The sequence below is a fragment of the Dendropsophus ebraccatus genome, chromosome 14 (assembly GCF_027789765.1).
Source record: "Dendropsophus ebraccatus isolate aDenEbr1 chromosome 14, aDenEbr1.pat, whole genome shotgun sequence".
Lineage (NCBI taxonomy): Eukaryota > Metazoa > Chordata > Amphibia > Anura > Hylidae > Dendropsophus > Dendropsophus ebraccatus.
This window is the reverse complement of record NC_091467.1, coordinates 56,491,030-56,635,208: the sequence shown is the minus strand read 5'-3', so window position 1 is coordinate 56,635,208 and position 144,179 is coordinate 56,491,030. Positions and strand designations below refer to the sequence as shown.

At 45.3% G+C, this 144,179-nt stretch overlaps 2 protein-coding genes and 1 long non-coding RNA gene across 7 annotated transcripts; 2 read left to right on the top strand and 1 right to left on the bottom strand.

The window, feature by feature from the left end:
• The first annotated feature begins 36,538 nt into the window (after window positions 1-36,538).
• On the top strand, window positions 36,539-81,885 carry RNF157 (ring finger protein 157). 3 transcript variants are annotated; one of them, XM_069953897.1, is made up of 20 exons: window positions 36,539-36,624; window positions 38,527-38,675; window positions 46,712-46,830; window positions 56,324-56,412; window positions 58,955-59,101; window positions 59,339-59,456; window positions 59,547-59,613; window positions 66,221-66,264; window positions 66,926-66,973; window positions 67,054-67,125; window positions 67,257-67,416; window positions 67,592-67,704; window positions 68,906-69,138; window positions 70,650-70,755; window positions 71,004-71,115; window positions 71,632-71,825; window positions 71,910-71,963; window positions 72,062-72,107; window positions 72,383-72,481; window positions 79,541-81,885. In XM_069953897.1, the coding sequence occupies exons 2-20, from the start codon at window positions 38,588-38,590 to the stop codon at window positions 79,660-79,662; spliced, it is 2,031 nt and encodes a 676-aa protein (XP_069809998.1). In that variant the 5' UTR covers window positions 36,539-36,624; window positions 38,527-38,587; the 3' UTR covers window positions 79,663-81,885. The 3 variants fall into 3 exon arrangements, with proteins under 3 accessions (XP_069809998.1, XP_069809999.1, XP_069810000.1); XM_069953898.1 differs by lacking the exon at window positions 72,383-72,481; XM_069953899.1 differs by lacking the exons at window positions 36,539-36,624; window positions 38,527-38,675; window positions 46,712-46,830; window positions 56,324-56,412 and adding an exon at window positions 57,130-57,182.
• On the bottom strand, window positions 66,621-114,912 carry LOC138773017 (uncharacterized). Of its 3 annotated transcripts, XR_011359865.1 has the most exons (6): window positions 114,843-114,912; window positions 84,151-84,212; window positions 68,760-69,118; window positions 67,496-67,813; window positions 67,039-67,085; window positions 66,621-66,955 (listed from the first exon to the last, which is right to left on the bottom strand). It is a non-coding gene; the product is annotated as an uncharacterized lncRNA (long non-coding RNA). The 3 variants fall into 3 exon arrangements; XR_011359866.1 differs by lacking the exon at window positions 67,496-67,813; XR_011359867.1 differs by lacking the exon at window positions 67,496-67,813 and having other exon boundaries at window positions 68,994-69,118.
• Window positions 114,913-115,020: 108 nt separating this feature from the next.
• FOXJ1 (forkhead box J1) lies at window positions 115,021-120,082 on the top strand. The gene is made up of 3 exons (XM_069952561.1): window positions 115,021-115,118; window positions 116,079-116,622; window positions 118,394-120,082. Exons 2-3 carry the CDS (start codon window positions 116,110-116,112, stop codon window positions 119,198-119,200), a joined length of 1,320 nt encoding a protein of 439 aa, XP_069808662.1. The 5' UTR covers window positions 115,021-115,118; window positions 116,079-116,109; the 3' UTR covers window positions 119,201-120,082.
• The last annotated feature ends 24,097 nt before the right edge of the window (window positions 120,083-144,179 follow it).

The window sequence follows — 144,179 nt, the reverse complement described above, 5'->3', positions numbered from 1 at the left end:
CTGCAAAGGCGAAGGGAGAGGTGAGTAATGATTATTATGTTCCCCCCTGCTATTTGATTTTATTTTTTAAATCACCGGACTTCTCCTTTAATAGACCGAACACCATCTACTACTTTACACATCATATGAATAAAAATTGATGGCAGTGCCAGATCTGTCACTGGACATAAACCAAGTGCACCTGTATCTGTCAGGTTTCATCTCCTCCACTTTTGTTAATAGAAAAAAAGTGGGAATATGGGATATAGGCTCGGTATAAAGATGTAAATTCAGCAGGGAGAGAGGATTGTAGAGAGTGTGGCCATTTTGTTTTTCTAAAACCAAAAAAGAAGGGGGGAAAAAACCACCCCACTACCAAAACATACAGGACCAAAAAATCACAAAATATGTATATGTTATTTATCTTTATTTACATATATAGAAAAATGTATTTACAAAGCAAAAAATATTTAAAACAGTAAAGGAACTGACACATAAACAGATCCCCAGAACAATGGTGGTGGTAAATTATACAAAACAATATGTATACAAAGTGTAGAGGTAATAAATTGATTTACACAGACGAAGCACTGGGCATTGGGCATGTGATTAGCTAAATTTATGCATAGTGCTATATAAGGTGCATACAAGTCCATAAAGTGCATATTTAGATACTACCCATATGTCCTTAGTGCAACGACCACCATACCACTCACCCGACGCGCGTTTCGCGTACTTGCTTTATCGAGGGTAACCTTGATTTTTTGGTCCTGTATGTTTTGGTAGTGGGGTGGTTTTTTTCCCCCTTCTTTTTTGGTTTTGGTATTGTAGTGTGCATAAGGACCCTAGAATATACGTCTATTGGATCATATATAGGTACATTTTGTTTTTCTGTAGAAAGCGTTTTTTACTGTGTCATAGCAGTGACCCTTTAATTCTTTATAAGAAAGTTAAAGGGGTTATGCAGCATTCAGGTTTCTTTTTATATATTGCTGACCTGTTGGTAAACATAATAAACATGTTATGCTAAATTCTCTGCACTCCCCCGGTGTAACAGGTGGCAGAAACGCGTTGGAAGATTAGTGACACTTTAACACGGGATACATAAGGCATTTTTAGTGATAAAAGACCTGTATATTAATATGCCAGATTCATATTGGAACTATGCATTTTGGACGTGGACCTTTTTTAACATGTGCAAGTATATATAAGTACCACTGGTGCTTTACACACTGTGTGACCACGTCCCAAAAAACCAAGCCGCTAACTTGGTACCAAATCAAGCAAAAAATAAAGCAATGGAACTTAAGCCAACTTGAAGTTGCAAAAAAGGTTGTTTATCTTTATATTGAATATGCTTGAAACAATACAAATAATAAAGTCTTTCACATGAATATAAATAGAAAACGTCACCACAGTGTGTTGGACAGACGCCAGATGATCTTCGCACCACGCTTCGGTGCTCGGCAAGTCTCTGTCCTTCGAGGCTCTCACCCTCTGGGGAACGATGACGTAGGCACGCACGCTACGTTTCGAGGGAGGAGCCTGCTTTCTCAAGCGCTGTCAGTAAGTGAACCCGCCACCATATTTATACTACACACGTAATGATTTACATGTCACTATAAAAACAAAAACAACGAGTATTAAAGAAACAAAATAACAATCCATTACACTTACTAAAAACAGAGTCTATACCTATGTGCATACATTCTTAAATTCATTTAATTTCATTACATTATATCTACATGCACTAGTATGACCTATTCTAACGTCATCAAAATAGATGTTATATAACCTTTACACTACTTGACTATATAATGCCCAGGAGTCCCTTTAATTAAATTTTTTACAGAAATACAGAAAAATTACATATTTCATTAAGCCCTTTGGGGGCCACGCAGTCCAATGTATATATCCAAAACGTTTCTTTTTGGAGTAATCTTTTTCTCATGTCTGCCTTGCTTCCTATCGCAATCTCCTCTAAGATAACCCATTTTAAATCAAATACCTTATGTCTATGTTCGTGAAAATGTCTCGCCACTCTTGTTTCTCCATAATTTTTTCTCTCACTTGTGTCGCTTTCTGGAGTCTGTTTTAATTTCTTGCGTAGGTGTGAATCGCAGACCTGTGTTCGTTAACTCTAATGCGCACTTCTCGTGATGTCTGACCAACATACACTAGCCCACACGGGCATTTCAACATATAAATCGCATTGCTAGTCTTACATGTGAACATTCCCTTAAGCTTGATTATATTACCAATCTGTGGATGACATATAGAGCCACCTTTTATAATACTACCACAGTTCTGGCAAGATAAGCAGGGGAAGGTACCAGTTTTACAAGACCTCATCTTCATTTGTCTTGTTCTTGTTGTCTTACCTATATCGAACCTGATGACATTATTAGCAATAGACTGTCCCTTTTTATAGACAAAATGTGGTGTTTGTTTAAAAAGTCTACCATACTTCTCATCATAGGTCAGTAGTGGCCAATATTTGTTTATAGTCTTTCTAATCAGAGTGGCATGACTGTCATATTTTAATAAAAACATTACCCCATCTTTTTCTCTATCTTTTTTATCCTTTTTATCTAGCAGATCTTCTCTAGACATGGCACTTACTTCCATAACAATTTTATTTATTTCATTTCGTCTATATCCTCTATCACATAGCCTCTCCGCCATCTCTTCACTTTGTCTTCTATATGTCTCATTATCTGTACATATCCGCTTAACTCTCATCATCTGACTTTTAGGTATCCCCTTGAAAGTCGTAGGGGCATGGTGGCTGGTACGTAATAGAAGGTTATTTCGATCCATCTCTTTTTGGTACAGTTTGGTATCTAGATGCCCATCCACCAACGTGATCTCGACATCCAGGTACCGCACCATATTTTTATTAGCTTCTATAGTGAATTCTATCAGTTCATGAGCACTGTTAAGGTACTCCACAAATGTGGTCAGCTCATCTTTACTACCACTTCATAGTAGCAGCACGTCATCTACGTACCTATACCAGGAGTGGATCCGGTGGCTATGCTCATGTGCTGGGAGAAATTTATCCTCAAACATAGACATAAAGATGTTGGCGATACTTGGGGCCACTGGGGACCCCATCGAAACGCCCTGTAATTGGAGAAAAAACTCGTCGCCAAACCTAAAATAATTTCTGGTCAAAATTAAATCTAGCAGTGACAGTAGAAAATTGATGGTACTATTATCTAATTTGGCATCTAGACACAATTTTTCACGGACTACCTCCATAGCCTCCACACACGGAATGTTGGTATACAGGCTCTTGATGTCAAGAGTGCACAGGTGTAACGCCTGGAGTAGTGGATCCACTGGACCGTCACCAGCGATGGCACTAACCTCACCAGGGAGCGGAGTCTAAGGGGCCGCTGGTATTCACCAGAGCCCGCCGCAAGGCGGGATGGACTTGCTGCGGCAGGCGACCCCCAGGTCGCTACCCCTGGCTTGGTTGCTGGTGACGGCAGGCGAGGCGTGGCAGGAGCAGTAGGCAGGAGATAGTGCTGGCAGAGGTCTGTAGGCGTAACCGCAGGTGACCGACTGAACACAGGAGCAATGGAGTGACAGGGGAGCAGGAACCAGGAACAAGGACTAGGGACCAGGTAGCGATAGGAATCAGGAACAACAGGGGGCTGGGCCAACCGCTATGGGAAGCATGTAGTGGCTCCAACACAAGGGACAGGGCATGCTGGGGTTTATAGGGAGTGCTAGGTGCAATTAACCAATTAAGGGCGGACTGGCCCTTTAAATCTGAGACAGCCGGCGCGCGCGCGCCCGAGGAGGCGGGGACGCGCGCGCCGGCCCGGCACAGACGGAGACAGGAGCGGAGGAGAGGTGAGGCGCCCCCAGGGGCCGAACTAGCAGCAGCGCCGGGTCCCTGCACAAGGACCCCGGCGGCTGCATGGGGCAGGAGGAGGTCGCGGCGGTGGCCCGGAACACGGGACGCCGCCGCGGCCGTGACAACAGGTACGTCACACTCCCGACATCAAGTGCACTCAACCGCGTGAGGAGGTCCGTGGTATCACTCAGGCATCTTGGTAGTTGCTTAACAATTTTTTGTAAATACTGGTCTATATATGTAGAGGATACATAGTATAGAGAACCCGTACCAGAAACATGTAAATAGTATTTTGACGATGGTGTAATATTGGTGGATCATATGGTGCATTTACATGGAATGATTATCGTTCGAATTTGAGCGATATTCGGCTTGTGTAAACACAGCGATCGATCAAACGATGAGCGAGAAATCGTTCATTGTGATCTTTCAACATGTTCTCAAATCGCAGTTGGTCGTTTGCTAAAAATTCGCAGATCGCTTCGTGTAAACAGTCTTTCAAGATTTACACTATGTGTGAAATGGGCTTAAGGGCCATTCCATCCAAACTGAACCTTTCGTAACACCCGTAACACCTAGTTAAACATTTTTTTTAACAGCTAATTTAAAAAAATGCAATTTAACCACAAAAGTTATAAATATGCATTAAGACTCTTAATGTATATTTATAACTTTAGTGTTTAAATTGCAGTTTTACTAGGTTTAACTAGGTGTTACGGGTGTTACGAAAGGTTCAGTTTGGATGGAATGGCCCTTAAGCGATCTTAAAAACGGTCGCAATAACCATCTTTCTAGCGATTTTTCTAACGATTTATATGTCTAAACGCTGTTCGTTATAAAAACCAAATTGTTGCTTCAAAATCGTTAAATGATCAATTGGGCAAATTATCGCTTTGTGTAAACGGACCATTAGACAACCAAAATAAAAAATACTTTTAGGCACTTTTCAATTTCTATATAATTTTCACGTTCCCCCTGTTGACTGCAGCTCCGCTACTTCTGAGACACTGCTTTAATGGCCAGTGATTGGTTGGGCAGGCTGTCACTCCTGAGCCGAGTTCATCTCAAAAGTAGCAGAGCTGCAGTCAGTGGGGGACACCGGAGAGGCCGCATTGGGACATCTGAGGAGCACAGAGAGGTAAGCATTCCTGAGAGTTGAGCGCTCTATATGTTGTGGGGTGACTGCGCTCTATACGTTGTGGGGTGACTGGGAACTTGTTGTCCCCAATGCTAAAAAAAGGGGATAACAAGCTGAACAACACTTTTATACTTCAGTGTTTTTGTTGTGGAACCATGTCTAAAATGTGTTTGTTTTTTTAAGCAACCTCACCCCTTAAGGCTGGGTTCACACTACGTATATTTCAGTCAGTATTGTGGTCCTCATATTGCAACCAAAACCAGGAGTGGATTAAAAACACAGAAAGGCTCTGTTCACACAATGGTGAAATTGAGTGGATGGCCGCCATATAACAGTAAATAACTGCCATTATTTCAATATAACAGCCATTGTTCTAAAATAACAGCAAATATTTGCCATTAAATGGCGGCCATCCACTCTATTTCACCATTGTGTGAACAGATCCTTTCTGTGTTTTTAATCTACTCCTGGTTTTGGTTGCAATATGGGGACCACAATACTGACTGAAATATACGTAGTGTGAACCCAGCCTCAAGGTGTATCTTTAGCGCGTTAAACAGATCTTAGAGCTGATATCTGCAAAACTTAACTCTCCCGTGTACCCCTTTAAAGGTTTTATCCAGCGCTACAAAAACATGGCCACTTTTCCCCCTCTCTTGTCTCCAGTTCAGGTGTGGTTTGCAATTAAGCTCCATTTACTTCAATGTAACTGAGTTCCAAACCCCACCCAATCTGGAGACAAGAGAGAGGGAAAAGTGGCCATGTTTTTGTAGCGCTGGATAACCCCTTTAAAGTAAGGGTCCTTTAAGACAGCTTTCTCAGCTGTGGAGGCCCCAAATGCAGCCTGGCTGGTAAGTATAGACTGCCTGTGCTCTGACAGGACAGGTACTGTATATACATACTTTATAGATATCTGTGCTATCAGTTTCCCTTTATCTTTCTCAGCCACACAAACCCTGTTTACACAGGGAGATGTGCGCCCGAAAAAAAGATACATTTTAAAGCAGGCACAAAAGATGCAATCAGCCGCTATTCGGTCTTCGGCTGATCGCTGTCACTTTTACAGGGTGGTGTTTAAACAAGGGCTGCAAGGACATCGGTAACAATGTCCCTGCAGCCTTCACTAAACGATTATCAAGCCGTGTAATAGGCCCAGTAAACAAGCACCGATCTAGCAGATCGGCGCTCGTTTACATTATTGATCGGGCCCCCATCAGCCCCTGGAATAGGACCCTTAGAGAAGGGAGACACCTAGTGGACAAGACTTTAGGCTGCTTTTCTGGGATAAGGCTCAGAATGGCCTACCAGGGACTTCCCCAGTGGGCCCCAAGCGAAAATGGGCCTCCCCTAACCAAAAGGACACAGGGCTGGCACCACAAGAAAAAAATGCAGGGCTGGCAGCAGAGCCTACCCCCTTTAACTAAAAGCACTCCCAACGAGCGCTTACAGTTAAATGCAGCGCTCTGATTGGAAAAGTGAGAAGCCACTCGCTCTCCGTTGTGCCAATCACTCTTGTGACTGTGTTATGCTTGCAGTCATATAAGGCTGCTTTTATTATCTGAACTCCGGCTCACAAGTGATGTCACCCGTACACTGTAGAGTGGAGAACAGGAGGACACACCTGAGGAGTGAATGGAAAGCAGGTGGGGGGCGCAGTTTTTTTGGGGGGAGGCATTATGTCATATTAGTAAACACTTAACAAACACTTTAGGCTTACCTCTCTGCGCACTGCTGATGTCCTGATGCAGTCGCCAGTGTTCCCCGCTGTCTAGCTGCTGTTATTCCCAGGACAAGCTCGCTTAGGAGTGACAGCCCACTCAGCCAATCACTGGTGGTGGTGCTGTCCTGTCTCAGTCAGTGATTGGCTGAGCAGGCTGTCACTCCCGAGGCAAGCTCATCTCAGAAGTAATGGTTGCTACAGACAGCAGAGGATTCTGGCGACCAGATGCCTGTGTGGGGGTGGGGGTTGCTCACTGCGGGGGCTACATACGCTCACTGCATAGGAGATACTGCCTACTGGAAAGGGGGGCACTCACTGCTATGGATTTATCTAGATAGGGGATACTGCCTGCTATGGGGAATTGCAGCTGATCATTAGGGGATCTGAGGGATTGTCCAAGTAAGCATGAAACCATGGTTATCAACAAAAATGTCATGCTGCAGATAGTGTAAGTAATCAGTTGCAACAATGAAAGTTGAAAAAAACTGTAAGTATGCATAGTACTTTTAGAGTACATAGTACAGTGCACCATAAATAATAATAATAAGAAATTCCTGCATGTTCTCAATAACCAGTTTCTACCATACTTTTCTCCACCAAGATGATGTTGTTATGATAAGACTCTGCTAAACACAGGCCTGAGCCCTGCGCCGTTCATGAAAATTTCGGTAACCCTACAGAAGAAGCATGAGAACACGTCCTCTGTGTGGGAGGGTGAGTCACTTCCTCTCTCATTGTTTAGATTGTGGAATGTTTGCAGAGCCGCCAGCATGTGTGTGAGTGTGTAATGTGTGCAGGAAACAGCTTGTCACAGGGCAGCTACAATATTCCTTGCCTCAAGAGCTAACACTTAAAGTTTCCTTTGAAGGGGAATTTTGATCTAGTAAAAAAATACTACAAAAACCCACAATTTTTTTTTTACATTGTGAGTAACTGTGGCAACGTATTATACACGGTTGGTATTGTTTTATTAAGTAACCTGTATAACCTGTTACTTTTAGTGAAAAGGGGACTAAAAATTGCTACCAAATATTACAGATATTGGGGGAGATATCAAAAACTCTTCTTTGTAGTGCAAACTTAACCTAGACAGTCATAAGAATGCCAAAATCTGGCAAATGTTTTGACCATCTAGTGTTTAGTTTTCACCTTCTATTAGTTAGGCTGCCTACACCAAAAAGTGGTACATTTATGTTTTATTTAAAGTGTAAAACATCAGGCAAATCCGTCTTTGTTACAGAGAAGCCAGTGAAGACCGGTTCTGCTGTGTCCATTATATCCTATGGAGGGGGGAGGGGCCGAGGGAGATGAGTGAGCAGGAAGAGGAGACATGAAGGTCAGCTGTTTGTAGACTGGGCACCTAAAACGCTGGATTCAGAGGTCAGAAAGGTCAGTGCTTATCTAGGAACTTTCTGAGAGAAGATTGCAGGGTGTTGTGCTGTGCAGGACTGCTCCGTGCTCACTCACTCCTCTCAGCCCCTCCCCTCTCCATAAAGCATAATGGACACGCAAATTCTGCTTCTACTGAAGTGAGGGGAAAGGTAGGAAAACAACTTTTTGTGTACAGAAGGAAACTCCTTTTTCTAAATAAAACCTATTACAGAGTTTCTTAAAATCGCTTGTACTATAGATATTTTTGTTTTTTTGAAAAATGACAGTTATGCTTTAAGTCACGCCCCTTTCCAGCAAGGTCACACCCACTTTCATGCCAATCAAGCCCCCTTGTCAAGCTGAAGTTGCAAAAGTGCTTAAAAACTATAATATGGTGCAAGTCAAGTAAGACAGGTATTTTTAATTGACTATGATTTAGTTTACTTTTGACATATGGTAGTTTTTATTTTACAGTGTGAATATAGATAGATCTATATAGCTTTACTATTTACCAAATATGCAAATCTATATGCAGTTCTGCCCTTTAGGGCCACTTCTGTGAGCGGAGAGCGACGGAAGCAGAGGCGCGTGAGCCCTCCCATAGACACGCTGTGGGAGACTGAGGCAGGCGGAATTGTGCGGTGGAGAATTCCGCTGTTTTGCTCCGTGTGAACTGGCCCTAATAGCTACATCATGTTCTTAAAAAACAACTGTATCCAGGGGCGTAGCTAATGTCTCCTGGGCCCTGGTGCGAGAGGTCAACTTGGGCCCCCCCCCCTTTAACGACCAAGTGATGCTACTGGTAGGTGTATGTGTGTGTATGTATATATATATATATATATATATATATATATATATATATATATATATACACACACTCCAAGACAGATATTACCAATAACACCAGCATATAGGAAGTGAAAATATTATCACCATATATATTACCGCCATACTGTTACTGTATACTGAGACCAATATTGCCAATAATACAAGTATACAAGGGGCAAATATTAACGCCACACCACAACCACTACCATCACCACCACATTGTTACTGACCAAAACCAGTATACTGAGACCAATAAAACACAGTACCGGATAACAAGTAACAAATATTACCACCACATACTGACTAACACCGCCACATACCGACTAACACCGCCACATACCGACTAACACCGCCACATACTGACTAACACCACCTCTGCTACTGAATAAGATCCACTGTACACAGATCACTATCACCTCATACAGTCATATAGAGGTAGAAGCAGCTCCACACAGGTTGTATACACCATATAAATTACAGCGCAGATATATCAGGTGACTCACAGGGGACGTCTTCTCTGATCGGAGTTCTTTCCTTTTCATCTTCTTCTCCATCTGCCCTGGGCCGTTATGAGAACTTCTCCGAGCCACGAATCCACAGAATCTGCCAGACAGACATACTAGTCTCCTCACACTGACACCATCCTCATCTCTATAGACACTGCACATCTGTACTGTCCCCTTCACACCCTCATTTGGTGGGTAGCCCTGACTCTATGTGACCCCCTTATAGTATATATAGATGGCCCCCACTGCATGTTGCACCCACCTTCCCCTTATACATGACCCCCTCTACCCCCATTATAGATATATTATAGATGCCCCCTCTCCCCCCCATTATAGATGCCCCCCTCCCCTTATAGATGACCCCCTCTACCCCCATTATAGATGCCCCCTCTCTCCCCCCCCCATTATAGATGCCCCCCTCCCCTTATAGATGGCCCCCACTCCCCCCCCTTGAAGATGGCCCCCTCTTCTCCCCCCCTTATAGATACCCCCTCCCCTTATAGATGGCCCCCTCTCCCCCCCTTGAAGATGGCCCCCTCTTCTCCCCCCCTTATAGATACCCCCTCCCCTTATAGATGGCCCCCTCCCCCCCCCTTAAAGATGGCCCCTCTTCTCCCCCCATTATAGATGCCCCCCCTTCTCTTCCCCCCATTATAGATGCCCCCCTTCTCTTCCCCCCATTATAGATGCCCCTCCTTCTCTTCCCCCCATTATAGATGCCCCCCCCTTCTCTTCCCCCCATTATAGATGCCCCCCCTTTCCTCTATGCTAAGCAGTATTTAAAAAAAAACAAACACACAAACTCACCTGACAACCCGCTCCCCCGGCGATCCTCTTCTTCTTCAGGCGCTGTCCCCGCCTGATGCGCGGCTGCCGGGGGTGTCCCGTCCTATCCCCGGCAGCGCGCGCATCAGTGAGCTCCCTGTACGCCGGGGCTGGGACTTCTGACACAGGAATTCCGTCCAGTCCAAAGAGTCACCCCTCTAAGTGTCCATCAGTCACATTACTGCCTTCTCTCTGTCACCACTCACATAACCTGGGAAACATGGGACTTCCTGTTTTCTGACTCTTTGAGAAAAAAAAGAGTCAGAAAGCAGGAAGTGGCGTGTTTTCCATGATAACTTAAAAAAAAGAAAATTATGTAAATTGCAAACGTGCTTTATATCACATCTACTGTTGATTTAGATTTTGAAACTTATAACGACAGGAACACGTTAATAAAAATCCAGTACATTACAAAGTATAGTCCATTAGGTCCTCCTCTGCTGTTGCAGACTTGGCAAGGCATGTGTGGCGTTGGTCCTTCATTTAATAATGTGTCATGTAAGGCTACATTTTGCAGGGTACACGTGTGACCAGCAGTATCAGCTGGGTTTTCTGACACTGGACTTTACTGCAGCATGACACCACGTTGAATAGTGGCCACCACCAATAGGGACTACAGGGAATCTAGGTGGTCACATGACAGTTGCTGGTCTGTTCACGTCTCTAATCAGAGGTGTAACTACCGCCGTAGCAGCCATAGTGGTCGCTATGGGGCCCACCACATGAGGGGGCCCATCCCTGCAATACACTGGGCCTCCTGAGCTGTCCCACTTCCCATTGACTTACATTATTAAAAAAAAATGTATTGAATTAGAACAGGTTTTTTTTCACATATGAAATGTGAATGACCACTTTTTTTTCTGTATGTTAAAATTAAATATACTGAAACGGAAATAGTGAAACGGACAAAAAAAACGCAGTGTGAACTTAGTCTAAGTGAATAGTGTTAACAAAATGCACATGTGGTCTCACAAAAAAACAAGCCTTCATATGGCTCTTTTGATGGGAAAAATAAAAGTTATGGCTCCTAGGATCCTATTACGCAAAGAGATAATCTGCCAAATCAGGCTTTGTAGTAAAGACAACCATCAGCTGATGACAAGGATCATTGGCTGATCGTGTCTTTAGGTCCTGACCTAAAATCCTCGGCTGCCGGGCGTGTATCACTATGTGTAATAGCAATGCGCGGCTGACGGCAGATGATTGTGTAAAAAATAATAAAATTGACACATATCTGGCCACCCTCCCGGTTGCCTCTGCCCCTTTGCACTGCAGAGCCAGCCTCTGAAGTTACAGGCTACTCAGCCAATCACTGGCTGCACGATGGTCAAGCTGTGTAATCGGCTCAGTAAATGAGCGCCGAACTAGCAGATTGGCACTTGTTTACATTATTGATCGGGCCTTCTAATACAGCCCTTAGAATGCAAGTATTAGATAATGAAAAAACAAAAACAAAATAAAAAAAATCAAAATCAAAAACAAAATTAGGTCCTTTAGGGATTAATGGCTGAGAATTCTTACTATTGTTCCATTTAGCTTAATGTGTCATTAAAATCTCAGACTTTGCGTGAAGCGGTTCTGGCACTCTGAGAAAGCAAGGAAACTTCAAACTAATGGACCATATCCATTAAGATTACATCATTTTATAGTAAATCTAGTGAATGTTAATGGTGCGTTCACACCTACTGGATCTGCAGCTGATTTTCTGCAGCAGATTTCATTTAAAAAACTGAACACAGCTTTAAATCTGCTGCAGATCCTGTAGGTGTGAACGCACCCTTAAGGAGTATTTCTCAAAATAATTACTATATTGCTAGAGCTATACATCCCCAGTACCCCCCCCCCCCCTCACTGGCCCTGCTGCTGCTCCCATTTTTTCCCTTACAGTCCTCCGCTGCTCCTGGCTGCAACAGTGTCTCATCTGGGCCCATCATTGGCTGAGTGGGCAGCTCCTGCTCTGATCTCTCCTCTTGGAGTAGGTAAGTATTCTTTTCCATCTACTAATATAAAATGCTGGAATTGCCTTTTGAAGCTCTAGAATTAAAGTGACTCTGTACCCACAATCTGAACCCCCCAAACCGCTTGTACCTTCGGATAGCTGCTTTTAATCCAAGACCTGTCCTGGGGTCCGTTCGGCAGGGGATGCAGTTGTTCTCCTAAAAACAACTTTTAATCCTCCAGCGCTGTGTCTAACAGCCGGGGCTTACATTTGTATATGCATTAGGCTGGCACCACCTCTCCGTCCTTCCTCCCCACCCTCCTCATCATAAGAAATGATCCAGGAACATTTACTTCTGTTTGAGCTTTGCACAGGTGTCTTAACGATCCAGCCCATGTTCATTATGCACACAGGTGGGGAATAGGAGACAATCTGCCTGGAGCATTCCTAATGAGGAGGAGGGCGGAGAGGAGGGACAGAGAGGGTGTGCCAGCCTAATGCACATACAAATGTAAGTCCCGGCTGTTATACACAGCGCTGAAGGATTAAAAGCTGTTTTTTAGGATAATAACTGCATCACCTGCCGAACGGACCAATCTTGGATTAAAAGCAGCTATCTGAAGGTACAAGCGGTTTGGGGGGTCAGATTGTGGGTACAGAGTCGCTTTAAAGGAGAAGTCCGGCGAAAAATTTTATTTAATTATTGTATTGCCCCTCAAAATTTATACAAATCACCAATTTACACGTATTACGGGAAATGCTTATAAAGTGCTTTTTTCCCTGCACAGCTCTGGGAGTCGAGTCGTGACATCACCATTTTATCTAGGAAGTGACATCACCTTGTTATTCAGGAAGTAACATCACCATGTTATCCAGGAAGTGACATCACCATGTTATCCAGGTAGTTACATCACCATGTTATCCAAGTGAAGCCTTGATGCAGTAGTAAGTGCAGGGATAAAAAGAAAAACACTTTATAAGCATTTCCCGTAATAAGTGTATATTGGTGATTTGTATAACTTTTGGGGGGCAATACAATACTTTAATTAAACTTTTCGCCGGACTTCTCCTTTAACCCTTAGGCGACCCTGGACGTACGGGTACGTCCAGGGCCGCCTCCATGTGTTCAGAGCGGGGCCACGCGGCAGCCACACTCTGAACCGCCGCGGTCCCGGGTGCCGCTCGTAAGTTGACAGCTGCATCCGATTACTTGATGCAGCCGTTCCTTGGTGTCTAATGGGGATGATCGCTCCTCCGGGATATTGTCCCGGAGGAGCGATCCACACATCTTACCCCGTCCAGGGTCAGCGCCGTAATGGTGCTGATCCCGTCTCGGCACTCGATTGCTTCCGGCTGCAGCAGCCGGAAGCAATCAATGTGCCTATCTCATTGATCTATGCTGCATAGCTCTGTATGAGAGATCAGTGTACTTATACTAGAAGTCCCCCAGCGGGTTTCTAGTATAAGTGTAAAAGTACAAATAAAAGTATTGTTATTAATAAAAAGCCCCCTCCCCTAATAAAAGTTTGAATCACCCCCCCTTTTCCCATGTTATAAATAAATAAAATAAATAAACATGTTTGGTATCGCCGCATGCGTAATCGCCCAAACTATTAATTAATCACATTCCTGATCTCGCACGGTAAATGGCGTAAGCGCAAAAAAATCCCAAAGTGCAAAATTGTGCATTTTTGGTTGCATCAAATCCAGAAAAATTGTAATAAAAAGCGATCAAAAAGTCGCATATGCGAAATCAAGGTACCGATAGAAAGAACACATCATGGCGCAAAAAATGACACCTCACACAGCACCATAGACCAAAGGATAAAAGCGCTATAAGCCTGGGATTAGAGCGATTTTTAGGAGCATATATTTGTTAACAATGGTTTTAATTTTTTACAAGCCATCAGGTACAATAAAGTTCTACGTTACATATTGTTGTAATCGTAACAACTTGAGGAACATATATAACAAGACAGTTTTACCCCAGGGCGAACGGCGTAAAAACGAAAAAAAAACAAATAAAAGATATGCGTTTGTTTTTTTTCAATTTCACCACACTTAGAAATTTTTCTGGTTTCGCAGTGTACTTTATGAAAAAAATTCAACCTGTCATTGCAAAGTACAATTAGTGGCGCAAAAAATAAGGGCTCATGTGGGTTTCTAGGTGAAAAAATGCAAGTGCTATGGCCTTTTAAGCACAAGGAGGAAAAAACAAAAATGCAAAAATTTAAATTGGCCCGGTCCTCTAAGGGTTAAGCGTAGAACTGCTAGTAATATGTTGTTTTTCTTAGAATTGACCAGGAGTGGCTGCTGTTTCATTGTATAAAATGTGTATTGTACTTATACTTTTGACCACTAGAGGCTGCATTTTCTTTCTCCTCATACCAGTGTTGATGCAAATGCTGCTTCCTGTTTGGGCCTATAGCAGACCACTGGGGAGTGAGCATTGTGAGTTTTAGAAGTCGCCTGACCTTGACAACTTTGTTTCGCAGACTGTTCCTTCTCCTTTCCTGGATTTATTTCTACGTATTATCAGTACTAAAAGTTGTTCTGGGGAGGTTTTTCTAAGTTCTTCTCTGTACTCTGTTCAGTTTTTGTCAAGCCATTCGAATCCAGCCGTGTTTAGTATTATAACAGTAGCACTGGTTAGGTTAGTGGAAAGAAATGTACTCCAGGGAGCATGTCAAGGCATGTGGAATAAAGGAAAAATGAAGGTAGAAGCCAAGGCTAGAATGCGGTACAGTCCAAGCAGACAGACCTCCTGTAATAACAGACAGAGGTCAAAGATAGTTACCATGGGAAGATCATAGTAGCAGGAGAGGCATCAAAAGCAAGAGTCATCTGTGTCTGAAAAAGTGACAATTCAACTGAATCTAGAGAGTCTGCGAGTCAGTAGACTAGAGACCTATTTACACAAGCACATATTCTTATTAAAGGGGAACTCCGGATAAGGAAAACTTGTTTTCTATTAAAAGTACATTAAAAGTTAAATATATGTGTCTATACAATGTATTACCGTATCTGTACGGTTCTGCCTCACTGGTAGCTGATAGAAATCGAGGAAGTAAAGAAAAATGGCATCTGTGCAAATCCACATTGTCTCCTGCTCCTTCTGCTATTCCCCTTAGGAGACAAATCTTCCATGCCTCTGTCTCACATTGTGTGTGTCTGCTGAGCACAGGCTGATGATGCAGACAGGGGGCAGGGTGTGATATCACAGGAGGCGGGGCTGGATCCCCCAATCCCCTGAGTGATTCACCATCTCTGACCGGCCAGAAGCAGGTGCTGTACTGATTTATCTAATTGTGCAGAAGTCTGCAGTGAAATTAGGGCTGTGTTCACACATGTTGGAGTGTCATTGCAGTACTGCAGCGTATTCACAAAAATGATGCAGTAACACAAGTAAATGATGCTAAACGGCAGAGAGGATCAGAACCTTATTGTGGGGCTCAACTTCAAAGATAAAAGATGCTTGATCATAATATGTGCGTGGAAATAAAACGAAAAAAATTAAGTTCTCTATTTTATTCCAATATCAGCGTTACAGGTAGAGAATACAGCGTGCTGTGTGGTGTTACAGGTAGAGAATACAGCGTGCTATGTGGTGTTACAGGAAGAGAATACAGTGTGCTGTGTGGTGTTACAGGTATAGAATACAGCGTGCTGTGTGGTGTTACAGGTAGAGAATACAGTGTGCTGTGTGGTGTTACAGGTAGAGAATACAGCGAGCTGTGTGGTGTTACAGGTAGAGAATACAGCGTTCTGTGTGGTGTTACAGGTAGAGAATACAACGAGCTGTGTGGTGTTACAGGTAGAGAATACTGCATGCTGTGTGGTGTTACAGGTAGAGAATACAGCGTGCTGTGTGGTGTAACAGGTAGAGAATACAGCGTGCTGTGTGGTGTTACAGGTAGAGAATACAGCGTGCTGTGTGGTGTTACAGGTAGAGACTACAGCGTGCTGTGTGGTGTTACAGGTAGAAAATACAGCGTTCTGTCTGGTGTTACAGGAAGAGAATACAGCGTGGTGTAGAGTGTTACAGGTAGAGAATACAGTGTGCTATGTGGTGTTAGAGGTAGAGAATACGGTGGGCTGGGTGGTGTTACAGGTAGAGAATACAACATGCTGTGTGGTGTTACAGGAAGAGAATACAGCGTGCTGTGTGGTGTTACAGGTAGAGAATACAGCGCTGTGTGGTGTTACAGGTAGAGAATACAGCGCTGTGTGGTGTTACAGGTAGAGAATACAGCGTGCTATGTGGTGTTACCGGTAGAGAATACAGCGTGCTGTGTAGTGTTACCGGTAGAGAACACAGCGTGCTGTGTGGTGTTACAGGTAGAGAATACAGTGTGCCGTGTGGTGTTACAGGTAGATAACACAGCGTGCTGTGTGGTGTTACAGGTAGAGAATACAGTGTGCCGTGTGGTGTTACAGGTAGAGAATACAGCGTGCTGTGTGGTGTTACAGGTAGAGAATACAGCGTGCTGTGTGGTGTTACAGGTAGAGAATACAGCGTGCTGTGTGGTGTTACAGGTAGAGAATACAGTGTGCTGTGTGGGTGGGACAACAAAGAAATGATAAAGTACTGCAAATAATTCAGTAACACCATGAAACTGCAATGTGTGAACACAGCCTAGATGTTCTGACTGTGCTGAACAGCTGAGGGAAAGCATTGCATTCTGGAAAATGTAGTACTATGTACAACTGATAAACCAGGAAGTGCAGAAACACAAAACAGAACAAAACCCCCCAAAACAAAGTCACATGTCACTTATTTTGGCAGATAGCGGAATATGCCGGCCCATAGAATGGTGTCTATGGAGCCGGCGGAAAGGCGCGCGGACATACTGCGGAATTCCGCAGAGTTTATCCGCGAGAATTCCTCAGTATGAACCCACCCTAGCTGCAGAAGTCCAGCTTATGCATCCTGGAGTGAGATAAAGTGTAAAGAACCAGAGGGCACTTAGACTCAGCCAAACCGGTTAAGTAGCACAGCAAATCCTCACTTGTTGTCTGTTACAGTTCCACCATTATGTATGTTCCCAGGTAGGTTGTCCCCCCATTATGCAGGTATACCCCCCAGTAAGAAAGAAGTCCCCCATTATGCAGGTATGTTTCCAGGTAGGTATTTCCTCCAGACTGTAGGTAGGTCACCCCAGAGGGTAAGTATGTGCCACTGTGTCAGGGCTGCGGCGGCGGCCCGCGCTCCGGACTGCCGCCGCACCCCCTCACCCTGTCCTGCAGCTGCCGTTGTCCACGTGCAGGGACCCGGCGCTGCTGCCACTTCGGCCCCTGGGGGCGCCTCACCTCGCCCCGCTCCTGTCCGTCGCTGTGCCGGCCAGCGCGCGTCCCCGCCTCCTAGGGCGCGCGCGCGCCGGCTGTCTCGGAGATAAAGGGGCAGTCCGCCCCTAATTGGTCACAGCCCACACACTCTCCTATAAATTCCAGCCCTGCCCCACCTCAGGTGTTGGAGCCTCTACATGCTTCCCATAGCGTTTGGCCCAGCTCCCTGCCTACTGCTCCTGCCACGCCTCACCTGCTGTCACTAGCAACCGAGCCAGGGGTAGCGACCTGGGGGTCGCCTGCCGCAGCAAGTCCATCCCGCCTTGTGGCGGGCTCTGGGGAAAACCAGCGGCCCCTTAGACTCCGCTCCCTGGTGAGGTTAGTGCCATCGCTAGTGACGGTTCAGTGGATCCACGTCTTCAGGCATTACAGTAGGCTCCAACCATGGATCCCGGCGAGGTGCCTGACATCCGTGACGTAGCCAGAGCGGTCGCCCAACAGGCTCAGCAGATCCAGCAGCAATCGCAGCACATCCAGCAATTGACTGCCGCCTTACAACAGAGTACTACAGACCAGCGCACACCACCTCCTGCTGCCTCTTCGAAACTTCGACTGGCTCTCCCGAGCAAATACGGTGGTGACCCCAAGTTGTGCAGAGGATTCCTGACTCAATGCACCATGCACATTGAACTTTTAAGCAGCCAGTTCTCCACTGAACGCTCTAAAGTGGCTTTCATCATCAGCCTCTTGGAGGGTAGGGCCCTGGCCTGGGCCACGCCACTGTGGGACCGAGATGACCCGATTACTGCCAATCTCCGAACCTTCCTGGCAGAGTTTTGCTCGTTCTTTGAGGAACCTGCCTGTGTGTCTTCAGCAGAGACTGCTCTACTCAATCTCTCAAAAGGGAGTTCCTCCGTTGGCGACTATGCCATCCAATTCCACACGCTGGCAGCAGAGCTAGACTGGAATGGGGCCGCTCTAGTAGCCACCTTCAAGAAGGGCCTGTCTAGTCGGGTGAAGGACGTGCTCTCCGCCCGAGACCTTCCTACCTCCCTGAACGAACTTATCCTACTGGCCACCAGGGTCGATACTCATTTTTCTGAGAGAGAGGAGGAGGTCCGGCAAGAACGGCAACTGAGCCTGTCCCGTCGCCATCACCAGCTGGTGCTGGTCTTCCAGAATCCTGTCATTCTGGTGTCCCAGCCAACTGCTGAGGTTCCTATGCAGGTGGAACGAGCTCGCCTGACGCCTGATGAGAGAAGTCGTCGTCTGGAGCTGAATCTCCGCCTCTACTGCGGTGACCCTGATCACTTCCGGCAGAGATGTCCCCAACGTCCTCAAGCGTCCGGGAAACGCTCGCACCTAGGACCGGCGGGAGAGGCCTCCCTAGGTGTGAATGCCACCTCTCCAAGGTTGTCTTTGCCAGTGTCCAGGACAAACTCACCAGACTACTGCCTTCATAGACTCTGGGTCTGCAGGCAGTTTCATTGCAGCCACATTGGTCCAAAGATGGCGGCTACCCATGACTCAGCTAGCCCGATCCCTGTCTATCTCCTCGGTCACGGGCGAGACTCTCACCGAAGCTGTACACTACCAGACTGTACCTCTAGTCCTCCAGGTAGGCTCTTTACATCAGGAGAAGATCTCCTTCTACGTCTTGCGCCATTCCTCTTCCGACATCCTCCTGGGCCTTCCTTGGCTGCAATTACATGCCCCTAAGCTAGACTGGAGAACCGGGGAGATTCTCAGTTGGGGTCTGAACTGTCCAAACCGGTGTCTGAAGCCTCCTCAGCCCAAGTGCTCTATGATATCACCTGACTCCGTCAAGCCTCTACCCGGCCTACCGGCGGAATACCAAGACTTGGCTGATGTCTTCTCTGCCAAGGAGGCAGATTCTTTGCCCCCTCACCGGACGTACGATTGTCCCATAGACCTCCTTCCTGAAACTTCTCCTCCACGAGGTCGGGTGTACCCTCTCTCCGTACCCGAGACTGAGGCCATGTCCTCCTACATCCGGGAAAACTTACAGAAGGGTTTCATCCGCAAATCCACGTCCCCTGCTGGCGCAGAATTCTTCTTTGTGCAGAAGAAGGACGGTTCTCTTCACCCATGCATAGACTACCGGGGCCTAAATAAGGTGACTGTCAAGAACCGATATCCTCTTCCACTTATCCCCGAACTGTTCGACCGTCTCCGTGGATCCAGGATCTTCTCCAAGCTGGATCTCAGGGGAGCGTACAATTTAATCCGTATTCGTGAAGGAGACGATTGGAAGACCGCTTTTAACACCAGAGATGGGCACTACGAATACCTGGTCATGCCATTCGACCTATGCAATGCCCCAGCGGTCTTCCAGGAATTCGTCAACGACATATTCCGTGACCTCCTCTATGTCTGCGTCATCGTCTATCTCGACGACATTCTGGTCTTCTCCCCTGACCAGCAGACTTACGTTACCCAAGTACGTCAGGTCCTACGAAGACTACGGGCCAATCGTTTGTACGCCAAGCTGGAGAAGTGCATTTTCCATCAGCGCAGCCTTCCGTTTCTTGGCTATATTGTCTCCGATCGAGGTCTACAGATGGATCCAGCCAAACTCTCAGCTGTTCTCCAGTGTCCACGTCCCGTGGGACTCAGAGCTATCCAACACCTCCTAGGATTTGCCAACTACTATCGGCAGTTCATCCCACATTTCTCTACCCTGGTCGCACCCATCGTGGCTCTCACTAAGAAGAAGGCGGATCCCAGGCATTGGCCACCTGAGGCCGAGCAAGCCTTCACTAGCCTAAAGTCGGCCTTTGCCTCTGCCCCTGCTCTAGTCCGCCCGGATGCCACCAAGCCGTTTTCACTTGAGGTCGACGCTTCTTCAGTGGGCGCTGGAGCCGTCCTCTAGGCATCCGGTCAACATCTATACGGACCACAAGAACCTTCTCTACCTCCAATCGGCCCAACGCCTCAATCCCCAGTAGGCCAGGTGGTCGCTTTTCTTTTCACGTTTCACGTTTCACTTTTCACGTTTCACGTTTCAACACTCCTCATTGGTGGCCGGGCACCCTGGAGTCCAAAAGACTGGGCAACTGATCTCTCGCCACTACTGGTGGCCCAGCCTTTTCCAAGATGTCAAAGACTTTGTGGCTTCCTGTACAATCTGTGCCAAAAACAAGTCCTCCCGACTAAGGCCTGCCGGCCTATTACAGCCCTTGCCAGTTCCAAGCCGTCCCTGGTGCCACATAGGCATGGACTTTGTCACAGACTTGCCTCCATCTGCGGGAAACACAGTCATTTGGGTGGTCACTGACCGCTTCTCCAAGATGTCTCATTTTGTGGCTCTTCCTGGACTTCCATCTGCTCCCCATCTGGCCCAGTTGTTCTTTCAACACATCTTCCGCTTACATGGTCTTCCCCTTCACATCGTGTCCGACAGAGGCTCACAATTTGTCTCAAAGTTTTGGCGTGCCCTCTGCTCACAGCTCCAAGTGAAGTTGGACTTTTCATCTGCCTATCACCCCCAGACCAACGGCAAGTGAAGAGGGTCAACCAGATCCTGGGCAATTATCTACGTCATTTTGTCTCAGCTCGCCAAGACAACTGGTCCAGCCTACTTCCATGGGCAGAGATTTCTTACAACCATCTGGACTCGAGTTCCACAGGCAAGTCACCCTTCTATGTGGTCTATGGGCGTCACCCTGGCCCTCCTCTGCCTCTCTCTCCATCCTCCGAGTTCCCAGCCGTAGAGGAATTGTTGTCTGACCTGCAGTCGATCTGGGAACAGACTCGACAATCTTTGCTCAAGGCATCTGACCACATGAAGGACCAGGCGGATAAGAGAAGGAGACCTGCCACAAACTTTCTCCCAGGTGACAAAGTCTGGCTTTCGGCCAAATATGTCCGACTCAAGATTCCCAGCTACAAGTTGGGTCCTCGATTCCTTGGTCCTTTCTCGGTGCTAAAACGCATCAACCCAGTCACCTACAAACTCCGTCTACCCCTTACTATGCAAATCCGCTGCGGCGGCGGCCCACGCTCCGGACCGCCGCCGTACCCCCTCACCTTGTCCTGCAGCTGCCGGTGTCCACGTGCAGGGACCCGGCGCTGCCGCCACTTCGGCCCCTGGGGGCGCCTCACCTCGCCCCGCTCCTGTCCGTCGATGTGCTGGCCGGCGCGCGCGACTGTCTCGGAGTTAAAGGGGCAGTCCGCCCCTAATTGGTCACAGCCCACACACTCTCCTATAAATTCCAGCCCTGCCCCACCTCAGGTGTTGGAGCCTCTACATGCTTCCCATAGAGTTTGGCCCAGCTCCCTGTTGTTCCTGACCTCAGTCCTTGTTCCCAGTTCCTGTCCGCTGTCCTTGTCCCTAGCTCCTGCCCGCTGCTTAACCCGTTGTTTCCTGAGTACTGTCTGCCACCTGCGGTTACGCCTACAGACCTCTGCCTGCACTTCTGCCTACTGCTCCTGCCACGCCTCGCCTGCTGTCACTAGCAACCGAGCCAGGGGTAGCGACCTGGGGGTCGCCTGCCGCAGCAAATCCATCCCGCCTTGCGGCGGGCTCTGGTAAAAACCAGCGGCCCCTTAGACTCCGCTCCCTGGTGAGGTTAGTGCCATCACTAGTGACGGTTCAGTGGATCCACGACTCCAGTTGTTACGCACTGTAAGCAGTTTTCCAGTTATGTATACATGTCACTAAATTGCTCTCCTCCTATTATGCAGGTATTTCCCCAGAAAACAGGGAGAAAATTCCTTCCTGACTCCATTTGTCGTGGTTACAGGCCTAGGTGTAAAAAGATAATTATAAATATCTCTGTACTGGCCATTGATATATTTGTACATCTAAACTAAATAACCCCAAGCTTGATAACCTGTCTTGGTCCTGTAACCCACCCATTCCCTTAATGACCTTTGCTGCCCTCCTCTGCACCTGCTCCAGTTCAGCTGTGTCCTTCTTATATACCGGTGCCCAAAACTGTACACAGTATTCCATATGTGGTCTGACCAGTGATTTATAAAGAGGCAAAACTATGTTCTCATCTTTAGCATCTCGGCCTCTTTTGATGCATCCCATTATTTTATTAGCCTTGGCAGTTGCTGCCTGGCACTGATCACTAACGTTGAGTTTACTGTCCACCAATACCCCCAGGTCCTTTTCGGAAGTAGTTTTACCCAGTGTTTTATTACTTAGCGCATAATTGTACTTATTATTTCTCCATCCCAAATATATAACCTTACATTGCATATATTTGGGTAAAATATCTAACTTTATGGACCCTACAAGTTTAAGTATGGTAGTTGAAATGGAAATACCCCTTTAAAGAGAACCAATCACGGAAGATTTTTTTTTTTTTTTATTCCTTAATTCTATTTAAATTACTTTTTTAATAATATTTGTAAATAGAATTAAGGAATTTTCTGTCCGCGTTTTTAATTTATTCATGTCTCTCTTCACTGTCACGCGCCGGCTCTTTTCAAAAGAGCCGGCGCGTGACAGGAAGCTCCCGGCATGCAGAGCGGCAGGAAGAGCTCCCATGAGCCTTTGCCCGCCGCTCTGTAAATACACAGCGATCTCGCGCTATACAGCGCGAGATCGCTGTGTATATCTGTCCTAATTAAACCTATTAGTTTTCTCATGAAGATACAGACTGCATTTGCAGTCTGTATCTTATACTTTACCTAATCCTATGTAGCAGTGTAGTAAGCCGGGCGCCATCTTGATGACTGGAACGCACCGCTGGAACGCAAATGACGTCATCAAGATGGCGCCCGGCATTACTGCACCGCTACATAGGAGTAGGTAAAGTATAAGATACAGACTGCAAAGGCAGTCTGTATCTCCATAAGGTCTACTTATAAAGATACAGACTGCCTTTGCAGTCTGTATCTTATACTTTACCTACTCCTTTGTAGCGGTGCAGTAATGCCGGGCGCCATCTTGATGACGTCATTTGCGTTCCAGCGGTGCGTTCCAGTCATCAAGATGGCGCCCGGCTCACTACACTGCTACATAGGATTAGGTAAAGTATAAGATACAGACTGCACAGGCAGTCTGTATCTTTATAAGTAGACCTTATGGAGATACAGACTGCCTTTGCAGTCTGTATCTTATACTTTACCTAATCCTGTATAGCGGTGCAGTATTCCCGGGCACCGCCATCTTCATGACGTCAGTTGCGTTCCACTGCTGGAACGCACCGCTGGAACGCAAGTGACGTCATCAAGATGGCGGCGCCCAGCAATACTTTTACTACTATACAGGATTGGGTACAGTATAAGATACAGACTGTAAATGCAGTCTGTATCTTCAGGAATAGACTTAGGGAGAGAGAAACTTTTATTATAGGGACAGTTAATTTTAGGTGATTGGTTCTCTTTAAGAACTGTGTGGCAAGACTAGAGATCTGTGACAGCGATGGTGGGGGAGCGAGTAAGGTACGTGTTATTCTTCTATTTAGCACTATCTAGGTACAGATAAAACCACTTTAATATAGAAAGAAGTTCAGCCTTTTCCAGCTCTTTGTAGGCCATTGAGTCTGATGTCTCAAACACGCAACAAAAACACCAAGGCACACAGACGTTCTAATTTACTTTGTTACAGCCTTTCAGTTATATAACAACACAAAGGTGTTTTTCGCACAATTCACACTCTGGTACTGCTTTTTATTTATGGTAACAAAATCCATAACCAATTTGGTAGTTTTACAGAAGTGAATATGTAGAAATTGTACTTGTTTGTTTTTTTTTTAGACTTTTTAGAACTGGCAGCATTTGTACTTTATTCACACCTAGTAGGACAGATTTTGGAATGACAGTTCCTGCCGCCATGTCATGGGGTTTAAAAACAGCTGTTAATTACAATACAGAATTTACTCTCTTTTACTTCAGAAAGGCTCCCAGCACAGCCGGAGTGGACAACCAGCCTCCCTCAAGTGTATGGCCGGTTGCAAGGAGCACGGCAATGGTGTCCCTAGTTACTGGCCAGCTAGGTTGCAAGGGCGTGGCGGCTCCTTCATTAGTTGTTGCCTTGGCCAAGCCTCCACCGCTCCTGGACAATCGGGTCAGTTGTTAGACATGTAGTTTGTGCTGACTGGCGGCTGTCTCCTCTAGTCAGCTTCTGTTGTATTATTGGAGTCTCAGCTCCAGTCACGTCCTGGGGCTGGGATTTCAGTCTCCTTAAATACAGTGATGCCTTGGATTATGAGCATAATTCGTTCCAGGACCGCGCTTGTAATCTAAATCCACTCTTAAACCAAAGAAATCATAGAAATGCAGACAATTGGTTCCACACCCCAAAAATAATGATTTATTATTCTGAATAACATGTAAAACAGATGAAACAAACATTCAGAAACAGCAGAGTATGTGATATTATAAGTTAGGCTGCATTCACACGTTCCGGGAAGTTGTCCATGCTCACGGATCCGTGCACACGGACAATTTTACAGCCCATTGCTTTCTATTGGGCTATTCAGATGTTCTGTGATTTCACGGATCCGTGATCCGTTCCGTTAAAAAATAGGACATGTCGTTACTCGGAACGGATGCACGGAAAGGATTCCCTATAGAAATCAATGACATCCGTGTTCATCCGTGAAAAACGCGTAATCAATGTAATTTAAAATGCTTTAACACAGATCCATGAAAAAACAGACACGGATACAAAACGGATGAAAAACAGACTGTTTTGCATGGATCACGGAGGTTGCTGCCAGACCACAATTACGGACCGGGAAAAACACTGAACGTGTGAATGCAGCCTTATTGTACAGTAATGGAGAGGATGGGAAACAGAAGGGCTGACAGAGACTGCAGGGAGCATGAAGGAATGAGCAGGGCAGATGTGGGCACATACATGCAGCACTCTCTGTCTGGGGAGAGAGGGGTTACAGCTAAAATGAGATTACCCCCGCAGTCCTGTCCCCTGATGCAAGCCCCAGCCTAATGTGTATCTGCTATGATTTGGAATGTGAGGAAGACTTCCTGGGTCAGAGTACAGGGCTGTAGACCACGCTATGCAGACCATGCCCCTCCCCCACTCACGCACCCAACCTGTACAGGGAGCTCTTAAACGAAAACGCTCTTAAACCAAGGTACCACTGTATTCTCCCCTGTGTGTCCTTCCTTGCCTCAGTTCCGGAGAGTCCCTTGACCTAGCATTTATTCTGATTGTGTTCTTGGTTACTTGATTCTGGCTTTTGGCTTTGACTATCCTGTCCGCTTACCCACTGGTGCTGACATTGCTATTCTGACCACGAGTTTTGTGTTTGTCTGTCTTGTCCACATTTTGTGTAACACCTGCTCAGGCTAGGGAATGTCGCCCAGTTATCCATTGCCATTTAGGGCAGTTGCGGTAAGCAGGCAGGGTCAGCAGGGTGGGTGTCAGTGCTAGGTCATCTCCTGTCTCGTGTCCTCTAGTGCCCAAGTCCTGACAGGGGTCTTATAAGTGCAAGCTTAGCTACCACTGGTGCCGTCCTGGTCTTGCCCATTGCTTCAGGCTCAGTCCTGCCTGCTCCTCTGCTGCACTCCTTGCTTGTTTGCCGGTGTCCACCGCTGTCTCCTCCCCACCCTGTTTCTTCTGCTTATTTCAAGCTGCCCCTGCACAGCTGTTTGCCTGAAATTTAAAGAGCCAGTGTGTCTTCACCTATTTCTGCCTCCAGCAATCCGCCTAGTCCTCCTTGCTTGAGCATTGTTGGCTTCCTGTGTTCCTGTGTGCTGTTCTGTTTATCCTGACCCTTTTTGTACCGCTTACCATTGCCAAATTAAATTAAATCACACAATTGTGTACTTTCTATATGCTCTACCTGCCTATACACATAGTGAACATAAGAAAACACCAGGATCTGCAAGGATCAGAAAAATGCTGGACACATAAATACCACAGTAATTACTTTTTTTAATTTCGAATTATACTAAAAACATACAAAAATGAGTAAAATTGAAGGTGGAAGCAGTACAGAACACCAGTATGGTAAGAGGACAAATATACAGTTGTTCAGTAGTTCAGTACAAGCTAAAAAAGAGAGAATGTATAAATCACAGCTAAATGGCCAACAAATGAATATAGTATAACCAAGTGACTAAATATGCCAAACTCCTGATAGCGGAGCACTCTTGAGTACAACCAGGGCAGGACTGGGACTAAAAATCAGCCCTGGCACTCTAACCTCAGCAGCCCACATACCATATTATCCCAGATATATTATGGATAGCGGTGTAGAATACACGTTGCAGCGAATTCTGCTTCAATCGACCAAGTTCCTCACTACTCCCTTAAATATGTGAACCCCGCCATCAACACATAATAATAAAGATAACATAATCTGCTGTGAATTTGATGTTTTTGTTTTAGGGGTTTGTGTTGGGGGGAGGTAGATATAAGTGACAGGACCTTTAGTCCAGTCTGAACTTTTAAAATCCTTCTTTTTATTACCAGCTGAAGTGTCACAGAGGCGGAGGCGAGCCACAGCAGCACCTCCTGTTCTGACTAATACAGGGCAGCACTGCAGCTGTAGTCATGACACTTAAGCAGGTAATTAAAAGGATTATTATAAAAGTGTAAACTGCACTAAAGCTCATGCCACTTTTATCTCCCCCACACCTGTTTTCCGGGATCTACAACTCCATACCTGGTACGGACCTCGTAGATTCCCTTTAAATGGGAAAAAAACATGGCTGTTTACTTCTAGAAATAATGCCACTCTCCTCCTCAATTTGGGTGTGGTATTGCAGCTCAGTTCCATTGAAGTGAATGGAGCCAAGTTGTAATGCCACACATAACCTAAGGGAAGGTGCTGTTTTTGGAAGAGTTGTATTGTCATATTGGGATCGTAAATTTATATGCAATCAAAGATATCAAAGAGCTGCTGGATATCTGTTTCATACAGTATCTATCTTTCTACCTACCTATCTCATCCTTATCATCTATCTCCTATCTATCTATCTCCTATATATCTCTATCATATCTATTCATCTGTCACATAACTATCGCTAATCGATCTCTTGCATATCTATATATCAATGCAGCTACAGCAGCGATCACAAGTGTAGGGCCTCAGGGAAAAATTTGGGATATACAAAAAAAAAAAAAAAAAAGAAATATATAATATTAACCTATATAAGACAATTTTCTCTGCATGATAACACTGTATATTTCTGAAATAACAGTCACAGCTACCAAATAACACCAGTATACAGGAAGCAAATATCACAATACATGTTACCGACAAAACCCAGTATACAGAGACTAATACTACCAATAATACTAGTATACAAGGAGGAAGTATTATGACCATACATGTTACCTCCACACTGTTACTAAGCATAACCAGTAAACAAAGACCAATATTACCAATAATACCAGTATACAAGTAACAAATAATACCTCCGCACCATGACCATTACCATCATATAATGACTAATACCACCATACTGATACTGAATAAAATCCACTATATAAAGACATATTACCAATAGTAATAGCAACAAGCAGTGACCATATAATAGTAGATCCTAACTGTACCAAGGTTCTGCAGACCATATAAGTGATTATAGTGCAGTTACATTCTGTCACTCACATGAGGCGTCTTCTCTGCATGGATTGCAAGTGATGTTTTTTCTCAAGTTGTTCACTTTTACTTTTCCTCTCCGTCTGGCTCGGCTACCATGAAGTTCTCTCTGGCCATGACTTGTCTCCACAGGATCTGCCAGACAAACATTTTAGGCTCCTCACTCCAGCATCACCCACATCTATATAAAAATTCCCCAAGTGTATTGCTTCAAATTGTAACTGTGCTTCCTCTGTGTCCCTGTATAAGCAGTTAGGCTCAGTTTGTGCCTCCAAATAGTAGTCTGGCCCCTCTGCACCCCCCCCCCCCCATATAGTATTTTAGTATCAGGCCCCCTCTGTATCCCATATAGACCTCCTCTGTGCTGTGTTCCCACATAGTAATAGGCCCCTCTTCTATAGTAGTTCGGGCCCCTGTACTCCCATATATTGAGTTCCTCCTCGCTACCCCCACATAGTATTAAACCCCCCTCTGAGCCTGCATAGGGCCCTACTGTACCCACATACAGTATAGTATGCCAATACAGTATATAGTATAGGCCCCCAGTGCAGCACACCCACATAGTAAAAGGCCAGTACATTATTACATTATACTGGCCCCTCTGTGCAGTCCCTACACAACATAGCCAGCCAGGCTCCCTTTGTACTATAGCCATATAAAATAGGCACCTCCCTGCTATGCAGCTCCCATGTAAAAAACAAAAACAAAAAGTATACTCACCTCTTCCTTCTGGCTCAGTCTCCAGCTGCCTCTTCTTCCTCCTGGCTCCGGTCCCCAGCAGAATCTTCTTCCTGCTGCCGCTTTGTGGCCGCTCTGCCCCTTTAAAATCCTTTGTACAGCAGACGTGCCGTGCTGCTGAACTCTACCCCTGACGGCTGACATCACTTCCGGGCAGAGGAGCAGAGGAACCTGGAGATCAAAGAAGATGCCACCGACGCGCTCCAGCTATTATCTACTGGAGCCCTGCGAGGCATCTTCTCCTTTGATCTCCAGGATCCTCTGCTGCTGGGGACTGGAGCGCGGTGGCGGCATCTTCTTTGATCTCCAGGCTCCTCTGCTCCTCCGCCCGGAAGTGACGTCAGCCGTTAGGGGTACAGTTCAGCAGACGTGCCTGCGCGCGGCACGTCTGCTGTACAAAGGATTTTAAAGGGGCAGAGCGACCACAAAGCGGTAGCAGGCCAGCAGCCCTTAGATAAAGGCTGAGTGAACCCTGACAGAGGCAGAGTGAACAGCACGGCACTGCGCGCTGTTCACTCTGCCTCTGCAGAGGGCCGGCACAAATGTGCGGAGGGACTGGCGGCCCTCCGATCTGTAATCTTAACAGCCCAGCAGGCATTTGCCCGCTGTGGCAGATAACCAATCCGGGCCTGAGTACAACATATCTGCCAACCAACCTATATTACTACACTATAGTGTGTACACTATACATAAACATACACTCACCGGCCACTTTATTAGGTACACCATGCTAGTAATGGGTTGGACCCCCTTTTGCCTTCAGAACTGCCTCAATTCTTCGTGGCATAGATACAACAAGGTGCTGGAAGCATTCCTCAGAGATTTTGGTCCATATTGACATGATGGCATCACACAGTTGCCGCAGATTTGTCGGCTGCACATCCATGATGCGAATCTCCCGTTCCACCACATCCCAAAGATGCTCTATTGGATTGAGATCTGGTGACTGTGGAGGCCATTTGAGTACAGTGAACTCATTGTCATATTCAAGAAACCAGTCTGAGATGATTCTAGCTTTATGACATGGCGCATTATCCTGCTGAAGGTAGCCATCAGATGTTGGGTACATTGTGGTCATAAAGGGATGGACATGGTCAGCAACAATACTCAGGTAGGCTGTGGCGTTGCAACGATGCACAATTGGTACCAAGGGGCCCAAAGAGTGCCAAGAAAATATTCCCCACACCATGGCACCACCACCACCAGCCTGAACCGTTGATACAAGGCAGGATGGATCCATGCTTTCATGTTGTTGACGACAAATTCTGACCGTACCATCCGAATGTCGCAGCAGAAATCGAGACTCATCAGACCAGGCAACGTTTTTCCAATCTTCTACTGTCCAATTTTGATGAGCTTGTGCAAATTGTAGCCTCAGTTTCCTGTTCTTAGATGAAAGGAGTGGCACCCGGTGTGGTCTTCTGCTGCTGTAGCCCATCTGCCTCAAAGTTCGACGTACTGTGCGATCAGAGATGCTCTTCTGCCTACCTTGGTTGTAACGGTTGGCTATTTGAGTCACTGTTGCCTTTCTATCAGCTCGAACCAGTCTGCCCATTCTCCTCTGACCTCTGGCATCAACAAGGCATATCCGCCCACAGAACTGCCGCTCACTGGATGTCTTTTCTTTTTCGGACCATACACTGTAAACCCTAGAGATGGTTGTGCGTGAAAATCCCAGTAGATCAGCAGTTTCTGAAATACTCAGACCAGCCCTTCTCGCACCAACAACCATGCCACGTTCAAAGGCACTCAAATCACCTTTCTTCCCTATACTGATGCTTGGTTTGAACTGCAGGAGATTGTCTTGACCATGTCTACATGCCTCCATGTGATTGGCTGATTAGAAATTAAGTGGTAACGTGCAGTTGGACAGGTGTACCTAATAAAGTGGCCGGTGAGTGTATATATATATATATATATATACATCCAAGCTGTGTACCTAGGTCCACCTCATTGCTTTACCCTAAGGCTACGCTGCCTGTTACAATAAGCCTTGTAACACATTGGGGGACATTAAAGGGGTAGTGCGGCGCTTAATAATTATTCACTAAATAACACACATTACAAAGTTATACAACTTTGTTATGTATGTTATGTTAGTAAATGGCCCCCTTCCCTGTGTTTCCCCCCATCCACGCTAGACCCGGAAGTGTAGTGCTCTATACTCACCTGATGCGTGTCGACCCCTGTCCGCCATCTTGCGACAATGATGTAATCTTCGGGCGGCCAATTGCGGCTGAGCAGCTGATGACGCGGCAGAGGGCGCGAAGATTACATCATTGTCTGAGGATGGCGGACGGGGGTCTAAACGCATCAGGTGAGTATAGTGCATCACACTTCCGGGGGTGGCGTGGGTGGGGGGAAACACATGTCATTAACCCCTTAAACGACGCAGTTCCCTGTCACTTACAGATCGGGACCGCCGCAGTGTGACCGAATGCTGTATTGGACTGCCAGAGGCCTCTTACCTTCCTCCGTGCGTTCTGATCGGCGATCTGCTCATTGAGTCTGTCACAGGCAGGCTCAATGAGCAGAACGCCTATAACACTGATCAACGCGGAGGCAATAACATTGTACTGTGTATGCAATCTAATGATTGCATGTAAAAGTCCCCCAGGAGGACTTAAAATGTGTAAAAAAAAAAAAAAAGTAAAAATGTTTGTATATATAAGACCCACATGACCAAAATCAGCAGGATATGCCTGTGCTCACATGTCACCTTATGTCTTCCCCACTCTGTGAGTGCAGCAGTGGTAAGTGTAATACCATATCCATACTTGTGTCGTTTGGGGGCAGCCTCCCGCACCGGTGGTGCTGGCTGGGTTTTGGTGGGGCTTTTTGGGTCTGTTCCTGTGACATGGGGGTTGCAGGGCCATTCCATGGCCCCCCTTCCCTGCACGTGCACGCTTTGCGGGGGTGGCGGTCACTGACCAACACGGTGTGGAGTTAGCGTAGGGACCCGTGTGAACCAGAGGACCTGCACGTTGGTACACAGGGCAATATGGCTTGATCAAATCATATACAGACACTCTGGTGTTGATTTTTAATATAGGCCAGGCGGCATTAGTATCAGCCATAGATGGGATGTGCAGCCTTTCCATTCTCTTTATAAATACCCCAAAGCCCCTCCCCCAAATTTGTCCGATCTATTAAAATATACCAATCATCATCGCAAATGGCGAACAGCGTGAACGAGAAGAGTGAAAAAAGTGCCAGGATTACCTTTGTTACATTATATATGAAAAAATATATTAAAAAGTGATCAAAACGTCTAAGCTACACACATATGGTATTAATAAAAACTAGAGATCATGGTACAAAAAATTACACCCCATACAGCCCTGTAGGTGAAAAACTAAAACCGTTATAAGCGTCAGAAAAAAATATTTAACATAAGAAAATATGTGGTTGTGTTTGGACTGGCCTATAGAATAATAGTATCATGTCGCTTTTACCATATAGTGCATTACGTAGAAACAGGAAGCCCCCAAACGTTATCATATTGCATTTTTTTTTTTACGATAAAACCAAATTTATATAAGACGCCATTACAAAGTACAAATACTCCTGTAAAAAACAAGCCCTCAATGAAAGTGCTAGAGCTCCTAGAAGGGGAGGAGGAAAAAAACGAAAACACAAAAACGAAAATTTGCTCAGTCCATTGGGTAATTTTGGGCCGGGTCCTCAATGGGTTAAGCAAGACTGGCGTACTTGTATGCTAGTTTTACAGAAAACCCCGCCCCCCTTTTCCAGGGCAGATTTACTAAGAGGTGCATGCCTCTTAGAAAAGCTGGGCAGCCCTGCACCTGGCACAGGCATTGCGCGGGTCTAAACCTTCACTGGAGCAGGAGTACAGGTGTTTCCAGGTGTAAACCTTGATAAATTTAGGTGCAGGAGAAGGCCACGCCTCCTCCCTGCATTGTCACACCCCATCCTCTGCCCATCAGGCAAGTGGGGTATACGACTGGCGTACATCAAGAAGAAAGCAAAAATGTGTGTCCTCCCTGTGGTGCCAGGGGCGCATGTTAATAAATCCACCCCAATGTATATGTAAGTTTGAATAATAAAATAGAATACAAATGGAATCTGATATCAGTTTAGTCTCAGCTCTTGGATTCTGCATACTAGTCTTGTGGAGTAGAGGTAACACTTTGGAGGAGATTTATCAAAGGGTGTAAAATTAAGACTGGTGCCAACTGGCCACAGCAACCAATCACAGCTCCTCATTCATGTTACCAGAACTGGAAGCTGAGCTGTGATTGGTTGCTGTGGGCAGTTTGCACCAGTCTATATTTTACACCCTTTAATAAATCTCCCCCTTTGTGTTTCCAGTGGTCGTCCTTATTATAGCGTCTTATGACTTTTACCACTGCACTTCCCAAATCTTTCAGCGTTCCATATTGACTGACCTGCTTTTCTACACTTGTTATGGCACAGCTTTTTCTTTGTTTAGTTAAAGCAAATGCACCAGAAGGTACATTGCTTTAGGATTTGTACATCAATAGAACAGCGCCATTGATTCTAAGCCAGGGGCAGATTAACTTTACCATAGGCCCCAGGCTATTCACCAAGCCTGGGCCCCCACCCTACTCTAAATATGGCAGCACTAGCGTGGTGTTCATAGTGCAGGATAGATAATGTAATGATGGCTATAAAAAAGCAGTGTTTTTTTTTTTCTTTTAACCCCTAGGCAACCCTGGCCGTACCTGTACGTCCTGGGCCACCTAGGGATGTTCAGAGCGGTGGCCCCGCTCTGAACCGCCGCGGTCCTGGGTGCTACTCGTAGCCCGGAACCCCGGCTATTAGCAGGCACGGTCCGATCGTCGTACCCGCTAATTAAAGGACAACTCCCACGAAATTTTTTTTTAGCTTATTTAACACACATTACAAAGTTATATAACTTTGTAATGTGGTTAAATACCCGGTCTGGCCCCCTTCCCCCACTTTCGGACCCCCGACCCCCCCGCCCGGAAGTTAAAGAATATATACATTACCTATTACGATCGTCACGGTCCTCTTCTCCCGGGCGGCATCTGGTGACGACGACGTCAGAGCCAGGGGGCGGTCCGGGTCTTCTTCCTCCTCGGCGTCTTCATAGAGAGTGAATGGGACGGAAAAGGCTGCTGGTGCACATGCGCACCAGCAGCCTTTTCATTGGCTGGTGCGCATCACATGGCTTCCAGCTTCGTCAGCCCTGATTGGCTGAGGTTGCTGGAAGCCATGTGATGCGCTCCAGCCAATGAAAAGGCTGCCGGTGCGCAAGCGCACTGGCAGCCTTTTCCATCCCCAGGACCCGGAAATCAGAGACATCGCTGGACGGCGGACGGCGGTGAGGCGGACGGCGGGCGAATGGAGTGGCGATCGTCACCGGAGGGATGGTGAGTATGGTGTCTGTGTTTTTTTTTTTGGGGGGGGTCCCGCGGGAGTTGTCCTTTAAGTAATCGGATGCAGCTGTTAAAGTTGACAGCTGCATCCGATTACTTACTGCAGCCCATCCCTGGTGTCTAGTGGGGCGGATCGGTCCGCTAAGAGTTCATCCTGGCAGAACTGTAGCCAGGAGACGATACACCACTAACAGTATAAGTCTTTTTGGCTCCAGGGCCCTCGGCTACCGCCCGAAACTGACCTATTATAATTCGCTGCTGAATGGAGATGGGTCAGAGAGGGGCGGGGTCTCCTCCCATGAATTAAAGAGAATATACCATCAGGCCCGGGCTGAAGCACTTGAAGCCGGCCGTCCCACCCTCAGTGGGAGGAAACCCCCGCCCCTCTATGACATGGCTCCATTAGAATCAATGGAACCGCATCATAGAGGGGCGAGGGTTTCCTCCAACTGGGGGTGGGACGGCCGGCTTCAAGTGCTTCAGCCCGGGCCTGATGGTATATTCTCTTTAATTGCTGTTGGAAAAACAACACAGCATGTGTGTGCAGAATGTGTCCAGTGTATGAGGAGTATGTGTGCAGCATGTGGGTGGTGCAGCGGCAGCATGTGGCCAGTGTGAGTGGTGTGCGTGCAGCGGGTGTCAGTGTGAGTGGTGTGCGTGCAGCCTGTGTCAGAGTGTGGGTGGTGTACGTGCAGCGTGTGTCAGAGTGTGAGTGGTGTGCGTGCGGCGTGTGTCAGAGTGTGAGTGGTGTGCGTGCGGCGTGTGTCAGAGTGTGAGTGGTGTGCGTGCGGCGTGTGTCAGAGTGTGAGTGGTGTGCGTGCAGCGTGTCAGAGTGTGAGTGGCGTGTCAGCGTGTGTCAGAGTGCGAATGGTGTGCGTGCAGCGTGTGTCAGAGTGTGAGTGGTGTGCATGCAGCGTGTCAGAGTGTGAGTGGTGTGTCAGCGTGTGTCAGATTATGAGTGGTGTGCGTGCAGCGTGTCAGAGTGTGAGTGGTGTGTCAGAGTGTGAGTGGTGTGCGTGCAGGGTGTCAGAGTGTGAGTGGTGTGCGTGCAGGGTGTCAGAGTGTGAGTGGTGTGTCAGAGTGTGCGTGCAGCGTGTCAGAGTGTGAGTGGTGTGTCAGTGTGTGTCAGAGTGTGCGTGCAGCGTGTCAGAGTGTGAGTGGTGTGTCAGCGTGTGTCAGAGTGTGCGTGCAGCGTGTCAGAGTGTGAGTGGTGTGTCAGCATGTGTAAGTGGTGTGTGTGCAGCGTGTCAGAGTTTGAGTGGTGTGTCAGCGTGTGAGTGGTGTGTCAGAGTGTGAGTGGTGTGTCAGTGTGAGTGGTGTGCGTGCAGCGTGTGTCAGAGTGTGAGTGGTGTGTCAGTGTGAGTGGTGTGCGTGCAGGGCCACACTCAAACAATCAACCCTGGCACTCAAACTTCACCAGCCCACATGTCAAATAATCCTGCTGCATTTAAATGGCTATAAACAAGCCATCCCAGGGCGATCCCTGCTTCCTAGCCGGCTGGGCCTCAGCGTCGCAATGGCGCTGATCCCAGCTTAGTGCTTGATTGCTCTGGGCTACAGTTATCCAAGGCACCACTGTATATAGTATACCACATCACTGCTGGATGTTTTGGCTGTCCAGGCATGATGGGAGTTGTAGTTTTGCAACAGGTTCCCCATCCCTGGTGTAAAGCAGCAAGAAAGAAACACTGGGGGAGATTTATTTAACTGGTGTAAAGTGAAACTGGCTCAGTTGCCCCTAGCAACCAATCAGATTCCACCTTTCATTCAAAGAGTCCCCCTTTAAAAGAAATCCTAAAATGATGAAAAAAAGACAATCCTTGTAATAAAAAACCCCCGCAAGGCATAAAAAAGTCTGTACTAATTTACACACCAGAAAAACTGCAATTTATTGGCCATTTTTTTACAGCTAAAAAAAGAAAACGCGATGCTAAATGTGAGAGAAGAGCCTGAGGCAGCAGCAGCCTGTCTAGCACCACTATATATATATATATATATATATATATATATATATATATATATATATATATATATATATATATACAGAATTCGGGGACCAGCAGCGTAATGACACCATCGGCCACTAGATGTCGCTCTTTAGCAGCCTCCCGTTCACTTCTAACAATGACCTTTCCGCACTTGGCTTCCCGGTTGTGCTCGCTGCGCCGCCATGGCCGGGAGCAGTCTGCCGCATTCCGAATAGAAGCCCTGGTCTCTTTATATCCCTCAGGGCTATAGCAGCGCACAATCTGTCAGTCAGCTGCCTGTCATCCACCCTCCAGTGTCAGGCCCCTCCCGTCTGGGGCTTTAAACATGTGGTTCCCGAATGAGAGAATATGGTTGTCATGGGGACGCTAGCCCCACCTTCTTCATCATCAATGGTAGAGTTCGCCGAGTGGGAGGGGCTACACGCGCTAGAGTGACGTCACTGGTGTGTGCTGCTGCAGCTGCTGCTGCAGGGACCGGTGTCAGGAGCCGGATCGGGACAGGTAACCGGAGCCGGGGAGGGGGCACTGTATACGGGGGTCATGGGGCAGCGGGTCTGATGCCAGGAACCGGGGGTGAAGTGTCACGTCTCATGGAGGTTACTATGTTTAGGGAGATAGTGTCATGTTCCCATGTGTGAGGCCATCATGTCACCTCCACAGGGCTGGGAGAGTCCTCTGCCTCCTTCTTTAGGGTATGTTCACATGATGCAGATTTGTTGCGGTTTATGACAAGGCAACAAAATAGAAGTAAATGCAAAGCTAATGTGCAGTGTGTGAACAGAGCCCTATAGGTGACAGTGAGGGAAGGGCACACTAGACAGGGGATAATACACTAGACAGGAAATAATACTCTATTACTACTCTATGACCATTGCAGGGTCACTGCAGATTATCATTTTACTATTGAGGTAAATGGGGAAAATCTGCAACCAATCTGTAGTGTGTGAACAGACCCTTATAAGTCAGCTAGGGTGTCTGCATGCTAGGCCGATAAGTTATGGAGAAAACCTGCACGGAAATCTACCTGGATTTCTAACAGTTGTGGTTTGGGGCAGAAAAATTATTTTAAATTAACTGGTGTCAGAGATATGTAATTTACTTCTACTAAAAAATCTCAGGTTTTACAGAACTTATTAGCTGCTGTATGTCCTGCAGTAAGTTGTGTATTATTTCCAGTCTGACACAGTGCTCTCTGCTGCCACCTCTGTCCATGTCAGGAACTGTCCAGTGTAGTAGCAAATCCCCATAGAAAACCTCTCCTGCTCTGGACAGTTCCTGACATGGACAGAGGTGGCAGCAGAGAGCACTGTGTCACACTGGAAAGAGTACACCACTTCCTGCAGGACATACAGCAGATGATAAGTACTGGATGGCTGGAGATTTTTAAATAGAAGTAAATTACAAATCTCTGGCACCTTCTGATTTTTTTTTGTTTTGCTTGAGTACTCCTTTAAATAGGAAAATCTGCAACAAATATATTGTGTGTGAACATACCCTAAAGGCCCTATAACCTATCGTCCTGTGTCGGCTGATCGCTCATTTCTTACCTGTATGTCACCGGCCCATCTCCCTGTGTAATAGAGGATGTGCAGCCAATGGCCGATGTAGAGCTGCAGGAATGGTCTGATGGTGAATGCTCCGTTAGGGTACATGCACACTAAGCAGATTACTTCCAGAAAAAATCAGCACAAAATAACAGCTGAAAATAATTGGGAAAATCTGCTACAATTCTGCTGTGTGTTCACATGGTGCAGATTTTGACTTCCCCTATTGAATTTAAAGAGATAATTCCGTTACAAAATTGCATGTAAAGCTGACAGAAAATGGCAGAGATTTGTAATTTACTTCTATTAAATAATCTCCAGTCTTCCAGTACTTATCAGCTGCTGCATGTCCTGCAGGAAGTGGTGTATTGTTCTAAGTCTGGAGAGCAGGAGAGGTTTTCTATGGGGATTTGCTGCTGCTCTGGACAGTTCCTGACACGGACAGAGGTGGCAGCAGAGAGCACTGTGTCAGACTGGAAAGAATACACCACTTCCTGCAGGACATACAGCAGCTGATAAGTACTGGAAGACTAAAGATTTTTTAATAGAAGAAAACGACAAATCTCTGGCACTTTCTGGCATCATTTGTTTTTTTTCTCCGCTACCCATTTAAAGGGTTTATCCTACTTCCTGGCACTTCACTGTTTCTTCACCTGCATGATAACCAACCGCCGTGATGCTGGATCCCAGTGAGAGCTGTGCAGTGTAATACTGGTCAGGCTGCATTGTTATACAGGGTGTAGGGTTGCATGACACTTGCTGTAGTACTGGGCACGCCGGGCGGCTCATGTTCCAGAATAAGATGGCGTGTGTTCCCTCATCTTGGCAGCTAACATTCTCTTTGGTCGTTTTATCTTAGAGACTGGTGAGATGGCAGGTCAGTAATAGGAACCCGGACGTTCCTGTTCATCTCGGCGAGGATGGGTGCACTTACAAGCCGGCAACACGCAGGAGTCGAAGAAGTGGACATGCCGTCTAACTCCGTCTATAGATACCCACCCAAGTCTGGTGAGTACTGGGGACAGAGATGTGATGCTGACAGTGGGGGAGGGTCATCCGGCCCATTGATGCCTATACGATAGAAGGCCTGGGCTGGGGAACAGTAGATGACGTATTGAGAACAGTATTTCCCAGTATGCCCCAACCTTTGGCTGTCCGGGCATAATGGCAGATGCAACAGGTTGGGGAGCACTGCTGCATTCAGAGGAGCTTGATAGGTGGTAATGGCTGATCCCTTTAAATGTATTTTATCAGGATAGGGAAAACTGTATCTATATCAATGCAATATCAATGTACATATACAGTGGTACCTTGGTTTAAGAGTAACTTGGATTAAGAGAGATTTGACTTTGGTTTAAGAGCATTGCTTTGGTTTAAGAGCTCCTTGTACTGGGTGGGAGGGCGAGTGGGGGAGGGGCATGGTCTGCATAGCAGGGTCTACAGCTCTGTACTCTGACCCAGGAAGTCTCTCTCACCTTCCAAATCATAGCAGATCCACTTCAGGCTGGGGCTTGCATCAGGGGACAGTACTGTGGAGGGAATCTCTCCATAGCTGTAACCCCTCTTTCCCCGGACAGAGAGCACTGCATGTATGTGCCCACATCTGTCCTGCTCATTCCTTCATGCTCCCTGCAGTCTCTGTCAGCCCTTGTGTTTCCCATCCTCTCCATTATGGGGATCTGCAGCTCCATCCTGTATCTACAAACTGCTGCTGTGTTATCAGGTTTATGCAGTTACTATACATTATACTCCACATGCTGATCACTATACTGTACAGTAATTTATAATATAATATTCAGCTGTTTCTAAATCTTTGGTTCATTTGTTTTACATGTTATTCAGATTAAAAAAATCATTATTTTTGGGGTGTGTAACCAATTGTTTGCATATCAGTGATTTCTTATGGGACGTTTTGCTTTGGTTTAAGAGTAGATTTGGATTACAAGTTCAGTCCCGGAACGAATTATGCTCGAAATCCAAGGCACCACTGTATATATAAACTATAAAGAAGCTATACTTACTTCTCCACACTCCAACGCTGTCCCCCAGAGATGATCCCACCTTCACTTTCGAGATGGATTTGTCGGGGTGGGGGGTGATAGCCTGTTTACATACCTCACCCTCTACCTCTATGTTGTTCTTCTTTATTCTGGTGATGTCCTGCTCCCCATACAGCCAATCACAGGGCAGGGGAGAGTGATGTCACTGGAAGGAGAAAGAGCAACACAAGAGAGGTCATCAAAACACATGACAGCACTAAGGGAGCAGGGGAGGTAAGTATGATGATAATTGTTTTACTGGTTCACAATGATTTGGACTGTGACAGAAGTCATGTGACCACTGATCGCAGGGATCGTACTGTGCTGCAAATGACTCCAGCAAGTAAGAAAATAAATGTTTGACTTTCTGGCCAAACGCAACCCTATTCACCTGATTTGGCTTAGTTAGGCCACGATTATTGCAGTGTCCTGTGTCACCATAGTCTTTCTACTACTATACAGTCCAGTCTCATCATTATGGGGGTGATTATTGGCTTTCGGGGCAGAGGTGGTGGTATTTCCGAAGCTACGCAGCGTGTGATCGGTTCTTGTGCCGCTATGGTGAATGTGTATTGGGAGGGGACAAATGGCACCATTGCAAATGGACACGTTAGAGCACTAAAGCATTGATATGTGAGGTGAATATCGGCTACGAAGGTGCGCGAGGGCTGACCAACACGCTCGCTAAGAGACCAGATGCTTCATGGCTTACACATTTGAAAGGGATTCTCCTGATGAGGATTAGAATTCTGTAATGGTCGGCAACTTTTTAGACCTATGTTCTAGGCTACCAGACGTGTGTTAGACAACAGCTCAGTGATCCCTAATGCCTATGGGGTGCCGAAGCAGACAGATGGTTACCGCACCTCTGCTAGCAGTAAAGGGCTACATTTATACTGCGATATTGGATTTGCGCTTCCGCTGATTGGTTGGATTTTCTGATGAGGCAAATCTATTGCTTCACTGAATGTCTGGACATTGGCGTATCAGGTAAGAAGCATCAGAGAACAAAAAACTACAACCATTGCTGGAAGAACACAAGCTGGTGGTCGTAGTGGTATAGGCTAGGGTAGGAAACCTTGGTTCTCCAGCTGTTGCAAAACTACAACTCCCATCATGCCTGGACAGCCAGTAAGTGGCGGGAACGGCCACGGCCATAATTTTCTCTCTAGTTTTGATGACATCTCAACTAGAGGAAAAATGCCTGTCCAGACTGATGGACTGGGCACACTGGTGCGGCGTCCTGCCCTAGTCACTGACTGGCTGAGCGGCCAGTCCATCAGCTGGGTTGTGATGTGGGCCCCCCCCGAAGATTCAGGAGCCCGTGAGGGATACGAGGCTGGTCCCGTCACTCATCGTAAATTCCTACTCGTAATCAATTTCCCCCCTGTAGGCTACAAAAAATGGCCTCTTTTCCCCCTCTCTTGTCTCCAGATTGGGTGGGGTTTCAAACTCCGTTCCATTGAAGTAAATGGAGCTTAATTGCAAACCACACCTGAACTGGAGACGAGAGGGGGAAAAGTGGCCATGTTTTTGTAGCGCTGGATTAAGACCACCTTGATTTTTGTGCTTTCTCTATGGATTCCAGCCCCGGTACCATCCAGAAGCTCTGGCATGTGGTCAGCATGGCTCCAGATACCTCGACCTAACAGAGTCACTCCAGGCCAGTCTAGCTGCTGTCTGCCCTGCACATGCAGTTGGATATTAGCTGCTGCTGGTCATAATAATGTAACTGTGTATGTCCTCTAAAATTAGATTCCAACATGTTTTGATATATTTCTTGTGTGCATGAGAAAGCCATTAGGTTAGTGATCTATCTGGACTGTCGGATTGAGGATTAGTGGGTTGTGTATCTTCTGTTTAGGTAATTTATGTGAGAGTTTAGCGTCACCATGAGGGATCTGCATATAAAGCGGCAGCCACCTAGCAGTGTTATTATTAGACTCCCTCCGGTTAGTACTCGGTATAGTCTCACTACTATGTGTCTTTATTACTGGGACACAGACTGTAGGCTCTGTACACAGGAGCCATAGCCGGCTGTATATTGGGAGGAGGCCGGGCTACTGAGCATCTTTTAGGGGGAGTTGTTTTTCATCTGTTTTTAGCATTACAGTGGGCAGATTTTACCATCAGTGAATCATAAAAGTATAATTTTTCCATTTTTTTTATAGTGCATCATTGAGTCATTTTAATTGTTGCTCTTTTGCACACAATTCTGTTTTTATTCTTTGTAGTCAATGTTAGAAAAAAATGTAAAAAAAATTCTTCCAATGGCGTCCATGTGCTTCCTGCAGTAATTTTGCAAGGGTCTTAGTAGAATGGTTTCCATCGCCTATTGGCAAACATGTATACAGTGCGAAATTTGTTGTTGGTTTTTTTTTTTCTATGCGGGAACATGGAAGTACTGATGTCGAATTTAGACCAAAAGGACAGTATTTTGTGAATGAAATTGTAGGAGTTTTCCCATTGCTTACAGCAAACAGTGTGACAATAGTGTTAGCTTGCCGGGGTTCTGCTCAAGGCTTCACTTGAAACTTCAAGGCCCAGCAAACTCTGTATTAGTGCCCCCCCACCTACCAGGTGCCATTTATAATAGTGGTGTCTCCTTGACCCTTGACGTTCCCCAGGACTCAGATCCTACTGTCACCAATGCACCAACTATAGCGTGAGGGCTGTTTTAAAGGGGAACGATCAGCATGTTACACAAATCTAACCTGCAGATAGCTGCCTATTGTGCATGGGCTGCCAAGGAGAAAGGTATGTCTCTTGCCTTCCTCTTTGGCACCGTTCCCATGCTGTTAGCAGTGTTGACCTTGGTCTGGGGCACCGTTGGAACTGCCCCGCCCCCAATGCGTGAGGTGCTCTGGGGGCAGGGCAGTCCACCTAACAGTGCTCCGGACTGAGGGTTACACTGCTAACAGCACGGGTGCTGAGGAGGAAGGTAAGAGACAAACCTTCATCCCCTGTGCGCAATAGGGGGCTATCAGCAGGTTAGATTAGTCCAACCTGCTGATGGTTCCCCTTTAATTTCTCCTTATGTTTCCTCCCATTGGTGTCTGACCATAGAAAGAAATTGGGGTCCTCCATTCTAGCAAACCTTTGATTTTCATAGAAATTTAACACTACAGGGGTTGTCTGGAATAAATAAATTATATAGACTGGAGTGGTCTTACTCGCCTCCCCTCAATCCTTCTTTCTGATTTCTGGATAATGTTGGATCCATCACGGTTCCTGCCGAAATTTCTCACTTAGCGAATCACAGACTAAGGAAGAACAAGGCAGCCATTGATTGGCTGAGCAGGCAGTTCCTGTGGGCTTAATGCTTCACTAGAACCAAGAGGAAATGCTGACGAGTGGTAACCAGGAGCATCAAACAGCAGCTGTGGGGAGAAGGGGTAGGCAAGTATCACTTTTTTTTTTTTTTTTTTCATTTCCGAGCCTTTCATAAATTTAGTTTTTTAAGTCTTCAAAAAAAAATCCTATAGCTGGTATTTATGTAGTATGAATATAGATTTACCAGCAGTGATCCTATAACTTTGAACACTAATAGTTGGATGGCTTATAAGGAACATGCTGCTGCCTCTTCTGATCAGTGTGTCAGCAGAAACTGTGAATCTTACAAAAACACTGTACGAGGTCTTTTTATTTTATTTTTTATGTCTCGGATGACTTTGCACATGAAGTAGAGTTATCTCAGGGCACAGGAGCTATTGTTAATGCAGGTTCATTATTCCCGGGATTATTATAGGAATCGCGTCCTATTCTGGCTATATTTGCCTTCTCTTTCTCCTCTAGCTCCGGAGAGAGGTTCTATCACAGATCTGCTTGATCTCTTTGTGTTATGGCAGCTCACATAGAAGGCTCCTTAGGTTCACAAGGATGTGTTTTTACCTGACACGTGCAGGTGTGGACGTGGTGCTATGGCTTTCCAGGACCAGACAATAGCTGAGAACAGTCGGAGTCCCAGCAGCCTGTCTGCATCCAGCGTGACTGCATTAACTTACTGCATCAGCCCTGCAGAGCTTGGTACAGGGGTAGGAGGCTCCGCAGCGCCGTTGTCATTTCATCAGTGTCTCGAGAGCAAGCAATGTCATTCTCTATTGTCGGAGCCCTGTTCGTTGCTGGCTGAATGGAGTTGTCATGCCCTGCTTTGGCGTAATTCTCACCTGATTCCATTATACAGTGCGGTCATCCGCGCAGTTACTTAGAATTTCCCCTAAATAGACTAGAATATGTATGCAGAGACTGTGCCGTTCTGTAGATGCTTGGCTTGGCAATAATCAGGAGGAGAGTGAGTAAGTACCTGTCAAGTGTGCGACCTCCGGTGAATGGAGAACTCGTCACTGGGTTAACCAACGATACATGGTGGTTTTCTCCATTCACCACGCGTCAGACAGGCCCTTGTGTTAAACCTTTTTAAGATTTTACCTGCACGTTGTCCCCCACCCCCCTCCGGGCCTCATCCTTCAGTGCACCTCTACCTCGCCTGTTAAATAATGCAGGTGATTCAGAAAGCCGTCTGCATGAATAATATATCGTGCCCAGGAAGTTCTGGCATTTTTATGAGTGTTAAATGGTCTTGTACCGTGGATTAACCCCTCGCTGCCTGAAAGTCTGGTGTGATGGAGGGCACTGGCAGGGTGGGCCGCCGCCCGTGGTGTGGGAGTTGGTGGTCACTGTCTTGTCTCCATCAGGCTCGGGAGAAATAGGTCATACAATGAATTATGTGTAATATATTTTAGAGGTTAGATGCCTGACAGGCCTTCCAGTATGGATTATTCATAAGGTTCCTGTCAGGCCTTCGGTTTCTAGAACGGCTGTTTGCGTTAATGACTTTCGGCCGCGTTTTCCTATTACGGCCCGATATTTCACATTTGCTTTTTTATAATTTTATGAAGAGTCATGTCTGAGCCGTACGTTTCTAGTACTTGGCGTATGTACGGCCAGTGTTACATCCATCGTACCTGACCGCATATGTTCTGCTGGAATTAATACATTATCTACCACCTCCGACATCCTATAAGGTCCATGTTGTAATCCCTTCTTAAAGAGGTAATCTCCCGAAAACAAAACACCAGTAAACATATGCCCTTGAGTTGTCCTTCATGCCAAGCTGTTAAAAACTTTATCCGGCTGTTTCCTTTTGTGTCTGCCTCTGGGTAAGGTGGGTGACAACTAATAAAGCCGTCGTCATCGCTTCCATATGGGCAATCTGCTGAATTATGCAATGAGCAGTCCCAAGTACAGAATCCAGTATGATACACTATAGTCTGTGCTGGATTAAGGGGGACATTACCTAAGGGCCCTATTCCACCGGACAATTATCGTTTGCATAATCGTTAACGATCTCAAACGACCGCTATTGCGAAAGACCTGAAAACGTTCACTCATTTCCATGGAACGATAATCGTTACTTATGATCGTAATTGCGATAATTTTTTTCTTCGCTATTTATTCGCTATTGCGTTCGTATCTATTGTAAACGACCGAACGATGTCTTATTCAATGCGAACGTTTTGCGAACGAGCAACGATAAAAATAGGTCCAGGTCTTATAAAGCGATCAACGATTTCTCGTTCGGTCGTTAAACGTTAACTACATTTCAACTGAACGATTATTGTTTAGATTCGAACGATAATCTGAACGATAATCGTCCGGTGGAATAGGGCCCTAATAGTCCGGTGCAGGATTTTGCATTTATAATAGGGCCTTTAGGCTAAGAAGAAAATCACTTGGGCACCTTATCTACTTAATTTAAAGGCTAATTCCACTCAAACATAACTTTTCATATGTTCCTGCCCATGGTAAGACTAACAATTCCTTCCATACTTGTTATTATCTATTCAGTCGTCTTTTCCCATTTCTGAGCTGCTGCTTTCTGCTGAAGACACAAAAATCTGTGTGTGAGCTTTTCTCTCAGTCTCTTCCTCCTCCTCCTCCTCCTCCTCCCTCCCTTCTAAAACAGCTGATGTAAACAAGTCCCTGGCAGGCTTTATCTGCAACATTGTAGTTTCTTTGTAATGTTGGGAGAATTAATGACAATGAGTTCATTAGCAACTTGACCTCAGATTAACCCTTCTGGCATTACAAAGAAACTACAAAGTTACTGATAAAGCCAGTCAAGAGACTTGTTCACATCAGCTGTCTCTGAGTGGAGACGGAGAGAAAAGCGTATATATATAAGTTATCTTTCAGTGGTATACCCCTTTAAGTCTATGGATTGTCTAAGTCTGTGGACTGGCTGACATGTCTACAGAAAATAGAGGGCCCCATCTAGTATGGTTGGCAGCTCAGATATGAGACACCAGTGTTCGTTGGAGGAGGTGCACCAAAGTTTTTATAATTTATAAATAAATGGGAACTCCAGCAAAAAATATTTTCTTTCAAATCAACTGGTGCTAGAAAATTGCCAGAGGCAGCTGTGGGTGGGGACCCAAGGGCAGCGCTGAGGGGCCCAGAGATAGGTGGGTTTGGTTTGTGAATTTTTTTTTTTTTTTTTTTTTGCACCCCAAAGGCTTCCTGACTTTTTTTTAGTTTGGTAGAACTTCTTCTTCTTTAATAACAGGAACACCTTAAATATAGAGAAAAAAAATCTCTTAATATATATAAGAAAAAATCTCAAGACTTCTAGCACTTAGCGGCTGTATGTCCTGCAGGAAGTGGTGTATTTTTTCCACTCCGGAAGGCAGGAGAGAGCTACCGCTCTGGGCAGTTCCTGTCTCGGACAGAGGTGGCAGCAGAGAGCTTTGTGTCAGACTGGAAAGATAACACCACTTCCTGCAGGACATACAGCAGATAAGTACTGGAAGAATGGAGATTTTTTAATGGAAGTAAATTACAAATCTGTGGCAACTTACAGTTGATTTGAATTTTTTTCTCTCGCTAGAGTGCCCCTTTAATCTTGAAACCCTGTTGTAATGTGTATACCACTGCGTGCTGGGTCACAGATAATAATGCACTTTGACTGTACCTGTGTGTCTCACTTGTACGTTTTTCCATACCCAGGGAGTTACTTTGCCAGCCATTTTATCATGGGCGGAGAGAAGTTTGAGTCCAGCCATCCTGAAGGTTACCTCTTTGGTGAGAACAGCGACCTGAACTTTCTGGGAAGTCGTCCGGTCACGGTATGTGCACTGAATTCTATCGGTCCTGAAATTCTAATGGTCCCTGAACCTTAATCCTAGTAAAACACTGTGTTATTACATGCCATATGGATGACCTGCTCCTGTCTGCTCTATATCGAACAGTTTATGTAGAGAATATTTCAGTAATTGCTTCCTATGATAAGCCAACAAAGCTTCTATCTGTTTACTCCACCACACACTGCCCCCCTCCTCCCTGCGCCAGCCTGTGTGTTGGGGGCACACCAGGATACCCCCGCCTCCTTACGCAGGGACGGATCACAGTGCTTACACGTGTATGGCTAATCCTGTACACACGCACTGTTAACCCTCGCTGCTGCTTTAGTGTCGGATAACCTTCTACTTTCCAGCTTTTATTGTCAGTGACAGGCTTGGACCAGGTTATTGTAGACTGGATAAGGGACTAGTCAACAGGTACCTGGAATTATTACAAAAGGCTACTTCTCCTAAAGCCCCTGTTTCCTCTGGTCCGCTATGGGTTAGCCTGCACACAGTCCATAGCTGTCCGGCCAGGGGTATATATGTATACATATAGTTATGTATAGCCTGGTACTAGTCACTGGTGGGGGAGTAAGGTGTGAGGGTAAGCCTGCACACAGTCCATAGCTGTCCTGCCAGGGTTATATATGTATATGTATGTAGTTATGTATAGCCTGGTACTAGTCACTGGTGGGGGAGCAATGTGTGAGGGTAAGCCTGCACACAGTCCATAGCTGTCCTGCCAGGGGTATATATGTATATGTATACAGTTATGTATAGCCTGGTACTAGTCACTGGTGGGGGAGTAATGTGTGAGGGTAAGCCTGCACACAGTCCATAGCTGTTTAGCCAGGGGTATATATGTATATGTATACAGTTATGTATAGCCTGGTACTAGTCACTGGTGGGGGAGCAATGTGTGAGGGTAAGCCTGCACACAGTCCATAGCTGTTTAGCCAGGGGTATATATGTATATGTATACAGTTATGTATAGCCTGGTACTAGTCACTGGTGGGGGAGTAATGTGTGAGGGTAAGCCTGCACACAGTCCATAGCTGTCCTGCCAGGGGTATATATGTATATGTATACAGTTATGTATAGCCTGGTACTAGTCACTGGTGGGGGAGTAATGTGTGAGGGTAAGCCTGCACACAGTCCATAGTTGTCTGGGCAGGGGTATATATGAATACAGATGGTTATGTATAGCCTGGTACTAGTAACTGGCAGGGAAGTCGTTCCTGTGTGAGATCATGCACAGATTATGTCAGAGCCAATCAGAAGGAATAGAGGAGGTCTACAACAGCAAGATGCTTAAAGTGAAAGTGGCAAGTGACTTACATAATACAGTAGTACAAGCCTGTAACTAGGACTGGGCAATTTAAAGGAGAAGTCTGGGCACAGACTTTTTTTCAAAACTGCCAGTAAAGAAGTGGAAGAACCTAACAACATGCACTTACCACCCAGACTCCTGCACTGGGGCCTGCTGTCCTCCGCTCCGGTTCCTTTAATCAAACAAGCTTGATTAATCTGCCCTTAGGGGTCCCCACTTTGTTTGTTTTTTTTATTTTAAATAGCTAATTTGACTGCCTGAACGCCCTGGGGCAGGAGTGAAGCAGCAGCCTCCGTGGTACTATAGGTCCCAGCATATATCCTTTGCCTCCAAACAACCGGTAACAGCATCGCACATGTCCTTTGCCCGACTCCTATGTTCCCTAGTTGGAAAGCTGGGTGACAGATAGTATGGTTACCAATGCAGTCTGCCCAGGAGTTGCGGGAGAGCCTTGTAGTCTGCTCCTGGCAGCCATATTGGTAGTCACTCAACTTTCCTGGGATTTGATTACAAAAATCAGAACTGAACAGAACCTTACAAAACTTGTCATAAGGTGCTATGTATAGGGGGAGGGCATGCTGGGAGTTATGCAATTGCAGAGCATGATGGGAGTTGCAGTTTTGCAGTTGCAGTGTATGCTGGGAGTTGTAATTTTGCTGTTCCAGGGCATGCTGGGAGTTGCAGTCTTGCAGCAGCTGGAGCACCAAAGGCCTATACACAGCTCCAGGGCTGGCACAGTGTACATGGAGGAAACTGCTAAGTTACATACAGACGCTGGCAGCTCTCTTCTCCTTACCTACAACGAGGGGTTGAGAGATAGTTATTCTAGGAAAGAGTAGGGAATAGGTACAGATAGGAATAGATTTAGCAAAAAAAAATAAAAAAAATGGAGATTTGAACTGAGAGATGTCTGTCATGCTAAAAAAACACAAGATTTTATTTTTTTGTCCATATGGCCCAGCCCTATCTTATAAGAGAAAAATGCCTCTTTTCCACCTAAGGGGAACCTGTACATCAGATTGAAGACAGCTTTTAGCTTTATTGTCAGATGTCGTTCCACTACTAATAAAAGTCTACAGAGAAAGGAGAAGAGGGATGAGGGAAGAGAGACACTGCAGGGAGAAGCATGGAGAGATGCTGGGTTTCCTTGGCCCATGGCTGGATTCCCAGCATAGGACTACATTACCATCACAATTCTGAGATATGCCGACACCTGTCATAATGGGATGGAGGCATATTCAGGCAGATATTGTCACATGCACATCCAGTGGAGCTGAGCTCAGGGAAAGCTGATAACTACAGGGCAGAACTAAGAAAACGGCCCTGGGAAAAAGTTACACTTTAATGTTTTAGGCTATGTTCACACTATGTAAAAGTACGATCGTTGTTGCCATCGGCAACAACGGCCGTATTTTGTACGCCTGTAAACACTGCCCTATCTGCTATGGGATCCCTGCCGGACTTAAGTACCGGTTGGGATGATCTTTGCAGAGACCGGCCGTTCCGTGTATGAAGTTCGAAGTTCACTGAATTGCGGACACAGAAAACTACCAGTTAAACTGTCGGTTATTTGCGGGTCAACATGGGATCCCGGCCGAAGCGTACACGATGTGTATATGCTCCAGCCGGGATCTCATTGAAGTAGAGGCATTGTTCCACCCGGCACAAAGTACGGCGGTTGTTGCTGATGGCAACAACGGCCGTACTTTTACATAGTGTGAACATAGCCTTAGCATGTATTATACCCTCCATGCTGTATACAGTGCACAGCCACAGTGTACCCCCTTCCCTCGGTACTGTATGCAGCCACAGTGCACCCCCTGCCCCCCATACTGTATACAGCTACAGCACACCCCCTGCCCTCCATACTGTATGCAGCCACAGTGCACCCCCTGCCAGTATGCACAGTGCACTCCCTGCCCTCCGTACTGTATGCAGCCACAGTGCACCCCCTGCCCTTTGTAAAGTATGCAGCCACAGTGCACCCCCTGCCCTCCTTACTGTATGCAGCCACAGTGCACCCCCTGTCCTCCTTACTGTATGCAGCCACAGTGCACCCCCTGCCCTCCATACTGTATGCAGCCACAGTGCACCCTCTGCCGTCAATACTGTATGCACAGTGCACCCCCTGCCCTCCATACTGTATACAGCCAAGGTGCACCCGCTGCCCTCCCATACTGTATGCAGCCACATTGCACCCGCTGCCCTCCCATACTGTATGCAGCCACAGTGCACCCCCTGCCCTCCCATACTGTATGCAGCCACAGTGCACCTCCTGCCCTCCATACTTTATGCAGCCACAGTGCACCCCCTGCCAGTATGCACAGTGCACCCCCTGGTCTCCGTACTGTATGCAGCCACAGTGCACCCCTTGCCCTCCATACTGTATGTAGCCACAGTGCAACCCCTGCCCTCCATACTGTATGCAGAGTGCACCCCCTGCCCTCCATACTGTATGCACAGTGCACCCCCTGCCCCCCATACTGTATGCAGCCACAGTGCATCTCCTGTCCTCCATACTTTATGCAGCCACAGTGCACCCCCTGCCAGTATGCACAGTAAACCCCCTGCCCTCCGTACTGTATGCAGCCACAGTGCATCCCTTGCCCTCCATACTGTATGCAGCCACAGTGCATCCCTTGCCCTCCATACTGTATGCAGCCACAGTTCACCCCCTGCCCTCCATACTGTATGCACAGTGCATCCCCTGCATTCCATACTGTATGCACAGTGCCCCTTCTGCCCTCCATACTGTATGCACAGTGCCCCTTCTGCCCTCCATACTGTATGCACAGTGCACCCCTGCCCTCCACAGTGCACCCCCTGCCCTCCATACTGTATGCACATTGCACCCCCTGCCCTCCATATTGTAAACTGCCACAGTGCACTCCTTGCCCTCCATGCTGTGTGCAGCCACAGTGCACCCCTTGCCCTCCCTCCTGTATGCACAGTGCACCCCCTTACCTCCATACTGTATGCAGCCACAGTGCACTCCCTGCCTTACATACTGTATGCAGTCACAGTGCTGCACGCCCTGCCCAACATACTGTATGTAGCCACAGTGCACCCGCAAACACACACCTCTGCCTCCATACTGTATACAGCCACAGTGCACCCCCTGCCCTCCATACTGTGTGCAGCCACAGTGCACCCCCTGCCCTCCATACTGTGTGCAGCCACAGTGCACCCCCTGCCCTCCATACTGTGTGCAGCCACAGTGTACCCCCTGCCCTCCATACTGTATGCAGCCACTGTGAACCTCCTGCTCTCCATACTGTATGCACAATGCCCCCCTGCCCTCCATACTGTATGCACAATGCCCCCCTGCCCTCCATACTGTATGCATAGTTCATAGCCCCCACCCCCTTCCTCTTCTTCAGCAGATTATCAGTATACAAGTCCTGTTCTTGTGGCGCATGGTTGACCGCACTCGGGTGATTGTATAGGTGAGGACAGTTTTATTAGACAGCTGGAGGTCGCCTATTCCTTTGCAGGTTCTCTACCGATAAATAAGTGGTGTCCTGTATAAGTAGTGACCCCTGTGACTGAGCTCGCCGTATCAGCGCAATCGGATGATGATGATAAAGCTGCGTGCGCTGCTCATTGTACATCTGTCCCTGATTTTCCGACCTCAGAGCAGCCATCCCGGCAGGAGAACCCCGACTCTCCGCTCAGGGTAATAGCAGTGTTTGTGGGTGCACAGTATGCAATGATTGACAGCTTCCTTAATTTCCTTTTCATTCACATTTACGTCTTCACTCTGCGTCTCTGAGTTTTTCTGCTTGTCTGGGCAATCCTCAGTCATGGGTAAGGTGATGACAAGCACTCCGGAGATAAATGGGCCGGAGGATCCAGTCCTTTAGCAGTGACAAGGTTAAATGCATATTCCCCAGGAAAGAGGATGATGCTGGTGACACCAGACCGACAGGATGGTGGAGGGTCATCCAAATGGAGGATAAATATAGCTTCATCCAAGGACCCCCACCTCGCAGTGCTGCCCTGCAGATCAACCTGTAGCAATGTTTTCCAACCTGTTGCTCTCCAGCCGCTGCGAAACGACAACACACAGCATGCTGGGAGCTGAGCTTTTACAACACACAGGTCGGAAAAAAATCTCTGTATCGAGTGTTGTTATCTACTAGAACAGGGGTAGGGAACCTTGGCTCTCCGGCTGTTGCAAAACTACAACTCCCATCATGCCTGGACAGCAGAAGCTAATGCTAATGTCTATTTTTTTTTTTTTTTTTTGTGAACTCAACTTAATCGCAATTTTTTTTCCCCAGTAGATAAGATACCAGTTATATCCGGATTCAGAGAAGAAGAAACATTAGGCTAAAGTAATGATATTCTATATAGGGATTTAAAGTGGGAGATTTATCAAACATGGTGTAAAGTGAAACTGTCTCAGTTGCCCCTAGCAACCAATCAGATTCCACCTTTCATTTTCCAAAGAGTCTGTGAAGAATGAAAGGTGGAATCTGATTGGTTGCTAGGGGCAACTGAGACAGTTTCACTTTACACCATGTTTGATAAATCTCCTCCTTAGTGTACTTGGTGCCCTATGAACCTGTCAGTAAATAATTTTACTATTGAAATGAATGAGGAGGTTATGGTTTATGGTTATGCATGGAGCTGAGGACCCTATTATATGGCACTTGCCTGCAGCCCTCACTATTAGTAGCATTGTGCACAAAGGTATCGACCCTTCTCATTGTGTTTAATACTAGCAATATAAATAAATGTAGCTGCAGTGAAACGATGCCGGGCAACTGGACTGGTTACTACAGTCATGGCCAAAAGTTTTGAGAATGACACAAATATTATATTTTCACATTCTCTGCTGCCCTCTGTTTTTTATGTGTGTTTGTCAGATGTTTTTATCACATACAGAAATATAACTGCAATCATATTATGAGTAACAAAAGCTTATATTGACAGAATGAGTTAATGCAGCAAGTCAATATTTGCAGTGTTGACCCTTCTTCTTCAGGACCTCTGCAATTCTCCCGGCTGCTCTCAATCAACTTCTGGACCAAATCCTGACTGATAGCAGTCCATTCTTGCACAATCAATGCTTGCATTTTGTCAGAATTTGTTGGTTTTTGTTTGTCCACCCGTCTCTTGATGATTGATCACAAGTTCTCAATGGGATTAAGATCTGGGGAGTTTCCAGGCCATGGACCCAAAATCTCTATGTTTTGTTTCCTAAGCCATTTAGTTATCACCTTTGCTTTATGGCAAGGTGCTCCATCATGCTGGAAAAGGCATTGTTGATCGCCAAACTGCTCTTGGACGGTTGGGAGAAGTTGCTCTTGGAGGACATTCTAGTACCATTCTTTATTCATGACTGTGTTTTTAGGCAAGACTGTGAGAGAGCCGATTCCCTTGGCTGAGAAGCAACCCCACACATGAATGGTTTCAGGATGCTTTACAGGTGGCATGAGACAAGACTGGTGGTAGCGCTCACCTCGTCTTCTCCGAATAAGCTGTTTTCCAGATGTCCCAAACAATCGGAAAAGGGATTCATCAGAGAAAATGACTTAGTCCTCAGCAGTCCACTCCCTGTACCTTTTGCAGAATATCAGTCTGTCCTTGATGTTTTTTTCTAGAGAGAAGTGGCTTCTTTGCTGCCCCCCTTGAGACCAGGCCTTGCTCCAAAAGTCTCCGCCTCACAGTGTGTGCAGATGCACTCACACCTGCCTGCTGCCATTCCTGAGCAAGCTCTGCAATGCTGGTAGCCCGATCCCGCAGCTAAAACACTTTTAAGAGACGATCCTGGCGCTTGCTGGTCTTTCTTGGGTGCCCTGGAGCCTTTTTGGCAACAATGGAACCTCTCTCCTTGAAGTTCTTGATGATGCGATAGATTGTTGACTAAGGTGCAGTCTTTCTAGCTGCGATACTCTTCCCTTTGGAGATAACCATGGTTAACAGAAGAGAAACAATGATGCCAAGCACCAGCCTCCTTTTAAAGTGTCCAGTGGTGTCATTCTTACTTAATCATGACAGATTGATCTCCAGCCCTGTCCTTATCAACACCCACACCTGTGTTAATGGAGCAATCACTGAAACGATGTTGGCTGGTCCTTTTAAGGCAGGGCTGCAATGATGTTGAAATGTGTTTTGGGGGATAAAGTTCATTTTCTAGGCAAATATTGACTTTGCAAGTAATTGTACCATTGACTTTGCTTTTTTTTTTTTGTCTGGTTGTTTGGATGGATTCTGCAACAGAGGCCCCAAACGGAACCTCTGACACAGATGTGAACCTAGCCTAAGGGCCCTATTACACAGAGAGATAATCAGCCAATTCAGCCCGATTTGGGTGTTTTTCGCTTTGAGACAACGGTCAGCCAGTGAAATGGTTATTGGCTGGTTGTTTCTTTAGGCCCACACCTAAAATTGTCGGCCACCAACCCTGCATCGCTACGTGTAAGGCCCCGTTCACACTACCAAATCCTGCCTTCTATTAGTTTGAATGGGGGGGGGGCTTGCGCGCCTCCACTCTTTGCGCCTCTCCGCTCAAAGAGGCCCTAATAGCGATGTGCGGCTGACAATTGCCCAAACAGTAAATACTTCACATGTCCACGCTCCCAGTCTTCTTCTGCGCTCTGTATGTGTCCCGGCACCGCATGCTGCAGCTTCAGAGCAGCCTATCACTGGCCGGGACCACAGCTTAGACCAGCTGTTCTGAAGCTGCAGTGCTGGGATGCATACAGAGCGCAGGAGAAGACTGGGAGTGTGGACAGGTGAAGTATTTACTGTCCGTGCAGCCCTTGATAATCGATTATCGGGCCGTGTAATAGGCCCAGTAAATGAGTACCGATCTGCTAGATTACAGTATTGATCGGGCTGCCAACAGCCTGTGTAGGACCCGTAAGCTGTGCTGGCACATTTGCAGTTTAGTAGCATTTCCTTGAGTCAAATTAAATTAAAGAGACTAAAGAAATTAGATTACTTCATTATGTGGACCTTGCAGTCTTGCCTAAATTAAAGGGGTACTCCTGGAGGAAAAAAATATTTTTAGATCAACTAGTGTCAGAAAGTTATACAGATTTGTAAATTACTTTTGTTTAAAATCAACTATCCCAGTACTTATCAGCTGCTGTATGTCCTGCCACCTCTGTCCTAGACAGGAACTGTCCAGAGCAGCAGAGGCTTTCTATTGGGTTTTGCTACTGCTCTGGACAGTTCTGGACAGACACCACTTCTGCAGGACATACAGCAGCTGATAAGTACTGTAAGGCTTTTTATTTTTAAATAGAAGTAATTTATAAATCTGAATAACATTCTAACACCAGTTGATTTGGGCTTTGCCACGCTTTATAAGATCACTTCACTTCTGAACACACAAGCTGCAAATCTTAGATAGTCTATTAAGGCTATAGTCTCACTTTTTCGGTCATGTTGCTACAACTTTATCTACATTGACTGTCTGAACTTTACTATGTACATTACCAGGCTTCAATGCAGTTGTTTTTTCTTGTCATAAGCGATTTTATAAAGCCTTGCCTTGCTGATCACATGACAAAGCTCAGACAACAATTTAGATAAAATTGCAGATAATCAATTAGGCCCTAATCATATAAAAAAGTATATAGGTGTGTGTCTTCTAGTGATGTCTAGGCAGAGCTGACTACATTCATATTGTTACAGCAGCTGTATAAATACACATATAAGCAACCTAAGGATGGACAGGTGAGTATGTTCAGTAGTAAGTTGACCATGTTGGGCCTCTTGGGCCTTGATCACTAGGTCTCCCAGCACTATACATGCCATTCAGCCTTTCCTTCTATACCTAGGCTATGCAACGGTGATCAAGGCCTGGGAGGGCCAACATGTCGGCTTGTGTTGCTGCTGTACATACTCACCAATGCCCATCCTTAAATTGTTGGCATTGTATGCATAAACTTCTATCTGAGCAAGAATCAGTGTTTTAGTACTGACACTGGGTTGTGGTATTATACCTGTTCATACTATGACTGTGTGACGAGAAGCTCTGCTCCCATTCCATGATTATGCCACATTCACCTCCAGGCATTCCTTGCATGTCTTGTGGGTGCGTCGTAAGGGCTGAAGATGGGAATAGCCCTGCTGCTGTATGTTCTGTCTCTGGCTCCAGGGACTTGTTAATCCAGTTTACCCATACTAGGTTTCTTTCATGTCTTCTAGTTCCCATATGCTGCACCTTCCCCGCAGGAGCCCGTGAAGACTCTGCGCAGCCTGATCAATATCCGAAAAGACACATTACGTCTTGTCAGGTGAATATCTCCTTCTAAATATTGAGCTGTAACCTACATAATGGGGTCAGGGTTTCGACATGTTGGAGGACATGTAGTAAAGTACATCATGCACCACTGTTATTTTTAACCATTCTCCTCCATGTGATAGCCTATGTGACCTATAACATATTTGTTAATATATAAACTTTTGGCCTTTGGGTGTCCCATGCAAACTGCTTTCCACTGTCTGTTATTTAGGCAGTTATGTACAGCAGAGAGACCAAGACTCCCTCTGTTCTTCACTATATGCTGCGGTTGCACCAACTGCCATACTAAGCACTGCTCGGTTCCTGGCAGTTGTGGCGGGTGCCCGGCTACCACTGACAACCGGGACCCCCTGCAGATAGCACGGGCACAGCTCTTGTGCCTGTTTCATCTGAGGACGTACCGGCAGGTCCATATGCAGAAACGCACCACAATAGCCACAACACCACCACAAAAATGCCTGATAATGCCTAATGTTGTTTTGGCCCTTTTTGTGCCACAAGAACAGCTCTGGTGCCACAAGACCTCTCTCTGTGTCTTGTGGTATCTGCACCCAAACATTAGTGATACTTCCTTTAGGACCCATAGGTAGCATAAATTATCCGATAGCAGATGGTATTAAAGTTATAAAAAAAAATTTGAGCTGCCAGAGACACATGTCAAAAGCTTTGATGGGTCAGGGTCTGAGCATTCAGACCCTTTACAATCGTGAGAAGTCCGTATGTACAGATGACTGAAGGAGAGGAGGCCTCTATATTGTGCAGGTGATGGCTTTATGGCGACCTTTCCTTAGTAGCACAGATTGAAGAATCCGGGTGTGTTGCTATGGGGTCGGCTTCTCCCATTAGACACCACTTCAGTTACACAATTACCGCTTGCCGTATGAGCAGTTCCCATCTCTACAGACAAGAGGCCCTTCAGCGCCATAACCAGGAGGCAGGCTAGGAATATTTGTGACTTAACACTTTCAGCTCCAGACAACACTGCATACAGCACATGAGGTAAAAATAGATGCGTTCAACCTAATCTTCAGATTTCTAAGAAGACGTTCAGTGTAGCCTCCTTCTAACTGTTCACTACATAACTATTCTCAGGCGAGGCTTCTAAGATGACCTTCACATGTCTGAATAACTTAACACTAAAAAATAATGCACCAAGATAGAGATGTCAGATTGCTGCAAGACGACTCTCAGAGGCCACTTTTGCGTAGTGTACATTTTGGTGGCTGATCATTGACTGCTAGACATTGCCTCTATGATGCACCTAAAGACATTTACCTGCTGCATTGATGCTCATGGAGCCAAGTCACAGAAGGGAGGGGATATCATCACACTGGGGGGTGCCGGTGCACGAGAAGAGAGCGGCGCTGTGTGCTGGAACTGGGCGGTGTTTTGAAAAAAGGACCAAATCACTGGGAACCCTGCGCTAGTGCCGATTGGGTAATATAAAAAGAAAAAAAAAAAGTACGCCAACCGTGTCCCCTACTCTCCCGATTTAAAGGGGTAAGGCCCCATATTTAGCATGAATTACTCACCGCTCAAAGGTGTAAATCATGATTAAAATCTAGCTCCCAAGCAGGTGTAGATTTGTTCTGCAAATCTTGCAAATTTGTTCCGGCTTTACTAAGAGGCGTACGCAAAACACTGTACCAGCCTTGCCGGAGAACCGAGTAGGCACAAACATATGGCACACCCGGGGGCCTTTATTATGCCACAATCACATTTTGACCATGGCATCTAAAGGGTTAAACTATAAGGATGGAAGGTTTCTCTGCTCTTGATAGATCAGGGCCTCTACTGTCATGCAGTATCCACGTTCCCATGATTTTCTGCACAGGAGACAGGCTACTTTTGTCCCACCTACAAAAAACGTATTGTGGTCATTAAAGGGGTACTCTGGCGCTGATTAAAAAAAAAATTAATCAAACATAAACATAGTTTTTACACTTACCATCCCTCTGGAGTCTGTCTCCATTTAAATTTCCCACTGTTTGCAGGTCCCTGAACATCCAGTTGCTGGCTTCATTTTTTCTTTACTTCCTATTTTGTGGTTTCCCATGATGCACTTTGTCTTTTGTAATGTCTAACTGACTCTGTAGAACTGTTAGATGGCTTACTGCTTGCATAGCCAATCAGAGCTGAGCAACCAGAGTCATCTGACAAAGGGAGGCTGGCCTAACAGGGCTTAGACCCGCCTCCCTCTTGATGATGTTATTTTCACAAAATGGATACCACAAAAAAAACTGGGGTCCACAGTCATTAGGTACGAATGAGTTTACTTCACTTCCTGGTGGGGGATGGAGGAGGGAAAAGATAGGGAAGGGGGGCAGATAGGTGATTGAAGCATGTTACAAAGTTATATAATTTTGTAATGTGTTTCAATTGCTGGGGGAAAAAAATATTCACTGGAGTACCCCTTTAAAGGGTTAAGGATGGGGCAGCATATGACATGGGCAGGTTCATAGAAGTAAAAGCAGTAAAGATTCATATTTTGATGGTTTCTTTACTACCTTAGACTATATTCTTTCTTGTTGTAGGTGTACAGAGGAAGTGAAGGCCAGTGGTGCTGAAGGCAGCCGGCCCAAAGTACATTATAATGTGGAGTTTACATTTGACACTGATGCAAGGGTGGCCATTACCATCTATTACCAAGCCACAGAGGACTTCCAAGGGGGCATTGCCAGGTGAGGATGGGCAGAATACAAATGTTGCTGTCCAGGTTGTTTATTTTGAGCCTCGGCCCGTGCAATATTATGTATACAAGTCTGGTTGTATACTGTGTCACATATGTTTGTATCCAAGCAATAGACAATTGTCCAAATGCTGCAGATGACCTGGATTTGTAAATGTTATTTCTGGGTCTATGATGGCAAGGCCTGTTGTGGATGAGGATTGCAGACTTACTGTCTTGTCTTCCTTAGTTACATTCCTAAGTGCAGTAGTCTGCAGTCCGAGACTGTGCACTTCAAGAAAGGTGTCAGCCAGCAGTTCTGTCTTCCGTCACATACTGTGGACCCATCTGAGTGGAGAGAAGAAGAGGTGAGAGAAATGCATCCTTATAGAGAGTACAGGCATCTCTATGTAATGGAGAATAAAGGCTGAAATGTGTTCTCTATCTTTTTATTTTAGTTGACCTTTGATCTCGATCGAGAAGTATATCCTATGGTTGTCCATGCAGTTGTGGAGGAAGGAGAAGGTAAGAAATAAATTCTGTATAATCTTACTGGAACCATTGGCAAAGCACCGTTCAGCAGTCCTCATAACCATCACTATGTCAGTGCCTAATACAGTAAGACACCATCCCCCCTCTTGTTTCTCTGTCTCAGTATATACGGCTACAGAAGGGAGAGAATTAATAGTAATAGGAGCCCATGTGACAGGCAGAGGTGTCTGTATGATGAGGAGTCAGAGGAGAGAAGTGTTTTATAGTATAAGCATGGAGATAACTCTATTTGTAAGAGATTTGGGGAGATAAAGGTAATGATTTTATAGTTCTATTAGGTACAGCTGCCTTATAATAATAGTTTAATATTGTGGAGCTACCTGCTTCTAAGTCCCCCCCCCACACACACACACGCAGGGCCGTATTTGCCACTAGGCACCCGTGGTCCGGTGCCTAGGGCGGCGCCCTGCAGGGGGCGGCACCTACAGGGATCAAAATATATTTTTTTTAATAAAAAAAAATATTTTTAAGCCCTGCCGCCCTAGGTACCGGACCGCGGGTGCCTTGTCCGCGGCCGGGGGGGGGGGGGGAGGCGACACCGCCGCTGCCGCCACCGCCGCTGCCGCCACCGTTGTGCAGCCCCGGGGCATCCGGGGTGAGCTCCTTCCGGCACACGCTGCTTCTATCTCAGCCGGCAGCTCACCCCTGCAGCCCCGCAGTGCCCGAACTTCTTCCTGCTCGGCGCGATGACGTCACGAGCGCTGCAGCAGGAAGAAGTTCGGGCACCGCGGGGCTGCAGGGGTGAGCTGCCGGCTGAGATAGAAGCAGCGTGTGCCGGAAGGAGCTCACCCCGGACGCCACGAAGCTGCTTTGGGGGGACCTGACCGGTCTGCCTCTGCCCCCGGCTGTTCCCTCTTCCCCCCCACAGCTCCTCCCCCTGCCTGTGCCCCCATCTGCTCCCCCTGCCTGTGCCCCCCCTGCCCTCATCTGCCCCCTTTGCCTGTGCCCCCCATCTGCTCCCCCTGCCCCCATCTGCTCCCCCTGCCTGTGCCCCCCATCTGCTCCCCCTGCCCCCATCTGCTCCCCCTGCCTGTGCCCCTCATCTGCTCCCCCTGCCCCCAATCTGCTCCCCCTGCCTGTGCCCCCCATCTGCCCCCCCTGCCCTCATCTGCCCCCTTTGCCTGTGCCCCCCCTGCCCCCATCTGCTCCCCCTGCCCCCATCTGCTCCCCCTGCCCCCATCTGCTCCCCCTGCCTGTGCCCCCCATCTGCCCCCCCTGCCCTCATCTGCCCCCTTTGCCTGTGCCCCCCATCTGCCCCCCCTGCCCTCATCTGCCCCCTTTGCCTGTGCCCCCCATCTGCCCCCCTGCCCTCATCTGCCCCCTTTGCCTGTGCCCCCCATCTGCTCCCCCTGCCCCCATCTGCTCCCCCTGCCTGTGCCCCCCATCTGCTCCTCTGCTTCCCAGTTGCTCCCTCTTCTCCCCTTGTCCCCCCAGCTTCTCCCCTGCCACCCCAGCTGCCCCCATCCTCTCCCTGCCACCCCAGCGGCTCCCCCTGCCCCCTCAGATGCTCCCCCTGCCTCCCCAGATTCTCGCCCTGCCACCCCCAGCTGCTCCCCTTTCCGTCACCCCAGCTGCTCCCCCCTGTCACCCCAGATTTTCCCCCCTGTCTCCCCCAGCTGCCTTCCTTCCTCAGCCCCCCCCCCTCAGCTGCCTCCCTTCCCCAGTCACCCCCAGCTGCCTCCCTTCCTCAGCCCCCCCAGCTGCCTCCCTTCCCCAGTCACCCCCAGCTGCCTCCCTTTCCCAGTCACCCCCAGCTGCCTCCCTTCCTCAGCCCCCCCAGCTGCCTCCCTTCCCCAGTCACCCCCAGCTGCCTCCTTTCCTCAGCCCCCCCCCCAGCTGCCTCCCTTCCCCAGTCACCCCCAGCTGCCTCCCTTCCCCAGTCACCCCCAGCTGCCTCCCTTCCCCAGTCACCCCCAGCTGCCTCCCTTCCCCAGTCACCCCCCAGCTGCCTCCCTTCCCCAGTCACCCCCAGCTGCCTCCCTTCCCCAGTCACCCCCAGCTGCCTCCCTTCCCCAGTCACCCCCAGCTGCCTCCCTTCCCCAGTCACCCCCAGCTGCCTCCCTTCCCCAGTCACCCCCAGCTGCCTCCCTTCCCCAGTCACCCCAGCTGCCTCCCTTCCTCAGCCCCCCTCAGCTGCCTCCCTTCCCCAGTCACCCCCAGCTGCCTCCCTTCCCCAGTCACCCCCAGCTGCCTCCCTTCCCCAGTCACCCCCAGCTGCCTCCCTTCCCCAGTCACCCCCAGCTGCCTCCCTTCCCCTGTCACCCCCAGCTGCCTTCCTTCCTCAGCCCCCCCCCCCTCAGCTGCCTCCCTTCCCCAGTCACCCCCAGCTGCCTCCCTTCCTCCGCCCCCCCAGCTGCCTCCCTTCCCCAGTCACCCCCAGCTGCCTCCTTTCCTCAGCCCCCCCCAGCTGCCTCCCTTCCCCAGTCACCCCCAGCTGCCTCCCTTCCCCAGTCATCCCCCAGCTGCCTCCCTTCCCCAGTCACCCCCAGCTGCCTCCCTTCCCCAGTCACCCCCAGCTGCCTCCCTTCCTCAGCCCACCCCAGCTGCCTCCCTTCCCCAGTCACCCCCAGCTGCCTCCCTTCCCCAGTCCCCCCCAGCTGCCTCCCTTCATCAGCCCCCCCCCAGCTGCCTCCCTTCCTCAGCCCCCCCCAGCTGCCTCCCTTCCTCAGCCCCCCCCCAGCTGCCTCCCTTCCCCAGTCACCCCCAGCTGCCTCCCTTCCCCAGTCCCCCCCCAGGTGCCTCCCTTCCCCAGTCACCCCCAGCCGCCCGCCTGCAGACGAGTTGTGGTCAGAGAAGTCTTCATGATGGTTGCGTCAGATGGAGAAGAAAGCAAAAAGTGAGCAACGGCAATGGGAGAAGACGTCACCTGTGAGTCATTAGTAACTGCACTGTAAACACTTCTATAGTGTGCAGAGCCTGTGTACCATTGGGGTCTAAATGGGTCAGTGTATGGTTTGCGGTAGTGTACTGACACAGCCCCTCGTACACTACAGTACACTAGCGCAAACTTTTAAACTAGAATCAAACTACAACAGCTGCAGGCACTACAACTCCCAGCATATGCTGAGGGATGCAGACTGTCAGTACATGCAGGGAGTTGTAGTGCCTGCAGCTGTTGTAGTTGGGCCCTAGGTGGCATATAAGAATATATAGATCAGTGGGGGCTCAGTGCAGGGAAGTGACCCCAGGGATAGAACAAAAACATCTCCCCCTACCATATTAGTGATATTCTGGGGTCACTTCCCTGCACTGAGCCCCCACAGATCTCTGAATTCTGAGTGTATGATGCACCTGGGACCCAACTATAACAGCTGCAGGAACTAGAACTCCCAGCATATGCTGACAGTCTGCAGCCCTCAGAGTATGCTGGGAGTTGTAGTACAGCGTAGACAGATGTATTGCTGGACCTTCAGGGCTGATGGTTGTCACCCACAGATTGCAGCCACCAGGAGCCTCTGCACACAGTGATTTATTACAGGGTTGTCCTCTCAGAGACTACAACTCCCAGCATAGCCGGAGAGCTGTATAAATGTAGGGATTTGTCACAGATACAGATGAATTCAGGAAAGGAGCGGGGTCAGCATGTCGTGTCTCACTGGTTCTATATTGGTGGCCCCAGATGCCCCAGTCCCACACTGGACAGAAGCGGCCCCCAAACTAAGACGTCCCCGGCCTCCTTCCTTCCTCCATCACGTCTGTTTGATGAGAATAGCGGGCATCAAGCAGAGCGACACACAAGTGCCAGGGTATATACCATGCATGTAACCAGCCAGTGCCGGGGGGGGGGCGCCTCAGCAAGCAAGGTGCCTAGGGCAGCATGAACTCTAAATACAGGCCTGCACACACACACACACTTCCTGTGTTCAGTCTTGGTTTGTCTACTGCTAGAGATAAAATTCCCCCTTATAGACAGTGTACAGAAATATGCAGGCAAGAGAGACACCTAGTGGCCAAGACCCTGGGAAATTCTTCATTTTTGCTAATTGAATTAATTACATTGAAGTAAATTGTAAATTGTAAAGTTTCCCATATGGCTCTACTAAGCATTGCTCCCACCTAGCTAGAATCCTGCTCCACACTGATGAGGAGCAACACCCAAAACAGCTGTATGTGAATGGATGCATGTCCTTGGTTTTTCCCTTGTTATTACATTGACTTATAAAGCCACTTAATTTGGTGGTTTTGTTAGTTTCCCTACAGGAGCCATCCCTTGGCTGGGCCCTTCCTCGAGGGATACCTGGCTAGTCCTGTATGGTTATTTAATAGAGTAAAGTTGCTTGAAATCACAGTGACTGCTTATAGCATGACGCACACTGAGGGAAAGTCTGTTGTCTACTGTAAGACTTAAAAGGGTTTAGCCACCAGTAAAATTGTTCAGTGTACAGTATTAGTAAGTGTGTACCCAGTGTGACCCATAAACTAAAATCAGACTCCCCTTCTCCAGGCTGTGATGTCCTGCCCTGTGCTGAGTCTGTACTAAAGATGGCTGACATGAAGGAGCATGTGACCATGCCCCCTGTGTCCTCCATAGGCATATACAGGCTCAGTGGAGTACACTGGGGGTCGGGCATGGTCACATGCTCCTCCCTGTTGGCCATCTTATGGACAGAATCATCACAGAGCAGCAGGACTGTGGAGTCTGAGTCGGAGCTAGTTTTGGCTGGAGTCGGAAAAAAAAATGTACCGACTTTGACTCCAGCTTTAAAAAAATCTTTAAAAAATGTAGAATTGAATTTCGATATGAATTTTACAAGTTTTGCTTATGAATATATATTATGAGCAACATTCTAATAGGACACTGGCCCTATTACATATGGGTGGTCATGGAAAAGTTGTCGGTCACTATTTGGCAGTTTGTTTCTGAGCTGGAAGAATCCATTGTGTGGGGGGATGCTGGATGACTGTATATGAGCAGCAGTGTAATATGAAGATATCCTGTGTAATAAAGAGGAGGAGAAGACATAAGTAGTGTAGCAGTAACCTCTGTCCTCAGTGTGGTGTTTTCTCTCTGGGAGAAGATTGTGTGTTTTTATTCAGTGTTCTATGGCTGCAGCTGTGTGTGTGTGCTATGTCTGCAGCAGGCTGTGTATGTGTGCTATGTCTGCAGCAGGCTGTGTATGTGTGCTATAGCTGCAGCAGGCTGTGCGTGTGCTATAGCTGCAGCAGGCTGTGTGTGTGCTATGGCTGCAGCAGGCTGTGTGTGTGCTATGGATGCAGCAGGCTGTGTGTGTGCTATGGCTGCAGCAGGCTGTGTATGTGTGCTATAGCTGCAGCAGGCTGTGTGTGTGCTATGGCTGCAGCAGGCTGTGTATATGTGTGCTATGGCTGCAGCAAGCCCAGTGTGTGTGTGGTGTGTTTGCTATGGCTGCAGCAGGCTGTGTGTGTGTGTGTGTGTGTGTGTGTGTATGCTATGGCTGCAGCAGGCTGTGTGTGTGTGTGTGTGTGTGTGTGTATGCTATGGCTGCAGCAGGCTGTGTGTGTGTGTGTGTGTGTGTGTGTGCTATTGCGTGCCCCCACAGTGACCTTCTATATCACTGTGTGACCCCTCTCTATATCACTATGTGTGACCCCTCTCTATATCACTATGTGTTACCCCTCTCTATATCACTATTGCTGACCTCTATATTACAGGGATCTGGCATTGTTAGCAGTGTTTCTTTAAGTATGGTGAATATTTAGTTAGAAACATAGAAGACTGTCAGCAGGAAAAGACCACCTGCTCCTTCTAGTCTAGTTGTGAGTTGTTCAGGACATGGAGGCTGGAGACTGGCTGCATCCACTGCACACACAGGAAAATCTGCTTTATATACAGTATTCCTTTATTCACTCAGAAGTCGCCCCAGGATCATGTAGGACATTAGGGAGAAGCTGCTGAGGCAGTGTGATAATAACTCCCCTGGTATATGACCGGCCATTTATGAAGGAGCAGGAGTCGGTCCTGATAAATTTCAGGAGTCGGAGCTGCGGCTTACCGACTCCACAGTTCTGCAGAGCAGGACAGCATAGCCTGGAGGAGGGGAGTCTGGTTTTAGCTCTATGAGGTACACAGGGAGCTGCTGTCAGTATATACAGTAAGTACATTTACTAATACTGTACACTGAGCAATTTTACTATAAAGTGGTCAACCCCTTTAAAAGAAGCAATAGAGAATGTACCACTGTTATTGTACGTCTATCACCCTGAATATTATAGTTCCATTATTGGACATTTTTTCCTAATGCTATGAAATTATATCAACAACAAAAATCCTCAAGTGATCCATTATGCAGACAGAACATACTTGGGAATTCCTCTTGAGACGCTGGTTTAGCCACCTGTCTACACGGTGTAACCAGGGCTTAGTCTTTAAAAGAACAAATCCTAAAATGAAGTCTCATATAATAGGCAACCATGATTAGACCCCCTGAACCTGTCGTACATCATAGAAGGGGCTACAGTGACATTGGCAGGTGTAACATCATTCACAGATACATACGTAGTTCAGCAATTGACCACAGCCAGTGTATAGAGATGTATGTGATTTATCTGACCCCATGGGACACATACCTAACTAATAGTTGTTGTTTTTCTTCTTCTGCAGAACATCTTGGGCACTGCCATGTGCTGATGGCAACATTTGAAAGGGTGAGTATCTCTTACCAGTCCAGGCCTTGCTGGGTCAGTAAGAGCATGTAGTTACCTAGTTCTATAGTTGTGTAATTGCGTAAGGCAGTGTTCACAGTTGAGCTTCTCCTTGCCCCAAAAGCATTGAATCATAGATCTTTCTGTTTGTGTATAGGGAGAGATCTATAGGTCAAGATCGGTGGGGCAGGGAGAAACTCCAAGCTGCACCCTGATGACTTACATAGTTACATTATTACAGGAGAGACTTTATGGAGACCCCCTCAGGCTCCGGGGCCTAGGTGTTTCCTCTGCACCCCCTATAGCTACATTCCTGGAAGTGACGAGTAGCAAGTTACAAAGTGGAGATATCTGCAGCTATGTTTTTATTTCTAAAAGGGCATTTGCTATGAGCTAAGTCTCTACGTGATGGTGCCCGGTGGCGTTCATTGACTTAGCCGTGATAAGGCCCCCTGCCCACTGCACACAGGGGGTAGATGGCCTGCAGTCTAAATAGTCTTTGTATCCCACAAAGAGGCAGAAAACTGTTGCTGAAGTATTGCTAGATGGTCGTAGACTGCAGCCCTGTTGTATGGTGCTTTACGTCTTCTGCCATGGCGTCTGTACCACACGCAGTCTATGGAACTTGTCCCTTACTTTGCTGTTTTTCTTGCCCTTTTTGCAGCATGCAGATGGCGGTTTTTGTGTGAAGCCCCTAAAGCAGAAACAAGTGGTGAGAAAGGGATCATGTTGGGAGCCACTATACTATACCACATGGGTTTGGCGTGCACTTAGTACCTCCTCTCTCTGCAGGTGGATGGGGTCAGTTACCTCTTGCAAGAAATCTATGGGATTGAAAACAAATACAATTCTCATGACTCTAAGGTAAGTGTAGAAGTGTTTGAGCTTATGGCCTTGTATACGGTTTAGTTCTATGCATGGTGTGTACAGTATATACTCACACATGTAGACAGGGAAAACTACATCAATGATATGTATTTGATGTTATGTTCTAGGTGACAGAAGATGAAGTCAGTGACAATAGTGCTGAGTGTGTCGTTTGTCTGTCTGATGTACGGGACACTCTTATTTTGCCATGCCGACATCTTTGTCTGTGTAATACCTGCGCAGATACCCTGCGTTACCAGGCAAGCAACTGCCCCATCTGCCGTCTGCGTGAGTATTGGAGACCGCCTCTTTCTGTACCATCACATATATCTTGTATTACAATTAACCACATGGTGAACATACTAACCTTTGCCCCTTTTTTATTCCCTTTGCTTTATTTCCATTGATGTACAAAATCCATAAATGAAATCCTATGTGAATGGTCTCTCATACAACCCTCCAGCTTTCCGAGCACTTCTTCAGATCCGAGCCATGAGAAAACTTCCAGGTCCTCACTCACCTGCTGGCTTCAGCCCGATTATTGCAGCGCCGAGCTCGGACTCTGAAGAGCACACGGTGAGCTGTTTTTCACTATAAGGGACTTTTACTTATAGCTCTTTGGTCAGTATTTTTTTCAGCCAAAGCCAGAAGTGAATTCAAAGGCAGGGCCAATGTTAAAGTGTTCCTGTCAATCAATCAAAAAAAAAAAAAAAGGTAGCTGAAGCAGAGCACCATTACAGCCACTGATTGACTGAGCAGGAAGGTTCTTGTTTTCAAAGAAAAATTTCTATGGAGGCGCCGGAAAGAGCAGAGTAAGCCAGAAGAGCGCTGTGCTCAGTTCTCTTCGGCAACTCCATAGGAATGAATACAGCCTATTCATAACACGCAAGCCTCGGGATTTGGAGGTCAGACCCCCCATGATCTCTTATTTGTCCCCTATCCTGTGGATAGGGGATAAGCAAATTTTTCTTTGAATACCCTTTTAAGGGCCCTATTCCACCGGACGATTATCGTTCAGATTATCGTTAAATCGTTCGAATCTAAACGATAATCGTTCGGTTGAAATGCAGTTAACAATTAACGACTGAACGAGAAATCGTTGATTGCTTTATAAGACCTAGACCTATTTTTATCGTTGCTCGTTCACAAAACGTTTGCATTGAATAAGACATTGTTCGGTCGTTCGCAGTAGATACGAACGCAATAGCGAATAAATAGTGAAGAAAAAACGATCGCAATTACGATCATAAGCAACAATTATCGTTCCATGGAAATGAGTGACCGTTTTCAGGTCTTTCGCAATAGCGGTCGTATGATATCGTTAATCGTTAACGATTATGCAAACGATAATCGTCCGGAGGAATAGGGCCCTAAGTGTCAGAACAAGGACCTTCCTGCTCAGCCAATCAGTAACTGCAACTGTGTTCTGCCTCAGCTACCCCTAGGGGACAAGTTAATCTCTCTTGGAATATCCCTTTAACACAAGGAAGTTCTGCACAGCATTCACCATCAATAAAACAGGGGCAGTGGTGCGGGAGCAAGGAGTGTAATTGAATGTTTTTTTTGTTTTTTTTTCTTTCACTGTGCCCTGAGCAGAATTAGATTACAATATTTCTCTGGGAAAGACTCACACTTCATCCTGCTTGATCCCTTTCTGGCTTTGTTTGAAAAAGCTGCTATGGCATTTTTCCTTAAAAAAAACTAAAACTAAAAACATTCCTCAATGAACTCTTGCTTTTGCTAACTCCAGTTTTCTGTCTGTTTGATCCCATTCTAGTCAGCGGAACATGTTCCTCCTGGATATGAGGTTGTGTCGCTCTTGGAGGCATTGAATGGACCCCTGACACCATCACCATCAGCTCCACCTTTAAGAGCTCTAGGGGAGTCTCGGCGGCCGGGAGTTCTTCCTTCATATGGCAGCGACATTCAGCTGCCCCACCTGCGCATGCACTCGCCTCTTCAGCATCTCTGTGGTAGCCAGGCTCTGAAGCTGAAAAAAAGTATTTCCAGGTTTGTGTGCAAAATGGTTCCATGTCAATTTCTCTGTTTATTACAATGGTTTGATGGCGTATCCACAGGATTACTACAGCACAGCTCCTATGGAATGTGAATGAGAGCCGCACCGCAGTAACCAGGCACCAGCTTCTGTCTCCGTTCATATTGTAGTGGTGGCTTAATGCTTCTGTAGCGCAGCTCCTATTTACTTCAATAGGAGCTTTACTGTAGTAACCCTGGCCAGCCACTACATCCACACAACATGGGTATGTGTCAATGTCAGGTAGTTTGAAAATGAAGGACAGATTAAAGCCTGCAGACTCTAGATTGCAAACTTATAACTTAAAGTGTCACTGTCGTTTCATTTTTTTTTGGCAGAAATTAATAGTCCAGGCGATTTTTAAGAAACTTTGTAATTGGGGTTATGGGTTTTGTTTTGGTGCCTCATCTCCCTCTCTATAGAGAACAATGAAGACAGGAGGGAGAGCTTCAGACTGCTTTTTCATGATAAAAATGCATTTTTCGGCTAATAAACCCCAATTACAAAGTTTCTTAAAACCACCTGTACTATTGATTTCTAGTATAAAGTATTATTCTAGTGTAAAGTAGTATAAAGGAGAAAATCCACAGCTCCCATAAAACTTGTAGTCTTTATTGAGGCATATAAAAAATTCCAAAAGTATTAAAAACGTAGGCCTACGTGTTTCGGGACAAAGCCCTTGGTCACGGCAATATGGGCACTATTGATTTCTGCAAAAAAATGTTAAATGACAGTGACACTTTAAGATAAAACTTTAACATACCCTATAGACAAAAGTATTGGGACGCTATAATTGAATTCAGGTGTTTCATTCAGTCCCATTGTCACAGGTGCATACAATCCAACACCTACCAATACAGTCTGCCATTACAAACATTTGTTAAAGATCATTAGATCACCCTAAAGAGCTTGGCGATACCAGCTTGGTACTATAATAGTAGCCACCGCTGTGTGACTGATTTGTCTTCCTAGATTAGCTGTGAGTGGTTTTATTGAGAAGCAGCAGTGTTTAGGAACCACAGCAACTGTCAAGTGTCAGATGGAGGGTTGTAAAGCCGCCTGCACTGGACTCTGGAGCAGTGGAAACATGTTTTGTGGACTGAGGATTACACTTTTCCGGCATCTGATGGAGGAGTCGGGTTTGGTGAATGCCAGGAGAACGTTACTTGTCTGACTGCATTGTGCCAGCTGTAAAGTTTGGCAGAGGAGGCATGATGCTATGTGGTTGTCTGTCAGGGGTTGACCTAGGCCCCTAAGTTCCCCCAGACACCTCCAAAATGTTGGACCAAAAGAGTGGAAGCTGTTATACCTACATATAAATGCCTATGGACTTAGAAGGGGATGTCCTAAACCTCCTGTAGGTGTAATGAGTACTTGTCTTGATGCTTTCGCCCATACAGTGTATGTAAAGGTCATTTTTACCATTTCAAAGGTGTCGCACAGATCTTTTTCAGCAATAAATGAACATGAGATGTTGTGTCTGCAGGTCAATCTCCCAGAACTCTTCGGTGCTACAAGAAGATGAGATGGAAAAATCGTTCAGTGAAGCCGAGATCCGAACCCCTAGGAAAAAGACGCCTCAACTAGCCGAGGTGAGCAAGGGAAGCTGATTTATTACCAAACTCCGGTAAATGGCTATGAATGAGAGTTTGTGGCCATACATGATGGTGGAAAAATAGGCATTACAGGCCTTATAAGTAGTAGGTGGGGTGGTAATGCATGAGTGGTTTATATAGTATGGGTGACATGGAAGGAAGGGAATGTAGGGTATAGGTGGGGGGTATAGGAGTCCTACAGGCTCGGTGACCATATCGAAGACTCTTGGTTTTTTTCCCCTCAGGAATGTGGAGCGACTCCAGAAAGTGAGAATCTCACTCTGTCCTCATCCGGAGCCATTGACCAGTCGTCTTGCACAGGAACGCCGCTTTCCTCCACCATCACCTCTCCAGAAGGTCAGACTTTCTGCTAATTTTTAATACCCTGAAACCTATTCGGAAGGTGAATCCACAAACCTTCTCAATATTGATTTAGTTTCCAACCATAACTGGACCATTACGGATTTAGAACTTCCCTTTACTAACAATTGACAATGTGTGCCTTGGTGGCGTTTCTTGTTAGCACTGGTGTAGACCACAAGGGGGCAGTCTCATTGTATTATATCTTGTTGCCTCTTATATTGACTGCCAGATTTAATCATATACCAGATATGACCACAAGATGTCACTGTTGCAATACTGTGCTATAACCATTTAATTGTACTCCTCACCCACTCCATGCCCCCTGTTCCCTCCCCACCTTGCACTGGTTTGCTCCTTTTATCCCTGTACTGCCCCCTTTTCATTCTTTGGTCTCGTCTTCAATGTTTCCTTTCTCCCTTACCGCTGTCTTCCCCTTTACTTTTTCTGTGGCCCCCGTTTATTTTTCTATACTTCCTCCTTTGCCCGACTCCACCCTCATCTTTTGCACAGACCCCTTGAGCAGTAGCCTGGCGCAGTCCGTAATGTCCATGGCCTCGTCCCACAGCCAGCAGTCCCAGCTCAGCACAGACACGGTGTCCTCCATGTCTGGCTCCTACACAGCAGGTGTAATGGAGGAAGAGGAAGGGGGGATTATGCCATCACCTCCTGTGGCCCCCAGTGGATCCCCCTCTGAAGAAGGAGAGGTAAGAATTAGTGCGGGGTTTTTGCCCATGACCCTTACCTGGTGATAACAACATTAAGTAATTCTCCTCTCTCCCCTCTAATAGCTGTCACCGGAGGGACACTTTGTGACCGTGTCTGCAGATGAAATGGACGCTGAGGTACCAAGCTATGGGCGTAGATGAGAATTGCAATGTTAGGGGGCAGAGGAGTGTAAAGTGCAATACTGACATCTTTTCCTTCTTTGTATCTCTCTAAGGGAAATGTTACAGAGGAAGAATTTGCATCTCCGGAGGAGGATGATGGTAACAATATTTGCCCTATTGTCATGTGCATGTTACACACTGCCTTCATGTCGCTGTGCAGATGTCCGCTCCACCATCAGTATAGTGTGCATTGAAAATCCTCATCTTGTACTGACGCTGTTGTTGTCATTCAGCATGACCGTAGTCATCCCTGCATGCCGTCTAGGCCGGTGTCCACAACTCTCTTCCTCTTCCTTCTGTGCACACTAGATACCTTGGGCAGTCTGTCTTGTGCCCTACCCTGCCCACCTCTAACTTCCTTAACTCTGTTGCAGGGCAGAGGACTGGCAGAGAGTGTGACAATAACAATGCTGCTCACGTCACACTGCGGGACGCTCTGGACAATGTGCGGGGCTCTGAGGGCTGCCTGGCCGGTGAGTGGCTGCCTCCTGAACATGAACTCTCCTGCTGCCCATCTGTCTATAGGGATGGGATGATTCACTGACCATCCAAAGTTGAATACGTCCTGTACTGAATGTGATTAGGAAACATGCCCTCTCCTTGTCTTTCTCCAAATTCACTTACTCTCCTTCCCCCACTCTCCCCTCTTTTTCCTTGGCCAGGTGCCTCACATTACAGAACCTTTTTTTTTTTTTTTTACTTCACGCTTTATCCCTCTACTCCTACTTTCACTCTCTAACAACCTCTTTGACTTCAGCACCGCAGGGGGGCACTTTACAGCCAAGTACGTGAGTTTAGTCGCTATTTTTCATCCTGTGATTTCCTCTGCTGGTGATATCTATGAAGTATTTTATGCAGAGATATGCTGGATACTTCATAAGGATTATACTGTTAGGTGCTGTCAATATTCAAGATTGTGCCATTACTCTGGAGCCGCTTTTATTAAAATGTAGGAGCCATCTTGGATTAGGGCTAGCCATAGAAACTCTTGGCCTCAAGACAACTTTTTTTTTTTTTTTTTTTTTTTTTTTTTTTTACTCCCAACCCCCTCTATAAAAATGTAAAGAAACATTCTGTAAATGGCTGATAAAGTTGTCCACACGTTTGTAAGAACTGCTTCCTTCTTCCATTATTGGCTGTCGGACTGTCTGCTAATAGGCCTCGATTAGCTAAGGGGCGTGGCTTATTATTCATAGTGCAGAGGGAGGAGGCTCCTGCTGCAGGCAGTTGTCTTACTGTATGACACATGATTTTTAAGATGGAGCTGGGGGAAGGGGCTGATTTTGAGACTAGGATCTAAGAAAACTTTGATAATAATAAAAGAATTGTTTGGAGCTTTTATTTTGTGTAGTGTTAATTGTAATTTGGTAATCGGAGGTAGCTCAGGGGTCAATACATTTTTATTCCTGTAGTCTATGGGGGACAAGGTGGATGGTTTAATGGCTAGGGTAGTAAAAATTGTTGTTGTTGTTGTTGTTTTTTTTTGTCAGGATAGGTATGTGATCATTGGGGCATCCAGTAACCCTGCTGATGCCCCCACATATAACAGTAGAAATATACGGAAGCATTGAGCCCTGTACATTGTATAGTGGCCATTCTGGGTTACTGCAGCTCAGCTCCTATTGAATATAGAATTGAGGGGGATTATGTATACCAGGTTTTACCCTTTTAGGCTCTAGCGTTGCCCCTTCTGTCTGTGATAGGAAGCTGGTGGCCTGACTGTATTGTATTTCTGCCTGCTCTAATAGTAGAAATCAGTACCAAAGGGTTAAAGATGGCTGTGCTGCTGCGATCGAGTAAACCAGTTCATAAGGACCGTACCCCATCACTAATCTTGGGTTCTGGCCTCCCCCTTTAAGTCTTGGGGAGGCCTCCCTGCTTATGGAAGCTTGTCTTTTATTAATAGACTACTCGCAGAGGCTGCATGTTGAGGTGATGGGAACTGTGACACATATGTACACAGAATACTTGCTGGTTTTAGTAGTGCCTGTATACTGGAGGGCAGCAGTGGGGATTTATCAAAACGTCCCTCTTTATAATGGGTATATGACTTCCCTTTTCCTAACCACAGTCAGTTTACATTTTCTGAAGCCTTTCTTTTTTTTTTTTTGTTCTGTCTTCCTCCCCTGTATACCTTTCCATCTCCTCATATCTTCCTTGGTTCCTTCTCTCGTCACACACAACATAGGTATCCAACCTGCGGCCCTTCAGCTGTTGCAGAACAACAAGTCCCATCATGCCTGGACAGCCAAAGTCAATGTTATGGCTGTCCGGGCATGATGGGAATTGTAGTTTTGCAACAGCTTGAGAATCACAATTTGGACATACAGCATTAGGGTGAAACTTTACATCATGGGTCTCCAAACTGCGGCCCTCCAGCTTTTGTGAAACTACAACTCCCATCATGCCTGGACAGCTAAAGCTTTGGATTTGGCTGTCCAGGCATGATAGGAAATGTAGTTTTGCAACAGCTGGAGGGCCGCAGTTTGGAGACCCATGCTTTACATAGTAGTAAAAAACACTTTTTATGGTGCCTGACTTTTGCAGGTTCTACCTGTAAAAACTACACTGCACATAAAGCACCACACAAAACCCCAGCGATTTACAGTAGGACTTTATGCAGTTGTGGTTTTCATCCACAGCCCTAAGCCAGCATCCTTCTCCTCTATGTCACAAGTACATTTTACCACCCATGTCTTCTTCTCCCCCTCAGTCCTGTCCTTTTTACCCGTTTTTTTGTCCCCGTTCCTGTCTTACTTTCTCTCTCACTTGTCACTTAATTGCTATAAAAGTTCATGTTCACTATGTGTCAGCTGTGCTCACTGCTTTCCGCTCTGCTTGACTGTGCTATCTACTGGTCTCCCAGTGCAACCCAGATGCCCACTAGCATGCCCATAAGGTTGCAGCTCTTCTCCGGAGCTTTTTCTACTAATTTGGCTTGGTGGCACCTGACCCGAGCGGCTTCAGCTGCATGATATCAAAATGGCAAGGCCACTCTAATGGCATTACAGTTACCATATATCTGGGGAGGGCTTTGGAGATGCAATATTGTTATGAGGGTTGTGGATTCCTTTCTTGACGCCCATACTGGTGTCCTAAACATAGGATGCCATGTACCCTCCAAAGATGTTACTGGCACTGCTTGAGTTGAAAAATCGCCCTTATTATGGAAGCTACACATTAATTTAGACTCCATTGTGGCCAGTTGTGATGCCCAGAGCCTGAACAGTTTCTCCTAGTACAAGCAGGAGATTGAGAGGGGAAATGGTATACTACATGGAGACAGTAAGTCTTTATTGCTGCTATTCCACATATAGCAGAGGCCGCCATCCCTCCTGTATGTTACGTATAATATCCTTTTTCTTGCTATACATTTTGGCTTGTGGCCAATAAGCATGCCTTTTACATTTCTACTGTGAACTCTGTCAACTCTATATCAAGCCGCAGACATGGGCAAATAGCTGATAGGAAGATAAAACAAATGGCACTTTTAGCTGATGGCTGTGACCTAGAGGCCTTGCTGATCTGCAGCATGCATGCCTCCTCCCAGCCCTGTATAATGATATACAAGACTCAGTGCTAGAAGCCAAACCCTGTACATAAATCATGTACAGAGGGGAAGGCATACATGCATGCTGCTGCTCAGCCCGGACTCTGTGAGGGAAAACATGATCTGCTGAGAGACAGATATCATTTGTTTTTTTCCACCCTATGAGTTATCTGCCTACGCCTGCAGCTCTGAGCATGATATAGAGCTGACTGCCGATAGTTTAGACAAACTTAAAAGGGAAACATCTGAGATGTTTTGATAAGTGGTGGTGGTGGTGGTCGTGGTGGTGGTGGTGGTGGGGGTCTAAGTACTCGGACCCCCTACTGAGGGCTAAAGAACAGGCCGCCCAGTGCAGCTTCTCCCTTGTTCTGATCATTGGTGGGGGTCTCGGCACCCAGACAATGTGCTGAAAGTTTAGGAACACTTTAAAAGAAACCTGTCAAAAGTTTATTACTGCACCAACCATTGTGTTTGGGAAAAGATCTGTCAGTCAAGTGCAGTAGAGTGGGGACTATGCCCTGTTTCTGGCTCCCCCCTTCCTTTCTGCACCTGGTTCGGGCAGCATAAAACTCCTGGCCGGTTCCCTTTAAAGGGATACTCAGGCGAAGATTGTTTTTTTTTTTTCAAATCAACTGGTTTCAGAAAGTTTTATATAGATTTGTAATTTATTTCTATTTTTAAAAAATCTCCAGTCATCCAGTACTTGTCAGCTGCTGTATGTCCTGCAGGAAGTGGTGTATTATTTCCAGTCTTGCACAGTGCTCTCTGCTGCTACCTCTGTCCATGCCAGGAAGAGAGAGATTTTTCTATGGACAGTTCCTGACATGGACAGTGGTGGCTACAGAGAGCACTGTGTCAGACTGGAAAGAATACACCACTTCTTGCAGGACACACAGCAGCTGATGAGTACTGGAAGACTAGCGATTTTTAAATAGAAGTAAATTACAAATCTATATAACTTTTTTGAAACCAGTTGATTTGAAAGAATTTTTTTTTTTGGCTGGAGTACCTCTTTAACTTTATTCCACTGCTTTTTTTATCCTTATACTTACCATATTCTTATTATAGTAATAATCTGATGTAGGACGCATTGTGCTGGCTAAGCACCACTCATTATACTAATTATAATCATTGAATTCCAGTAATGTTAAGCTGTGTGTGGCTATCTACATAAATGGGGGTTCAGCCTTAGTATAATGTCATTGCCACTCCTGTCTGTAGGTTGGATCTGGTGTACCTGATCTTATTCACATATGGAAAATAATTTAGTAAACAGAACCAATCCAACTTGCTGACATAGCCGCAGTATTGAACCAAGCATGAAATGGTATTTGCCGCACCCTATACAGACTACTGTATTCTGCCAGAAGCCATACAGTGACATGGTTCAGTAGAGAAGCAAATGACAGTAACAATTCTGCTGGCTCCAGCTGTCCTTCATGCTTTATGGCAGGCATGTATCCCTGCAGGTCCTCGCTATGTCAATGTACAATGTATAATCTGCTGTATTGCATTGTGGGAGATTTTGCATTTATGAACAGTCTTATAGAGTATTGCTGAAATAATAATATTCCCAATATGCATTGCAGCATGATTTAGTACAAGATGCTATGTCTTAAAGCAGGGACAGGGAACCTTTGGCCCTCCAGCTGTTGCAAAACTACAATTTCCATCATGCCTGGACAGCCAAAGCTAAAGCTTAAAGGGAAGCGGTCACTTTGAAAATGCAGTCTAAGGCTGGGTTCACACTGCGTTTTTGCAATCCTTTTTTTTTTTTATCCGTTTTTTTGCAAAAAAAACGGATGAAAAAAAACGGATGCATTTGTGTGCATCCGTTTTGATCCGATTTTCCTTTGAGTTCCATTGTAAAAAAAAGGACGTTTTTTTTTTTTACGGACACAAAAGTAGTGTCAGCTACGTTTTTGTGTCCGTCAAAAAAAAAAAACGATCCGTTTTTTACAATGGAAGTCTGATCAAAACGGATGCACACAAATGCATCCGTTTTTTTGCAAAAAACGGATGAAAAAAAACGGATTACAAAAACGCAGTGTGAACCCAGCCTAATGCAAAAGCATCGTTTTATAGAGCAGGAGGAGCTGAGCAGATTGATATATAGGTTTTATATGAAAAGATCCAACTTGTCATTTTTTCATATGAATCTCTGCTCATTCTGGGCCAAGTAGTCAAGGGTCTGTCAGTCACTGAGAAGGACCGCCCACATGACAATTAACTCAGAATTAGCAGATATGTACGATAATAAATGACAGACTATAATGAAAAAAAAAATCTGCTGCCCCCCCCCCCCTGGTTGCCAGCAGAATTCTGAATACAGCTGTGAAGATTTATCAAACATGGTGTAAAGTGAAACTGGCTCAGTTGCCCCTAGCAACCAATCAGATTCCACCTTTCATTTTCCGAAGAGTCTGTGAGGAATGAAAGGTGGAATCTGATTGGTTGCTAGGGGCAACTGAGCCAGTTTCACTTTACACCATGTTTGATAAATCTCCCCCAACATGTCTAATATTGGGGCTTGGGGCTCTGCTTTAATAGTACACAACTCTCTTTACACAACATCTAACCAGGGTTGCCCAGCCAAGGTCTCGGCTTCTAAATAATAAGGATCTGTAGCTATTGATGTGTGCAGGTAGCACGATAGATCCCATAGAATTCCAAAAGCTAGGCACAAAGGTCTATGGTATTGTTGGAGCTTGCAACGAGAGAGAAGCACTTAGCTGCTCGCTTTTCTTGGCTTGTTTTAATGAACAGTGGGGGTCTAGGTGGCATATCATAAGTTTTAGGGACACTTTAAATCAGGTAGTCTCATTATGTTATACACTTTCATGACACCTTATATAAAGAATGAAAGGGTCGGTGCCACCACAGAAGAACCAAAGACATGGGGGTGAGGACATTGATGTGTTGGGGTAGTGCCACCACAGAAGAACCAGTGACTTGGGGGTGAGGACATTGATGTGTTGGGGTAGTGCCACCACAGAAGAACCAGTGACATGGGGGTGAGGACATTGATGTGTTGGGGTAGTGCCACCACAGAAGAACCAGTGACATGGGGGTGAGGACATTGATGTGTTGGGGTAGTGCCACCACAGAAGAACCAGTGACATGGGGGTGAGGACATTGATGTGTTGGGGTAGTGCCACCACAGAAGAACCAGTGACATGGGGGTGAGGACATTGATGTGTTGGGGTAGTCGGGCCTTGCTGCTGTGTCCTGCTACGTAAATGCCAATGCTTGTCGGTGTGATGCTTTTTTTTTTTCTTTTCTACACCTGTTGCCCATTTTGTCTTTTCCTATTTCTGCTTCAATCTCCTCTTCTCTACCCGTCTTGTTGTCTCCTTCTCTACCGCCCATCTGCAGTGGCCGTACCGGACCCCCAACCCATTGCGATTGAAGATTAGGTATGAAAGTCTGGCACTGCAGAGAATTGCTCCATCATTGCCATTAACGAATAATCTTCTGTAAGGGAACGTCCACATGTAGCAGATACCGTGCCGGAAGTCTGATGTCTTGTGCTTGTGTTTCAGCAGGCTATATATATGGGGCACATATGGGAAAATCTATAACATATCTGCTGAGTGAGGACGTACCCTAGATCTGCTGCTTATTAGTCTTAGCTTTCATAGGCGGCCAATGTTAGAAGGTGGAAGACACTAGTTCCTTAATCTTGCCACCATATTTGTAATAAATCCTTGGTGCCAGACCTCTTGGCTTCAAGTGAGTTAAGGCTGTAGCCTCCACGATCTGCTGTCGGTAATACATAGAGCGGCTTCTCTCCTATACTTTGCTTCCATTGTGTGTAGAATCTATGTCTCGATGTCTTTACCTTTATATCTTTATGTTTAGTCTTTTCCCGTTTCATTGCTCAACTCTTCTTTCATTCATTCATTCATTCATTCATTCATTTATGCATACATATGATATCTGGGGAGAAGCCAATGGTTCTTCTTCTTTTTTCATTTACCAGATGCTTGTTTCCCCGCTACTCCGAGCCAGAGAAGAAGACATCCGTACCACACGTCGGACACTTGCATCTCTCTTCAGGAGGTGGGAGACAGACAAGGTCGGCTGGGTGCTCAGGATGTGTGATGATCCTTCTGCCATCCTGCGGACACTTCTTCTTCCCTCCAGTCACCTAGAGAGACTCTCACCTCCATCAAGTCACTCAGGACACCTCACTGTTTATACCTGGTGCCAGCCCTCTACCCTCAGTCACCTTGTCTAACACTTCACCTTTCAATAGGTTGATGTGTACACTTGCTGCCTCTTCAAGGTGCAATGGGACTGGGACTGGTCGCTGTATATCTAGTCATGTTGTATATAGCCTGTGTATACATTTGCAGCAGGGGAAACATGCACTAAGCTGTCTTAGGTTGTGACACAAGTACTAGTTTCATGGTAGGGAGCTAGCAATATATCTGTTGTGTGTACAGTCATTGTGATCGGCACTGCCTTCTGCAGCACTTCTGGAGTCTAGCGCCCCCTGGTGGTTGCTGAAGGGCAGGTAAGGAGGCTCAGAGCTGTCCTCTTCCTGCCAAAGCTTTAAGCATTTTCTGTTCAGTGCCAGGGCAGAAGAGGAGAGATCTGTACTGTATCCATCTTTCCTTGGATTATGAGAGAGGATTAATTTAATGTATATGGACATCTTGGTCCAGGTGCCATGAAGGCGTAGTCTGAGTGAGGGTGAGTGGAGTAGATCCCATTGTTGAGTGGTTCAGGGAGGATGTATGTAGCTCTGCCCCATACTGTGTGGAGGGATAAGTGGCCCAGTTATTGGATGAGATACTGGAATGCTACTTCTATATCCTCATACACAAGTGTTCATACTGTAGCTGGGTTTTGTCTCTTTCTTCTATGACCGTCCTCCTAGGCTCTTCCAGCCATTTATCCTACAAAAAGCTACAAAAGCTACCGTCCCTTTGAGCCTTTAGTGTTATGTGTGTCTGTTATAACATAAGATTTTGCTAAGCGTTGCACTTACCAAAGCATTTTTGTTGGTAAATTCAGTTTCCATATGTAGAGGACTGTGCCCCAGTACATAACCATGATGGGAGAAGATATAAGTCTATAAGTACCCCTCACAACCCTACAGCTGACATATAACACCTTTACCAACACCCTAACCCATCTAGACCACAGCACAGACGCCCATATAGATAAGCCACCACGCCAGTGGCCCCTTCATTGTGCTGGGGTCCAAAACTGACAGCCTGTCCTACATACAGAACCTAATTCCACATTGCTGCGAACAAGTTTTCCTTAAAGGAGAAGTCCAGCCATTTTTAAAATCCAGCAGGGTCAGGAGGGAAATTGATTACAAGTAGGAACTTACCATTCCCCCTGTCCACGGTGAGCGACGAGACCGGCCTTGGGACCCCCACCAGCGCTCCAGGACCTCCTCCGGCACTAACACATCACAACCCGCTCCACAGTCACTGATTGGCTGAGCGGCCAGTCCATCAGCGAGGAAAGTCCTTTCCACCGCAAGTAGTGACGTCATCAAAACTCGGGGGATACCTTCTGGCGGGGCACAGAAAGAAGTAAGTTCCTACTTGTGATCAATTTGACCCCCTGCTGGCTGACGAATTTTAAAAATGGCCACACTTCTACTTTAACTTCAGGGAATACTACTGTAAACCTGAAGCTTAGATACAGTATTGTACCCTAACACCCGTGGAAGTGCGGAGAGGCAGAATTTGCACAAGGGGGGAAATTGCCTCTATTTTTGAACCAGTATTCGACGAGCGAATATTTTTTAGATGCAACTATTTTTTAATCTTCCTGTTTTGAAAAAAAAATTAGCATAATCTAGGATTTATGCCCAATTTATCATTTGCGACTTTTTTAAAAGTCTCAAAAACTGGTGGAGGCCTACGACTGGTCAGTACCAGGTGAATTTGTTTGCCACCTTTTTTCATTTACTATGACAGTGCGACTAAGTGCGACTTTTCCATAAATCACACACAATGTATTGGAACAAAGCAAGTACCAACGCACATTCGAACAGTCACTTACATTAGGCTTCTTAGTAAAGGACCCTTAAAGGGTTTAAAGTGTTCCTCTCACTTATCAAAACTTTTGACATGTCGCAGTTTAGCTGTTCATTGATAGAACGAGCCAAGAGCTGCTCTCCGCATGTCGCTGCAGGACACTGCTCCATAGACTTTACTATAGAACCCATCTCCTGCAGCCACCAGGGAGACGAGCTCAGCTTCTCAATGGCCTCTATGATGTGAAAAGTCTGGTTACATGACAGTGTCACGTTAAAGCCCAGCCCCACTGTAGTAACTACATACTTTAAAGGGGTTATCTTCCCCCCCCCCCCCCCCCCCAGCAAAAAAAGAAAAAAAAATTATATTTAAAGTGACTGTACCACCAGGCCCAGGCTGAAGCACTGGAGGCGGCCAACCCACCCCCAGTGGGAAGAAACCCCAGCCCCTCCATGACGTGACTCCATTATAATCAATGGATCCCTATCATAGAGGAACTAGGGTTTCCTCCCACTAAGGGTGGGTCGGCCACCTCCAGTGCTTCAGCCTGGGCCTGGTGGTACAGTCACTTTAAAGAACACTTGAAATGAAATACATTTGCATTATAAATGCATTAAAACTAATGTTTAGTTGCCAAGATAACTTATATTGGTGTTAATGAAGTTTTTTTAACACATCTAAGGGTAGCTTTACATGTACCAGATCCACAGCGGGTTTCACGCTGCGATTCTGCAGCGAAATCCGCTGCGGATCATGTACTGTGAAGCTGAATGGGTCCCATACACGCAGCAGATCCGCTGTGTGTATGGGACCCGGCCCATTTAACAGCCGCCCGCAGCCCCAAGCATACATTAACTGCTCGGCAGTGTGTGACGGTCCCGGCTCCCCTCGCTCCCCATCAGCACTGATTGACTGATGGGGAGCAAGGGGAGACGGAAACCTCACACACAGCTGCGGCGCGGCGGATCCGCAGCGTGTATGCGAGCCATTCAGCTTCACAGCACAGGATCTGCAGTGTGAAATCCACTGCAGATCCAGTACGTGTAAAGCTACCCTTCATCTAGCATTTAGACTAAGGATGGTTCGAACCTGCTGAGGTTCGGCATCAGATTCCTGCTGTCTGGCCACTCCGTGCAGCGGGTGGATATAGCGGGAGGACCGCCTGGAAAACTGGGATACAGCCTATGGCTATGGCTGTATCCCAGTTTTCCAGGCGGTCCTCCCGCTGTATCCACCCTCTCCACGGAGCGGGCAGACAGCGGGAATCATTGCCGAGAGGTCGGGTTCGGACCATCCCTAATTTAGACACATGGCGAGTGTCTTATGTTTGCGACCCTGCATCTGCACTTTGCTCCAATACCTCCTTGTGATGTAGGTTAAGCAGGTTTCACTGCTTTATCTATACAAACAGTGCAACTATTACAGGGCCGGTATGGAAATATTACAGTAGTTTGTATACATGTGTTATGGAGGGGTTTAAGAGAATCTATTATGTTTAAAAGTGCTCATGGCTGGACAAAAAAGTCTGCTCACAGCCGCAACCCTCGGTCACTCTCTGTCTGCATTGGTGATGTGCCTGAGCACATCCATACGTAAAAAAGAACCGTTAAAGGGGTGTTTAGCGTTAGAAAAACATGGCCACTTTCTTCCAGAGACAGCACTGCTCTTGTCTCCAGTTTGTGTGCAGGTTTTGCAACTCCGTTCCATTGAAGTGAATGGAGCTTAATTGCTGACCAAACTTGAACTGGAGACAAGAGCGGTGGCCATTTTTCTAACACTAGATAACCCCTTTAATCCCATGTTTAGTTACTGCCCCTTGGCTCCCTTTCACTAGGTTTGCTTTGTACATTTTTCCATCTTGTGTGCTTGCCTTTTTTCTTATTTAATCTACCTCAGCTCTTTCCTTAATCTCTGACCTCCACCATACGTATATGATGCTGTAGGGAAGTGCTTTGTGCTACTGACTATACATGTACAGTACAGTGATGCAGCGAGCTCGGGATCTGAGCCTGCACCATCAGCACTTGGTGTCAGTTGTCATGTACAGGCGTCATCACTGCAAAGGCTTGGACTGGGAAATATCGACTGTGGCATCTAAGTAGTTATGCAGAGGAAGGGGGCTACTTTGTTAACCTATTACCACCCTCTCCACCAAGGACAGGATGACCTGGTGTTCATGGGTTGGTAAGGCAACCAGGGAAAGTATTGCATTATTTCCAGGATCAAGTGATTGCAAGGTCCCCAATTGGGACTTTAAAAAATGTTTTACAAAAAAAAATAGATAAAAAAAATCACATCTTTTTTTTTTTCTCCAATGAAATTCTCTTTTTTAAACAAATTATATTGTCATGTGCGCAACAGTCTAAAATATAATGACTATTTAACCGCCATAAAAATAAGGAATTTGTGTTAATTTATTTATTCTATTTATTTTTGTTCAATCTCCTTGTTCTCCAGAACAAATAACAGCATAAAGCTAACAAATCATTTCGACTGAATTTATAATGTGCTGTGAAAAGCTATTATTAATTTTTTTTTTCCTACCCCACCACAAAAAAATTTTTTAGAAAGTTTTTCAATACAGTACCTGAAAGTGGTGCAGTTTAAAAACACAACTCGTCTTAGAAAATCAAGCACTCGTGCGGCTACCTGAAAGAAAAATAGAGAATTTAAAGAAGGACGTATCCCAAAGACCAAAACAGACTTCAGCTTATAATGTCTGTATTCACATATAAAGAGTTTTTTTCTATTGGCACATCTCCCAACAAAGTTACATAGTTGAATAAAGTGTTGATCCAGAAAAAGACAAAAACCCCAGATAATAGGGGAATAGGTCCTCCTTCGTTCCATTTATGGCAATCAGAATAAATTCCTGGATCAACATGCTATCTCCAGAAATCTAGTGACTATAAAGCTACATCCTAGAGTTACTAAAACTGTCTAGTCTTTGGTGGTGCAGAAGGTGTATCGGCCTCTTTTTTAGATTCGTTAATCATCAATTCCAGTCTCATGGTGCGTTTACACAGGCAGATTTATCTGACAGATTCTGAAAGCCAAAGCCAGGAATGGATTTGAAAAGAGTTTAAACCTCAGTCTTTCCTTTATGACCTGTTCCCTGTTTTTAGTCTGTTCCTGGCTTTGGCTTAAAAAATCTGTCAGATAAATCTGCCTGTGTAAACGCACCATTACCCAACTGCCGGTCAACAGGTCAGGATTTAAGGATATCTCATACAAAGAACACCTGTGATAATACCTGACGCACTGACTGTAATTATATCACCTGTCAAATACTAAGGAAATCCTCAAAACCTGACCTGTTGGTGGTTCCTGAGGACTGGAGTTGGGGAAAACTGTTTAGACCCGCTGTGATCAGGAGAAATAGCCAAGGGAGAGCATGGCTAGCTCTGATAATGTAAGACTGGGTTCACACTGTGGTTTTTGCAGTCCGTTTAACATATCGGTTTAATGAAAAAATGGATGCATTTGCGTGCATCTGTTTTTCCATTAACTTCCATTATAAAAAAAAAAAAAAAGGATCATAACAGATCTTTGTGTATGCTGCTAAAACAAAAACCAAACACGATCAACCATGTTTTTGTGTATACTTAGAAAAAAAAAAAAAGATCCGTTTTGATTTTTTTTCATATAATGAAAGTCAATTGAAAAACAGATTGTTTTTTTCATTAAACCGATATGTTAAACAGACTGCAAAAAGGCAGTGTGAACCAAGCCCAAGTCTATGAGGCTACATTGTCGGAACTAGCAAGCCTCTCTCTCCCCAGCTATATCTCCTGATCACAGCGGGCCTGAGCAGTGAGACCCCTTGCAATCAATAACTTTTGACACTTGGCAAAACTCAAGTCAGACAAGTTTCTGGCAAATTTGTAATTGTACATCTAGGTCAGTTTTTTGGGCTTCGTTTTGAGATATAAAATATCCAAAAAAACATCAGTTTCACATTTCTCAAACCGAGCTTTTCCCCCATTTATTTCAATGGGAAAATGTTTGTCGGATCACATGTAGTTTAAATGTATCTATGTAACTTATATAATCTATTTTGGTATGTTTTTTGACCCCCAAATTACTGGTTTTGTAATTGGATTTTAGCATTTGCCTAACATTGGTTTGTTCAATTTTTAACCCTTGGTTGGTGATCTATGAAAGTCTGTTCCTGTCTGTAAACTTTCCTTAGGCCTACCCTACCCCACAGAATCCTTAAAGTATTTGTAACTTTCATTTATATGGGTAAATGTGGACCAGTCTCTAGGTTAATGGTGTTAAACCTGTGGCCTTCAGATTTGACAAAACTACAATTCCCATCATGCCTGGGCAGCTAAGGATTTAGCGTTTGCTACTCAGGCATGATGGGAATTGTAGTTTTGCCAAAGCTGGAGGGCTACAGGTTTGACGCCTGTGCTCTAAACTTGGATGTTAGCCGCCAGGCTTTTCTGCCGCCTTATAGGTACATGTTTCAGGACAACTGTTGCCTCCTATTGGTATATTGTATTGGGAATTGTGACTCTCGGCCTGTGCTATTAGTTGTCTGGGAGTATAGGAGGCTCGCACAGAGAAGAAGCACAGTCCTGTATGAAGACATAGTTACTTCACACATTTACGTAACAGCCAGGCCTACCTGTGACTGCTGTCAGTATTACGGTGGCTATGAGGCATCTGAGATGTGGGCATGCTTAGAAAATGTGCGCCTATCCGTCCTCTGGCTCCACAGATATAAGACCCTTCATTGGAAATCTTTGACTACTCCTACATGGGAATCTCCCCTTTTTTGGACCCTGATCACTGTCCTAGGTCTAGCAGCTTTCATTAATTTGAAGAAGCCTTCAGAGCTGAACTCCAGCCAGCATTTGTCTCTCATACAGGCACAGGATTGGCCTTTATGTATTGGGGGAAAATCTGACCATACCAAAGGAGGGTATTTAAGCATATGCGAGAACATAAGTGATCCCCTTCCATTGCTAAACCTTGCTGTGCAAATTCATAAAAGCATTTATGCATATTTCATAAGCGATATAATGCAATTTTCTAACCGCTGTACAGTAGTAAAAATCATAGGCAAAAGCAAGCTAGTCTTAGCTTATGGACACACACATATCCTTGTTAGGAGCTGCATTAACTTGTATACAGTATATATGTTGCCTTGTGATGTGCTGTATAGACACAGCCAGGGAAACGTACACATTCATATATCACATATACTATAAGCCATCAGTTGTATATATAGAAAACACAGATATACAAGTCTGGTCGGTGACCAGATGGCGCGTGGTGTGACCCCAGACTTGTATACCACATAGATCTGTACATAAATCTGTGAAATAGAGCAATATACTATACATGTATGTACCATCCAGGTCATCTGTGTACGGATTACAGCAGGTTGTACGTCCGATCTTTCTATGCACATGTGGTAACATGATGACTATACGCCAGAGATCACCCTGCTGACGTTCTCCTGTGCTGCAGTGTCTATCTCGCCAAGGTTGTTACATCTGCCTTCCTCTCCTCATTTTTGTATCAATGCAATATGTGTGTACTGTATGTACGGCCCTGCATGATAACACAGCTGAATAAATGAAATCTCCTCTTCATTTCTGTGCGTGGTCTTACTTTGTAATACAGATAGCGGTGTGATGATGAAATTCACACAAATTGGATCTTCCTGTGATCTTAGTTTTTTTTTTTTTAATGTGATTTGGGTACCAGCACTAAATTGTTGGATGGTTTGGGTTTCCATTGACTCTACTGTCTGGGGAGAATCGTTCCAAACATCCCATATCTTAGAAAATTTTCTTGGGCAAGTATGCAGGTGTAGGGCTGCCAGTGTTCCTCCGCCACTAGTCCAAGCAATCATATCTCTAGACTCAAGGCATGGATTGGAGGACACAACCATATCATGTGCTGCTAGACACAGTAGATATTCCAAGGATGGAAGGCGATGCATACGGAAAAGTCTAAGAGGAGTTAAGTAGGATTGGTATATAATGTGCATAGAGATCGTGCCCACTTGTCATATACGTGCAGAGGCCTGGCAGCTATGGTCTCTGAAAGAAGATGGGTATATAGTATAGACACCAGACCCTGGGGGCCCTGTGATTTGAGTACACTAGTCAATGTATGTGTGTCTAAACATTGCAGAGCGCTCCGCTCAAAGTATGATTGTAGCTGGGTGATAGAAAGACATGTAGAGACATTATAGAAATCCCCTATGGTACAAACATTGTAAATCGCCCAAAAGACAGAACAATTATAGGCAAGAAGGTCAGGAAAATATTCAGAGGAGCCAGACTCCTTTATGGCCTGTCACCAAACCAGTCGGGCAAGCTTGTGCAGGGAAAGAAGGGTAAGTGACAATATAGGCTGGTTGGTTTCCAGAAAACCTTAAAGACACTTGGTATGTACAGCAGCCGCCAGATGAAAGTATGGCTGTAAATACGGCCCTGAGTGCAGTACAGTTTATGATATGAGATATACAAGATATGACAGCCGACTTGGACACACTGAGGGGGAGATTTATAAAACCTCTGCCAGCGGCAAACACCATGGAGAGGCCACAGATACTTACCTTCTCCAAGGCGAGCGCCTGCTGTAACTTCTGCTCGCCTAATGGTGGGGCACAGCAAGGCGGAGAAGAGGTGTGGCCACTTCGCGTGCCAGATTTACCATGCTTGCAGGCGTAAATCATGGCAGAAATGTACACCTGCTCAGGAACAGGTGTAGATTTCTGCGCCCACCATACAGCAGGCGCTGGTCAGGTCAGTTTCACTAAAAGGCGCGCGCCTCTTAGTGAATCTGGCGGGGCCTACTTTAAGTACAAGTACGCCGGTCTTCATAAATGTCTCCGAGTGTTTGGACAAACCATAAACTTCCTAGAGGGGAAATTACTCCTCATTACACAGTTGTTGTCCCTCAAAACTACAGGCCGTTCAGGTTCCACTGGCAATTCTGGGAAGAGTTATGCAAAGTGTCTCTCTGATGCCACCTTGTGGAGGTAGCTTTCCCTTCAAGTCAGTGTCTGATTCTTTTAGGTTCTGTTTAATGGTATACCAAGTTTCTGTGTTAATAAGGAGGCTAAAAAGTGTTATTTATAACAATTTATAAGTGTCCATTATACAGGTATGACGTACAGAGGATGTGTGTACATTAGCATTGTTGTACACTTATCAGGTATATTGTTCAGATGACAAGCGTGACTGACACGGGCAGCTGCCTCTTACAATGGTAACAACTGACAATAGCTCAGATAATGACTGTAAATAGCAGTCATAAATCCACGTACGGCTTGGGTCTCCACACCCCACACTGTACACCATTCTCCCCCATCAGTTCAGCTAGGTCAAACTTGTTCTGCAGGTGAGACATGAATCCACAGCTCCAAGGGTCACTTCTCTATCAAAGGCTTCGCTGCCATAATCCCATTCAGTGCCTTGTAACAAGAAAGATCAGCCGAGTTGCAAAGAGATGTATTCTTTGGAAGAAGAATAGAAATAGGACTGAGGGATGGAATGGCATCACAAAAATCAAATAATAAAAAATTAAAAGAAAGTAAAGGCTCAGACCCAATACAAACAAGGTTTTCTTAAGGGTAAGCTGCATTTTGTAACACACTGTACATTGTATGCTATACCTGCAGATTTCCTCACCAGATGCTGAAAACAAGCAATGGCTTATGGGGCGATATCTGCCTGATTTGGTGTATTAGGGCCCTTGTACACTACGGAAATCAGGCGGATTTGCCGCCAATTCAGTCGCTGGCCCCCCAGTGCTCCTGCTTCAAGTTCTGCCTGTCCCATAGGCTCCATTCTATGGTCAGGCGGAATCTAACCTGCTGATAGCCACCTAAAGCACCGGAGACGCTGAGTCGGGGTAAAGTCTGCTCCTGTGCACTGTTAGGAGCACTGCTGCATCATCCAGCCCGAGGTGGGCCGAATGACACAGCACTTCTCCTAACAGTGATCTGGAGAGACCGGTGCCGAGGGGAAAAGTAAAACACATACCTTCCTCCTCTGCGCCCTGTGCCATCTAGGGGGCTATGAGCAGGTTAGATTCGTCTAACCTGCTGATAGTTTCCCTTTAACTTGTTTATTAGTGATCTAGAGAATGGAAATGTTTCTATCGTTGCAGAAGACAATAAGCATTGTTGAACAGTCAGGGCAGTATTTGACTTTGTGGCCCCGTGCCTAGGGTAGCAGTGTTAAGGGGGGCATGCTGTGGCCTAAAGAAAAAAAAACTGTGATGAGATCCATGGTGAATCTTTTGTCCGAGTGTGTCGTGCGGCAGTGTCTTTACAATGCTGGGACGATTCACTTTCCCCGCTCCCGGCATCATATTGATAAATGACGCCAGACAGTGATATATTCCATTACACGGCTTACCCATCCTTGGGTTCTGTGTTTTACGGAATGTGTGACTGCCCACTTAGGGTGTGTTCAGACTACGGAATCCATGCTGAGAAGTTCCCGCGGATTCCACCGCTCACCCCTTAATGCATACCTGCTAAATTTACCATTGAAGGGATTATCTAGGATTAGAAAAACATGGCTGCTTTCTTTCTAACAGCACCACCCCTGTCCTCAGGTTGTGTGCGGTATTACAACTTTGCTTTATTTACGTCAATGAACCTAAGCTGCAAAACACCACACAAACAGGAGGACAACAGTGGGGCTGTTTCTGTAAGAAAGCCGGTATGTTTTTTTCTGATTCTGGATAACCTCTTTTAATGTCAGATTAGTGGGGTCTCCGTAGAAATTCAGTACTGATTTGTCCCATGTTCTGTGTACCCAGGTAATTACTGTTATATTGGTGGGGATCTGAACACTGGGCCCCCCACTGATCGCCATGTTTCCAGGGACTGCCAGGAACAATGACTGGGTACTCCTATTCTTGGGTTTAGTAAGGGTCCTGGCATTCAGATCCCTCCCACCCATTTGACCTTACTGACACGTCTAGTCATTAGGCCATAAAAGTCAATGATCAACCCCCCCCCCCCCCTTTACAGAAGTGTTAATTCCTCACTTTAGGCTTAAAAGCTGATATCTTGCGAGAATTTTTTTCCATATCATTCTTTACCATGGAGTACACTAGGGAGGACTATTGCTGCTTTTACAAAGAACAGATAGCAATACTATATACTCATATATGGCACCTGCTAAATAGCTAAAATATCCCAAAACCTCATGTAACTATTCATTACGGAGTTCTTAAGCCTTGCACTTAGGAACATAAACAGTGATAAGGCCAGGTATTGGGATTTTACCTATCTGCACCGTACCTATATGACTACACATATATATATAGGCCTCTTGCTTAGAAGCTCCAGCACATTAGAGAGTCCCTGATAGGGTTAACATATAGTTGGGACATTTCTTACCTTGGAAAACTTCTGATATGGACACTAGAAAGAATGTTTTGTCTAAAGAACTATTTCCCTCAGAGACATCTTTATCAGCGTTCAAGGACATTCTCGGAGGAAAGTTGACTGTCTGTTACAGTGGGAATAATGTGAAAGTATCATTGCAGAGAATGTATTGTTCTAACCTTTTTGACCTTTTTGAATAATAATAATGAATACTAATATAGATGCCATTGCGCATGACTGAATATCTAAATCACTAGCACCGCCTCATCTATGCCTTATTAGCATTTGTTAACACCCTATATTTTATCTGACTATAAAATGTGATTACCATAATAAAACTTGGGCCATTTTATCCAGGCTTATAATCATGATACAATATCTTATCTGTGTCCGTGATTTATAAGTGACGAGTTGGTAATACTGCAGGTTACAACTCTAGATATATTTAAAAACCATCCTGTACCTGGGTTTTTGACTTTTTCTCCATAGAGAGGGGTCAACATCTAAATTTAACCTTAACATTTGGCGCCCGATGGCAGGGACTCAGCCTCTTGCAAACCAGAACGCAGACTGACGGGATGTGGTGATTTATCCGTCATCGGACGCACAGATATAACTGGCCAGGTAAGAAAGACTTCCCTTTCTTACGCACTATCTGTGCCTCCGCGGAGCGGATCGAATTAGATTCATGTCACTTGCATTCTCTATATGTTTGTTAAGCTGAGTCTAATTGTTAGACAAAGAACTCTGTAACCCAGGATAGGACAAGGTTAAAGTACTGCATTGCCGTCGCAAACTGTTGTGTGATTGAGATAAGCTGTTGCTGTATTTATGCTGAATTAAGGAAAGGGATTGCCGAACATGATCACTTCTGCGTCCTTACGGGGAGGCTGTGATTATTGCTTAACCCTTGTAATACAGCATGGCATCGAGAGCAGCTGCAAGGTCACAGACAGCAGGCACATAACTTTTGGAGTGAACGGGTTCCTGATAAGTGATATCTGTCTCGAGCAGCGGCAACAATACTTGTATTGATCCCATTATTTGTGCTTGTACTGTGGTAGAGAGCAGGTCAGAAGACCTGTGACTTACCCCCTTGCCCCCTAGGAGGAATTAGCAACGAGGGACAGTAGGCTGCTATAAAGCGTCACTATAGTGTGTCACTATAAGCGTCTGGGTCTATAGCGGCTGTACTTGCCAAGACCTAAGGTTTAGGTTTTAGTCCCCAATACGCTACCTAGGGATTAGCTGAGCAAGGATGAAACAGTTATTCTCTAAAAGAAGGGATCCCCAGTCTCCACAAGAAGTTTATGTGAAGCTGAAGTGAAGCTAAGGAAGATATAGTTAGCGATGGGCATGAGAAGATGCAGTGCAAGACCTAGAACAGATCTTGAGGAGGTTTGATATGAAGGCAGATACATGCCTTAGCCCCACCAGCCTCTGGCTCTCTGACCAACACCTGGGAAACCCCTTACACTCCTGTGCACACTTATTTTTGCCTTGTAGGTAGGTAACCAGACCTACATGTAACATGCAGGGCAAATGGGTCCTTGGAATTTCCAGGAACCTTAGGGGTTAATGTAAGTACTATCCCTAAGGGGGAATCAAGGATTAGAGTTCTAAGAGGGGAGGGTGTGGAGTAGATAGAGAGATGAGAGCCAGAGGGTCAGACAGAAGGAAAACATTCAGGATAATGGGTGGGAAGCACAGGTCTAGCTGGGTGGACATGTGCCGGTGACCAACAAAAATCTAGATAAGACAGAATATTGTAGTGTGTGTGGCAGACCCAAGCCACATCATTATGTTACACCATTGTACCCAGTTTATATCTGTATACAAACCCCAGACCCTGCAAAAAGCCAACCTACCTCCAATGGTGGCATATAGACCCTTGGTCAGCTGTTGAAGTAGTTACTTTGATTTAAAGTGCCCCTGACCTGATTGTAAGACCAATGCCTTTTTGAAGTGGGCAGCCTAAATTCAAATAGTGTACAGTGCCATGTAAGTGTCTAAGTACAATGCCACGTACTCAGACAAGGAGAACAGTCCAGCTCATTGCTAGATACAGTACTGAGAGAGCTGAAAAGGGGTTAATAAAGGCTGCGTAGTGAAGCAGCATACAATTATTTGGCACATAATGTGTGTTATTTGTTATGTTTTGTACAAGGCCATCAACTAGCTCTGAGTGCTGCAGATCACATGCAAGCAGCATTAGGAAAAAAAAAAAAAAAAAAAAGAATCAGAACTGTTAGTGTAATGTCCTCTCCTACATTATATACTGTTGTATTTCAGCCAGTTTTGCTAAGCTGATGTCCCCTTTAGAAGTATGTTACATGTTACAAAATGTTGATCATTTTCTGTTGTCCCGATCATAAAACATGTATTTAGTTATGTACGCCACTTTTCTGTAATCAGCCCTCAAAGATGGCGAAGGAGAGCCAACCACTCCCACATATCATCCACGTCTGTATTATAATTGTGACGTCTCAAAACAATGCCCAAGCCAACACCCCTATATCCGGTTATCTAGTCCGGTGGCCATTTTAACTCCTGGCATTTCTGTCCCCCGCCCATACTGCTTAGTGTCACTGAGGGGGCGGGCACAGGACTCTCCGATAGAGTCTAACAACTGTTTTGCACATTTATCAATGAATGTTATAACCTGATGGTGAAGAAAGTTAGACAAAGGTTTGTTCAAAGGAAAAGCAATGAGACTGTTTGAAGGAGTCGGGTCTAGTAGACCTATTATTGTATAAGATTGTTATACGTAAGTGTCAGGAGGAGTCAGAGGAAAAAAGCATGTTTATTAGGAATCTCAAGAGAAAAGTGATAATTGGTAAAGATCAAACGCAGAATTTTGTGCACTTATTAAGAACCCAATGGTATAAGAGCCTGTAGTAACTTACTACTGTAATATATATTTCTATGTAACTTTATTAAAAAAAAAACAAACAATTTTTTTGTAGATATATCTATTCTAATATATATTGTAAGCAGATTTTCTTTCTGTGTGTGTCCCCAACGTATGATACTTCTAAGAAGTTTTTTTTTTCCCCTCTTGTAATCTATGATTTTACTGCTCACTGCTCAAGGTTAGAAGTGAGGTACAGAGCGTTCTGCTTACTGATAAGAGCCGCTTACTGGAGGAATGGATTCATTTCAGCTAATAATGGTACAAATTAAGCTGAAGGTTCTGACAAAAAGAATTATTCTATATACTGTATGTTTTACATTTCATCTTTAAGGTGTCTTTTATTTGATTTATAGCAAAAGAAGGTTAAATTGGACTAGCCGAGTGTAAGATGTATTATTTTTTTTTTATTATTTTTATTTTTAGGGTTAACAGTTTTGTGATGATTATAGCAAACTATATTGATAATCCCTAGTAAAGCCAAACCCATATCCATGGCTCCATCGTGCACGCCTTATGCCCCCCAATATATATATATATATCTTGTGCTAAGTGCATTGAATCCAGCATCTCTGTTGCCTCTTGATGTAGATTCAAATGGGGGAGGGGATAGAGGTAAATGGAAATGGGAGTAGCCCATTTTGATGTTTTTAAATTGTTTTTAATTTTTTTTTTTTAAACACCGTACAAACTTTTTAACTTATTGTGTTTGATATTTTACATTGTGAAGGATGAAAATGTAATTGAAAGCCCAAATATTAATGAAAGTTTAAAAGTTTTAGATTATCTCAGACTTTTAAGAGATGGATGACACAAGACGCAAGGATATATGGTGACCGCCATGCAGCGTGACGTTCCACTGCAGAAACTGCTCCTGCCATAAGCTGGAGGTGAGGACAATCACTGAGACATGTAAGATGGTTGAAGGTAACAAATTAGAGATTTGTTTGGTCCCTGGACTTACCAAAAACACTTGTAGGAAAAAAAAAAAAAAAAAAAAAACACTGTTCAAAGAAGAAGAAGAAAAGCTGCCATAGAGCGGCTGACGCAATGTTCACTCAGACGAACCCTGATGCCAAAAAGGGTGATGGATGATGGATGAAGCTGGTGATGCTGCGGTTTCTGTGCTCTTCCCAAGGTAACTGTACAAAGCGTACAATTGGAGGGGGAGATGTTTCCAGTCTCTTCCTGAGGTAACCGTACATAGTGTACAGGTGGAGGAGGAGAGGTGGATCTGTTTGTTTTTAAGTCTTTTCCAGAGACAATCAGCAACAAGCTGTGAGACCAGCGGATGGAGAGGAGGTACAGGGTAAAGATGGCGTCAGACAGTAAGTAACTGTGTTTGCCAACCGCCTTGTATCTCACTGTAAGTTATCTGACAAAACCAGCAGAAGGAAGCCATGTGTAATGTGGTGTAGTATGCTCACATTGGGCGGCCCAGGGGACAACAAATATAGCAGAGAGGGTTGTGTACGGCTGTATTATCTACACCTGTCATAACCTACTGTAAGTAACACCGTAAAGTGCCTGTCTGCATAGTCTGTCATCTTCCTGCCTGTTTCAGGGACTGTAAGTGGACGTCATCCACCTGCCACAGGTGGTCCATATAGGTATGTCCTTGTCTGTACTGGTGTCTTCTTTACAGGTCAGACAAAACTATGGGAGAGAACAAAGCCAATGTCTGAGGTGATACTAGTGGCCTATAGATAACTGAGGCCAAGAGTCCAAGTGTCTGTAAAGAGGCCTGTCAGTCAAAAGATAGGTTTAAGGATCCATACCAATGTTATTAACCATTACACCATTACAAAAAGGATCATATGGTATATTAAAAAAAAAAAAAAGTTTGAAACCTTAGATGATGTATGGTATATACTTTGCTTTTATTTCTATGGTGGTTATTTTATGTGTAATATGTGATGATCTCAGTGAGACAAGAGACAATCCAAATATTATATCGGTAATAAGCGCCCAGTTACTTCATATTATTGGTCTATGTATTACAGTATATGATTATGTACAGGAAGAGATGTGACTATGTGACCAGTCATTAGACCTGTGTGATCTGATCATAAAGACGTTTTCTAGGTACAAAATTAAGTAAAAAAAGACTAAAAAGAAGTGGAAATTCTGAGAATCCGGTACTGATGAGTGTGAATTCACTATGTGGTTATTACAAGTGAATCTAGTGGTTACATAGTAGGTCACATTGTGGAGATTTTATTGCATTTACCTGTTATGCTATTTTGGGTTTATGTATCAATGAACTTTTCATTTTTGCTTTTGCCATGAGATAAGATTTTCTCACATCTAAACTTTTCTTTTTCAGAAACTTTTTAAAGTTAGTTGTTGTGACTTTCCAATACCCACATGATGCCGACGTGGTAAAGTCCTTGTGATAGAGTCACGTCTGTTATATGCAGTGATAAGACAATAAGGTTTGGTTATTTTGATAAAATCCGGAGAGGTATTTGTCATATATATATATGTTGGTTTTGGTATTGATAATAGGCTTCTATTTGTTTTGTTGTAACTAAGCTGTATATTGATGTATACTGTACAGACTCAGCCATTGTTTAGTATTATCTTTCGGATATTGCAGATCTACCTACCACATCTGCTGTGTTTGTTCCGCCATCTTTAACGATCAATAAAACGTATGGTACTGTTTTTGTCTATCCTATGGTGATGCCCATAAACTAATGGGAGTCCTTCAGGGTCTCTTCCAAGTGGTCTTATGCATAATACTGATCTGTTTGCCAGTAAAACTTTTTATGTGTATTCTCTGTCATATAAAACCTCGACAAACAAAAAGAAGGTTTACCATCATATAGGTGACTAACGTTTCTTTCTCTTATCGGTTCTCTTGAATCTGTGTCGCCTGGACATTTCTGGAGGTTGAATGCTGGACAAGTACTTGGAGGATGGGTTCACCCTATGGAGAAGATGTGACCCCTGAGCAACCCGCGGCTCAGACAGTATCTTTGGAACCTCTGGCTATGTACCAACCACAGTGATTCCAGTCCAAGGCTTCACGGATGTCAAATGGGGGACTGATAAGGCCAGGTATTGGGATTTTACCTACCTGCACCGTACCTATATGACTACATATATATAGGCCTCTTTCTTAGAAGCTCCAGCACATTAGAGAGTCCCTGATAGGGTTAACGTATAGTTGGGACATTTCTTACCTTGGAAAACTTCTGATATGGACACTAGAAAGAATGTTTTGTCTCAAGAACTATTTCATTCAGAGACATCTTTATCAGCGTTCAAGGCCGTTCTCAGAGGAAAGCTGACTGTCTGTTACAGTGGGAATAATGTGAAAGTATCATTGCAAAGAATGTATTGTTCTAACCTTTTTGACCTTTTTGAATAATAATAATGAATACTAATATAGATGCCATTGCGCATGACTGAATATCTAAATCACTAGCACCGCCTCATCTATGCCTTATTAGCATTTGTTACCACCCTATATTTTATCTGTCTATAAAATGTGATTACCATAATAAAACTTGGGCCATTTTATCCAGGCTTATAATCATGATACATTGTCTTATCTGTGTCCGTGATTTATAAGTGACGAGTTGGTAATACTGCAGGTTACAACTCTAGATATATTTAAAAACCATCCTGTACCTGGGTTTTTGACTTTTTCTCCATAGAGAGGGGTCAACATCTAAATTTAACCTTAACAACAGTGACCAGTCGATGACGTGTGAGCTTAGGGTGTATCATTGACATTGACTGTTCTGCTGCTAGAGTCCCTATAGTTCTCATAGGTATTCCTTGTGCTGCCATATGGTGCTTCTGTGTCGCATTCTCCTCTATATATCTACTGGTACAGTATCTCAGTTTTCTGGCAGCAAGACTGAACCCTGTATATACAGATCTTCCTGTACATTAGTCATTATAACTAAATAACAATGGCAGTGCTGGCTGAGGAAACAGGAGAAAGGACCTGCACAGAGAGAGAAACGGGTGAAGACATGATCACATGACCCACAGGTCCTTAACCTCACAGTGTGGAGCTCAGCCTGAAAGAGAGGAAGAGGGAGAAGTCATTAGTGTCAGTCAGTCAGTCAGTAATGTGTGTCCGTGTATGTTAGTGGTGTCTCTAGTGATTGTGCATAGTAGATAGATGAGGGGCCCGCTGAGGCTTTGTCACCTGAGGGCCTGCAAAAACCTGGAGCCGGCCCTGATTGGGCTACTGATAGAATGAACAGAGAAAAGGCCCAACTTCTTGTGGGAATGGGGTTAGGTGAGTATGAGGGCATATGAAAAAAGCAGAAAAGTGAATGCAATCTCCAAAATCTCAACTATTCATTGCAAAAGTGTACCAGCGGTAATAACGCAGCATTTCTGCATTGTGTGGCCATACGCTATATAATCTTTGCCTTATCTTTCACAAGGAGCTTGTGAATGTTGTGAGGCTTTTTATATTAAACCCTGATTCAAATGAATTTATATATTATATTATTATATATTCTGGATTGTGGGACAGTCATAGAAAAAGTATAAAACTCAATGTAAGAGTAAGGATTCTTTATATGCAGTGGCCGCTTGTCACCACTAGGTGGAGTATTGTTACTCCTTATGTAGAGGGATTGCTTTGGCGTAAAACCTGTTTTCTCTTTAAGTTCTTAAAGGGAATGTGTCACCAGGTTTACGCTGCCCTATCTGAGGGCAGCATAAAGTGACATAGACCCTGGTTCAGGTGGAAAGAAAAAAATTCTACAGAGTAGAAAAATAGTTCCCTGTAGACCATAACATCCTTCATATATGACTGTATTCAAACAGAAGAAAACATTTGCCTCACAGCATTTCAGCAGCCATATTTGTTTTTTTTTCCATGTACACACAGTGAAGGCTCGAGGTTTTACTGCATAATGAGTTATACTAACTGAAGGGTTTTACAGCCTGTGGAAAGTGATTAAAAAAAACAATAAAAAAAACCCAATACTCGCCTTGCTTCCCTGAAGCTGCTGATCTGATGCTGCTGGTTCCCACTGTTCTGGATGAGACTAGTTACTGCTGTATCCAGTAACTGGCTAAATGGGTTTGATGCACCCCAGGAACTAGTGATGGCTAGCGAGACTTGGAGTGTCAGATCAGCAGTTTCTAAGAATTGGGGCAGGTGAGTATGATATTTTTTTCTTTCTTATTTTTTATGGGGTTAAAATATCAACAGCTTAGGAAAAAAAAAAACACCCCACCATTTTTGACACTGTTTATTGATTGGAGTTGGTGTTAGAGAAGAAAGGTAGCGCCCCCCCTCCTTTGTTTGCATTACATATGGTCCATTTACACGCAGCGATAAATTGCTCAATTGATCGTTTAATGAGAAACAATTTTGTTTTTATGCCGTTCAGCGTTTAGGCGGAGAGATATATTGTTCGAAAAATCGTTATTACAATCGCTTTAAGATCGCTTAAGGCCATCTCACAGACTAGGGTGAATCTTTGAAAGACTGTTTAGACAAAGCGATTTGCGAATTTGCAGCGAACGACCAACGATGACGATGTCCTTTTAAGAGGAGGGCTGAGGACTTGCTAGTGTTAATGGTAAAGCCCGATAGAGGCCCATAGACGGACAGGTCCAACATGATAGCCGGCAGGGAGGTTTGAGGATCTGAGATGAACAAAAGAATGTCATCTGCAAAAGCAGATAATTGTAAAAGGGAATTCCCAATGCTAATTCCAGTGTAGTGGATGTTAGAATAAAGATGCCGTAGTAAGGGGTCAATAGATAAATTGAACAGTAGGGGGATAGGAGGCATCCCTGTCGGGTACCACGGTGGATCTCTATGGGGGAGGAGTTACATCCATTGACGGCCAATACAGTTTGGGAGCATTGTTAGGAGATGATAGGAAGGACAGGAAGCGATTACCAAATGATCTAGGTCTCAGGACTGTGTTTAGGAATGGCCGAAGACCTTGTTTGCGTCGAGTCCTAGTAACATCATGGTGGGGGAGTGTGGAAGTTGGGCTGCTACAGTGGCTGCTACTGCCTGACTGATACCTCGGGTGGAGTGTCTATGCTTAAGAAACCCTAGCTGTGGTTGTAACAGTAACGGGCCAATGACTTGTTGTAATCTATCTGCAAGTATTTTTGTGAGGATTTTATAATCCAGGTTCAGCAAAGATATTGGTCAGTAGGACGTGACCAGTGTTGGGTCCCTGTTGGGTTTAGGGATGAGAATTGTGCGTGAGGCAAAGAAGTCAGGTGGGTGGGATTCTCCTCGGTAGACACTGTTCAATAGTCTGGTGAGAGAGGGTACTATATCTTTACTAAGGATCTTATAGTATTCAGCGGACAGTCCATCTGGTCCTGGTGTCTTATTGTTGGTCAGTCGGTTAATAGTGGTTCTAACTTCCAGTTCTGTTATAGCTTCATCTAGTGGCTGTCTAGTCTTAGGGGCCTATTCCACAGGAACGATAATCGGCCCCATTTGGCCTGATTCGGCCGATTTTCGCTCCGTGGAATAGAGAGAACGATCAGCCGATGATCGTGTCATCGGCTGATCATTCATTTAGGTTCTGACCTAGAATCGTCGTTCGCCACCAGCGCATTGCTACGGTTGGATAGCAGTGCAAGGCGGCGACCGATGATTTCAGCAGAACCATACTTTACCTGTCTGGACTGCAGGTCTTCTTCTCCCGGTCCCACGCGGCAGCATCGGCTTCGGAGCGGGGCTGTCTGAACTGACAGACCACTAGGCCAATCACTGGCCGGAACCACCGCGGCCAGTGATTGGCTGAGCGGTCTGTCAGTTCAGACAGCCCCGCTCCGAAGCCATTGCTGCCACGCGGGACCGGGAGAAGAAGACCTGCAGTCCAGACAGGTAAAGTATGAAACAAGGGCTGCAAGGACATCGGTAACGATGTCCCTGCAGCCCTAGTGGGGACACTTGGGGCCGTGGAATAGGCCCAGTAAACGAGTGCCGATCTAGCAGATCGGCGCTCGTTTACGTTGTTGATCGGGTCCTGCTCGTCCAGTGGAATAGGACCCTTATACATGACAGGTTTATCACATTGCCTGTCTAGTCTTATACATGACAGGTTTATCACATTGCCTGTCTAGTCTTTACATGACAGGTTTATCACAGTGGCTGTCTAGTCTTGGTTCTGATCACATCTTGTGGTTTCTCACAGTGCCTGTCTAGTCTTATACATGACAGGTTTATCACAGTGGCTGTCTAGTCTTATACATGACAGGTTTATCACATTGCCTGTCTAGTCTTATACATGACAGGTTTATCACAGTGGCTGTCTAGTCTTGGTTCTGATCACATCTTGTGGTTTCTCACTGTGGTTTATCACAGTGCCTGTCTAGTCTTATACATGACAGGTTTATCACATTGCCTGTCTAGTCTTATACATGACAGGCTTATCACAGTAGCTGTCTAGTCTTATACATGACAGGTTTATCACAATGGCTGTCTAGTCTTATACATGAAAGGTTTATCATTGTGCCTCTCTAGTCTTATACATGACAGGTTTATCACAGGGCCTGTCTAGTCTTGGTTCTGATCACATCTTGTTGTTTCTGCATTTGGAAACTTCTCTGAGAGTCAAGATGGAGAACTATTCCTATGTAAGGCGGCTAGATGCGGCTTAGTGTCCAAGTAAATCTGCTATTTCTCCCATCTCCCCCAAGTCTTGGAACAGCCAAGCATGCACGGATAATTCAATAGAGAGGGGGGTACACCGCTGCCAGGAATCAGGGCTTTTGGCGGAGATTAAGCTCTCCGGAGAGGGGGCGTTCAGAGCTTGGCTGTGGGGCCCTATGATGTCTGTCTACGTCTCTGCTGACCAGGCTTTTGTGTTACTAGAATTGCCATATGAATGGATGTTGGCCTGACACATACAGGATCAGATTCTGACAGAAAAGGCAGATTCAGATGCATCACCTGAGGGGGCTCATCCAACGCCATCACCAAAAACAGCAGCTAAAGGGGTTTCTGTTAGAAAATAAGTCCTCGCTTTACTGTGGAGGGTGCCTGAAGAGTCACACATTTACACATAACAAGGACTCGGAACAAAAGCAGCTCTGCCCCATCAATACAGAAGACTTAAAGACAAGGACGTGTACGCTGGGGCTGGAAACACAAGAAGATTATTGATGTCACAGCAGGAAAGGCAGGAGGCCGACTGCAGGACGGATCAGTGACGGCCTTTTCATATAACTGTTGTGTGGTGGGATTCATACTATTGTGGGACACAAAATTGTGTTATTCCCCATAGACTGTAATGGATAAGTTACTACTGTGTATGTTTTCATTGATTTCTGCAAAGTGAAAACAATGTCAGGCTGCAGCTAAGTACATCTATCTACTTTATGGTTGGCTCTAGAGCTGTGGTGCAATGTGCAGCCAGAGGATCACGCTATAGGTTAAATGTGACGGTCACTCAGTCCACCTAACCTAGAATAATGGACCAACAGCCATCATTGTACTCACGGCACTCTTTTGTTCTTGAAGGGCTAAGCCTACACCAGAGCTGTTTAGCCGCAGCTTATCCCTCCTAATAGAGAACATGTGAACGTTCAGCTGCTCCAAATGTTCACGTGTAAGGGGAGGCCAGGAAAGATAACCTTCTGCCGATTATTACTGAAGGTGTCTAGGCATCTAAAGTGTGTTCTGAACTACAAGTCATGGATGTGGTTCCCGACGGCTTCTCCCCAACCCATCAGCCTTGATTAAAGTGGTATTCAGGCTGTTGCAGGCGCAAATCCCCATAGAAAACCTCTCCTGCTCTGGACAGTTCCTGACACAGAAAGAGGTGGCAGCAAAGAGCACTGTGTTAGACAGACAAGAATAAACCACTTCCTGCAGGACTCACAGCAGCCAATAAGTATAGGAAGACTTGAGATTTTTAAATAGAAGTAATTTACAAATCTATATAACTTTCTAAAACCAGTTTATTTGAAAGAAAAATATTTTCACTGAAGTACCTCTTTCAAAAGTGGGCATTTTTTTATCCATGATAACTCCTTAATATAGAACAACAATTAAAGACAACAAATCAAAAACTACAGTGACATAATAAAGAATGTAAATGTAAACCCACCGGTGCCCTCCCAGCTCCACATCACCAGCTGTCTAGTCTGGAACTTATTTTCTTCTGGCTTTCTGCTACGTCATGACTGGGGGGGGTACCCGACCCAGCTGATGGATTGCTCGATCTGCCAGTCAGTGACTGCAGTGGTGTCTCACCCCAAACCCTAACTGACTGAGCCGGCAATCCATCAGCCAGGACCTGACATTGCAGGAGAGGGAGCTGGGGGAGGCTGGCGTGGGTCCAGGAACGGTAATACAGGGATAGGTAAGTATAGATTCTTTATTATGTTCCCGCACCTCCCAGTCTGCACTGCAGACGGACTTCTCCTTTAAAGGGAACCATTCACCCCGTGGCCCCCGGCAGAAACTGACATACAGTGACATAAAGGTCAATATACTTACCACATCGCTCCTGGTCCCGTCCCGAATCCCGTTGTTGACACGGAGAAATCGCCAATTCTTCTTCTCCCGCCCATTATGGTAATGAGCTGAGATGAGTCCAACGTCCATAGGAAACGACGGACGAGTCCAACTTATTCATGAGGTCCTCTTCTCGTCGCCGCCCATCCACGCCTCCTGGAACTTGATTGACATCTTCAGTCTTCTGACGAATTACCTCTCCTGCGCGGTGAACAGGATACGTGTTCGAGACAATCGGCGCACGCGCAGTAAACAGTGAAGCTGCGGAGCAGCTTCAATTGTGAACTGCGCATGCCCCGAAAACGACTGTCACGGCGCCTGCGCGGGATCCGGCGAGAAGAAAGAAGACGAGGAGGAAGAGGACCCGGCGGCAATCAAGTGTCTGAGGCGGGGAGAAGGCTAGACTTCGGACCCGGCGGCGCTCATTACCATAATGGGCGCGAGAAGAAGAATCAGCGATTTCTCCGTGTCAACAACGGGATCCGGGACGGGACCGGGAGCGATGTGGTAAGTATATTGACCTTTATGTCACTGTATGTCAGTTTCTGCCGGGGGCCACGGGGTGAATGGTTCCCTTTAACATGCCTCCCAGCAAGATGGGTGCCCTTACTCCCTAAAATACTGTATGCTGTAATCATTATTGAGCCACTGAGGAAGGAATAATTTCTGGATCTGACAACCCAAACTGACAGCCTCATGTGCAGCACAATGGACGGTCTGGTAGATGCCCTATAAAGGGGTATGCCCAAGTCAATAAAGTTATTCCCTCTGCACAGGATCGGGGATACCAAGCTGATATTCGGAAGCTCCATAGAGAATGAATGGATCACTGACTAAGCACTCACACAGCACTCCATTCATTCCAGGTACAATCTCCCTTAATTCTCTAGATGGATGTGGCTCCCAGTGGTCGGACCCTCATCGCTCAGCTTGTTATTCCCTGTCCTATGGATAGAGAATAAGTTTTCAATTGGAAATAAATATTTAATTATGTTCTTTATCAAAGGGAAAACGTTCTGAATGGGCGTTACTATATACTAAGAAAAATATTAGAAAGCCATCATATTGTGGACATTGAACCAAGAGGCTGGGACCATGGATTCTTCTCTACACTTTCCGGCACCTTCCAGTGCATTATTCCGGTAAGTTCTGGCTCTATTAACGCTGTACACATTACAGTTCCCACCTTTCACCTCTGTGTATTTGATTCTCACATGACAGTGCTCATCTAAAAAGGAAGTGACAACTCCCCGGGCGACAGTTTCACTGGTAGAAGCGGCTGAAGCTGGGGTATAGATTTTCTAGGTTTACAAATAAAGTGCAAAGATTGATGAGGTTTTCACGCTTGGGCCATCAACTCCATGTTTCTGTTCTATCAGGAGCCACAAAATTGTTCTAAATAGAGCCACAAAATTGTGACTGGGGCTTTCATATACAGTGGTAATAGCCAGTAATGGGGTTTTACCTGCAAATGATTTTTTAAAGGTTAGGCTGGGTTCACACTGTGTTTTTGCAATCCATTTTTTTCATCCGTTTTTGCAATCCATTTTTTTCATCTGCTTTCAATCTATTTTTCCATTGACTTCCATGATAAAAATGACGGATCAAAACGCATCCGTTATTTTAACGTAAAACGGATGCGTTTTGAACATTTTTTTAAATAGAAGTCAATGAAGAAAAGCATCAAAATGGATGCACACAAATGCATCAGTTTTTCCATCCATTTATTACAAAAACAGAAGAAAAAAACATTGCTAAAACGCAGTTAAAACTACAGGTAAGGCTGGGTTCACACTACGTTTTTTGCAATCCGTTTTTTTTCATCCTTCAAAAGAAAAAAAAGATGGATGAAAAAAAACGGATGCATTTGTGTGCATCCGTTTTGATCCGTTTTTCTATTGACTTTCATTGTGAAAAAAAAAGAATCAAAATGGATTCGGTTTTTTTTACGTACACAAAAATTTAGTCCACCTAATTTTTGTGTCTTTTAAAAAAATCGGATTCAGATGAATCAGTTTTTTTTTTTTTTAGAATGGAAGTCAATGGAAAAACGATCAAAACGGACGCACACATATGCATATGTTTTTCCATTCCTTTTTTTTGTTGTTGTTGTTGCAAAAACAGATAGCAAAAACGCACTGTGAACCCAGCCTTAAACTACAGTATTACTTCAAAATCAGGATACATGAGTTGATAGAAGACATTTCTATATATTTTTTTTTCATTTAATATAACTTTATTGAAAATAATGTATATATTAGTCCGTTTAATGGAAAAAATGGATGAAAAACAGATGCATTTGTGTACGTCCGTGGTAATCCACTTTTCCATTGACTTCCATTATAAAAAAAATGGATCAAAACGAATCCTTTTTAACATATACAAAAATGTGCTCGACCATGTTTTTGCGTTTTGATCCATTTTTAGATCCTTTTTTTTTTATAATAGAAGTCAATGGAAAAATGGATCAGAAAAGAAGCACATAAATGAATCCATTTTTTTCATTCAATGGATCCGTTAGCAAAGTGTTAACTCAGACTAAGCCTATAGAAGAGGAAAGAGTGATTGACAGTTATCTCTGCTTGATCTGCTACACTGCAGACACAGACAGCTTCCCCAAATGTATTCTCTATTCTAATGCCAACATGTGGCAGTGCTAGCAATCTGTACTGCTGAGACCAAGGCTTGAGCTGCCCTGCAGTTCCTGACACAGCGACTGGTAGCAGCCAACTGGTGCCAAGATTCTTTGGTGTTTTACAGGTATGAGGGATTGGGCTACTGTACAATGGAGAATATACGGCAGATATTAAAGGGACAGGACGCCCTATTCTAGCACCTTCCACGCAGAATACCATGATGTTAGAGGAGCACATTGGGGTGGTCTTTCTGTTTGGGACACTGGTAGATTTTCCTATTTTTTTGCAGTTATCTGATTCATGTTCTTTGTAGTTATGTTTTATGTTTACAGGTTATTTTTTTTCCTTACAGCTGTCAGTTCGTGTCATTAACCTCACTGTCGGACCTGGATTTGCGGCTGTAATACAGACATGAATATACATCCACATTATGTTTGTGTGACCCAAGCCCGAGACTGAAACCTTATTCCTAATAATATATATATTTTTTTAAAATCAAGGCTGGAAGGTGATTGGTTGCTATAGCCATTGCTTTTTTAAAGAATTTAATGTCTATATCCTTACCCAGCTGTATTATCTTCCTTTAGCCATAATCGGTTATCATCCAATAACACAGGGTTTCATCGAGCAGCAGGAGGCTTTACTGTATAACTTGCTGTCACATGCTCACGTCAGACTGAAAAGAAAACAACATTTTCTGCGGGACATACAGCAGCTGATAAATACTGGAAGACACAAGTTTTTTTTAAATTGAAGTAAATTACAAATCTATATAACTTTCTGAAACCAGTTGATTTGAAAGAAAAAGATTTTTATTGGATAACCCCTTTAAGCTATCACTACCTGTATGGTGTAAAGCTGGCCACACAACTTTAATTGCTTTTGACAGAATCTTTGTTTGGCCAACAGCTATCTGTCCCTGCCCGATCCTCTCATACACATGTATGAGCGGCATGGCTGAATATTCACCTATTGTTTTACAGATAGAGGAGGGGAAAGTTGCTGCCAGGCACCTGTTTCACCGTACGTCGCTGGTCTATTTCCGGGCACCAGCTGGGCATGAAGCATTGGGGGCAGACTCAGCCGGCCCGAGCCTGACCATCTGCCCTTCCCTCTGTGACGCTGCTCCATTGATTGTAATGGAGCTGCATAACAGAGGGGAGGGCAAGTAGTTATACTGGGGGCCGGCCCGCCTCCAGTCCTTCATGCCCAGGTGGTGCTCGGTAATAGACCAGCGATGTGCGCGGAAACCGGGTGGCAGTTCAAACAAAATGGACCATGGCACTGGCATCCAGGTGCCGGTCTATTCATGTAAAAAACAAAAAAGCAATGTTCTAGTTGTACATTCGCTTTAATAATTTGTGGAACAGCGTCCGTTATTAATTGACATGACCATTATTATGCAAACGGACGTTGTCGGTGCAGCACGCGTGTGCATGGAACCGGCGGCCTGCATTGCATTGATTTCAATGTAATGTCACCCAGGCTGAAAAGAACGGACGCTGTTTTTATTGAAAACAGTGGCTCTTCTTTTAAAAAATAATACCTTGTGTGAACACGGCCTTAGAAAGTTAGCCAAACCCGACAACTTTGTCTGACTTTAAAGTGTACAGGGGCCTTTAAGCACAGTACATAAAGATAAGGCTATGAAAATAAAGTTATAACAGAATCATCACCTGACCCAGCAGTGCGGTGACTTCCCACAGTAATGTCATCAGACTCGCTGGAAAGGTCTCACAATACAAACAAGCCTATGGAGCAGTTCTGGGGCCCATGAGAAGGGGGCTCGGCTCATTCTCTGGGCTGTGTGAACCTGCAGCGGCCCCCCTCTCCACAATCGCAGCTAACAAGTGAAGAGCGAAGGACTAAAGGCACAAGATAACTGATGGAAGCCAATAGCTGATTTCCGTAGTGTACATATACCCTTAGATGTCACCATGAATTCCTTGTGTGTAAATATAATGTATTTTTGTGTGTTTGCAATTTCAGCCATAGCAACGTGCTCCTGCCTAGTGTGAATGGTGTTCTAGGAGAGCTGACCAAATTTTTTTTTTCTGTGTAAATATAATGTATTCAATTGTACCGTCACTATCATATGAGAATAGATGAGGGGGGGCCCGAAAGTCACACTTTTTGCATGCTCCCTTTAGATGACAGGCACCCTGGGAAGGCTTAATCCCTGCTATCCAGTCACCTCATGGGCTGTTTGCTTTCATGAGATGTAAGCTGTGAAGGCGCACACTATAGAGAAGGAAGTACAACCTGTCTATTAACATACAAGGGAATCTTGTATGCTCCATGCGTTGTACTGTGATCTTTATGTGTTCAGCGTTGGACAGGTGTCTAGGATATATTATGCTGAATATTCCTACACTACCTGCAAATGCAGCACCCCCACATCCAGGACCCCCTCTATTACCAGGTTATGTTTTGCAATAGAGGTCTGATTAAATGTTTACGTGGGTAAATAGCCCAAAAGGCCACAGTACGCACTGGGGGTCGCTACCGAGCATTGTCTTCCAGGATGCTCATATGTGTTTATTCCAATGGGGGAAGAAAATATCCTGCTGGCGGAGACCACAGGCGGCAGCTCATCCAAAGGGAACATAGAAACTGGTATACTGAAATCCAGCATTGGCGATAGGGGGACCTCTGGGCTCCTCTTATACACTAAAAGGGGTTATCCAGCGCTACAAAAACATGGCCACTTTTCCCCCTCTCTTGTCTCCAGATTGGGTGGGGTTGGGAACTCAGTTCCATTGAAGTAAATGGGGCATAATTGCAAACCAAACCTGAACTGGAGACAAGAGAGGGGAAATGATGGCAGAGGGACGCTGAGGGACACAGGGCACTGGAGGAACCAAGTGTATATTGGTGATTTGTATAACTTTTGGGGGGGAAATACAATACTACAAAATTTCTTTTTTAAGTCTTCCAGTACTTATCAGGTGCTGTATGTCCTGCAAGAAGTGGTGTATTCTTTCCAGTCTGACACACTGCTTTCTGCTGCCACCTCTGTACAGAGCAGTAGAAAATACCCATAGAAAACCTCTCCTGCTCTCCAGACTAATAAAAGTAAATTAAACATTTCTGACACTAGTTGATTTAAAAGAAACGTTTTTGAAGGGAACTACCCCTTTAATCCATCTGGGCTATATCCCCTATTAGGTTTTATGGACATCATAGAAGGGGGTCCTACGCTTGGGACTTAACTCTACTAGTAAGACCTGTGAAAAGTGGCCATGTATTTTATATTCAAATGACTGTATGCCATGTAAAACCATGCTTCTCTTTTAACGCCATCTGATCAGACCCGTTGTTAGCAGGTCCTCACTGATGGGACTGTCCAGGGGTGACAACCCTTTAAAGGGGTACTCCAGCGTAGGGGCACTTTTGCGCTGGGACCGGGGACGAGGGAAAAGACGTCTACTCACCTCCCCGATTCCAGCGGCGCTCTGGTGCCCGGTTCCCGGCCGCTTCCGGGTGTCTGAGGCGGGCCTGAGACGTGACATCTCAGGTCGGCTCAGCCACTCAGTGAAGGAGGCGGGATCACTGAGTGGCTGAGCGGACCTGAGACGTCACGTCACGACGTCATGCGTCCGGCAACCAGAGCGCCGCGATGCGGGACCTGCTGCTGGAACCGGGGAGGTGAGTGGATGTCTTTTCCCTCGGCCACCTTGTCCCCCGTCCCAGGGCAAAAGTGCCCCCATGCTGGAGTACCCCTTTAAAGATATTTTAACTTATTTGCTATAAAAGTGACCATGATAAAAAAAAAAAAAGCATCCGTTCAGGTAAGTTTCAGTGTAGCTATAAGAGGAGCAGAGGTCACAAGTGATGGAGAAACAGATCCATATAATGACGGACATCACCCACCATGGTCTCTGTCCAGTTTTGTTGTAGTGTCTGTCGTTTTGGTGGAAGGAACAGTGACGCATGCTGTGATATTCTTCCCATCAAATAAAACAGAAGCTGTGATAGAACGTCCAGCGTACATGTGTACAGAGCCTGAAGGCAAAAGAGGGACAAAGGCTCCAATATACATCAGATACGAGGGGCCTGTAATGGGCTATTCTGATGGAAACCTGATCATTCTCAATGTCACCAATGGTTTTGTTTTGGTTATAATATGCTTTTTTTTATATTGTATTTATTTTGTACTGGAATATCTCACATACATATGATCATTGCTTGATACTGCCGGGGATTTTATTTACATGGACAGTGTGCCCGGGGACACATTACTGCCTACATAATACGTTCTCTAGATTTCAGTCTGTGACTAGGTTCACACTACACTTTTTCTATTTAAAAAGATGTCCGTTATTGCCGCGATTTACATAAATTTCAATGCAATGTATTGAAGTCAATGGAATGATGGACGTCCAATACACACGGTGTATAAAATGATGGATGTTGTCTGTGCGGACGTCAAAATAATTATCATGACAATTATTTGTGGACATCTTTTGCAAACAACGGACGTTACTTTTTAGTTGTTCAGTTGTTTGAGGGCCCAATACATGAAGCCCTTCGTCCGATATCAGTCATAATGGCCGATAATCTCTAGCTCCAGCTGATCGCCCCGTGTAATAGGGGCTATAATCCACCTGAACTAGAATAATGTTATGTCATGATCACCCCGGCGAACGTTTTAAACGACCATGTAACGCCCGCAAAATAATCGTTATGCTACATATATCATTCACGTTATGTGTTATCGTTCACTAAAAAAAAATTGTTTAGTGATCGTTAACGAGCGGTCGTTGGAGCGAGTTTATGAACGATAATCGTTCCATGGAGTAGGGCCTTTAATTTTAGGACTGTTCAGTACTATCCTATGTTTGTGTCCAGGTCAGGATTACACCTGTCCCACCACAGTGATCAAAGTCAAATGATGAAGGTGAAAGAGAGGGAAGCCCGGCTCATCCCCAGGGGGTAAATTGGTCAATAAGAGGTATAAAGGGATGTAAATGTCCTAGTGTGGGAGATCCAGCACTGAGAGAGGGAAAAGGCAGCAGATCCAGCGGGAGATAACGCTGATCCCCGCTCACTGGGCGCTGGCTGGGGGCTATATAGTGGGCTCTTCTGATGGGTGAATTTAGAGGGAAAATCTGCCCCATTTGAGCCATTTTACCTGCCAAAAGCAACTGTTTCTAAATGATTACCGGCCAACAATAAAACCTGAATTTTCATCCATCTCTCCCAGCACCAGAGACTTAGTCCGTGAAACACAGTCCTGCATTAACACAAATCCAGTTAACCCATTTTCCAGGCCACCTTTGCCCACACTTCAGTTATGTCAGCAGCGCTGAATGGGTAAATTGCCTGCAATCCCTTATTATGCAAATAGGTGCCATGTCTTTGGCATGCTGCCAATCACACCGCCCCTCCACCTCCCCTAGTATTTTGGGGGATCTTTTCAGATCCCATATTTTGCCTATGGGAAAAAACCCAAATGAATGGGTCTTTTGCTATGCCACGGCACAGAGGGGACAGGGCTGTCACCGAGAGAAGAGGAGGGGCGGGCGCTGCGCCTGCCAGGCAGAATAGAGGCCAATGACTGCATTAATAGAAATTGTTTTCCTGGGGCACAGTCTGTAACCCCCACTTTGCTCTTCCTCCATCATACGCAGGCGTATCGCCCCCTCCTCGTATGGCTTTTTCTGTATGACATACATTGCACTATGTACTAGAAATAAAACCAGGGATAAGCCTCAGTATACCAACTGTGAGAACTGGAGGGAGCAAAGGGTTAAAACAACTCCGGGAGGCAACTCAGTCTGATGTGCTGCCAATGTCAGACCTGGCCAATCCATCCTGCCATCTTTATACAATGGAGGACGTTGGCGTTTACTCCCCACACCCCCATTATTTTATACATTATAACCCAACTATGGGATCCCTGAGGTTAACAAGGGACTGAAAGGCTGATCTGCTGCACCTCAGTGACTACTCTTTAAGGACAAGCGTCACCATATTGATTTGTTCGGCTAATAGTATAGTATAGTAATAATTCAACGTATAAAGTTAACAAATGTGGTTGAACAGATTTTTTTTATCTTAGTATTTTCCTGCGTACTACTTTTTACCCAGGAAAATCTTCTCAAAAGTCGGGGGTCGTCTTTTACGCCGGGTGTTGTCTTATAGGGGGGGTGCTTAAAAAACTTCGGAACCGGACTGAAGAATCTGCGGTCGCCACATACGGTGGAGGGAACTCAAAACCATCCGCATCCCCACTGTATACGGCGCCCATATGAAGGGCAGAGCAAGCTGCAGGGGTATGGAAAAAGAGATGCGGTAGAGTGGCGCTGTACCCAGAAAAACAAACCTCTATCACCCGTCTGGCCGCCCTTGTATCCTACCAGTATTAGTGTGCTTCCTTCTCTGCCTCTCAGATCTCGCTGCTGTCTGATGTTTTTTATTCATTTTTATTTATTGTGCGTGGAAGAGGGGTAGTCTTATACAGCGAGTATATCGAGTATATTTTAACTGGAAAAGTTGGGGGTCGTCTTATACGCCGGAAAATACGGTATACGACTATGTTCAGACTTAGTAAGAGACCGTCCGTTCTGGGTCATGGAACGGCCAGTTTTTGAAAAGATCATCGCGGCTGGTACTGCAGTACCAGCCAGATGATCTTTGCAGCCGCGGGCGCATCCATGCGTGCCTGCATCAGAACTCCCCACTGCACACTATGGAGCATCTGGCCGGAGCAGCCGCAGAAAACTGACATGTCAGTTTTCTACGGCGCCGCGAGAGATCCTGGCCAGAGCGTATACTATGTGTATACGTTCCGGCCGGGATTCCATAGAAGACAAGGCAACGTATCTTTTTGTAAAAAGTACGGCCGTTGTTGCTGATTGCAACAACAGCCGTACTTTTACGAAAAGATACGTTGTGTGAACATAGCCTGTATCTGAAAGTGCAGTGCAGCGGTATAGACCAGGGTATCCACAGACAAAGGCAGTAAGTGCCCTGAACAGTGGATGTTTTGTTAGCCTTGCAGCTGAATACTATAGACTATCATGTTTTATGTACTGTAGTGTATTATATATATATTGACCTTTTTTAGATTGAGGTCTCTAGAAAACATATGGAAAAAGTAACGTTTAATGTATATGTTTTCCAGGAGAGAAACCGGAGTGGTACAGCAATCACTGTATGTGCGCACCAGCTACAACTCCACAACTAAAATGCTATAGGAAGAGTTATAAAAATATAGAAAAGAGATGGAAAAATCATTAACTTATGCTTTACAGATGGTAAATAGAAACTTGCATATGGTTATATACTGTATATATATATATATATATATATATATATATATATATATATATATATATATGGATACATTTACCATATACACCTGATGTGATGAAGTCTTATTTGAGAAAGTCCAAATAGTTTGTGATCCAGCAGCCATATGGGAGGAATCCTTCACCTATCACATGGCGATCACTTCCCCTTATATATCCCAGTGTCTGGAATCATTGACTATATTGATACATTGGTTCCTCTGTCAATACAGTAGTATATGGAATAGTATGTTAGTAACCAACTGCACCGTCTATGACGAGAGTCTCCAACCTGCGGCTATAACTATAACGTGCAGGATGCTGGGAGATGTAGTTTTACAACAGCTGGAGAGCTGCAGACTGGGGAATAGTAGTCCATGGCAATGATCTAGGACATGCTGGGGGTTATACTTTAGTCATAGACTGGGGGTTAGTAGTCCATGGCAATGATCTAGGACATGCTGGGGGTTATACTTTAGTCACAGACTGGGGGTTAGTAGTCCATGAAAATAATATATAGGACATGCTGGGGGTTATACTTTAGTCACAGACTGAGGAACCATAGTACATGGCAATGATCTAGGACATGCTGGGGGTTATACTTTAGTCATAGACTGGGGGTTAGTAGTCCATGGCAATGATCTAGGACATGCTGGGGGTTATACTTTAGTCATAGACTGGGGGTTAGTAGTCCATGGCAATGATCTAGGACATGCTGGGGGTTATACTTTAGTCACAGACTGGGGGTTAGTAGTCCATGAAAATAATATATAGGACATGCTGGGGGTTATACTTTAGTCACAGACTGAGGAACCATAGTACATGGCAATGATCTAGGACATGCTGGGGGTTATACTTTAGTCACAGACTGGGGGTTAGTAGTCCATGGCAATGATCTAGGACATGCTGGGGGTTATACTTTAGTCACAGACTGGGGGTTAGTAGTCCATGGCAATGATCTAGGACATGCTGGGGGTTATAGTTCTGCAAACACAGTAGTCTATGGCAATGATCTAGGACATGCTGGGGGTTATAGTTCTGCAAGCACAGTAGTCTATGGCAATGATCTAGGACATGCTGGGGGTTATAGTTCTGCAAGCACAGTAGTCTATGGCAATGATCTAGGCCATGATTGGGGATGTAACTGCCCAACAGGAGAGCCACAGGTTGGGGAACAGCCTAAGGCAATGATCTCAGGCATGCTGGGAGTTGTAGTTCTGCAACAGCTGATGGGCCACATATTGGGGGACACCAGTCTAGCTCCAACTATGGCTCTCCAGTTGTTGCAAAACTACAACTCCCAGCATGCTCTGTCACCACTGCTTGGAGATTACTTATATCCATTACACACATAGAAGTATGATGCCATGACCCCTGCTGCTTCCCGTAGCCACCAGCCATATCGGCAATGAGCAGCAGCGCCCCCAGCAGGTGCCACACTCTACAAGTCAATATTTGACTAACTCTGCGGGAAGACACAAGTCCAGTCCAGAGAGTAAGAAACCAGAACCCTTCCTCCTCCTCCTCCTGCTCTTCCTCCTCCTCCTGCCTTCCTGCCCCTCACCATCTACATGCCAACATACCAAGCACGTCCTGCCAGACCCAGCGCAGAGCCACCCGGGGGGGCGTGGCCGCATGACTGCGCGCTCCATGGCGACCCAGCAGCCAATCAGAACGCCGGAAGCTGTTTACATGGGCGGGGCGTTGCCATAGTTCCCGGAGAAGCCTTTCAGAGCCGCTGGTACTTAATGCCTGGCAGCAGAGAGTGGCAATAACTCATCGGAGGCTCCCAGCATCGCTGCTGCTCCTTCTAGAAGCTTCGTGTCCGCCCTGCAGCCTCCTGATCAGCTGTCAGTCAGGTAATGCATCATTAGGTATCTTATAGGTCTGCACTTTGGTTATTTTGTATCTCTACCAGCTGTTATATACAATGGACATAGCAGATATGACATAATGGTTGTGCACTGGCCAGGAGGGCACATAGGACTGATGGTTGAGGGTGGGTGAACCTGTAATGTTACAGAACTACAACTCCCAGCCTGCCCTGACCCCCTTTGCTGCATCTGCTGTTGAATTCTATCCCCCAGCCTGCCGCTTTCCAGCTGTTGCAAAAGTTCAGCCCCCATCGGGCAACAGCTGGAGAGACGCAGGTTGGCGTATGCTTATAAATAGGATTTTCCTGAATAGTTCCTCTGCCGGAATCCCTTGTACCATCAGCATTAGTGTTTAAGTTCTGGAACTTTCTTCCGACTTCGCCTGTAGGTTTTGTTCAGGTCGTAAGAGGGTGTTCACAGATTTGCCGCAGATTCTGATTTTTGGAAAAATCTGCAATAAATCTGCAATGTAACCATGCCATGTGAACATACCCTAACACAGGGGTAGGGAACCTTGGCTCTCCGGCTGTTGCAAAACTACAACTCCCATCATGCCTGGACATCCAAAGCTTTAGCTTTGGCTGTCCAGGCATGATGGGAGTTGTAGTTTTGCAACAGCCGGAGAGCCAAGGTTCTCTATCCTTGCCCTAACAGGTGGAGAACTGGTGATATCATTCACATCCTTGGCTTCTTCTGGATCAACACTGCAGCATAATAAGCTGTACTGGGTCTTATGTGTTACGTTACTATGACTGTACTGTATTTATTGCTTTATTAAGGGCTTCAGTTCAGTGTATGCACAGGAGTCTCCAAACTACAACTCCTAGTATCCCTTGGCAAAGGCTGGGACTTTATAATAGGTTGGAAACCAGTGCTTACACATGTCTATACCTATACTTGCCTCGCTGCACTTCGTATCCTAACAGGTGTGTTATTTTCTTTCAGGAAAAGTCTTCGGACCACTGTGGCTTCCTGAATGTTTGACTTGCCGACTGCTGTCCCCTCAGACATGGCAGACAACTGGCTGGCCTACCAGGCAGAAGGTGAAGCGGGGCACGAATCCCTCTCCAGCTCAGTGAACCTGGATGACAGTCTGACCAGTCTTCAGTGGCTACAAGAATTCTCTATAATGAATGCCAATGTGGGCAAGACCCCTTCATCATCTGTAGACCCCCATGGGTACCGTCATTTATCAGGTTCTGCTGCCCCCTGCTCACCGCTGGCTGGTGATCCTGCCTGTTTGGGAATGCCACACACCCCAGGGAAGCCCACCTCATCTTCTACCTCAAGGGCTGCCCACCTGGGTCTCCAACCTATGGAGGAGATTGACTACAAGACCAACCCGCATGTTAAGCCACCATACTCCTATGCCACCCTTATATGCATGGCCATGCAGGCGAGCAAGAAGACCAAGATTACACTTTCCGCCATCTACAAGTGGATCACAGATAATTTCTGCTACTTCCGACACGCAGACCCCACCTGGCAGGTAAATAAGCCCAAAATAGATGTGGTATGTTATGTACAGTATGTATAGGATGAAGTGGTTTATTATCATTAGACATGCACTCAGCTATGTGTTCCTCCACTACAACTCCCATCATGCCCTGAGAGTATTACTATTTCCCAACCTGTGGCTCTCACCATATACAGCTCCCACCATGTCCTGCCAGCCTTTGCTTGTCATTGTATAATGGGAGTTGTAGTTTTGCAACAGCCAGAGAGGCACAGGTTGGGTAATCCTGATATAGATTGTAGGATGGACAAGGCATACATAACCCAGCAACCACCCAGTCTTATGGCTTCTTCCCATACACCTGTCACTGATGCAGGCTTCCTGGTCTTAAAGCAATAAGGCATGCACTTGGCATCGTTCTGCCTTCCTCCTCCTCCCCTGGGTATAATTATTCTCTAGTTCCGTGACTCCCGAGTTACTATTTTGCACATTCTGCATCCCACAGCATCACTAGTGTTACATTAACCCGTGTGATCCATCACACACAGGCAGTCAATTGTCCTTTCCCAAATTTGTCATACATATAAGGTTCCTGCGAAAAATGCAACACAATGGTTAATATGTGTGGGCAACAATAGGGGGTCAAAGGAGGTTTCTATAGAGGGTCAGTAACTACACCGCCATATATCAGTGTACTATTAGTCGGTGGATGTCAGCTCCTTCCCTCCCCCTGTTCTGTAGAATCTGTGTGGCCCTGACACTGCATTGTCTCTTGGTAATAGATGGTCCTTGGGAGGGACCAGGCGAGACTGGTTTATGGGGGAAATCTTGTACAGTGAGGTGGGAGGAGGAGATTACCGGAAAGGGGGAAACTAGAACCCCCCCCCCCCCTTACCCCTCGCAGATTCTTTAAACAAATCTCATTTCTATCTATCTCTATCCATCCATCTATCTATCCATTTATCCATCCGTCCAATCAGTTTTGCGTCCTGACAAGGAAAGAGGCCTCCTAGACCATAAACTTTGTTGGAGGCGAATAATGAAAGCGACTCCCCCAGCTCGCCTCCGACTTTACTGGTTTAATTAAACATTGGTGGTGGGGGGGCGTCCCAGACACACACAGGTGGTGAGGATGGAGACCGCTGAGGCAAGAATGATAAATATGTTTAACTGGCCAAGCAATAAGCATCCAGAGTCTGAGGGGGGGGGGGGGGGGGGGGGGAGATGAATAGAGAAGGGGAGGTGGGGGCCGTGTCGGTTTTTCTCATTAAACAGTAAATAGCGGATCAGGAAGATCCGGGATCCCTGTGGTTGGGGGTGGGGGGGCCGGGCGGGGGGGGTTCAGGGTAAAGGGGGAAAATGGAATGTAACCATTTTGATGCCTATTTTACTGGATGCTACTAAAATACGGTTGTCTTACCCAAAGAGAAGCTTCCAGGCAGGTTTAATAAGACACTAGTCTATAAAAGAGAAGAATGTTATGGTGAATTGCACCACGTGTAATAAAAGGCGCCTGGCTCCTAACAAACAGCCACAGATTTCTGCCCTTCTCTGGCTTTCGTATTAATATATAGTTTAGTTCCTATAATGGCTTCTTTGGCTTACATGGTTTTTCATTGCTTTATACAGTTTTGGTGTACATAATGCTAAAAAAACGGCAAGAATACAGCAATAAATTTCCCCCGATATCTGCTCCTTCCAGTGGCGGGCCCACTTGTCCAGCTCAGAGTATTGACCCTATTCATGCTTGATGTATACGGCTCTACAGTATATTAATATTAACCACAATTTCTTCTTTCCGTAGAATTCCATCAGACACAACCTTTCGCTGAATAAGTGCTTTATTAAAGTTCCACGAGAGAAAGACGAGCCTGGAAAGGGTGGGTTCTGGAAGATTGATCCACAGTATGCCGACCGGCTCATGAATGGTGCCATCAAGAAGCGACGACTGCCACCTGTCCAGATTCACCCAGCCTTTGCCGGGGCTCAGTCCACCTCCCCCGACAATAATATGGGCTCTGTCTGGCCCTTGAGCGTGAGCTCCGAGTCCCATCAGCTGCTGAAGGAGTTTGAGGAAGCCACGGGTGAACAAAGCTGGAATGCCGTTGGTGAACATGTATGGAACATGGCAGAGAACAAAGGTCACAAGCGTAAACAGCCATTGCCTAAACGGATGTTCAAAGCCCCCCGCTTATCCAGTTCCCCTATGCTATCTCACGAAGACCAGACAGAACTCGGACCCCTAAAAGGAGATTTTGACTGGGAAGTCATTTTCGACTCAAACCTCGGTGATGGCTTCTTGGCCTTAGAAAACCTAGAAGTTACTCCACCACTGAGCCCAGCCAGCCAATCTGTAGACCTCACGGTCCACGGTAAGCACATTGACTGTCCTCAGCAGTGGTATCCCATGGGACAGGAGCAAGTAGCCGTTCCGAACAGTTTGGACTTTGATGAGACATTCCTGGCCACCTCGTTTCTCCAGCACCCATGGGATGAGGACAGGAATGACTACCTTTCAAATTCTTCCAACCTAGATCAGCTCTTTGATCTCAATGAAGAATTCCCTCCAGGACTCAATGACTGGAACTCCATGGGTTCCTATCTACAATAGCGGCGCCATCTTGGACTTTGAAAGACGTGTATATTATAGACTTTCATATAGATATACCAATCCATTTTATATTTACATTTATCTGACATTGAACTCGTGTAAAGAGGAGAGTGTTCAGACGTTTACATGTCTAGCAAAGGGATACAGAGCCTCGGTATACGACAGCATCTCTACCGGGGGGAAACGGTCTACGGGACAGCATGAACTCCGGACGTAGAGAAGACCCTTTCCCTCTATTTCTCAATCAGATGTACAGTACTTAGTATAAAGACAAAAAAAGAAAAGATAAAACTTTTGTACTTATTTTTCTACCGAAAAAAAAAGCAAAAAAGAAGCTATGTTTTATGAAAACGGTATTTCTTCTATTGTGACTTAATGTCTGGCCTTTGGTGAAGAGCGTACGTTAAGATATATTATCGTATCATATGAATCATGGAATAGTCGATTCTTGATAATGTGCAATGGATTCTCGCTATCCGACTTGGTTTGTACCGACCTCCAGCAAATTTACGATGCTCCTTATATTTCTAATGGTTGGACGTCGGAACAAACCATGGAAGATACATATATGTGTTGGGAGTTACGTGAATGGGTGCTGCTAGAGTTCTAATAACGTTCTAAGATGTTTCTGATCCTTAAAGTGTCGCATACTCCTCTGGTGTTAAGAGTTAAGATCTTAGGCTTTACTTGGATTCTGATACGTGGAAGGGGAACAAATGTGTATGTGTGTGTGTGTATGTGAATAGAGCTGGCACCAGTGAACAATAAGGAGTTTATGACTGTTCGCCGCCTATTTGAATGGCTTAAACATTGTTATGCAATTTCAATTGGGGTGGGAATCAGGGTTGAATACTGGGAAGATTGAAGTACAGCACTCGTGTATGGACGTTATTCTCTTGTGGATTTAAATAAATGTATTTTTTTTCTTCAAATGAATTGCAATATGTTTCGCCATCTTTATTCGTATCTTATTGGCGTCTTTATTATGCTACAAGGAAACGACCTCTAATAGTTTAAGATCTGTCAGCAGTAGAGACTTCTAGCCAGGTCTCAGACACACACACGGCCATAACCAAGTATACATGCGTCTTGTTTCTTACTACCCCTTAAATGTAAAATACTCAATACTCCATCCTCATGTTCCATCCATAGTTTTGTATAGGGCAGGGGTAGAGAACCTTGACTCTCCAGCTGTTGCAAAACTACAACTCCCATCATGCCTGGACAGCCAAAGCTAAAGCTTTGGCTGTCCAGGCATGATGGGAGTTGTAGTTTTGCAACAGCTGGTGAGCCAAGGTTGCCTACCCCTGGTATAGGGTCAAGTAGAAACTGCCCCCCCCCCCATCAATACTAATGCCTATTGGTTACTACATTGGGGTCTGGTTTCGGATGCATGTGGTGACGTACAGTAAATGTGGGAACGCGGCCTAAGACTGATCAGATATCAATAAGGTGTTCAAAAACTAGAAAATCCTAATGCTAATTGGTGAGTGAAGATGGGCCGACTTCGGGTGTAGCGCCTAGGGCAGCAGCAGCTGTTAATACGGCCCTCCACATGCAGTAGGCCCTAGAATGCCACAATAAGATACGAAATGGGGAATACTACATTGGAAGAACACTTATTAGTCTAGCAATCAAACTGAATGGGAACATTGAAGGTGCAGTCCAGTCTAGGAGGACGCAAAGTTCCAGGATAACTTGTCATTTATTCTTGTAAGCCTCTGCTGATTGTGGGCTAAGTAGTCAAGTGGGCGGTCCTACTCTGTGACTGACATCTATCTGTGTATGTGTTCATGTATAGAGAGCTGTTAGTCACTTAGCAGGACTGTCTACTTGGCTACGTGGCCCGGAATGAGCAAAGGTTTAGGGTGGTATCTATTACACAGGATGATTTTTCGGCAATTTTCACCCTATTACACAGGATGATGATCGTTACTTGCGGTCGTTCCTGCGTTCGTCCTTTTCTGGCTGATAGACTAGGGAACGAGCGAACAACACGTCATTACACCGGCAGCAGAGAGCACTGAGTCAGACTCAAAATAAAACACCACTTCCTGCAGCACATACAGCAGCTGATAAGTATGGAAATCCTGGAGATTTTTAAATAGAAGTAAATTACAAATCTATATAACTTTCTGTTGATTTGAAAGAAAAAGAGTTCCCCTTTAATGTGATTGTTCCCTTTAAGAAAGACTGTAACTTACTCAGGCCCTATCATTTAAATGTGGGAATTGCACATTTTCTGGAGAAATCTAGCAATATTATTGGAGTCAATGAGATAAACCGGCGGCAGAGACATGGGGGGAGATTTATCAAATATGGTGTGAAGTAGAACTGGCTCAGTTGCCCCTAGCAACCAATCAGATTCCACTTTTCATTCCTCACAGACTCTTTGGAAAATGAAAGGTGGAATCTGATTGGTTGCTAGGGGCAACTGGGCCTATACTACTTTACACCAGTTTGATAAATCTCCCCCATGGCGTTTGCTCTAAGCCTGGAGTTTCTGGTTTCTAATGGATCTGAGGGTTAAATAGGGACAGAGGGGGATAGATGGTTACCAGAGAAATGTGGGAAATGTGGCTGAAACCAGGGTTTAAATCCTACTAAGTTTATTAGCCTGCGTGACCTCGGAGAAGATGGGGGTCGGGGGTCATTGAGGCAAGAGTTACTTTGATTTTTGCTCGGAAAGGTCATGGGAGCACAGCCAGGATACTAAGCGATTGAAAATGGGACCAAATGACAAGGAATAAACTACGGATATAAAGCTTTCACAGTATAAAGAAGAAAGGATCGGCAACACCACCCTCACCCCAGCCTCTTAGTATAATGGAAGGAGATAGATACATGTTGTATGGAGACGCACCATGAATCTGATGGGCTTCCTGTCATATGGAAATGGGGAGGACTCAATACTAAATAGGCCGATTAGTCATATAACCTAAATGTTATCATGGGGCTACATCCAGTTAGTCTTTTAAATCAACTGGTTTCAGAAAGTTATATAGATTTGTAATTTACTTCTATTTAAAAATATCAAGTATTCACATACTTATCAACTGCTGTATGTCCTGCAGGGAGTGGTTTATTCTTTCCAGTCTGACACAGTGCTCTCTGCTGCCTTCTCTGTCCATGTGAGGTAATCCCCATAGAAACCTGGTCCTGCTCTGGACAGTTCCTGACATGGACAGAGGTGTCAGCAGAGAGCACTGTGTCAGACTGAAAAGAATACACCAACTCCTGCAGGACATACAGCAGCTGATAAGTATAGGACGACTTGAGATGTTTAAATAGAAGTAAATTACAAATCTATTTTTCTAATAATCAAATTTTCTGCCACCAGTTGATTTATAAGTAAAAGATTTCTGCCGGAGTACCCCTTTGACCTTGCCCACCTCTCCTGACTCCTCTATACACATGCACTTCCAGCTTGACCGAGCATAAATTTACTCTGAGTGGGGAAGAAGCTGGTGGCAGCGAACTTCAGGGTTGAAATCCAATTATAAGGATCCTTAAAAGGGGTAGTTCAGCAAAAAAAAAGTGAAAGTGCCAGAGATTTGTAATTTACGTGTAATAAAAAAAAGTCTTTCCATACTTATCAGCTGATGTATGTCCTGCAGGAAGTGGTATATTCTTTTCAGTAAGGAGAGTAGGATAGGTTTTCTATAGGGATTTGCTACTGTTCTGGACAGTTCCTGAGGTGGCACTGGAAAGAATACACCACTTCCTGCATGGCATACAGCAGCTGATAAGTACTAGACGACTATATTTTTTTTTAATAGAAGTAAATCACAAATCTCTGGCACTTTCTGGCACCAGTTGATTTGAAAGATTTTTTTGTTGTTGTTGAACTACCCCTTTAACTCCTCTGACATCTTGACACTGCATCCTCTCGATAGTATACATGTAAAATTAAAGGGTATAAACACACACTGTATACGCAGCAGATACGCATCAAATACGCAGCAGATCTGCAGCAGATTTGATGGTGCAGATTTGATGCTGTGTTCAGTTACTTGGATCTAATCTGCTGCGTATTTGCCGCGTATTTGTTGCGTATTTGCTGCGTATCACAGCAGTAAATACGCTGCGTATACGGTGTGTGTGTTTATACCCTAAAGGGATTATCCAGCACTACAAAAACATAGCCCCTTTCCCCCCCCCCCTCTTGTCTCCAGATTGGGTGGGGTTTTAAACTCAGTTCCATTGAAGTAAATGGAGCTTAATTGCAAACCACACCTGACCTGGAGAGGGGGAAAAGTGGCCATGTTTTTGTAGTGCTGGATAATCCCTTTAACCAGGGCTGTAGAGTCGGTATGCCAAATGCCAATGAAGTAGTATTTCCTATAGTAAAACTGTATCATCAGGCTTTCCATCACCATTTTGTAAATAATCTGGCTACTCAGATATAATAAATAATATAATTAAAGGGGACCTGTCACTAGTTTGATGCTGCCCGAACCATGGGCTGCATAACACACTGACTGATCATTTGGCCCTAGACAGTCTTTCGTTTCAGCAGTATATTAGGCCTCCGAGCGAAGTGCCTGGAACACGAAGAGGAAGTACCCAGACAAGGACTTCATCCGTCACTTCACCATTGTCTTATAAGTGCAACATGCGAATCTGTTTACACCGCAGGCAACAATAACCCAGTGACGCTAATTGTTATCTCCAGAGGGAAGTTTACCCTTTTATTTCTCAATGCTGTGCTATGTAGGTGCTGCATGGACCTGTAATACTATATGACTACTTTCTAGAACATTTGCAATGCCTTAGATCAGCAGCAATAACCGGGGAACTATTACAGTGGTACAATCCTACAGACTGGTACAGCAGTTTGGGGGGGGGGCTTTAAAGGGGTACTCCAGCAGAATTTTTTTTTTTCCCGATCAACTCGTGTGAGAAAGTTATACAGATTTGTAATTTACTTCTATTGAAATATCTGAAGTCTTCCGGTACTTATCAGATACTGTATGTCATGCAGGAAGTGGTGTATTCTTTCCAGTCTGAGGGTGGGTTCACATTGAGAAATATGCGCTGAGAAGTTCCGGCGGATTCCGTCTGTGCTATAGACTCAATTCTATAGGTGGGCGAATTCCGACATCCGCCGAAAGAATTGACATGTCAATTCTTTTGGCGGACGGCGAAATCCGCCTGTATATAAAATTGAGTCTATTGCACAAGCGGAGATGCGTGCTGCCGCGAGCGGGGACGAGTGACGGAATCTGACAGAACTTCTCCGCACGGATTCCTCAATGTGAACCCACCCTGACACAATACTCTCTGCTGCCACCTCTGTCTGTATCAGGAACTGTCCAGAGCAGGAGAAGTTTTCTAAAGGGATTTGCGGCTGCTTTGGACAGTTCCTGACATGGACAGAGGTGGCAGCAGAGAGCACTGTGTCAGACTGGAAAGAATCCACCACTTCCTGCAGAGCATATAGCAGCTGATAAGTACTGGAAGACTTAAGATCTTTAAATAAAAGTAAATTAAAAATCTATATAATTTTCTGAAATCAGCTGATTAGAAAGGAGAACCGGAGAACCCTTTATGCCGTTTTAAATGTATTTATGACCAATTTTTCAACAGGATATAGAGGGATTTATACTTATAATTGTTTAATATAAATGAGGACATTTAATCAGACAATCCTATTGGGTAGACATGTATATTTTTAATAAAGAAAATGGAGGAAAAGCCGTTTATATACTACTATAGAAGTTGATTGTATGTAACATGCTGGTATTGCTGGAGAAGGAATGAGAAGGGGCATTGCTAGGAAGCCATAACCCTGAGATGCGGCTGCTGGGCTTCACGCTCTGGGGCGCCTCTGATTGTCTTCATGTCTTCCAGAAAGGGATTTATAGCCAGTGCTATGAGTCAGCTGTACTAGGCCAGGCTGTTAATCCAGGCTCCCTTTACTTACTGGTGACAATTATTTGCAGTGATTCTGGTAATTGCTGTTCCCTAGAAAGGGAAGTCTTTGAGAATAAAGCATTCATTTACATTGCATTGTCCTGTTACTTCCAATGCAACCTGTGATCTATGTGCCGTGTGGATGGGCAGATTTCTACCAGTCACACAAAGAAGCCAAATAGCTTGCTGTAATAGTACAACTACAACTCTCAGCAGGTGTCTGGCAGCCATGGGATGATAAGGGTTGTAGGTTCTGGGAAGCCACCGCTTGGTTGGTTGGTGCACTCATTTTTTTTTTATGATAGAAGCAATTCTGCCCTTTGAGTTTTGGGCAACCACATCCACACATAGTTATACATCTGGGTAATAATAAGCAGCAGCCATCATCTGCTAATGTGCGACCGTATACAATAACAATACACTATGCATATACATACACTATATACACTATACATACATGGGGTTGCTATAGGGTCCTTTGGGTTGTTATCACGGTGGGCCGGAGTGTTGTATTGACCCTCCCAGACTATTGGTACTGCCACCCACAGAAAGGGGAAATGTCCCAAGGAGTGTGTATATACTGTGTTGGTGCGGGGCGAAGAATCACAGAGTCTATTTACCATAAAAAATCTCTTGTTTACTCTGAAAGTCCTTGTGTGCAGCAGAAAGTACAGCTGTGCATTGACAGGATACTTTACACTTGATAATACTCTTGAGAACACACTTGACAATACACTTAAAGGGGTTGTCCGGCGCTAAAAAATTATTCACAGAATAACACACATTACAAAGTTATACAACTTTGTAATGTATGTTATGTCTGTGAATGGCCCCCTTCCCCGTGTCCCACCACCCCCACCCGTGTACCCGGAAGTGTGGTGCGCTATACTCACCTGTCACGTGCCGACCACGGTCTCCGATCCTCAGCAGTGACGTCTTCTTCGGGCGGCCGGCGGATCTTCCCGAGTGCCGGCCACCCTCTGCAGCGTCATCCGAAGCTCAGCCGCGATTGGCTGAGCATAACTGTGCTCAGCCAATCGCAGCTGAGCAGCTGATGACGTGGCCGTGGCGTGGAGTTCATAGGCTTCTAGCAACTTTGCTCTATCCGGATCAGTTCCTAGCTTTTTGCCTTTTGTGGATACTGTCTTGCACTGTGACTCTCCTAGTCCACAGCGTGGGTTGAGATTAACTCTGACGTGTCCTCTCCTGTGAGGGGTTTAACACTGCATAGTGTTGTGTAGCGTTATTTGAGGAGAAACTGTTAGGTGCGTCTTGTCTTGCTTCCTCACCTGACTAAGACTACATATGAAAGCTGGGGGACCTGGCAGAGGGCCAGGGCCTAAAGGGATCACTGTAGGGAGCATTCTAGCTTGTGTCCTTCCCCTACAGAGTCTAGTGACAAAAGACCTCTACACTTCCTCTACCCATGTGACTTCCTATCTCCAGCATATCTAACATGTGCTGTGAGTGGGTGAAGAGTGCATAATAAGAAGTAAAGTGAGAGATGATAGGACAGAAAAATAAGATATTCCCATAGGTTCACAGATCCACATGACACATAAATAAACAATAACCCTTTACATACTTCAGCTGTGCAGCTATTGAGTATGTGGCAAAACTTTATCACTACTATATCACCACTTACTTAAAATAAGTACAGGCTTATGCGAAGGGTGTAACCAATAGCAACACCCGTGGTGGGACATCACACTCAGACCAAAGAGATGAGGATCCTGAACAGACGTCTTCCTCTATAAACTCAGAAGTCTAAACTAGAGAACTCCTGATTCTTTACTTTATTGTTTTCAGGACAAAATCCAAATGGAGACAGAGAGGACAGGGAGGGGAGGACAGATTGGAGGTTAAGTATTTCTACATAACATTGGTATACAATGGCTGTCACAGATCTGCACAGGTTGGAAACCACCGCTTTATAGAATCTGGGACCCTGGGACAATATGACGCCCCCTTCAGGAAACTAGAATCTTTGACAAATTGTTGAGTTTCATTTGATTTTCATTCAGTGACTACAGCAGAGCAGGGAACAGATCATAGAGCCTCTGGGTGTTATGTTACAGTATAGCTATGACGAGATCCTACCTGTACACACTATATACACTTCCTTATTGTTACATGTTAAGACATGTACTTTTCTTTATATTTGTATTGTAAAATTTTCATATTTATATTTTGTTGTGTCCGTGACTGGCGCCGCTCCTTTATGGCTACCTATATGTATACAAGACGATTCCGCCCCTGATATGAATTGCACAGCAAAAAAAAAAAGTATTGGGCTGCAGTGACTGTTCTGCATTGTGGTTCAGGTAAACAAAAGGGGTCATGTTGAGACCCAGAAGACCACCACCCAATGTGTTAAGGCCCTATTCCACTGCCCGACTGTCAGCGCTCGCTTGCTTCTCGTTGCCTGCTCGCTGCCACTGCTATTACACACGGTGGCAGCGAGCGGGTGAGTGTGTGAGGGACCCAGGGGGGGGGGGGCTGCCCGGGTAAACGCTAGATCGTTTGGGTAGCCCATAGAGACTAGTGGTGGTCTGCTGCCGCCGCTCCTGTTCCACAGAGTGGCGGCAGGAGATCGCTGCTATCACAGTCGTTTGTTTTTCAACATGTTTGAAACACGAACGACTGCAACGATCAGCCATCATGAACGTTGTCGGCTGATCGCTTCCTTCTATTCCACGGGACGATTATCGTCCGTAACGGTCGTTATTAGCCGAATACGGCCGATAATTGTTCCGTGGAATAGGGCCTTTAGAGTGTGTTCCAGCAGTGTTCAGTTTCTTTCACTTTGGAACTGAGCTGCAAAACCCACACTCAAACTGAGGACAATAGTGGTGCTGTTTCTGGAAGAAAGTGGCCATGTTCTTCTGAGCCTGGACAACTCCTTTGTGCTGGTATTGATACATGTTCCTGTTAAGAATCCAATCTAGGGCATTATCCTGTCTAGTCCTGACCTGTTAGCCGGCTGGAGAGTAAAGTTTCGCACCCCATTGTTGGGAATTGCAGTACCTGAAAGATGAGTGGATGTGTTTTCCCACTTCTGGGCTTTACTGTGATTCAGTTACCACTGGCTTCAGTGAGAAAGTCATTGATCTATCAATAAAAAGGTCTGGGGTTAAGAAAGGACCAGGCCCATGGACTTAAGAGAGACAAAAGTCCATCAGGATAGGATGTATGGAGGCGTATGAAGGCCTCCCGAGTCCCCACTGACAGATGATGTCGGTGGAGATAGAGGTCGGTGTGATGATTTTTTAGTGACTCCTTTTTTTCTTGAAAAGATAGGCCAACGCCGGGGCAGTCTGGGCCTTACCCCTCCCTATAAAGAACACATAAACTATAATATGTATGGGGAGGATGGGAGAGTTGTTGAAGATGTATAGGCACCTTTACACCTGGAGTAACCCTACCCCAGCCTAAGCCTAGCCTATTCAAGAGCTTTACCTTTATTGTGGATGATCTCGCTGCACTTTAGTAGAGGAAACTGTAAGTTGTTTCAAGTTACCATTATGTCTGGCTCTCTTATTGCATCAACACCCCACCACGCCAGTCTAAACAATGTTTTAAAGGGGAACAGGAGACGCTGAGGAGGAAGATATGTCTCTTACCTTTATCCTCTGCACTGTTCCAGTGCAGTTAGTGGTTTGCTCCATGGTTCGGTAATATAGTTAGGAGCACCCGTAAGGAGCATTGTCCTCCCCCATAGCACCGATCCAGCCCGCCCCCAGATCGGAACAGCACTATGGGGGCCCCAGTGCACCTAAAGGTCTTACCAGACCATGTAGCAAACTGCTAACTGCACCGGAAGGGCGCTGAGAATGAAGGTAAGAGACATAACTTTCTCCTCAGCGTCTCCCGTGCAATAGGGACATATCAGTAGATTAGATTCATCTAACCTGCTGATAGTTCCCCTTTAAATGCAGTTCTGCTCTTGTCATCTTATGAAATTACTTATGGTCCTGCTGTATGTCCCAAAGGGATCACTTGGTTGGTGATACTACCCCTCCTTACTCTCGCTTCATTTCATTGGTTAAAAGTGTCAACTAGGCGGGACTTCACAGCCGTTGGGCCCCATCTTCCGGCTGGAGAGAGGGCCAACGTGTCATGAAGCCCCGCCTAGGTGGCACTGTCCACGGATGAAATGAAAAGAAGACAAGTTTTCTACATGTATATATTGAATGTGCAGAATCTAAGCTTGAGGATGGTGCAGAGAACGGCACATAGAGTAAGAGGGGGGGGTGACCGTATCACTTTAATGATTAGAAACTTTCCAAGAAGCATAAAATATAAGAGACCTAAACCAGTGTAATGTAAGCATGTGGCCCAATATTTGGAGCAAGATGACAACATTTAAAGCAAATGTATCACTAGGTAGATTGCTTTGGGATTTTTACATGAACAGACCGGCACCGGTACGGGGATGCTGGTGGCGTGGTCACCCGATTTCCGTGCACGGTGCCAGTCTATTTCCAAGCATTGGCCTGGCACAAAGCACTGGTGGCAGGCCCGCCGGCCCCCAGTGTGACACAAAGAGCTCTGTGCCACCGGCATCCCTGTGCCGGTACCGGTCTGTTGATGTAAAAAAAACATTTGCTTTAAAGTGGCCTATCTATGTCTACAGATGATCAAGTCTTTGAATTAATTCTATTATTGCCAGGGAGGTAAACAGCGAGGGCTTAAATGTGTTCCCCTCTTATTATGGCATTGTTGGATTATATTCAGAAAGCATTTGTGAGTGTAATTGGAGTGCATCCTGGCTGCCGGGGAGGGGGGGAGAGGACTCCATTGCATAAGTCTCCCAGAACCAGAGGAGGTATTTAGGGGGGGAAGTCGTAGACAATGAGAGCTTCTCCTTCTCTTGTTAACTGTGTTCTGAGACTGCAGTCTACAAGAAATGAGAAGCTATTGAGCGAGAACTCTGTGTACTGAGAGGAGATGGGGAGGGACAGGTCGGAGGCTAGATGGGGGGGGGCGGTGGTGGATAGGGAAAAATAAAAAAGATTGAAAGAGGAAAAACTGCAAAAAAATGATAGAAATGCGTATTTAACTTTGAATAAAAGAGACGAGGGATAGTCAGGGAAACACTGTATACTCAATGGGGATCACAACAGGGAAGATTGGAAAAGATTAAGAAGGAGAAGTAATGACAGCCTGTTTGCATGAGCCGCAGGCAGGTAGTAATGAGAGGCGGACTTCCAGTAAATTCCTTTACAGTCATTGTAACAGTGGTGACTGGCAGTGAAAGGGTTAGAGGGAGCTGGCTGCACCCTGGTCACACTGCTGGCCCAGCGCTGCCTGCCTGGACTTGCCTGCGTTCTCTTTGAGTGATTGTGGATTCTCCAGCGCTGGACCGCAAGCTATTGTTCTGCTGCAGATGCCCAAAAGAAAAGAGGAACTACTCCTATAAAAACACGCTCAGCTTCAATTGCCTTTAAGAAAATAAAGTGTACATTCCCCGGCCGCTGCTCTTCAGAGAGGGCACAGCAGCGATACTTACCCCCGAGACCAAAAAGATCCATCATTCTCATTAGTTTCTAGAAAGGTTTTTAAATATGAGCATTCATTTATTTTTGTATGAATATATACTGTAGATATATATATATATATATATATATATATATATATATATATATATATATATATATATATATATATATTTTTATAGGGAACCTATCACATTGACAATGCAGTCTAACCTGCAGCCATCCTGTTATAGAGCAGGAGGAGTTGTGCAGAGTTTAAAAGGGATAATTCACCAAAATGTTTTTTTTTTTCTTTCAGATCAACTGGTGCCAGAAAGTGCCAGAGATTTGTAATTTAATTCTATTAAAAAATCTTAAGTCTTCCAGTAGTTATCAGCTGCTGTATGTCCTGCAGGAAGTGATGTATTCTTTCCAGTCTGACACAGTGCTCTCTGCTGACACCTCTGTCCATGTCAGGAACTGTCCAGAGCAGTTGCAAGTCCCCATAGAAAACCTCTCCTGCTCTCTCTTTTTGGTGAACTAACACTTTAATGGAAATGTTCTAGGATAACTTATCATTTATTCATGTAAACCTCTGCTCATTCTGGGCTAAGTAGTCATGTCAGTTTTCTATATGTACACATACAGAATTATATGTCAACCAGTAGGATTGACATATCGGACCACCCACTTGACTACTTGTTCCAAAATTAGCAGATATTTTCATAAATACATGACAAGTTATAATAAAACCTTTCCTATAAAATGATATATCAGTCTTCTTGTCCCCTCCTGTTCTATAAAATGCTACCTGCAGATTAGACTGCATTTTCATTGTGACAAGTTACCTTTAAGTGTGTAAGGTTTAAAGGGGTACTCCAGCAAAAAAAATCTTTCAACTGGTGTCAGAAAGTGCCAGAGATTTGTAATTTACTTCTATTAAAAAAATCTCCAGTCTTCCAGTACTTATCAGCTGCTGCTGCTGATTTTAGGTCCGGCCCTAAAGACACGATCAGCCGATGATCGTTGGCATCAGCTGATCATTGTCTCTTATGGTGCGTTTACACAGGCAGATTTATCTGACAGATTTTTTTAAGCCAAAGCCAGGAATAGACCAGAAACAGGAAAGAGGTCATAAAGGAAAGGCTGAAATTTCTCCTTTTTTTCAAATCCATTCCTGGCTTTGGCTTCCAAAAATTGTCAGATAAATCTGCCTGTGTAAACGCACCATTATACCGAGCGATAATCGTCCGAATTAGCCTGATTTGGCAGATTATTGCTCCATGTAATAGGGTACAAAGGGCATTGCAAACCCCGGACCTCAGATCGTCCGGGCAGCCTATAGGAGATAGCAGCGGTCGGCTGCTGCTCCTATTACACGAAGCGACAGCAGCAGATCGTTGCTAGGCTGATCATTTGTTGAAAAGACAATGTTGAAAGACAATGATGCACGATGTCGGCTGATTGTTGTCTTCTGTTACACAAAGCGATTATCGCCTGTAATGGAAAATCCTGATCCTGAAACAGAAATACTCCATTATGGGTTTTCTAAACTGGACAACACATTAAAAACCAAACCTTCCTGGTGGAGGCCTCTGGCTGCCAGTATCAATTCCCAAGCTGAACGTCAATTCAGTGGTTTCTGGTGCATTAAAACTGGGAATTGGTTTGGGGAAGAGAAGATCGGCATGGGTGTACACCCCCATGACAGCTTGTACAACCAGTGCAGTTGACTGTCATAGACCATGACAGCTGACAGAGGAAAGAACGTTTGTGGGACATGTTTGATAACTCTACAATATGTTTGTATGGCAGTCAGGACAACTCAGTAGTCGCTATTACTCCCCGAAGTGATGGACACTTTTGTTTTTTGTGATGATGGTAAAAGTGTGGAAGGAAGACAAAAACGTGATCATATTATTTGGTCACATTTAAAGCGAAAGTACCACCAGGTACATCGCTTTGGGTATTATACCTTAATGGATCAGCGGTGGTGCGGGGATGTCGGTGGCGCTGTCCTTTTTTGATCCGCCACTCACTTTCCACGCAAGGTGTTTTTTGGGGGGGGGCACTGGCCCACCCCTGTGCAGTAGAGGCCAGGCCCCTGGCCCCCCGGTTTGGCAATCTCCCCTTCCCTCTATGCCGGCACAGTGCTCCCGAAAAGACCGGCACTGTGCATGGAAGCCAGTTCAAAAAAAGGATCCCCGCATCCCCGCATTGGTGCCGATCCATTAAGATGTAATACCCAAAGTGATGTACCTGATGGTACATTAGCTTTAAAGTAGATGGGGTTTACTTGTAGCAGGACAAATGCTATGGGCATATTTCCATATTAAAGTTTAGTGCTTCCCCCATTGCTTCATCACAAGCCTTATTGCCCCTGTAAAGTTTATTGGTGAAACAAGCCTTTTAACTGCTTTAACTGTCTATTGGGCTAACCTGACTACCGAGTGTTCCCGTAACCTTTATTGGAGTCACAAAGCCCATTATTTCTGCAGCAATATCCTATGTCAATAAGTCGCCTCCTGAGAGCCACTATTTCTGAACCAATAATGCAACAGGTGTCAATACTTCTAGATTGAATCCTACATACTACATATCAAGAAGCACTGAATTCTGGGAAAAAAATGGTCCCTATTCCTCATTGCCATACCATGCAGATTCACTCTATTGTTATCATGTAGTCAGGCTGCCCAAGTGTTTCCCAATTTTGAATTTAAGTATATTTTATGCTTTATTCTGCCGAGAGATAAATGTGCGAGGCTTGTCGCCATCTACACTACTGAATAAACAGGAACACTGAGCAGACATGTTTATAGGGAGTGTGGGAGGATATCTGTAGGCCACACACTCTACATTTAAAGGGGTAGTTCAGCAAAATAATCTTTTAAATGAACTGATGCCAATAAGTTCCAGAGATTTGTAATTTACTTTACTATTAAAAAATCTTAAGTCTTCCGGTCCTTATTAGCTGCTGTAGGTGCTGCAGGTGGGGTATTTTTTCCAGTCCAATATGTAAGAAATAGAGGGAAGGCACTCACTATTAAAAAACTTCTTTATTCATCCAAAAGTGTGTAGCAGTCGGCGGGGGCGCCATTCAGTCACTGAAAAGTGTAACAGCTGTTTCACGCGCGCATGTGCGCATCATCAGACATCAGTTCTTTCCAGTGTGACACAGTGCTCTCTGCTGCCACCTTTGTCTGTGTCAGGAACTGTCCAGAGCAGGAGAGGTTTTCTATGGGGATTTGCTACTGCTCTGGACAGTTCCTGACATGGACAGAGGTGGCAGCAGAGATCACTGTGTCAGGCTGGAAAGAATACTCCACTTCCTGCAGGACATACAGCAGCTAATAAGTACTGGAAGACTTGAGATTTTTTAATAGAAGTAAACTACAAATCTCTGTCACTTTCTGGCATCAGTTGATTGGAAAGATTTAATTAATGAAGTACTAGTAATTAAGTAATAAATAACACATCCCATTAGGGTTACATAGTGAGAGCGGCTGTAGTTCCATATAAATTGCCATGCCTGTCCAGCAGAGTCCTCCCCTCTCTCTTCTCCTTATGGTTGCCCCCATGGCCGTCTCCTCTCCTCACACAATGACCCGCCATTCACTTGCTAATTACACTAAATATTTAAAATCAACAGGCAGAATAAACAGTTTGGCTAATCTATCCCTGTGTGAGAATGCTAATCCAGCCTTTTGTCTCCCACCGCTGTCTGTGGAAAAGGCTCCCTCTCTGTCTCCCTCTGAAACACCATTTTCCCTCTCTTGCCCTCTCTTTCCCTCTCACAGGTCACCTTCATTTTTTTTGTACAGGCAATGCAGGTCATTTAGCAGAGTGAAAAATGTGCACCACCCGCAGAGCGATACAGTCCCAGGCCGGACTTTTCTGCTTGGTGTAGTCTGTACAGGGAGGTGAAAGACATGTAGTTAAGATGATATTGGCAAGAAGTAAAGCTCTGCTTCTTCCTACTGCGGGGGATTTATTTAAAAAAGTATAAAAGTATAAAAATACATGGACACCAAAGACCAAACAAAAGACTTTGCAGCAAAGGAGTGTTTAGGACAATGACCTCTATCACCTATCACTGCACAGAAATAGGGATCTGACTGCTGGGACCCCAACTTCTATAAAAAGTCTAAGGGTCCCGACTACGGCCCAATCATTTAGCACCTATTAGACGGCCTGATAATTGGACAGCAAGGGCTGCATGGACATGGTTAGTGATGTCCATGCAGTCCTTACCCAAACACCTGATACAGTACCTTTCCCCGCTCCAGGTCTTCTCTCCTGTGCTCCACAGCTTCCTTGTCGCGGTGGCTGCAGTGTCTGAGCGTCCTGTCAGCTGACAGGCCGCTCAGCCAATCACAGAACGGGACCCCCGTGGCCTGTGATTGGCTAAGCGTCCTGTCAGGACGCTCAGACACTGCAGCCACCGCGACCAGGAAGCTGCGGGGCACATGAGAGAAGACCGGGAGCGGAGAAAGGTAAGGTATCAGGTGTTTGGGCATTCGTCGGCTATGCATCACTATAATGCTGCGTTTACACGAAACAATAATTGGCCCGATCGTACGATTAACAATGTCGGAGTAACTTTTTTTTTCATAACGATCAGCGTTTAGACAGTACGATATATCGTACGGAAAATTCGTTTTGCGATCGTTTTGCGATCGCTTAGGCCTATCTCACACATTGGTTAAATCGGCGAATGACTGTTCACACGGAACAATCTGCGAATTTTTTGCGAACGATCAACGACGATTTGAGAACATGTTCAAAGATCAAAATGAACGATTTCTCGCTCGTCGTTTGATCGTTCGTTGCGTTTACACGTACGCTTATCGTTCGAATTCGATCGTTATCGCGCAAATTTGCACGATAATTGTTACGTGTAAACGCAGCATTACGCTCGTCAATTTTAGGTCCAAACCTAAAACAATGATCAGCCGATTATCGTTCCGTATATTAGGCCTTTAAGAGACCATATCCTGGAGCATATCCTTCGCAAGCGGGGAGAAGCAGCGTTTGTCAGTGTATTCCTCCCCTTTTTTCTCCTAGCGATAAGGTTAGAACTTTTGTCGTGTCTCTACAACATGTCAAATATTTTGAAGTGACAGGTACACTTTAAAGCGAATTTACCATTAAGTACATAGTTTTTTTTTGTTTTTAGCAGATCCGGGGATCCCGGTGGTGTGGTCATTTTTTTGAAAGGCCAACCAGTTCTCGCGCTGGACGCTGTTTTTTGGCTGTGCATCGGCCCGGCTCTATGCCCTGGAGGCGAACCCACCACCCCTCAGTGTGACGGTATCCCCTCCCCTCTGTGACGTGGCTCTATTAGAATCAATGGAGCAGCTTCACGGAGGCGAGGGGATATGGTCCCCAGTGCATAAAGCGGGGCTGGTGCACGGCCAAAGAACGGTGCCAAGCGCAGGGATCCGGCAACTTTTCAAAAAAAGGACCGCCCCACTGGGATCCATGCACCAGCACCGATCTGTTACTGTAAAGAAAAAACAAACAAACAATGTACCTAACGGTACATTCACTTTAAGGATTAATTCCGAAACGGTAAAGCCAGCACTGGGTCACCATCCAAACCGGAAGTGGCCACCTGAATTGCCAGTCCAGATCCACACAGCACCACACAATAAGTGGATACAGAGGTCTGGTCAAAATCAGACACGTTTGAGTTTATAAAATCCAATACAAAAAGTAAAATACATAAAATGCCAGGATGCCTGCTCATAGCCACAGTCTTACAGCCAGGGGGGAGGGAGGACCATGGACCCTCTTCCTGACTGATGGGGGTTCCAGCGGTGGAATCTCCCCTGTTCTAGCTTTTACCATTTATCCAGTGGGACTCTATACAATAGGACTAAAGCTGTGTTTATTTAGGGCAATCCACCCACATTTTGGTCTGACAAAAGAAGAAGAACAACAACAAAAAGGGTCAATAAGTAGAGCTGGGGAGAAGGGATACAACGTGCATTTCCATAGAGAACGCTTCCCCAGTATACGGGTTTTCCAGTAGAGCTGGTAAATGGATTCAGATTCCGGCATATGGGCAGGCAATGCAGCAGCCATTTATGTTTATAGTGGCTCTTCTCTTTGGTTAGGGTATAGCGTACATATGTCCTCTATATGTCTGACTACACTATGCTGGATGCAATGTAACAAGGATTAGAACAGTTTGTCATGTTGAGGCTGCAATCGAACCTTCCGTCTGCTTTGTGGAGAGGATCATCACTTATATATGAGGAATAGTATTTCACACCTCTACACATCAATCCACAGAGGGGAGTTTACTAAACCAAGCATATCAGCTGTCTGGCAATAAAAAATAGTGATTTTTATTTTTATTTTTTTTGCAAAACCCATTTTGTGCATTTTTTTTCTAGAGGATTCTGCTCTATAGAAAAGCACAGAGGTCTACACTATTTTATCTAGTAGAAAAAAAACAGAAACCTTGGCAGAAACCACCTGAACGGAGGCCATAGTGACACTTTTCTGGCCTCCATTGGGTGATTGGGGTCTGTAGATACATTTGCTGCATGTGCCAGAAGACTCCACTGATGGTGCTGTGAACAGAGCCTTTGCATTGGATTTTAAAGGGGTACATCAGTGAAATTCTTTTTCTTTCAAATCAACTGGTTTCAGAAAGTTAAATAGATTTGTAATTTACTTCCATTTAAAAATCACAGGTCTTCCAGTACTTATCAGCTGCTGTATGTCCTGCAGGAAATAGTATATTCTTTCCAGTCTGACACAGTGCTCTCTGCTGCCACCTCTGTCCATGTCAGGAACTGTCCAGAGCAGGAGAGGTTTTTATGGGCAGTTCCTGTCTCGCACATAGGTGGCAGCAGAGAGCACTGTGTCAGACTGGAAAGAAAACACCACTTCCTGCAGGGCATACAGCAGGTTTTTAACGTATGCTTATAACAGATGTCACTTAGTGGCAAGATCTCATAGTAGAAGGACATATACTGCGTGGTATACTTTATTTTACTGCCTGCAGCTTAAGGCTATGTTCACACAACGTAAGCTGCGTAATAATTACGACCAGTGTTGCCTATTTGCAACAACAGCCATGATTACTACGTAGCTTAGGTAGTGCCTTCAATGGAATCCCGGCCAGAGTGTATACACATGGTATACAATCCGGCCGGGATCCCTAGCGGCGCCGCGAGAAACTGACATGTAAGTTTTCTGCGGCCGCTATTCAGTTAATAGCGACCGCAAAAAACCCTGTCAGTGCTCACAATAGAGCGCGCGACTCCGGCTGCACACTCCATTGTGAGCAGTGGGGAATTCTGATGCCGGCACACACGGATGCGCCCGCATCAGAATTCAGTGGCGCTTAAGATCATTCAACGGGACTGCAGTACCATCCGGGATGATCTTTTCAGACACCGGCCATTCTGTGACCCGGCTGGGTCATGGAACGGCCGGTGTCATACAGAGTCTGAACATAGCCTAATGGAGTAGCGTGGAGGTCCATGCTAGTCTATCCAGTAGATCCTGACAAATACATCCCCAATGGAAAGCGCAGAAGGAATTGAGGCATTTACCATATTTTTGGGGCCTATCATTCCCTAGGCCCTAGCACCCTTATGCCTCACTGTGCTGTATGTCTGCTCCCTTGTATAATCAGTGATGGCTCACTGCGCATAGAGTACGCCTCCTTGACAGTGCTAGGTCCCCCCTCCTTGACACTATTCATGGCCCCATGAAGGCATTTTTATGAAAATAAAAAACACAGAAACAGGCACTAAAGGCATTCTAAACAATGTTTTGGCCATATTCTTGAAATCATGGGGATTCCAGAAGTCAAACTCCCTACAATCTGACACTTATCTCCTATTCTGTGCATAGTGGGTAGGTGTTCTAACACAGAGTACCCCTTCAACCTACATAAGCTAGGGCATATGATAGTACTGATAATTCTTCAATATACTCAAAGAACTATTCTTATCTTTACAGATTTTTGCAGATATTGTAGGCAATCTCTAGAGAGTACTCACTTAGACTCATTTTTGCTCTAGGATCAGGAGTTAAAGGGGTTATCCAGTGCTACAAAAACATGGCCGCTTTCTTCCAGAGACAGCCCCACTCTTGTCTCCAGCTTGGGCAGGAACTGCTCAGTTCAGGAACAGGAGCTGCTCAGTTCCATTGAAGTGAATGGAGCTTGATTGCAAACCGCACCTGAACTGGAGACAAGAGCTGTGCTGTCTCTGGAAGAAAGCGGCCATGTTTTTGTAGCACTGGATAACCCCTTTAAGCCATCTATCTATTAATGAAGGTATACATATATTTTAAGAATTACTTCCTGAAATGAGCCAATTATTTTCAGATCTACAATGAGTTAATGCACATAAAACCTTACACTAGGCCTCGGTACAATAGGTATGTGGCTTAGAGAGTCCTACCGGTCCTGATAACCTGCTATCAAACCTGACACTATGCAATTAGCAGAAAGAACTCAATAAGCTTGTTCTGTAAAAGCTCATGCCAGAATATCACAGGGCGCTGAGAACGACGAAGCTTTAGGATGCCAGATACAATCTCAGGCCGGCTTTAAAGGTGTGCTACATCCGACATAAGATGACAGTCCAACCTATCAATTATACTTTTGCTGGGAGACGAGGGACATAAACAGGTATAAACAACCTTCGTAGTATTACAGGGCACTGTTATTTGCTGGCATGTTTTGCTCCCTCAGCTGTGTCTGACCTGAAAGGGACACAATAGGGATGGCAGGCCCGGGCCTGCCCGTTCAAAGCGTGCGTGAGGGGGGCTGGACGCTGGCCTGGGGAGGAGGCTCCTTGGCCTTTCAGGAATGCAGACTGGCAAGAGGCTAATGTAATGGGACAGAAAGGGAGGGAGCGAGGGGGACAACTCCTGCGTCATTAAAGAGTGGAGACAAGTGACATGCACCGTGACATTGTGCGCAAGCAAATTAAAAATACAATGGTGCTATGAGCAAACTTTCATTAACACTTTGCTTACACCGTATTTATCGTAAGACATGTAAAATGGGTTCAGACGACCATAAAAACAAATGGTACGGGGGCCAACTTGTTTAGTATTTGTTGTAATACAGAGTTATAGGGCATTGTGATCATCTCTGAACGGGTACATATTAGGGAATTGAGTAAAAGCATATGAGTTAGGGGACTATTATCGTGCGGAAAATTGTTATATCGTTAGAATATAAACGATAAACGGCCTGTGTAATTCCAGGCAACGATCAAAAAAACGTTCGTGTGTCGTTGATTTAGATCTGACCCTAAAATCATTGTCGTTCGCTGTAATTCCACATTCGTTCACTAATCGTTTAGTGTAATTCCAAATTGTTCCTTCTTTTGCTGGGATCAGATGGAGTAACGATTGTTGTAACTAACGATTATCGTTGTGTGTGATATAGTGAACAATTTCAAGTTAATGGTAAACAATCTTGTTTGCGATCGTTTATCGTTAAAAAACGCTTTGTCTAATAGGATCCTTAGGCTATGTTCACACAACGTATCTTTTGTATTAATCACGGCCGTTGTTGCCGATTTGCAACAATGGCCGTGAATCATACAAAAGACTCATTGCATAGAAGTTAGAGGAATCCCAGCCAGAGTGTATACACATGTCAGTTTTGTGCGGCCGCTATTCTTTGAATAGAGGCCGCACAGACCTGTCAGTTCACACAATGGAAAGTGCGGCTCCCAATGGTGAACTGGGATGCAGGTACACAAGAATGCGCCCGCATCCCAATTGAATAGAATCGAAGTTTATCCGTCTGGTACTGCAGTACCGGCCAGGATGATCTTCACAGACACCGGCCATTCTGTGACACGGCCGGGTCCCAGAACGGCCGGTGTCTTGAGTAGTGTGAATCTGGCCACCGTTGAACACCATTTTACAGTTTACTAGTCCTTATTATCATCCTGTTTTATAATCAAGTGCAATGGACACTGCTATTTCTATCCTTTTCTGTAATATATCAGTGCTTCCTTTGACATGCCCCTAAGGTAATTATCCTCTACGGTGATGGGTCTTGCTTTTGTCTCCAGTCGATGGCTGGTGACTGGTCTGGAGACCACATGGGTAATGCCATAAAGAGGCCTTCATGAGGGAACATCATGTTAATCCTACTATGGTGTAGAGTGGCACAATGTCTGGTAGCCGGACTCCTCTGGTCTCCATTCCGGGTACACTAACAGCTCAGCATTACATTGATTTGGTCATGGAAACAGTTGTAAGTCCATTTCTCCAAAATATCCCAAAAGATATCATGGTGGGACCCCTGCTGGACTACGGGATCTCTGGAGCTGACACGCTACAACCCGGCTGATGGGATGCCGCTCCAGTTACTGATTGGCTGAGTGGCCAGTCCATCAGCCGGGACAGGCCTTTTCCCCCAAGTCATGACATCACAACTTGGGGGGAAAATGGTTTCCAACGGGGTCCTGAGGCCGCTCCTGTCGCACAGGGAGAGGTAAGTTAATAATTGTAATGAATTTCCCACCTTCCTCTGCCAGATTTTATAATGCGCCAGACTTCTCCTTTAAAAGAGACACCTATAACTTTGGCTTTCTCTTGGTTTTGTAACTATAGTATATATATGTGTGTGTTGTTATAATTCACCAATGTGACCTGTGTGGACTAAAAGGGAAACACTATCCATACCTAAGAGAAGATATTTTGTCCTTCTGACTCGTAGTCTATTAGACGAGCTTAAATAAGAAAGCGGAACGCAGCTGTCTAACCTGTCACAACTCTGCAGGAGCTTAGAAATGTCTTAGTCAAGCGGTGGGCATTACTGAGAATGAAATGTGAGCCCCAGGAGGGGTCACCATGCTGCTTATTTGTATATATTAAAGGGAATCTATCCCTGACAGCTCTCTATATGCACAGTAATGTTCAGATAGCTGTCAGTCACTAAGTAGGGCCGCCTACTTGACTGCCTCTAGATTGGATTGCATTTTCATTGTGAAAGGTTCCCTTTAAGTATATTAGTATATTTATACCTTTTACCTGGATACTCATAAAAGCAATGAAAATAAGCAGCAAATATAAGCCTGGTACCTATACCCACCCTGGGCATTCACTGCATAGCCACAGCCTTCAGTGTTTGTATCTGAATATTTCCAGACAATGCCTGACAGAATAACAACATGTGCCCAATTCACAAGACAGTGATAAGGTGCAATAAAAATAAGCACATTAATATATCACCGTCTCCGACATTTGCTGTGTAATTCCTTCTATACAGCGTGAGTGATGGGCAGACATGTCTGGGCAGTGGGAATGGGTAGACCAAATATGCTTACACGCGTGGTTACGCCCACACCTAGCCCTTGGCTGTAGTCCATGACAAACACTGTGGTCAGCGTGAGCTTGTAAAGAAGTGTGAGGCAGCTGCGGGGAAGTCTTGTCACCTGAACGTTAACCTGTGCAATACCATAATATAAAGAGAGATTAATAAAAAGGGGATAATATTAGAATTTTGCCATTTTAGACATTATGGGTATGTTCACACTGAGTGAAATTGTCAGAAACCCGCCTGGGGGAGGCAGGCAGGATTTCATCTATTTTTGTTCAGTGCGAACATACCCTACAACTAAAGATGAGCGAACCAGCTAAACTGATCTGCGCTCGTATCCCTCAGGCTGGCCGCTCAAGGATACTATTCGGAGTAGCATCCCATAGCTGTATCCATGTTTCCCAAGCATTTTCCAGGTTCCATTAGGAGTTAGTGGTGGTCTGCTGCTGCTGCTCCTGATGCGCGGAGCAGACCGTCGTTATCGTTCAAAAATTTTTCAAAATGCTGAACAACAAGGATCAGACGACATTGTGCTTGTCATCTGATCGTTGCCTTTTAACAGTAGTTATTCCACCAAGCGATTATCGGCTGTAACAGCCAATAATCACTTGGTGTAATAGGGCCTTTAGGAAAACATAAGCCATCATCATCCATCTTGAGCTGCTGATGTACACGTAAAATATTCTGTATGCACCCAGAGTATGCCAAAAGTATCGCAACCTCATTAGTATCCAGTGGGAGCCAATGGCCAGTGTATGTCTCCTTATGCCTATACTGGCAAGATTACCCATCATAGCCTTTAGTTGGCATTAGAACTTGTCCATGGAATGATGGAAGAAGTTGTTTGATTCCATGGATCACATTTTGTGTTATATCATGTGGCTCATTTACATCACTCACCTAAATGAATTGGCATCGGGAACAAGGAAAGTTAGGAGGAAGTGTGATTCTTTGTGCCATGTTCTCCTGCAACACCTTGGGTCCTGGATTCATATGGATGCTCGCTGTGGATAGGCCGCTTCGCTTAGCGATAATGATGGGCACTATATATTTTTAGACCAACCTGCAGTTCCCATCTTGAAAGTTGGTGGCAGCAGAGATGCTATGTTTGCCCTTAAACTAAAGTTACATAGTTAATACAGTTGAAAAAAACTATGTATTAACAAAATACTCGCTGGAGTTTCCCTTTAAACTTTCAGAAGGGGGGGGGGGAGTTTGGGGGAGGCTCTTTGCAGCCGGATAATGCCCCTGCCATACTGTCGTTGAGGGATGGTCCAATGAACATGAGTGCAAGTCTTGGCCACCAAATTCACCAGATCTAATTCTGGTCATGCATCTGTGGGATTTGCTGGAGAAACAAGTCTGATACGTAGAGACCCCAAATCATAAATGACAGGACTTTAAGGGGTTTGCTGATGTCTTGGTGCTAGATACTACGAGATACCTTCAGAGTCTTATGGCATTCATGCCTAGATGGTCAGAGCGGTCTTTGTGGTGTGAGGGGGACCTACACACACAAGGTCAGCCTACTTTGAAGTCTATGACCATTACCAAACATTAACCAGTAGAATGTGCGATCAGACGTGGTTGCTGGAGCAAAGAAAAGGGAGAATGAACCACAGTGAGAGGAGAATATTAAATGCAGCCTAGGCTGGGTTCACACTACGTTTTTGAATTCTTTTTTTTTTATCCGAATTGCAAAATAAGGATGGAAAAACGGATGCATTTGCGTGCATATGTTTCAATCCGTTTTTCAATTGACTTACATAAAAAAGTGATCAAAACGCATCCTTTTTTTTTACCATACACAAAAACGTAGCTGACCACATTTTTGTGTATATTAAAAAACTGATGCGTTTTGATCCGTATCCGTCAATGGAAAAAAATGCATCTGTTTTTCCATCTATTTTTTGCAAAAACGGATTGCAAAAACGTAGTGTGAACCCGTTTCTGTAACTGTTAGCCAGTAGATAACAATATTTTTTAAAAATGGAGTCCATCAGGTTTTCCACTCCCATCTGTCATTTTACAGCAGGGTAACAGGACAAAAAAAAAACAAAACTGCATGCGACCTTCTTTTATCCTGTAATTTAGAACAAACTCTCTGACACAGTGTGACCTTAGCCCTAGGTGCAAAGCAGCAAGTTACACAGCATGTATGGCAGACAATGGGGCTGATTTACTAACAATCTGTCAATTTTAAGCCGTTATGCTATCGGTTGTGGCTGTTTTTTTGCGTAAAATTAATTAAGGCCCCGTTCACACAGAG

Bases quoted from the DNA above. Each gene is read 5' to 3' on its own strand.
- RNF157 (XM_069953897.1), top strand. From the start codon at position 38,588: ATGGGTGCACTTACAAGCCGGCAACACGCAGGAGTCGAAGAAGTGGAC. The intron at 46,831-56,323 runs GTATGTGCACTG...CATGTCTTCTAG, and splicing joins TGGGAAGTCGTCCGGTCACG to TTCCCATATGCTGCACCTTC. The intron at 72,108-72,382 runs GTAACAATATTT...ACTCTGTTGCAG, and splicing joins ATCTCCGGAGGAGGATGATG to GGCAGAGGACTGGCAGAGAG.
- FOXJ1 (XM_069952561.1), top strand. From the start codon at position 116,110: ATGTTTGACTTGCCGACTGCTGTCCCCTCAGACATGGCAGACAACTGG. The intron at 116,623-118,393 runs GTAAATAAGCCC...TTCTTTCCGTAG, and splicing joins ACGCAGACCCCACCTGGCAG to AATTCCATCAGACACAACCT.